Source organism: Puma concolor, chromosome A1 (assembly GCF_028749965.1).
Source record: "Puma concolor isolate L17-30 chromosome A1, mPumCon1.1.hap2, whole genome shotgun sequence".
Lineage (NCBI taxonomy): Eukaryota > Metazoa > Chordata > Mammalia > Carnivora > Felidae > Puma > Puma concolor.
This window is the reverse complement of record NC_141667.1, coordinates 8,365,821-8,508,937: the sequence shown is the minus strand read 5'-3', so window position 1 is coordinate 8,508,937 and position 143,117 is coordinate 8,365,821. Positions and strand designations below refer to the sequence as shown.

General features: G+C 50.1%; 2 protein-coding genes and 2 long non-coding RNA genes across 5 annotated transcripts in view; 2 read left to right on the top strand and 2 right to left on the bottom strand.

The window, feature by feature from the left end:
* Positions 1–41,393, top strand: part of DAP (death associated protein) — a 65,613-nt gene extending 24,220 nt beyond the window's left edge. The window contains exons 3-4 of the mRNA XM_086676140.1: positions 37,888–37,930; positions 39,532–41,393. Of these exons, the coding sequence (XP_086532266.1) occupies positions 37,888–37,930; positions 39,532–39,645 (157 nt within the window). The 3' untranslated portion in view covers positions 39,646–41,393. The remainder of the gene's footprint in view (positions 1–37,887; positions 37,931–39,531) is intronic.
* A 3,341-nt stretch (positions 41,394–44,734) lies between these two features.
* Positions 44,735–55,632, top strand: LOC147584019 (uncharacterized). The gene is made up of 2 exons (XR_015240514.1): positions 44,735–49,253; positions 49,348–55,632. It is a non-coding gene; the product is annotated as an uncharacterized LOC147584019 (long non-coding RNA).
* Positions 55,633–57,766: 2,134 nt separating this feature from the next.
* Positions 57,767–142,222, bottom strand: ANKRD33B (ankyrin repeat domain 33B). 2 transcript variants are annotated; one of them, XM_086676104.1, is made up of 4 exons: positions 141,694–142,220; positions 91,311–91,440; positions 73,510–73,650; positions 57,767–64,471 (listed from the first exon to the last, which is right to left on the bottom strand). In XM_086676104.1, the coding sequence occupies exons 1-4, from the start codon at positions 142,045–142,047 to the stop codon at positions 63,639–63,641; spliced, it is 1,458 nt and encodes a 485-aa protein (XP_086532230.1). In that variant the 5' UTR covers positions 142,048–142,220; the 3' UTR covers positions 57,767–63,638. The 2 variants fall into 2 exon arrangements, with proteins under 2 accessions (XP_086532230.1, XP_086532242.1); XM_086676116.1 differs by lacking the exon at positions 73,510–73,650 and having other exon boundaries at positions 141,694–142,222.
* LOC147584018 (uncharacterized) lies at positions 107,948–113,461 on the bottom strand. Its single transcript, XR_015240515.1, has 2 exons — positions 110,822–113,461; positions 107,948–110,489 (listed from the first exon to the last, which is right to left on the bottom strand). It is a non-coding gene; the product is annotated as an uncharacterized LOC147584018 (long non-coding RNA).
* Positions 142,223–143,117: the final 895 nt, after the last annotated feature.

Sequence of the window (143,117 nt, the reverse complement as noted above, 5' to 3'; positions counted from 1 at the left end):
CATCTGTTCACTGTTCCTTCGTGGCAGGCTCTCTCAGCACGATGACAATGAGATTTAGAGCATCTTCAGCCAGTCTGACTAAATATAGAGGAGTAATTGCTATTTTCTGGGGGGTGTCGAGGGAGGTGGGGAATGAAGGGAAGGACCGCTAAGATGACAGAGCAGAAATAGGAAGTTTTGATGTGGGCACTTACCTTCCAAGATGGCAGTTGACTGTAAAACTTAAGCTTGGTTCCAGAAGTACTAATTCTTCTCCTCCAGGACAGCTTGAGCTCTGCAGCGAAGGTTAGCTTTCCACACACGTGGCGTCAGTAGAAAGTGGACATGATAGAATAGTTCTACCCCCTTTGTGGGGAAAGGGTAACTGCCCTCCTGCAATTTTGGCTAAGTTCTGTGGGTTGACCGAAACACCAGGACAATTAACACAACGTGAATGTTGTTAGTTAACACGCTGTCAATTAACATGGGGAAGTTGATACTCTGAACCTAGAAGCATATGCAGAATTGTGATAAGGCAGAAATACGGGGAGTCTGAGTCAGGGCAAATGGTGTAAATGAGCATTTTGCAAAAGGCAAAGGAGGTGATGTTGCTGATGCCGGAGGGAGGGCCGGGCTGGCTCCGTCCCCACTGCCTCGTCCTCTGTGGATCTCTTCCCCTCTCTATACTCACTTTGGCACAAGGGCTGCGTGTGCCAGTGTATCTCTCCATGGCTGCGCAAAGGCGTGCTGCAGCGTCCCTGCCCAGAATTCCTACCTTCGGGCAAGATATGTCCCTCCTAAGTTCCCCCTAAGTGGAACCTAGGAGTGTGGTGATGATACCCATTTACCTGGACTTCCTGGCAGGTCGGGTTTCTAAAGAACATTCTTAGATCTGTGAGATTATACATCAGGGGGCACCTGGGTGGCTCGGTTGGCTAAGCATCTGACTCTTGATTTTGGCTCAGGTCATGATCTCGAGGTTCATGAGATCAAGTCCGCCGTGTCTGTGCATGCACTCACGCACTCTCTCTGTCTCAAAATAAATATTTAGAAAACAAAGATTCTACATCAGCATCACTATTTTAATTTCTTGACCCCAGAATCTATGACTCTATACACCTTCTCTTTATATCTCACTTCCCTAAAGCTCCGGAAAACAAGGCAAAACAAATTGAGTGTCAGTCATCCACCACAGCTCTCCGTTGTCTTTTTTGCCTGTCCCTTGGGCTGAGTCTGAATGTTCCCCCAGAACTTTAAGTGTGTGTGTTGGGGGGGGGCGGATTTCTGGACTCTGGATTCTGTCCCATTGGTCTGTGTCTGTTTTTTTGGGTCAGTACCATACTGTTTTGGTTACAGTAGCTTTGTAATATAGTTTGAAACCAAGAAGTGTGTTGTCTCCAGCTTTGTTCTTCTTTCTCAGGATTCCTTGGGCTATTTGGGGTCTTTGTGGGTCCATACCAAGTTTAAGATTGTTTTCTTCTATTTCTGTGAAAAATGTCATTGGAATTTGGTAACGACTGCTTTGAATGTGTGGATTGCTCTGAGTGGTCTGGACCTTTTAACAGTGTTAATTCTTTCGATCCATGAGCACAGGATGTCTTTCCATTTACTTGCATCTTCTTCAGTTTCTCTCATCAGCATTGTACAGTTTTCAGTGTGTAGATCTTTCACCTCCTTTATTAAATGTATTCATAAGTATTTTATAATTTTTGATGCTATCACAAATGGGATTTTTTAAATGTCTTTTTTGGCTAGTTTGTTGTTTGTGACTAGAAAGGTAGTTGATTTCTGCATATTGATTTTGTATCCTGCATCTTTATGGAATTTGTCACTTCTAACACTGTTTTAGTGAAGCCATTGGGATTTTTTAAGATTACGTCATCTATAAACAGAGACAGCTTTACCTCTTCCTTTCGGACCTGTATGCCTGTTATTTCTGTTTCTTGCCTGATTGCTCTGGCTAGGACTTCTAGTACTGTTAATAGAATAGGAGTTTTGAGAGCAGGCACCTTTTCTTGCTTTTGATCTTCTCAGCAAAGCTCTCAGTGTTTCACCGTTGAGTATCACATCAGCTGTGGAATTGTCCCAGAGGCCTGTGTCTTCCGTGTGTGTGTGTGTGTGTGTGTGTGTGTGTGTGTGTGTACATTGCAGTTGCACACAGAAGAAGCCTGTACAGTGATGTGATTACCGTTGCTGCTCAGCTAAGCAGAAGTGATAGAGGCTACTCAGCAACCAGCAGAATCCTGGTCTCCCAAGTCCCCCCACCAGCGCTGTCACCATCCCATAGCCTGTCTTCTCTGACCAAGGGAGGGCAGAGGCTCTCAAATTTCAGAGTGCTTACAAATCCCCTGGCAATGCAGATCCCATCTCAGCAGGTCTGGGGTGGGGCCCGACACCCCGTTTCTCACAGGCTCCCAGGGGGCGTGGCTTCTTCTTATCCCACTTGGAGTAGTGAGACCCCATCCCAGTCTCTGTAACGCTGATAAAGTTTATGTGCTTCTCAGAAATGTGTCAACACTACGTCAGATGTAAAAAATGTTATATGAGGGGCACCTGGATGGCTCAGTCAGTTGAGTGTCTGACTGCAGCTCAGGTCATGATCTTGCTGTACATGAGTTCAAGCCCCATGTGAGGCTCTGTGCTGACAGCTCAGAATCTGTGTCTCCTCTCTCTGCCGCCCCCCACTCATGTGTGCGCTCTCTCTCTCTCTCTCTCAAAAATAAACATAAAAAAATATTTTTAAAAATGTTATGTGAATAATTTATCCTTTCGCTATCTATAAATAAATACAACTTCCTAATTGATCATCCTGTTTAGAAGTACTCCAGACAGGAGAAGAGAGACAGTATAAGTGAGAACTATATATTGGGCTTTTTTTTTTTTAATTGCTTGTTTATTTACTTTGAGAGAGAGAGAGAGAGGAAGAGAGCACAAGCAAGGGAAGGGTGGAGGGGGAGGGGGTTGCAGAGAGAGAGAATCCCAAGCAGACTCTGCAGCTTTCAGCGCAAAGCCCGATTCGGGGCTTGAGCCCACGAACTGTGAGATCATGACCTGAGCCGAAACCAAGAGACTGATGTTTGACTGAGCCACCCAGGCACCTCCTAGCTGTTGGACTTTTTTATGGGACTGTAATCTGTTTGGAAGGTGTCAGTCAGCCTGTTGAGTGTATGATACGTCTCATCTTAACTGGGCCCTGGGGAATAAGAAGTTCAGAAGACTGTCCCTGCTATCAAACAAGCAATTCAGCATCATTTGGAAAGTCGGACGGCCAAATAATGACAAATACAAGCCACCGTTAGACCAGGTGCCTTATATACTTAGTCTTACTTTGTCCTCGCCACCTGCAAAGGGAGGCAGCGTCTCTCGTTATGGATGAGGAAATCTGCTGAGAAATGCTGCTGACATGCCCAAGGTCATCCTAACAGGAAATGACACAAGTAAGATTTGAATCCAAATCTGTCCCGTTCCAAAGACTTGCCACTGTGCTACCCACCGCTTGTGTTCTGGCAACTAACCAACCCTCTTTTTCCAAAGAGTTTGGGGGCAATTATTGAGAAGAGGACCCCATTGTTTACTCTGAATTTTAAAAGTTCAGAGACATATTTGCAGCACTAAGGTTGTTTCCAGCCAAGCTCACTTAAGATAGAGTTTCTGGGATTTTTCTTCTACCCCAACTGTCAACTCCAGCTTGCAGCTGTACGAGGCACAGTGCAGGTGACACGGGTTCCCACGAGGGCATGCCCCACTGCCTCGGCCTGAATAATGGCAGCACGGCTCCGGCAAGTACTGAGATCTCCGTGACAGAAGCCACAGAGCCAGGAAAATGACCATCCTCCTCAGAAGCACCCAGCCCAGTGCGTGGGAGACACAGAGCACCAAGACTGGGGCCATCTTGATTTTAGAAGCCATAGATCGGACGGAGATTCCTAAAGTCAGCAAAGAGAGGAAATCAGAGCAGAAAAGCACAAATAAGAGGAAGTTAGGGTAAAACCAATGACTCATGGCTACTGAATTCATTTTGACTTTAAGTGGAAAAAAGAAGTAAAAAGCCTTAAATGGGAAGGGTGGTGCCCACATGGGCCCAAAACAAACACTGCTAAAGAATGGAAGAGTGTGTTTTCATTTTGCCAGAGGCTCCGAATGTGATTATAGATAGAAACAAATGTCAACCCTTCCAGCTCGAGCAAGGCGGAGCCTGGGCGGTGGATTTTATGAGAAAGGACTTCGTTGCCTTTGTTGGGTCAGAGGTCTGAAGCCTGAAGCCGAGAGGAGGGGAAAGGAGGCCCAGGGCTGCAGGTGTCCATGGAACCCCCAGCATGTTCTGGGCACTCAGAGCTCTAGACTCCACGCCTATGTGGCCGTGGTCCCTGGATGGGAGGTTCTGGAAACCCAAGCCTGGGGGTGAACACAAGGGCTCCTCCCTCTGAGTCACTGAGCTGGCATCCTTTAGGGGAAAACAGAACCAGGAAAGAGAAATGTTTCCACTTGAAGCTTGAGTTTGACCCAACTCAGACTGGGTCTTTTGTCTGTTCGTTTATCTGTTGGTCTTTGTAGCTTTCTTTTTTGATCCTAGACCATCTTTACGACTATGAAACCAAGCAGTTTAGGGACATATAGTCTCCTAGGCTCAGGCTTCCCGTTGTCTGCCTGAAATGTGCATGAAGCAGCTTGGCCAGGAAAAGTCTGCGCTGGGGGACTCCCCACGTCCTGATCCATGGCTCCTGGGTCGTCCCACCTACAGCACTAGCCTTCCGAGCCAGTCTCTTCATCGACAGCATGACATTTGTAGATGAGTCTTTTCTCTTGTGGGACTTTTATGATGAAAATAGAATGAGGAAAAATGAACACCTATAGGCTTTGAAGCAAACTAAAAGCATGCATGGGTGAAGTTCCTGTTCTGTGGCGGGGACTTTGCTGGACTCCGGAGGAGACGAGAAAACACAAGTGAGTCCTCGCGAAACTTGGAGACGCGGATAGGTCCTCAGTGGGACCCTTTGCCCTGCAATGGTGGTAGAGTCGATCCTGGGTGGGCGATGAGTCATTTCAAACTTAAACAGGATTAAAGGCATTGTGCTTTTAAGTCTTTTTAAAGTTTTTACTAAGAATTATTGTATGACATTTTTAGGATAACAGAAGGAAATGGACTGTCTGTGAGCTACGGTTTGTTGAACAAATCTCTCGTTTCTTTAGTGCTATATGGTTTTTTTCTGCACCCAAACAATGCATCGTTTGTATTTCAGTATTTGCTTCAATAATCTTCCAAATGAACACCCTGAAAATGCACTCAGGTAACACACAGTCCGCACTACGAGGCAGAGGAAGAAGGACGAGGCTCCTTTTCATAGATCCTTGGGAGCCCTTTGTCAACACCGAAGTTGTCACAACTCAGCAGTACAATGAGGATGAAGATAATAGCATATAATAAAATGTATAGCCAACTCAGACCAAGATTTTTAATGAGGCAGGAGCTGGGTTTTACACATTTATTCTTTTGCTTTAGTATCTGGCCCAGAGCCTGCCATATAATCTCTCCTCACGAAGTGCTACGTGTTAATTAGGGACTGTAGCCTTCTCTCTTTTCCTTTACTAAAAATGCTCAAGCACTGCTTTGTTTTATTTCCTGCCTGGGTATTCTTAATGATCATTCCTATATATCTCCATTCGTCATCTGTTATTTCTTCCCGAGAGTCCCCAAGACATGGCCCTACCAATACTCGTGTTAGGATGACCCAGGGGAGCTGAGTATCGTTTCCAAGGTTCCGTAGCCACTGAGTTGTTCTTACAAAACACCAGGGTGGACGAGGAGGCCCCAGTTAGACGACCTGAGGTGAGCCAGCTGCACCAGGAGCTGGCTGAGTGAGCTTTGCTCCGCAAATTGTATCTCTAGGAGAGGAGATACATATATATGTGGAAGGGCGGCTGAATTCTTTTCCATGGTTTGTAACATCGTCTTCTGTTTTGATCCAATGGGCTATTAATACTGTATCTTCTCTCTTCTATCAGCTTAAGAGTTTGTGACTATAAATGCTGTTTTGGAGAGACTGGATGTGTAGCCTTCTTTTATAAACTGCTTACTCTTCCAAGGGGACTGTCTGTGGCAGCCGGAGGCTTGTGAGGCAGCAGATACATAGGTCTATCTGCCTATGTTTCTTTGTCATTGACATTTTATCAAGGGACACAGCTCTGAAGGATGACCGTGCCTTCTAATGGCCAGGACTTTGCGGCCCCAATGGCCAGAAGCCTAAGGATGTGTAAAGAGGATTTTTCGGTACATTGATTACTGAAAGTGTTGCTATGCAGCTTCTGTGACGGATACTCAGTTCTGTGGGCTTCTTGCTAAGTGCAGTCTAAAGGGTGATGGGGAATAGTAATTGTGAGAAAGAACCGCCGTGAGCATTAGCTGTTGGGTGGTGGGTGTGAGCAGGGTATTGTCAGGGGCTAGGCGTTGTCATGTAGACGTTGACGTTTCCCCGATGGGTTTCCTTAGCGTGACTGGTACCTCCCCATGGCACCTGCCTGGTGGGATGTGACAGCCCACAGCTGACCCCCCGGCAGCAGGGACCAGGTTTGCGGTTAGCAGCTGCTGTGGGAGGAACGCAGGACAGAAAAGATTTCTTCTTGCTGCCCAGGGGCGTACAGACTTCCAAGGGTGTTTACTTGGCACGACTGATCTGTTCCTGAAAAGTTTCTCATCAACCACGATTTCTCTTATCAAGCTTTGTTTCCCTGCTGACACGATTTCAGACCTTCTGCAGCCCCGTTTTCCCCCTGATTCTCCGCGGGTGGCACTCAGTGTCTCCTGTGCCCCCACCTCCTGGTGTCTCTAGAAACTGTGCACAACCGGGAAGCATGCTGAGACCCCAGGCTTCCTAAAATTGGCCCCGGCTGTCAGCCAGAGGGGCACTGCCACCGTGGGGTGGGCGCTGAGTCGGGAGGTATGGAAATTACTGAGGGCGACCCTGGTGTATCCTCGCGTCCTCTGCTAGAGAAATTAAAACTGGTATGCATCTCCGCTGAGTCAAGGCCCATCATCAAGAGGGCTCAGGTCACGTCCAACTTGGGATCATCAAATTAATTGTTACATGTGACAAACTGACATGGAAAGTGATAAATACCTCAGTGCGTTCTCCCTGTTAAAATTCCACGGTGACTTTTCATGGCCGGGGAGCTCGGATGACGGACAAGGCGGGGGCTCCCTTCCTACAGCAGCCTGCCCTGCTTCGTGCCCTCGGAGCACTGGCCCTGTTTGCCTAGAAACCTTCATTAACGCATTGATTTCCTGCTGGTTGTGGCAGTTCTTAGCATTTTTCTTCTTTCTGCTCCCCAGATAACTCTGGGGAATTGCTTTCAAGGGGCGCTGTTCACCTAGAAGTGACCCAGCAGCTATTTTATTGTTTATTTATTTTTGAGAGACAGAGACAGGGTGCAAGTGGGGGCAGGGGGGGGTGAGAGCGAGAATCCAAAGCAGCTCCAGGCTCCAAGCTGTCAGCACAGAGCCCGACGCGAGGCTCGAACCCAGGAACTGTGAGATCATGACCTGAGCCGAAGTCAGACGCTTAACCGACTGAGCCCCCCAGGGGCCCCTAACCCAGCAGCTATTTTATAAGCACATTTGCCGGGTCCTCAAGAAGTACCTGTCCAATGGCCCACAGGTCAGGCAGACAGCAGCCAGTTGCCAGAGTTTCTCAAAGTCAGAAGCTGCTGCTGTGGGAACCCACAACCGGTCAGACTTCCACCCTGTGTCCCTGTGTCCCCATGGGGAGAGGGGAACAGACCATGGACTCGGCTACCTGAGTGTCACCCGCAGGTGGGTGGGCGCGTCAGTAGCACCTGGGCTGGAAAGTTACCCCTGATGTATTTAGAGCCAGGCTGTCACTTCCTGAATGCTCTGGAGTGTTCCTTCTAAGGAGCAAACCCGGGACACCTGCTGAGACTTCCCCACTCTCTCTAGTAGCCGCTCAGCACCTGTGCTCCCCATTCCTCCCCGTCCCCTTCACTGTGCTGCGGGCACTTAAGGCTCAACTTCAGGAAGTCCCTACAGGGGGGACCCATGACCCCCGATGGGAGACCCCCCAGTGTGCGTGTCTGCACGGCTGTGCCTTCGTTCTCGAAACCCTTTCAAATTCGTTCCTTTACGTTCTTCCCAGTTTTCTTTTTGTTTGCTCATATTACAGGTTTTCTTGCCCTAAGAAGTAGGAGATGCACTTATCAAAATATTATTTTAAGCTATGACATAGTTATTCCTTTAAAACTGTAATAACAAGATTTCATGACAGGTCTAATGGCCACTGTCACTTTGAGGTAGTAATGAACGGTACGACGTTTTAAGACGCCTGCCTGTGGCAAGGCTACTGTGAGATGGGGTCCCGGGTGCTGCCCACACAGCGGCAGCTCGCTTCTGAATCCCTGGGGAAAGGGAATGTTACATGTCAGTTAGGTGCTGATGAGAACAAAGGTACACGGTCCATTGGTTGGTCTCCCCCGTTCCCGGTTCTTGGGTGCCCTGATTTCTGTTTCGGAGCCCCTTGGGTTAAGAGAACCTCATCCTGTTCCTCTCAGAGCCACGTTAGATCCACACGTTTATGTCTCAACTCACAGGTCAGGTTTACATCAGACAGCTCTTCGAGGACCTGGGTGTCGGCATGATGCTCAGACTTCCAAACCCCAGATGTGCCTTCACCATGGAAAGAACCCACGGCTGAGTTCCAAGTCTGCGTGCTGCGAGTCAGTCCTGACTGCCTGGTCGTAGCCACATGTAGAGAACACGCACAGGCGGACAGATGAGATTTCCCCTCGTACGATCAATGTCCCCTGACGCCCCGCCCTCAGACCTCAGTGCTGTTTTCTGTTCCCCATTCGACAACATGCCTGTCCTCCCGCCCCAGTCCTCGCCCCCATGGTGGCTACCCGCCGAATGGCTCTCCCAGATTTGTGACCTGCTGCTTGTGTGGTCGTGGAAGAAACACTTAAAACCCTAGAGCCTGGGCTTGGGCTTCTTGGGTGTAACATGGGGGTAAAAATGAAGACCCCTCACAGAGGGAAAAGACCCCCCGCTCTGCAGAGGATAAGGCACTTTATGAATGACCATTGTCGATCACTGGGAAAGTTAAGGGCTCTTTCAGCCAGGACTTCAAGGCTCATGTGTAGAGCCACATGCTGGCCTGGCCGTGGCCGACAGCTCCTGGTGGTCTCGTGGGCGCCTGCCCTTTGTAGCCCAGCCAGCCTCGTGCCATCCAGCCTTCCTCGAAGACCTCTCTTCCCGCACGTTTCCCTGAATCTGGGGCCTGAGCAGGCCATGTCCACTCGCTTACCCAAACTGTATCGACCCTTCTAGACCCACACGAGCTCCTTTGTCACGAAGCTTTCCCTCACTGCTGCAGTCCCGGGGTCTGCCCCCACCTGACTTCTCTGCACATGAGCTCGACGTCCCTCTGCGTCAGTCGGCTCAGGCCGTCACAGTGTCATAGACTGGGCAGCGTAAACAACAGAAATGTGCTTCCTGGCAGTCGTGGAGGCTGGAAGTCCAAGATCAAGGTGCTGGCGGTATTGGAGTCTTCTGAGGCCTCTCCTTGGCTTGTGGATGGCTGTCTCCCGGCCGTGTCTTCGCCTGGTTCCCTCTGTGCATGTCTGTGTCCAAATTCTCTCTTCTTATAAGGTCACCTCTCATAGTGGATTGGGACCCACCCTGATGACCTCATTTTAACTAAATGATCTCTTGAAAGACCCTGTCTCCAGCTACGGTCACATTCTGAGGTCCTGGGGGTTAGGCCTGGGGGCCACCGTGCTGCCTGTAACAGCCCCTCCCTTAGCATGGGGTCATCACCTGCTGAGTCCTTCCCGGCTGCCTGTGTTCTCTGTTTCCCTGAGATTGTCTTCTCTTTAAGGGAGTATCATGCCCTAGATCACTTATGCACCACCGCGGGGCTCGAGGCCCCACTTGGAGGGCGGCGTGAGAAGGACGGAAAGAGGTACCTCACCCTAAATCAGCTAGTGATGGGCTAATCCGGAGGACGGGGCACAGCCCTTGTAGGGCAGAGCACGGAGAGGCACCAAGAGTGAAGCAGAAGAGAAAGTGCCTTACGGGTCCTGAGGATTTTAAATGCCGAGAGTAAGAAAGTGTGGCCAGCGCAGCCCTCCCAGGGTATGAATGACACTAGACAAGGCCAAGTGCATCTGCCAGAGCCCCGGTTTCTAAAGAGAAGAGCTTCAGGCCCAAGCTGGGTGGGAGACCGTGCAGCCAGGTGGCTGGGGGTCGCAGGTAACTGTTGGCAGGTCTGCCTGCCCTTAACCTCTCCCTCTAAGCGAACAGGAGAGTATGAGCCTTCCCTCTCCCTCATTCCCAAACCGGGAAGCGTGGACCCCTGGCAGGGTTTATGTCACGTTTGACAATTTCAAACACTTCCAAGAGGTTAAGTTTTACATTCACTCATGTTTAAATTAAGGCTCTCAATTGTGATTTTATTAGCTACATCGCATTTTTTCCTCTGTCCCTTCTTTCCTCGTCCGACGTGCTCCCAGGGTGAGCACGGTGTTTCAGACCGTGCGTCTACAGCTAACCCTGTACCCAGCTCTCTAGCCCTTGCCACCTGCCCTGCCCAAGACAAACTAAATGCCATCTGTCCGTCCCTCCATACCTGCTTCTCTTTCGTCCCACCTTGTATCTTAAACCCCAAGATGGAGGGGCTCTTGCAACCACCCCCCAGCACAAACACACACAGCACGCTGTGTGCACCTCCAGTCCTGTGCCCACTGCACCCTCTGTGCCCAGATGCAAGAGTCTGGATGTTTCTAGAGAAAAATCACACAACCTACCCTACTTGACTCACTCCAGATTTCATGGCAGGGCCCCGTCCAGCTCACCTTCTACTTCCTGAGGTGACTGTCCCCCTCAGCCCGTCTCTGCCCCACCTCCACTGTCTGAGCCCCCAGACGGTGAGAGCTCCCCCCGAGGAGAGCCAGGCCTTGGCCACCTGCGCATTCCCCCGTCCCTGGCCCTGGAGGCTGCCTAGCAAATACCAGAAGCCTCTCCTCCCTGCTCCCGAGCATCCTTGCTTGGGCCTCGGCTTCCCTGCCTGGGGAAAGGCCACAGAGTATGGAAGTTGTGTTTTTAAAATCTCTCTCTCTCCTCCTTAGAACACTCTGTGTGTGCTGGGCTCGGGGGTAGGCCTGGGGCGAAGCCCTGAGGGCAAGGCCAGCCCTGAAAGCATGGACACACCGCAGGCAGTCCCTGGGAGGGACTCAGGCTGGGACAGGTTGAGTCGGTGCAGAAGGGTGACTGAGTCTGGGTTCTAAGCCTGGGTCTAAGCTGAACCGGGGCGTTTTCCCCAGGGCCACATCACAGGCCGAGTGGGAGGGCACCGTCTGTCCGTGCCTCTCATGGCCAGGTGCAGAGCTCTACAAGGTGAGGGGTTCCCCATCACCTCCAGAAGACCGTACACGGTCCTCACTCGAGGTGTCCCCTGATGTGGCCTTCCCCAGCTGTGTTCCCCACACCTGCACCTCCCATCGTGTCTACTGCTAGGTTGTGGTCTTGCTTTGCTCTCCCCCCCTCACTCTCTGGACATCCCCCCCACCCCCTGCACTAGGCTTCAAGACCTGATATAAAAGTCGACCTGATCTCACCAAGAACCTTCTGTCACCTATAAACCCCTTAGCAGACCTCCGTGACTCAGTGTTTTATCTGTGTTGTGGCTCTGGGGACAGGTTTCCCGGAGGCATCTTGGTGCCATGAGGTGAGCTCAGGATGACGGATGGGGTTAAACCTGGTTCTGCCAGGGTCACCCTGTGGCTTTCGCCACGTCCCCGTGTCGCCCTGAGCCTCAGTCTCCCATTTTGGAGATGGGGCAGTAATACTTTGTTCACAGGATTTTGCGGAGGATTTAATGCGATAGAGGCTGGCAGGGCTCCCACGTGGCCAATAGCAGCCGGGAGATCCCAGGGTGCTCTGTCCCCCCTGAGACCTCAGGGAGGAAGTGTTCTAGATGGGCCTGGTTGGGGCGGGGAGATAGTGTTTACAGTGTGTGTGTGTGTGTGTGTGTGTGTGTGTGAGAATGCAGATTAAAAACTGTTTCCAGATTAAAAACTGAATTGCCTCAGCACGGGTAGTGAAGTTTCCCTAACGTGTTTCTGAAGGTGGAAGGGAGTAGAAACTCGGTGCTGCCCTCCCCCGCTCAGAGCACAGCCTGGTTCTCAGCCTTGAGTCATGTCAGCATCCCATGGGGGTGGGTGAGACACTGGGGTTTCTGACTGAGGAGGTTCTGAGGGGCCCAAGGATGTGCAACTCCAGCCAACCCCCAGGTGCACCGATACTGCCTGGAAGGACCACACGTCCAACCACCGCTCGAAGGAATACAGGCAAAACACCTGCAAACCGTGTTTAGAGACGACCGCTCAGCTCTTTTGAGGGCCTCACCTGGGAACGTTACAAGTAGCTAAATGTCAGCTTATTTTGCATTGACCGCTTTTTCCATGCCAGTGTGAGCCGTGAGCACGTTCCTCGTGTAGCATTTCTCGCAGCCTGCTTCCTGGCACGCGGGTCCTAGAAAGTACTCTGATAACAAGTCCCGTGGTCAGAGAGGTCAGGCAGGTGTCCTCCTGTGGTCTCCTGTGGGGAACTCCCAGGGCCCCTCAGCCTGCGACCTGGCCCGAGAGAGCCACACAACCCCACGTGCAGCCCTGTGCCCCGTGCGGGGGGAGGTTTATGAAGACAGCTGGGCAGCAGGCTAGGCTATGAGACCTTCTCCTTCTCCGGAGGTGGAATCTCTTTAACATGTCACCTGTTTACCTCATTCCTCTCCGAAAGTACATTCAGTTTGGGTCTTAAACCTAGAGCGACAGTTACACCATCTTGGGGGCACCTGGGTGGCTCGGTCAGTTAAGCGTCTTGACTTCAGCTCAGGTCATGATCTCACGGCTCATGGGTTCGAGACCTGCATCGGACTCTGTGCTGACAGCTCAGAGCCTGGAGCCTGCTTCAGATTCTGTGTCTCCCTCTCCCTCTCCACCCCTCCTCTGCTCCTGCTCTGTCTCTCTTTGTCTCTCAAAAATAAATAAATGTTAAAAAATAAATAGAAATTGGGGCGCCTGGGTGGCGCAGTCGGTTAAGCGTCCGACTTCAGCCAGGTCACGATCTCGCGGTCCGGGAGTTCGAGCCCCGCGTCAGGCTCTGGGCTGATGGCTCAGAGCCTGGAGCCTGTTTCCGATTCTGTGTCTCCCTCTCTCTCTGCCCCTCCCCCGTTCATGCTCTGTCTCTCTCTGTCCCCCAAAAAATAAATAAAACGTTGACAAAAAAAATTAAAAAAAAAATAAATAAATAGAAATAAAACCACCACAACAAAAAACAGTTATACTGTCTTAACTAAACTGTGGTGGGATCACATGACATTGGGCTTTTGTTATCTGCTCTCCCACGTCGTCAGCCTGGCTTTTCGTAGCAGTGTGGGTACTTCTGAACAGCAAATCTAAACACTTACAAACTCATGCAGTAGAACTTCACCAATCTGTATTAATTCTACCGAATGGTTTTGTGATAGACTTTTTTAAATTCCAAATTATAAAATATTTATTAAAAAATAGGGTATTGTTGCTTTCATGATCATACTGTAACTCAGACTTGTCTAATTACAGTGCTTCCAGTAGATTCCTCCTAGGGGGCGCATGATTTAATGCATAAGTAAGACTTCTGTGTAACAAACATATCAGTTATTTGTGTATAAATTTTCATGTCGGGTGTTTTGGGTTTCTCCCCCAAACCTTCCTTCTTTAAGGGGTTAATATTCTTCCTACCCTCTCATTTATGTGGCCTGTCTGTGCAGCCACCTTAGAAGAAACCACCTCTGTGATAGCACCTGTGAGCAGCAAATGCAAGTTTGGGAGGGTTTCTTTTAGTGCATTTCGTCAGAGAAGACTGTGTTTTCCAAACTGTGGGTTGTGGCCCGTGGTGGGTCATGAAGTCAGGTCAGTGGGTGGAGACCAGTATTTCTTTTCATGTTTATTATTTATTTTTAAGAGAGAGAGAGAGAGAGAGACAGACAGAATCTGAAACAGGATCCAGACTCTGAGCTGTCAGCACAGAGCCCAACGTGGGGCTTGAACCATGAGCCGTGAGATCATAACCTGAGCCAAAGTCTGATGCTTAACCAACTGAGCCACCCAGGAGCGCCCGCCCCCCTTCTTTTAATAGAATAGGATGAAACAGAAAATATCAGAGTGCATTCCAGGCTGTAGGAGTCAGACCATGTGTTTCATGTATGTATGTGGGTCTGTCTGCGTGCACAGGGTCACAGTGTTAAAAGACCCAAGTTTTTTATTGGGGGTCATGGTCAAAATACAGGACAGATCTTTGAGAACATAGCTTAAGCAACGGCAGAGTCGAAAAGCATGCCTGACTTAAGATGAAACTTGTCTTCCTTAGTGTCCTGCTTTGGCCCCCTGTCCCCTTGTCCTCTCCGGGCTTTGCAGCACCGTGCACTGTAACCCACCCGGTAAATGAGCTCCAGCAACGCTGAGTTTGTACCGTCAGTGGGATTCCTTCGCCCTGTGAAAGGTTGATTCGTGTGCTTCAGACCAAAGAAGAGTTTGGGCACCTAAGGGGGCAATGACTGCACAAGGGCCAGGCACCAAAGTGGGCGACTGGTGGACAAATTACTGTGGAACTGGACTCGGGGGGTTGGTGCCCCCAGCGTCCACCTTTGGATCAGTGCTGGCTGCCATATTGCAAAGTATTTTGAATACTGAACCGTAAATTATTATTGGGTCACCTGGGTGGCTGAGTTGGTTAAGCATCCAACTTCGGCTCAGATCATGATCTCGCAGCTCTTGGGTTTGAGCGCCACATCGGGCTCTGTGCTGACAGCGCAGAGCCTGCTTCAGATTCTGTGTCCCACCCACCCCCTCTCTGCCCCTCCCCTGCTCTCCCTCTCTCCCTCAAAAACAGACCTTAAAAAAAAATTTTTTTAATGAACTGTAAATTGGTACAACCCAGCGTACTGCCATTGAGAAGACAGAGCCATCCCCAACCCCCTCTCCCTGGTCCCCCGCCCACCTGGGGTCTGGTGCCTCGCTCAGCTAAGTGCCGGTCTTCTGGAGCCCAGCGGAAACATCGGGCTCTTGCACCTGACGCCCCTGCTGTACCTACTCCTGTAGCGTCTTGTCCCTCCCAGTACAAGCTGTTTGCCTAAATGTAGGCCTCCCGTCAATCTCCCACCACTTGGTCCCCACCGGCCCCCAGCTGCCTCAGGTGTGTGCAGCCTAGCACAGTGCCTTGGAGGCAGATGGCTGGCTTCTCTTTAAAGCCGACCCCCTATGACTTCTCCGTGTGGGTTTGGGACTTGGCCTGCCCCCCTTGTGTCTTACAGTTGTGGGGATCCCGATCAGGAAAGGAGAAATCACTTGGCCAAGGTTACGCGGTCAGGGGAAGACAGCGGTGGTTTGCACTGTTCCTGAGGAAAGACCAGAATACTCTACGTGCATGGGGATTCCCTGGCACCTGGACCTCTTAGTGACAGGGGCTGACCTGCTTTCCCCTCCACCTGCTCTCTGACCTGCAGTGTAGGCTTGACAGGCACACATCTGGCCACATCTGCGATGCAAGTTAATGTCTTTACTTTAAATCATTTCATGACCTGGGGTCCCTGGGTGGTTCAGTCGGTTAAGTGTCTGACTTTGGCTCAGGTCCTGATCTCCCAGTTTGTGAGTTCGAGCCCCACGTCAGGCTCTGTGCTGACAGCTCAGAGCCTGGAGCCTGCTTCGGATTCTGTGTCTCCCTCTGTCTCTGCCCCTCCCCTGCTCATGTTCTGTTTAAAAAATAAATTAAAAACATTTTAAAAAATTTTAAATCATTTCATGACCTTAGCTGTTGTTCTCAAGTTAGTAAAGGTGTGTTCTTCATAAAATTCCATGATAGTTTTGTCTCACAAACCATTAAAAGAAATTCTTCCTACAGGGCGCCTGAGTGGCTCAGTCAGTTAAGCATCTGACTTCAGCTCGGGTCCTGATCTCACAGTTCATGGGTTCCAGCCCCAAATCTGACAGTGTGGAGCCTGCCTGGGATTCTCTGTCTCCCTCTTTCTCTGCCCCTCCTTCACTTGCACTTTCTCTCAAAATAAATAAACTTAAAAAAAAACAAAAACAAAAACGAAATTCTTCCTAGAACAAATGTTTCTTATCTGCCTAGGCATTGATTTGTAAAGTTAGTCTTAACCAGTCCGTCTGATTTCCTTAAAAGCCAGCGACATTTGGGTGAATTCACACAATTGTGCTATAGCCACAAAAGGTCTTAAGGTGGCTTCGGGTCTGGACTTTGGAAAACACTGGCTGCTGTTAGGGGCCAGGTTCATGACCATGGATCCTGCCTGGCTCCGCCTCTTACTGGCTGTAAGCCTGGGCAGCTTACTAAACTTCCCTGGGCCTGGGTGTCCTCGTCCGTAGATTGTGAGTGATGATAGCACTTCCCTGAGCAGGCTGTTGTGAAGATTACATAAGTCATGTGTCTGCGGCACCTAGAACAGCTCCTGGCACAGAATAGGAGAGAAATATTAGCTCTCGTTAGTAGTATTCCATTATGTCTCTTTATCTCTGTTATTTTACAGTCAAAAACCTGGAACTGAAAGTAAATCCTAAGACTCTGTAAACAGATAGCTGTGGTGTTTATAGAAAATTTAAGGCCCAGTGTGTTTAGAAGGACGCCTTTGCCTGTCCCCACTGTGTGATGCATTCCACGTACGAAGTCAGACCGGAGGCAGATGGCCAGTGCTGTTCCTGGACACCGCAGCCCAATCGGGTGATAGGGCATCTTTTCAGCGTTGCACCGTTTGATATAATTGTCGGTGCTGAGCTGAGCTCACTCTCCCAGGCCAGAATTTGGAGATGACTGTGGCTACTTTCTCGTCCCACCTGATCACGCGTGTTTGAGAAGTGCTTTGTTTCTGGGGATCTCACACGATTTCAGGGGCAGTAATTGCCCAAATGAATGTCACTTTGTTACGGCTCGTGAAACTGATCTTCGACCTTGGTGCCGCTCTCCCACCTGACCAAGGATTTAGAATTTCCCAGCACATACATACGTTCACTAATTCCAGAAGAAAAGCAGCGTGCAAAGGCATGACTTGACCTTACTTTTAAACCTGCCCTCCCACTGCCTCGCTCGTAAAAGGTTGTACTGAGTTGGAAAGGAAAATTGGAGAAGAGCAGTGTCTTGGACCAAAGTTGAGTTCCCCTGCTTCCTGTTACCCAGCAGGATTTGCAGACAGTGCCTGCCCGTGAGGGGGGCATCCGGCCTGGGCTCCTGTTCCACCACAAAGACTAGGCACTGGGCATCAGAGCCAGACACACAGCAGTAGAACATTCTCAGGCTCGTCCGTCCGTCCGGTGACGGCACAGTGCGTGGCGGGAGGGGGCCCCCGCGGTGGTGGTGGAGGGGGAAGACAAGGAGGGTGGAGAAATGGACTCTTAGACAGGGTCTCCTGACAATCATGGTGGGTTCTCTTTCAGCCTTGGAGGTAAGTGGCTTTCCAGATGGATACGCTGCTCTCAACTCTACGTAAAAGCATAAATTCAACAGTCGAACTTGCCTTTAATCAGCGTCCCAGAGCGTGTCGATGCTGACGGGGACTTCTGCCCCAAAGGGTTCCAGATTCAAATGCATTTGGGAAACATGGGTTCAGTGAAGTTAATCTGGTTTCCTTAGTTGGCTCCGTCCGGGTCCTAGTGCCTGACCCACGAAGGGGATACAGGAGGAGCGGTGTTGCCAAGGACTCAGTTGACCAAGGTCACGCAAATCACATTGCAAGACTGGAGATGGGCTGAACAGATGTGGGGCCACAGTGCGTGTGGCGGGTGGCAGGAGAGCAGTTTGCCGGAGAATCTGAGGACCCGGGTTCTTGTCCCGGCCCCACCTCCTCCCAGCCCCCAGGCCACAGGGGACGTGGCCACCTCTCCCAGTCAGCTGCTTCCTTGTGTAAAAGGAGGCCAGGGCTACCCGTGTGCCACCCACCCTCACACCTCGCAGCGGAGGGCCCTGGAACCTGGGCAGACAGGCTCCGGAGATCAGCAAAAGGCCTGCAGAGGTAAGACGGGGTGTTCGTGCGCCGTCCGTCGTCTCCGCCAGGAGAGGAAGTGGTGGAGCTGACCACTGGGGAGAAATTCTGGCTGCATCGGTTTTCTTCTGCCTTGCCAAGGTTTTGCTTACATGCGTGAACCGTGCTGACTGTGGATAGATACATGCATAGACCCGACCACAGCCTCCCCGGGTAACCCCAGAGTGAGTGAAGCCGAGGCTGCTCTTTCCCCCTTGACGGCTGTGCCCTCCTGTGTCTTCCAAATCCAGTTGTGTCTGTTGGTGCCGGAGGGAGTGGTAGCCGGAGCCGCTTAGGAAGGCGTAATCGGAAAGTGCCCACGTGTCCCCAGGACAAGCAGAATGCTCAGTCCGGAGGCCTCGGGAAACTGCGAAGGTTTTACGTCTTCGTGCTGAAACTCACACGGTGGCAAAAACTGAACTGGTGTGAGGCTGCTTATGGTCCTTTCCCGGCCAATTTCCATACTTGGTGCAATATCCATACGTTTTGCTGTAGAAGATATTAATGAGTTTAAATATGGGGTGTTGCCCCAGGACCCCTGTGGGGGTGTTCATCATACGTGATTGATGTAACATGTTGTCTTTAAACATTTTGAAAAAAAAAAATCTGAAGTTTGAAACCTGTCTGGCCCCGCGGGTTCCAGGTAGGAGGTCAGGGGCTATAATGGAAACTGAGGCACCGGTGAAGCGAATGGCACCCACGCCGGCAGAGGGTTTGAGGAGCAGGCCGCGCTGCTGTGGATCAAGGTAACGGGCTGCCGCCCCGTGAAGAACGCTCAGCACTGTAGTGGCACCTGGTGAGACGCCTCCCCGCCCCCTCCCGTTGCTTCCCTCTTGAAGCCACAGACAAGGCGGGGGTGCCAGGCTCTGGACCGGGTTGGGGGAGGTGAAGGCACAGTCCCAACACGGACCCGCTCTCTCCCTCCATCAGGGCCCTTTGGGAGGCCGCCAGGGAGAAGGCTCCCTGATACCCCCTCGCCCAGGCTGTTCAGTAAAGAAGCAGTTGGCTCACACCCCAGGAAGCCAGCTACCGCCAGAAGCCAGCAGTGTTTCGTGAGCCTTAGAAATCTTGTTGCACCGGTCTGCTGTAAATTACTGAATCAACACTGCACATTTATAGCCACTTCTTAATAGTTTAATAACTTACTCATCCCTTATGGATCCTTTCGTATATTTCTTTTAATTGTTAGGGAAAAGAGGCCTTTTAGAGCTCACGTCATCGGGCTCCTCCCGCGGTGATGCTTCCAGAATGCTAAAACAGAATCCCACACAACTGCTCCTAAGCGTAGAGTACCTGACACAGCAAAGCGACTTGTCCACGTGGAGTCAGGCGTTTGCCCGCACCCGGGGGCTGCAGAAACCAGCCAGCCAGTCTCAGTCCCGAGACTCCCCTCACTGGCATTTCGTGTCCTGCCCTTGGGTTCCGTGGATTGTGAGACACTACGGGGACCTCGGCATCATTAATACTGTTTCTGAGGGGGGAAAGCCTCTCTGTGTCCACATAAGTGACCGCTCTGGCTTGGCACTGGACCTCACTCATGTTCTTCAGTGCTTGGTGACAGCAGGGAGTCGGGTCCACAGCAGCCGGCCGTGTGTCCTAACATGTACTTGAGATGAGCAACCATCGTTAGGAGACGGCCATAGGTAAGGAAGAAGTTTCCAAATGAAGACCTGGGTCCTTCGGGCATTTGAGAATCCAGCTGAAGAGGCAAAGCCTGTAAGACTGTCCGCGTTGAGGAGACGGGTGGTGACGGAGGCTGCACATTTTTTTTTTTTTCTAAAATTTTTTTTAATGTTTATTTATTTTTGAGACAGAGAGAGACAGAGCATGAATGGGGGAGGGGCAGAGAGAGAGGGAGACACAGAATCAGGAGCAGGCTCCAGGCTCCGAGCCATCAGCCCAGAGCCCAACGCGGGGCTCAAACTCACGGAACCGTGAGATCGTGAACTGAACTGAAGTCGGACGCTCAACCGACCGAGCCACCCAGGCGCCCCTGCACATTTTGATCTTCTCCAGGCTCCTGAGAAGATGGTTTGGACGCTGCAGTCCCTTTTGCATGGAACTGGACTTTTGTCATGGGTGAAGTCGCATTTCATAAAAAAAGACGCCGGTTTCTTTACAAGGTTGGCTGCCTTTGAGCCGGGACCTCAGTCTGGTTACCTGTACTTTTTGACCCATTCTAGATTTTTAGGGAAATACGGGAAGAGTCCTGCTAAGAAATCCAGCCCTTGTTGGCACCTGCCAGGAATTGCCATATAGAAAGACGATGGGGTTTTTCCTGTTATATGTCTTAATTCAGACTCTTGAGAATGGTTTGAAGAAGGATGTAGCCTTCCTTCTCCTTTTTCTGCCCCTAGCACCCATGTCCTTCAAGATCCGACCGATGGAAGTTTGACGTGAGGTGATCTGAAGAAGGGCCTTTTAGCCTCAGCCCTTTCTCACTAATTCAAGCCGTTTACTAATTCAAGAACCCCAGGTTCCCTCCCCATCACCAGCTGGTCGGTAGGTAACAAAAATAAATCCACCTGATCTCTGATGGCTCCCTTGCAAACCTCTGAGGCCCTCCATACACAAGGAGTCGCGTGCATTTCCAAGACGTGGGCAACAAACATCCCCAATTAATCCCCTGGGGTAATTCGATCCCACCTCTGCTGCAGCCGGGGCCAGCCGTGCTCACGTGGCATTGGCCGCATTTGTTGAAGCTCTGTCTACACCAGACGCTGCGGTGCTTCGGAACAACAGATTGTCACCACCATCCTTGACCTTCAAGGGGAACTCGTTGTGCAAAAGTCTACGCTGCACGGATAAGTGGGAAGTTTTTGCGGGAACACAGCTGGGAAAGAATCCACACAGGCCGGCAGATCGGGGAAGGCAGTGGAAAGATAACATGTTAGCTGGCCTTTGAGCAGGTGTTTCCCAGCTGACTCAGTGTTAATAGACCAGAGGGGACATTAACATTTCTTCCGTGCACAACGAAATTCCTAAAAGGAATGTTAAGGTTCATTCTAGAATTCTGCATCTCGGCTTGGAGTGACCCTGCAACATGTTTAGACCGGTATGGTTTGAGGGTGAAAGGTGGTGTGGCTAGTAATTATGCCAGGACCGAGGCCGGGCCAGCAGCCCCAGGAATCAGGGACGCATGACCACCCCAGGGACAGCTGAGGCTGATTCTGCATCCCCTCCACCGGTCAAGGAGGACGCAGCAGGGCTTAGCTGCTTCTTTTTCCTAGAAAATATAGGAAGACAAACATGCCATCTGCCTTTGTATCATTTTTGAAGACTGCATTGCAGAAAATGTTTGTACGGATGTCACCGAGAGTGGTTTAAGACTCTCTCCCAGCCGTGTTACTGCACCATAAAGATGCTGTCTTTGGGGCGCCTGGGTGGCGCAGTCGGTTAAGCGTCCGACTTCAGCCAGGTCACGATCTCGCGGTCCGTGAGTTCGAGCCCCGCGTCAGGCTCTGGGCTGATGGCTCAGAGCCTGGAGCCTGTTTCTGATTCTGTGTCTCCCTCTCTCTCTGCCCCTCCCCCGTTCATGCTCTGTCTTTCTCTGTCCCAAAAATAAATAAACGTTGAAAAAAAAATTTTAAAAAAAAAAAAAAAAAAAAAAAAGATGCTGTCTTTTCCTTTCTAGTCAGATCAGCACTTTTTTGAGGCAAATGCCGAGGAAAAGCACAAATTGCATCTTGAGCTTAAGAAGAGCTCCCCTTTAGGGTCCTTTGTACCTGATAGAACTTAGTTCCTTAAGACAGTGCTCCAAGCAAATGCTCCCATTCTGGCTGCCTTTGTGAAACAGGCAGCATGGATGCAAATGACTTTGATCTGGGTGCTTTGTTTACGTATCTCCTTTGTTTCCTTAGGAAAAGCCTCAAAGTGAGTGGATGCCCCAGTCCCTGCCTTGCCCCCACAGGTGCCCTGCCCCTCACCTTTCCCAGTTCCTCCCGGGCAGCACCTTTCCTTGTGGTCTGTCCCTCTGGTTTCCTAGGTGACAGCTTGATCATCAGATGCCTACCTGAGGCTATGGAACAGTGCAAACACAGGGGTTTACACCCCCTCCTCCAGGACCCACAGAGTTTCTAGAAGAGAATATTCTCTCCCACTGCCCACATGAGGACTCTCATTTGTCAGGCAGTGTATTCTGGTTTTGATTAACAAAATGCAAAGCAAAATTGGGTTATCTTATCTAGAGCATGTGACCTAGAGAAACAAGGGCCCTGGGTTCACTGGCAAGTAGGTTAGGTCTGTGTTGAGTTCCAGTCCACCCTGGGGAGCCCAGGGCCCTCATGCAGTTAGGCTCCAGGAGGGCAGGCCCCATTTGTGTCCTCAGTACCCAGCCCTGTGGCTGGCACCAGTGGTTTCCCAGAAAATGCTTATTCGATGCAGGGGCCCGGGCATGTTGGTGGCATGCAGAGATCCCAGTGTGCAGACCCCCCAATGCCACTGGCATCTGCACTGTCCTAGACCTCAGCTGTGTCGGGTCGAGCTCCACAGCCAGAACCAACTCTTCAACTGAAAGGTCCACCTCTCCCAACGCTAACAAATGCCTCTTCCTGCAGGCCCAGCAGGTGTCCCAACCTTGTTTGCATCACAGTTTAGCTCATTTACATTTATTGTGATTCACTGCTGTGAAGTTCAGAGGAGTGAGTTCTTACACTCTGAACTATAACCTTGCTGTTCTTACACTTTCCCTCACTCCCTCAGCCTGAGCCTCACTTTGTATGGCCGTGGCCTCGGGACAGTCTCTCTTTGGCCTCCACGTCATTGCTGGTTCAGTCCTCTCCCCACCTGGCAACATCCGCACCGTGGTCCCCAAGCATTGCCTAAGGGTGCCGGGAGCTGTCCTCCAGGCACAAGGATGTGCTTCTCTGCTCTGACTTCTCTGCATATGATAGCCATCACCCTGTCCTCCCTCCCCTCTCTAATGTGGCCTCGATATATCTTCAGTTTACCCACGAATCTAATAATGGTTCTCTCCTTGAGTCACTGCTTTTATGTGCAGCCTGCCTTACCACATGGAGCTCACTTGATCTTCCCCAAATTCCCCTGAGCTCCAGAGGAGTTATTAGTTCCGTATTTCGGGTGAGGAAACTGAGTCTCAAGTGTGTGCTGCCACCTGGCTGTCACAATTTTCTGTCTGGTGGCCCTGTTCTCCTTTTCAGCGCCACGGAACTGCCTGACCATTCTGCTATCTGCTTCACTTTTTCATACAAGGCACGTCGAATGCTTCTTTGGTGGCAAAAGCAGGTTTCTGGCTGTCCCCATGGAAAGAAAGGTAGCAGGTGCCTAAAGGGAGCACTTGGAAGGAGGAAGTGGTAACGAGAGCCTCGGGCATGGGGTCCAGGGCGCCATGTGTCGGACGCTTGCTTTACCCCGTGCTTCTGTTCTTTCCTCCTCCACCTGAGGTCCTTATTCACCAAGTGCAGGGAGATGCTCTGGTTCCCCAGGGTCCCCAGGAGCAGCCCTGGGGGACTTTGCATCCTTGACGGAGAATCAGCCCGTGGAAGTCCTTCCTGTGGGTGAAGACAAGGATATGCTCAGTTTTCTTATGGTTGCTACGGAGACTGGCCACACTGAAACAGGAATGACCTGTGTCTGGAAAATCATGATGACCTGTTTTCCGCTTCTGGGAAACCTCACAGGAGTCCCCCCTTGATGACATTCGAGGGGCCCCTGGGTCCAGCTCTCTGATGGCTTCCACCTCCACCCAGCCCCCACTGCGGAGTCCCAGACAACGGATGATCACCGAACACTCGCTAGTGGAGGAGAAGAGACAGTGACGAGCAGTGGGGGCGAGCCCGGTGTCCCTCGAGCTGCTGAACAGCAGGAAGCAGGAAGTGTGTCAGATGAAACTCCAACGCTGCCCGATTTTGAGGCGTGCTTGGTACTTTTAGACGTGTGTCTGTTGAATGAATAAACAACTGATACCAACAGACAAACCACAAATAAACCTTAGGGTCCTGACTATATTAATTTACCCAGGGAGTGAGCTGGTCGCCGGGATCAGAGCAGCAGGACCGTTCAGTGTCAGGGAGTGAAGGAGGACGTTAGTCAGTGCCCGGAGTGCTTTTCTCACCAGCGTAAGTGACTTAGACGTTAGTCCACACCACGGCCTGTCCCGGTCATGCTCGCGCGCTATTTGGATATTCCGGAGCCTCTGTTCTAAACAGGTGCGGGAGGGCGGGGCTCTTGGATTGAATGCAAGTCCTCGTAACTCACTAACTGGTTTGTAAAAGTAAGCAGAGTTAGAGGTGGGTTTCGATTTCTGGGTGCTTGACTTTGCTCCTCTATTTCTGTTAATTGCTGAAAAAGCATGAGGGTGCGGCGTGACCCGAGGAGGGTCCAGGAGCTAGTGTTTTCAGTCAGGAAGCAGCTGAATTTGCAATCCGGGGTCCTTCGAAGGCAGCAGCATGTTGTGTCCTGCCCGGCTGGCTGGGCTCCTGCTGCTGCTGTCAGCTCACCAAATCCCTCCCTGCCAGGACTTTGGAGGGTGGATTAAGGATATAATTACAGGCGAATCCAGCAACAGAGAAATCCGAAAGCTCTTGTCCATCATCCCGTGTACTTGACTTTAACCTAAGCCGTGTTCAGTCCTCCCAGGCCATGTTTTGACTTTTGCTTGATGCAAAGCTCCCGTGGCCGAAAGTCTCCTGAGAGCAAGTGAAATCTGGCATCTCTCCTTTTTTCTTGTCGGGTTTTCCCGAAAAAACGTCTTCACGCTGGCTGGTCCCGTTTCAGGCCAGCCACCTGTTCTCCTGGAGCTGGAAGTGGACCGAGACCACGTGAGATGCTTGGTGTCTGTATTTGATACAGTGTCAGTTTGTACATCATCCTAATGGGAATTCTGTTAACACTTGTCAGATTTTTTCCTACTTACACAATCACTTTCCTACTTAAAGCTGTAACAGCTAGAGAAAATACATACTTGGAACTATGGACACCCTCCTCCCCAAATCACATAATTGTAAACGTGACCCATGACCTTGAACAGCCGACTGGACCTGATTTCAGAACACAGACAGTAAATACTTTGATTTTAGCACCCACCCACTCAGCACGAACTATTTATTCACCGGCATTCCCTGCAATTGAACTTCAAGAGTCTGACCCCAAAACGTGGATGTACTCAGAACCAAAGACGGAATAGCTTTAAGTGTCAATGCTACTTAACGGAAATGAAGTACCGTTTAAAAAATCTGACGCGTAAATATGATAGTTACACAGATTGTCTGATAATTATACAAACTAAGCCGGAGAAAAGAGCATTTCCCTGTTGTAAGGAGTGAGTGGACTGCAGAACAAGAACTTATGAACAGCAACTTCCCAGGCGGCACCGAGGAGCCTTTGCAAGTATCACCAAAATATTCCTTGATTTAGCTTCTCAAGGGGCCACCCACCTACAGCAAACATCTTCCAACAGTGTAGCTTTGGAACTTCAACCAACAGGCAAGCTTTTTTCCCAGCATCTCCTACATTGCCATGTGGTACAACACACAGATTGTTTTTTGGTTTTTTTCTTTTTTAAACTTAGCCCTTGTCTTTAATGATAATCTACATTCTTCCTAAAAAGGTATCTTCCCTGGAACGTTTAGCAACATAAAGGAGGCAGTCTTTTTTCCCCCCCCAATGCCTTTTGAATAATACAGGAATCTGGCAGTAAGGGACCTTTTCTCTCTGTAAAAACCCTCCCTTCCTACCCCAGTGTGACCCTATGAGCTCAGAACAAGGAGTGAGAAAACAAGATGGAAACCCTGGCATTCTTCAAAGAAGCTCTAAGAAATTCTGGAATTCTGTAGTCAAGAGAGAGGGAGGGAGGAGAGAGGAAGGAAGGGAGTGAGAGAGAAAGAAAGGAAAAGAATTTTTAAGTTACAATTTAGAAGACACAATAACACCTTGTGGGCTGTCTTTATTTTGGAAATTAATTCAGGATCTGTTACCACTTAATGTAACTCTGTTGGCGGAGACATAATTCTAAGCCCAGTGTATACATTATTCCATTTAAACTGTCAACTATTCTGGGAAAGAGGTGGTGTTCCCATTACACAAGTGGACCCTGAGGCCCAGAGAGGCTACTCATCTGATCTGAGATTTGAAGCCAGAGCCGTTTGTCTCCAAAGCCAGGGTCCTCAAACGCTCCATTGCACACTTTCCTCTGTGCTTCTGCATCTTTCCTGAACTTTCTACAGAGGCAGTGGCCGAATGAGGTGGATTTTCTAAAGCGTGCAGGTGCCCAGCACCCTGCAGCCCACCCACACCCCTCCCGGAAGCGTGGTTTCCCTCATCCAATGTGGTCAACCCATTCTTGTGATGCGCGCAGACACCCCCTCTGGCTGGGACGACCCTGTGCATTAAGTCCGTGAGATGTGAGCTAACAATTAGAATGCTTGCTGCATGGACCTTCTCTGTGTCCAGTGAACAGGGACAGGAGGTAAGGACAAAGAGAAGAAGAGAATTCCATCAGTCACACGATGGGAGCACTAAGCTTAGAGTAGCTTCTGGAAATATGTGTCTAGAGGGAAAATGAAGATTCCCAGGTCCTGTTGAAACAATCAGTAGCTTTCCCAATGGATCCTGAGTGTCGGTAGAACACATCGTTCACATCTACACCACACTCATCCTGCACACTCAGGACTTGGGCTGACAGCCTTCTCTAAATAGCAGGGGTTAAAGTGCTGGCATCTGGGCCAACAGTGAGCCATGTATCTGTGGGTGGAATGTCATCTGGATAGAAGTCGTTTGAGAAGCCCTCAGAGACCTGGACCCCCACGCGTCTCTAGGACGGACTCAGGAGGATCAGGCCTGGCTAAGGATTTGCCCCAAAGTCAGATGCTCAGTAGGTGTGAGCAAGGGGGTGACATGGCACCACTCCTGACCCCGAGCCTCAGTCGTCTCCTTGAAAATAAGGTGTTAGGAGACCGGTTTGAACACAGGCTCAGACATTCTCTCCCAGAAACGTACCTTTGCTCGGGCCCTTTAAAAAAGATCCACAAACTCCACATACCAAATCCGGAAGGAACTGGGTTCCAGATTATTTCTCCTTAGATTTAGAATTTTATTTAAAGCCCTTGAGTCGTGTTTTATTTCCCTTTAGACAGACTCCCTGGACAATCACCTGTTCCTTAGACGGGGGACACGCCTGTCCTGAGGTGCCCCTGCCCACCGGGGACATCCAGCCTTCAGCTGTCCTCGGTGTGGAGCGCGTCAGAGCTTTGCGGCCCTACAGCCGGCAAAAGGACCAGCAGCGCCCTCTTGTGGGAGTGCTGTGGGCCGCCCAACAACCTTGACTGTCAGTCTTTGAAGAATGACATTACAAAGAAATGCAGTCAAGTAAGCTGTTTCCTTCTGGTCCCCAGCCATGCTAATTATTATTTTGGTGTCTAGAAAATTAATAACCCAAATAAATTAACGCCAAGCCAGAAAGATATGTCAAGAAAAAAAAATGGCTAGGAAGGGTTTGTTTCCCATTTACTGGGAAATATATATATCACCCCAGGTGGGGATATACTTTTCCATAAAATCCATGAGAACACAGGTCGTGTCCTTCCCGTGACTCAGCTCACATGTCACCTTGTCGGGGTCCGCGATGACCCCCCCCCTCCTCTAAGAAGAGCACCCTGTTCGTCACTGTCCTAGAGCTGGTCACCATGTCTGCTTCTGCGCCTGCACCCGGGCTCTGGAGCTGGGTCACCCCCTGAGGGGAAAGCCCTGCTTTGTGGCCCCGGGGGGCTCAGTCAGTGTGGCCGAGGCTGAGGCGTGTGAGAGAAATGGCAGCGCCTGGGGCCACAGAGGAGCCCTCACAGTCATCTGCGGTCAGGTGCACTGTGTTTCCATTTGCGGGGCTGCATTTGGGTGGGTCCTGCCTCTTCCTCCCCTTTTGACCGCACACAGCACCCCGGAAAGTCTCTGTGGTCTGGGAGCAGCACGGCGCCTCTTGTGAGCAGCCCGCAGATTAAATTCGGGGGGGGGGGGGGTGTGTGGCTTCTGTCGTGTGTCCTCGGGGGAGGAGGCCTCTTCTCACAGAACTGTTAGCTGCTTATTGGAAAGTGAAATCAAAACTCTGACACAGCCCTTCTGGGCCTGAGTGTTCATGTAAGCACTGTTCCCTGACTCACCAGACAACTCTGACTGTTCGGGAGATTTTTAGGGAAAATCCCCTTCTGGGCGCACACTTGTATTCTTACCAGGAAGGGGTATCACGTGATGACTCGCTCCTGGGTCCTGATGTAGCCTTTTCTGGATGGTGCTGGGTTACCACTGACCACTGCCAGCGTCCCGGCCAGTCTTCCTTCCATCCTTGTCTCCTGTTCTGGGACCCGGAGCTGTGGGTGGAGGAGAGGCTGGTGGCCTCAGTACTGAGCATTTCAGATCACTTTCTACCAAGTCTTTCCTGCCACAAAACCCGTCACGTGTCATCACGGTCCTTGGCCATGCAGCCTTCGGACAAATTACTTAACCTCTCTAATTTATCATTCCTTCATCTGTAAAATGGACATGGTAGTTCCTGCCTCACAAGTTTGAGGGGGTTAGATACAGTAATTCTATGTAAAGCACTTAACTCAGTGCCTGGCCCATGGTAAGTGGTCAATAAATAGTAGCTATTATCATCTGAGATCATTCTCATCCCTTAGAAAAATTAAGAAACAACGCGCTACAGGCTTTTATGACCCCATCTGTATACAAACATCTCCCTCTGATATTTTCAGAGTGCATTTACGTGAAGAGGAGAAAATACTTGCAGAGGGTAACATAGTGGCCTTCCTTGAACCCAGACCAAAAGCACTAACATGAAAATAATTCTGTTAAATAGAACTCTCCAGCAATGCCTTTGCCGCCATTTTGACTACTTGCAGTGGGATGGGTGACTTGACTGGATTCCCAGTCCTAGTGATCACTGTGTGTGTGTGTGTGTGTGTGTGTGTGTGTGTGTCCCCATCCCAAAATGCTCCTACGCAGCAACCAAGCTACCCTAATCTCTGCCAGCACACTTGGGGAGGCATAGACCAAACGCTCATGTAGGCATAAAACATCACCAGCCGTTCACAGAAACCTAGAACAGATGCTCCCCGGAATTAAAGGGAGGAGGAGGAAGGACTCCATGTAAGCAGCTAGGAAAGCAGGGTTGCTGCAGAGCAGTGGATTCAAATCACGCCCACCATGTTGCCTACCGATAGCAGTCCTGGGAAGCTTAGCGTTTTGGTCCTTGCCAGGGAGCCCGGAATCATTTCCCCGGGCCGCGCTGCTCTCCGTAGCTTTGAGGAAGAGGAGCATCAACGTTCCCGGACCCAGTAGGCATCCCGCAGAGGCCTGGGCTGCTGGGGTGCATCTGGAGTGTCGGTGTGGTTCAGGGCAAAGGTCAAGAGACCACACTGGAATGGAAGTCGTGGGGGAGGGCCCCAGACAGTGAAGGAATTTACAGTCCTGTCCTTTAGCCTGGGAAGGGGGTGTCCCCGAGGCTTGTGGAAGCCCTCCTCAAACATCGAAGGCCTGTCCCGCAGAAGAGGCCTTGGTCGTGGGATGGAGCCCCAGATGGTGCAGAGGCCTCCCCGAGGGCCCCCAGGCTCACGTGTGCAGAGACGCGAGGGCGCGGGCCAGGGCGGCCGTCCACAGGGAGGAAAGCTGGATCAGGTCGCATTAGCCTCCTTCCCGGCCCTAACGCCCAGGGCGGCCGAGTCTCCCCTGGCAGAGTGGACAGAAAACGTCACGTCTCCCGAGGCCTGTACTGACAGTCCGGGTCGTGAGGTCTTAAGACACACAAAAAGAATGTAAAGTAATCTGGACGCTTTTTCTGTGGATCCCATGTTGGACGGTCATTTGGATGTGTTGCGTTAAGTTAAATATGTGGCCGTTTATTTCAATAATTGCTGTTTTAGATTTTTAGCAGAGTTTTGAAACCATGAATGGTTTTCTCAACCCTGGGGATTTTTATTTAAAGACGAGACCAGAAAACCCAGTCCTGAGGGCCGTCCGCCTTCCACGGGGACACTCGTCCACCACGCATTCCTGGCACCTCGTCCCCTGTCTGGGATGCCAAGGAAGCATGGAGCTTGTTCATCAAGGAAACTTCGGAAATAAATAATGAGATCTGTAGTTCAGGACAGAGGACCCTGTCGAGACTGTGATGTGGTCCTGAACAGGTGAGCCTTGGAAAACTCTGTGCATATTTGGCAGCTGCTTAGGGCAGGTGTGAGGAAGTTTTGGAGTTGTCTGCCGATAACATAAGAAGCCGTTTCTGAGGCGCCAATCCCTGCTAATTCCGCCTCGGTTGCAATTCCTTTAAGTTTAGATAAGTGTGGTTTTTTAAAAACTGGAAAAGCCCGAGGATGTGGGGAGGGCAGGAACAATATTTTTCACCCTCTCTGTTTCCTGAGAGAAAGTAATGTTCATCTTCAAAACAACATCTGTCAGAATGATTCTCATCAGATTAAATAAATCCTCAAAGCCGCGATCACAGTTTATAGAATCTTGGAAATGTACGTTATGCTGTGCATGGAGCCCTAATGGAATTTAAAATATGTGTGTTTTTGCGAACACAGCTTTGTAAGCAGACTCTTACCGGGGTTTCTCGTTGGTGAATTTTCGTTTAAGCTACCACATCTCAAGGAGCTTAGAAAGCGTTTCTACTAGACAAATGTAACGAACAATCGTTTACCAGTTTTGAGATTCTATTAATAGTAGGTGGAAAAAGACAAAGAGCTAGGGGGCCCCTTGGCCAACCCTGATGAAAATCCGCAACACAGTCTGTGCCAAAAGAGGAGCCGCGTGGAACTAGATGTCACCGTTAGGTAGCATGGGAGAGGTCAGCCTTCGGTCATCTTGTCACAGGCAGCTGCCGTATGTCCTTACAGGTGATTATAGCCTTTTTAGTATCAGAGAAGGGAAGAAGATTTCCGGGGGGCGTTTTGTGTCATAAAGACCTTGGACGACTGATCAATACACATGGATATGTAGTATTCTGTGCTGCCAGAAAGCATATTCTTATATTGGTTTGCTAAGTCTAAAATACAGATTTGAAGGGGCACGTGCACCCCAGTATTTATAGCAGCACTATCGACAATATCCAAACTCTGGAGAGAGCCCAGTGTCCATCGACTGATGGATGATAAAGGTGTGGTGCATATATGTATACGTGGGAGGGGGAATACTACTCAGCCGTCAAAAAGAATGAAATCTTGCCATTTGCAACCACATAGATGGAACTAGAGTGTATCATGCTAAGCGAAATACATCAGAGAAAGACAAATTACCTTATGATGTCATTCATAGGTGGAATTTAAGAAATAAAACAGACGGACATATGGGAGAGGGAAGAAAAAAGAGGGAAGCCACAAGAGATTCTTAAATGCAGAGAACAAACTGAGGGTTGCTGGCCGGGGAGAGGGGAGGTGGGGGGGGGGATGGCCTACATGGGTGATGGACATTAAGGAGGGCACTTTCGGGGATGAGCACTGGGTGTCGTATGTAAGTGATGAATCACTGGCTTCCGCTCCTGAAACCAATATTGCACTGTATGTTAACCAACTAGAATTTAAATGAAAATTTGAAAAAAAAATTAGTTGCTAAGTCCAAACAATAAGACACCACTTTTCACACATTAGGATGGCTACTATCAAAAAACCCCAGCGTAGAACAAGTATTGGTGATGTGCAGAAACTGGAACCTTGTGCATTGCTGGGGAGAACCTCAGTGGTGGAACGTCTATGGAAGACAGCTTGGCGGTTCCTCAGAGCTGAACACGAATTACCGTATGACCCAGAAGTTCCGCCTCTGAGCGTGTACATGAAAGATTTGAAAGCGGGGACTCAAACAGATCCTATTAGACCAGTGTTCATGGCATCATTAATCACAAGAGCCAAAAAGGTGGAAACAAGTCAAATGTCCATCAGCAATGAATGGAAAAACAGAACATGACCTACCCATATAATGGCATATAATTCAGCCTCAAAACGAAAGCAGTTCTGGGGCACTTGGGTGGTTCAGTCGGTGGTGAAGCGTCTGACTCTTGGTTTCGGCTCAGGTCATGATCTCACGGTTAGTGAGTTCAAGCCCTGCATCAGGCTCTGAGCTGACAGTGTGGAGCCTGCTTGAGATTCTCCCTCCCTCTCTTCTCTCTCTCTCTGCCCTTCCCACCCTCCCTCTCTCTCTCAAAATAAATATAAACTTTTTTTAAAAAAAAGGAAACTCTGCTATGTGCTACAACCTGGGTGACCTTATGCTAAGTGAAATAAGCCAGGCATAAAAGGACAAATATTGTGTGATTCCACTCATATGAGGTGCCCAGAGTAGTTTGATTTCTTAGGACAGAAAGTAGAACAGCAGTTGCAGGGGATGAGGAAGGGGGCTGGGAGAGGAGGCTGGGGAGGGGGCTGGAAGAGGGGGTTGGGGGAAGAGGCTGGGGAGGGGACCGGAGGTGGGGGTTGGGAGAGGAGACTGGGGAGGGGGTTGGGGGAGGAGGGTGGGCAGGGGGTGGGGAGGGGGTTGAGGGTTGCTGTTTACTAGTGTCTCCTAAGGATGCGAGAGCCCTGCAAACGGGCGGTGGCGGTGGAGGTGGCTGCGTGACATCGTGAACGTATTGCCACTCAGTTGTACAGCTGTACGATTTACAGCGGCGACAACGGTAAATAAGTTAGTTGCTGAGCTAGATGGGATTTTAAAGCAGACTGGGTGGGGAGGGGAGAGTGCACACCGTCTTTGGGAGCATCGTGTACCTGCCGCTGACGAGAGCCAGCCCGGGCCCGGGCCTCCCCTGCAGGCTAGGTAAGAGTGTGCACGTACAGCACATTTCTTGAATGTGTTGTTAAAACTTAAAACAGTGCAGGGGCGCCTGGCTGGCTTGGTGGGTTAAGCGTCTGACTCTTGATTTTGGCCCGGGTCCTGAAAGCTCACCGTTGGGGGTTCGAGCCCCGCACCGGGCTCGGTGCTGCCGGTGCGGATCCTGCTTGGGATGATTCTCTGTCCCGCTCTCTGTGCCCCTCCTCCACTCACACTCTCTCTCAAAAATAAATAAAAAACATGGGAAAAAACCTACCTAAAAATCTGCAAGGCTTTTCCCCTTGTGGCTTCCGGTGCTGTATTTCTTAGCAGCACCGACAGATGGAGACGCGGGAGCACAGGGAAGCCGGATGAAGTCTGAGGTCTTCACCGCCGCTTCCGAGCCGGCTTAACTGGATGGAATATGCCTAGTTTTGGCTGCGCCCCAGAGTCTGCTCAGACCGAAGCCAGCTTGGCGCCCGTGCTCCTCTGCCCAGATCGGCCCTCTGGGTGCGCAGAGGGCGACTTCCTGTCCCTTTGAACAGGGGGTCACAAACGCGCACCTGGCGAAAGGAATGGGGCCTGCCGTGGCCAAGACGTGGGGGTGGTGTGGCCTCAGTGGCTCCCTGGGCCACACCCCTCACCCCTGCACAGCTCTCTGGGCAACCCTGTGGGCCCGTGCGGGCCGGTACGCCCGGCAAGAAGCCTGTGATACGCGTAGGCACGATCAGTGCCGTGTACTTCTTTTTTTTTTTTTTTTTTTTTTATTTATTTTTGGGACAGAGAGAGACAGAGCATGCACGGGGGAGGGGCAGAGAGAGAGGGAGACACAGAATCGGAAGCAGGCTCCAGGCTCTGAGCCATCAGCCCAGAGCCCGACGCGGGGCTCGAACTCACGGACCGCGAGATCGTGACCTGGCTGAAGTCGGACGCTTAACCGACTGCGCCACCCAGGCGCCCCGCCGTGTACTTCTTAAGACAACACCAAAAACCAAAGGCTGGAAAGGAGGATATTTGAGTTTTGAATTTTTTAGTATTTACTTATCTTGTAATATTTCTATTAATATGGAATGTTAATGTTTACTTCTGCAATTTGGGTTGCCCACCGTTTCCGGATTCCTTTCCAAAGGCGCCATGGGGTATATGCGCCCGTCACCTGTTCCCTCTTCTCACCCCTAACCAGAAAGTGGTTCCTGAATTTCAGCAGAATGTTTCAGAAACTCTCCTCCCTCCATTGCAACCCTAAAGAGCCATTTTGTACAGAATATACATGCCCTAAGACATCTGGGTGGCTCAGGACGCCTGGGTGGCTCAGTCCGTTGGGTGTCCAGCTTTGGCTCAGGTCATGACCTCACGGTCTGTGGGCTCGAGCCCCGCATCGAGCTCTGTGCAGACAGCTCGGAGCCTGGAGCCTGCTTCGGATTCTGTGTCTCCCTCTCTGTCTGCCCCTCCCCCACTCCAATCTGTCCCTCAAAAGTAAATAGATATTAAAATTTTTTTTAAAAATCTGGTGTACAGAGCCACCAGCACCCGGCTGTCTTCCCACCCATCGCCCAGACTGTTCTCAGAGCGTATTTCTTTCCTCTGAGTCCAGCTTGCTTTTCACGGACACACTTTCCCTTTATGAGCCGAATCCAGCAAGCCATTAAAGCCCAACAGCTTAAGTAAGGACTCGTCAAGGCGCAGGTGCCTCCGGAAGACGGGGGTCGGCGAGGGGAGTGCCATTTTGCACACCATCCTCAGGTTCTGTGCCCACAGCCCCTGCACACCCCCTAGGGAGGGAGCCGGGCTGGGGGCGCTCTTATTTCGGGGTCTCTGTTAGTCCCCAGAGTCGCTCTGGACGCTCTACTGTCGTGAGGGGAGGTCTCTTTGAGAGACTCACCTGGAGGGGAGCCTGTGGGAGTCAAGATTCCAGGCACGGCCGCTCCCTCCCTCCACGTGCATTTTCTGATGCTGGGGCTGGACCAGGGCCATTAGTGACCTCTTAGGATCATTGACACACATGTCCCGAGATGTTCTCAAGGCAAGGACTGGAACCCACCCTCGTGTTTAACGTGGGAGACACACAGGGACCGACTTGCATGGAAATACCCAGACTTTGAAGGGCACTTCGGAAGAGGGTCAGGGGGCCATCGGGTGGAAGCGTGGGACCCCGTGATGGGGCTCCTAGGGTCCGGAGACCCTTCCTCCACGCACACAGGGGAGCGGGCGCCGATGACCAGATCCCAGGAGCCACGGGCAGGGACTGCCGTCCGGAGGGGGCCGGGCGTTCCAGGGGTTCAGGACGTGGGACCCACTGCAGGCTGGCACTCTGCCTGCGACAGGCCACCTCCTTTCTCCAGAACCAGGTGCTACTCCCCCAGGAGCGTAACCTGCTGATGTGGCTGCAGTTTCCTTATAGTCTGGCTCTGGGCATAAATGTGCATCTGTGTGTTTTATACACACAGGTAGAAGTACACGTGATTTTAACTTTTTGTCTTGTCTGCTTTTGTCCGTTTTCCAATAACGAATGTATACATACACGTATAGAACGAGACAGGGAGAGAGAGAGAGGGCATATGTGGGCTTTTTTTAATATTTATTTTTGAGAGAGAGAGCACGAGCAGGGGAGGGGCAGAGAGACAGGGGGACAGAGGATCTGAAGCAGGCTCTGTACTGCCAGCAGAGAGCCCGACGTGGGGCTCGAACGCAAAAACTGCGAGGTCATGACCTGAGCTGAAATTGGACACTTAACCGACGGAGCCACCCAGACGCCCAGGCATACGTGTTCTATATAGATAATGGCTCACGCTTCCTCGGCCACCTTTTGGGGCTCACTTTGGACCAGGGAAGCCACTCTACGGTATATTTACTCTGACCAGATTCACTCTCTGTGGGTGAGACTTTCTCACCCAGTTCTTGCTGAGGGGAGGGAGCTGTCTCTACTGCCTTTAAGAGCCTTGACTGAGGTTACAAAACCAAGAAAAGTGGAGATGATTCAAGCAATCATACGCTCTTGGTACAAAACAATGGCGGTGCCTCCCTGGAAGGTGATGCTGCGTGATTAGTTGACGAAATGGAACCGTCCCTACTTTAGGCTCTTCCCAGATTTTTATTTTTTATCTATTTTTAATTTTTTTAAGGTTTATTTAATCTTACTTTCGAGAGAGAGACAGAGCACAAGCAGGGGAGGGGCACAGAGAGAGGGAGACACAGAACCCAAAGCAGGCTCCAGGCTCTGAGCGGTCAGCGCAGAGCCCGACGCGGGGCTCGAACTCACGAGATCACGACCTGAGCCGAAGACTGAGCCACCCAGGTGCCCCTCTTCCTAGATTTTTAAAGGAACACTCAAAATGTAAGAAAGTTTTATGGTGCCAGGACCATATTCCTTTCTAAAACATGTATGAAATGTTAGAATCCAAATACACCACGTGGGGGACTCACACTTGCGTTGAACTCATTCATCTCTGGTTGGCTATTGATCCTGTAGCCAAATCATATGTGTAATAAAAGAAAAAAAAAATCAACCCATTTAAGCACACAGCAAAAGCGAAAGAAAACCAGCCACGTAGGGGACGTTTCTGTGCTGCTTAGTAAGACTTGAAGTTTCTTAGTCTCCTGAAGTGACAGAAATCACTTGGGGGAATTTGGGGTATTTTAGCTCAACTGTTAGGGATATAAACAGTGAACTTACCGAATACTGGGACTTTTGCCCGCGGCAAAACAAAGCTAAGACAAGTGGTTTCCTTCCCAGGATGCCCGGCAGAGCAGGTGGGAGGCGAGCTGGGCAGCTCACGGGATGGACCCCCCTCTGTCTGCCCAGCAAGGCTGTCCACCCACCGGAGCCGCCCGCACCCCCCGTTACCCTCTCCCTGCCAGGCTGGCGTTGTATTCACCTCCTGCTCCCCGGTCCCCTCACCTCTGGTGGAGGCATTCAGGGGGTGCACACCTGTGTACTCCCTGGAACTGTGTTCTCATGTTTTTAAATGATGGCAGCCACTTTTAAATGACGTGCAGCCACTTTTGAAAATGCACAGGAGAGGGGCGCCTGGGTGGCGCAGTCGGTTGAGCGTCCGACTTCAGCCAGGTCACAATCTCGCGGTCCGTGAGTTCGAGCCCCGCGTCGGGCTCTGGGCTGATGGCTCGGAGCCTGGAGCCTGTTTCCGATTCTGTGTCTCCCTCTCTCTCTGCCCCTCCCCCGTTCATGCTCTGTCTCTCTCTGTCCCAAAAATAAATAAAATAAAAAAAAAAAAAAAAAGAAAATGCACAGGAGAGTGTATGCTAACATGAAAGTATGCTCGGCGTATCCTAAATACAGAAAACAACGTGACTCTTTTGTAAGAAGTTTAATATGAAAACAAGTGTGTCTGTCCACAGAAAGAAACACAGGATGGATATCCATCTATTAACTGCGATCATTTCCACTTGGTAGAATGACAACTGACTTCAGCATGTTTGAACTTGTCTGCGTTTCAGCAATGCACAGTTACTGCTTTGGTCCTGTCCCCCACCTCCCCAGTCTTGCTGACAGGTGGGCGAGCTCAATATGACTTGAGGTGTTAAGAAATGACAATAGCTTCTCAAGGACCCTGCATTTTTAATACTTGGGTCTCCTAGGGGCCAGGAGCTTTTGCATCGGCCCTGGGATCTCACCCGTTAGAAGCTGCCAGAAAGAAGCCGCGGACCTTGTGAGGGCCCCGGAAGAATGCCTCCTTAGTGGGGGTCTCCGAGTTCAGCCCAGTGCGACCCTGTTTCTTCCCTGCCTCAGGAAGCACCTGTGTCCATTGTCTCTTGAAACAAAAACACCTGGGCTTGCCCCTAGCCTCAATTTGGGGACAGCCCCCCGAACGACAACAAAAGAAAGCACAGGCCTCAACTGCTGCCTGCTGGTCTCCTGCTCCTGCCCGAACTCAGCCTCAGGAGAAGGACCCCAATGGCCAGCGGGGGGTGGGATGCGATACTAGAGGAGGTCGGCTGCCCCTTCCTCCCTCCTCCCGGGTTACCGGCTGTTACACTCCCCCAAACCCACCTCCTCCAGTTCGCGCTGCCTGCCTCCCTCCACTTCTGTGAGTTGTTCCCTGAAATTGCCTTTTCCCTTCTTGTCTTGCAGCCCACCCAAACCGACCGTGTTCATCTCCGGTGTGATCGCCCGGGTAAGAACCATTCTGCCAAACCCTTGGTGCACTGTGGGACTCCTCCTGTCTTTGTTAGACCCCATTCGTTCATCTGTCGGGGCCCAGAGGCCCCTGGTCCAGAGGCTGTGTCGTGTCCGTGGAGCGCTTCCACAGCGAGCACTGTGTGGCGAGCACTGCCAGCAGGGCTCACACAGAGGAGCCGGAGCTGCCTGCCCCCCGCCTTTCTCGTGCTCCCCCTTCTCTTTCAACTCAACCAGGGTCGGCTGCTCCCCAGCGAAACAAGACTTAATAAGAATCGAAGTAAGAGTTAGCTGTTGTGACACATGAAAATGACATGAAATTCACATCCCGGTGTCCGTGGATGCCTTTTAGCCGTGGATGCGGTTTTAGCCGCACACGGCCACACCCATTCACGTGTGTCTACACTGCTTTCCTGCTACCGTGGCAGCTGAGCCACAAAGCCCGAAATATTTACTGTCTGGCCCGTTACCACAAATGTCTGCCGCCCCCAGACTAAACTCACGGGGGTTTTGTCGCACCCTTTACTTTTCAAGAGCCCCACTTCTGGTGAAACCCAACTTTAAAAAAAAATTTTGTTTTAATGTTTATTTTTTGAGAGAGACAGAGAGAGTGTGTGTGAGCAGTGGAGGGGCAGAGAGAGATAGAGACAGAATCCGAAGCAGGCTGGCAGGCTCTGGGCCGTCAGCACAGAGCCCAACGCGGGGCTCGAACCCATGAACCGCAAGATCGAGACCTGGGCCGAAGTCGGGTGCTTAACCGACTGAGCCACCCAGGTGTCCCCCAACATTTTCCTTTAATGACCCAGCAGCACACTCTCCTTTGAGGCAGGGCACAGCAGTGCCAACCATAGCCCTGTGGCTCATAGTACATCCGAGCCCTTAGCACGTGAGGACTTAAGAAAATGCTCTCGCTGGACACAGCTCACCACGGAGCCCCAGGACCCCGGGGGACACACAGGTGGCTCCTCAGATACACAAAAGAAAATTAAATGCTGACACAAGGCCAGAGTCACCCCATGGTGACAGCTCAGCCCTTGCACATCAGGGCTCCAGCCTGCTTGCCGTGGTCTGGGCCCCGGCCACCATCACACATGCACTGTTGTCTCAAGAAGGCATTTCCTCCCCGACAAACAGCTGGGTGCCTTCTGTGAGACTCAGCAGGTTGGATCTGGCTTCCTCTCACGGCTTTCAGCCCTGCCCTGGCTGTGTCTCCCTCCCAACAAGTGCCCTGACTCGGCCATGGCAGCAGATCAGAATTAGGACACTGGATTTGGTTCTGTTTTGTCCCTGGATGTAGAGGTCACAGTTCTCGCAGAAGAAAGCCACCCAATACCGGCTTAGTCCTGAGCGAGTCGTATGGAGACCTGAGCTCACGGCAAGGGGGGCAGACAGCATTGTCACCCTCTGGGTGCCCCCCTCAGCACCCCAGACAGCTTCAGGACCCCCACGGTCCCAAGAGACAGCCTTCGACCTGCCAGCAGGTTCCCCAGCCCACTGCCCACCCTATGGGGAAGCCAGAGGACGTGGGGTCGGGGGCTTTGTTCTTGCGTTACCCCGCTGTTCAGTGTTGGTGAGCTGGTGCATTCTGTCTCCCGACAGGGCGACAAAGACTTCCCACCGGCGGCCGCCCAGGTGGCTCACCAGAAGCCCCACGCCTCCATGGACAAGCACCCCTCCCCGAGAACCCAGCACATCCAGCAGCCTCGCAAGTGAACGGCGAGGCCCCAGCGCCCCCACCAGCAGTGCCTCGATATCCCGACCTTTGGTATCTCCCCGGCAGAGACAATTGGCGTTTTCTTCAACCCGCTGCTCCCCTGGGAAATCTAAGACAAAGTGAAGCGCCCCGTCCTTTGCCTTAAATTTCCGTGTCTGACACTAGAAAGGATCTGACCCCAAACCTCGTTTGCAGGGAGTCCTGGTTGATGTCGTTTGAGGGTCAGCGTGCCCCTGTACGTGCCTTTAGCAGAACTTGCCGAGACCTAAGTGAAGTGTTCAAAGCCCAGCTTTACTTGTACGTCAGCAGTCATCGAGGGCGCAGGTTTGGGAGGACGAGATTAAGGCTGGAGGGAAAGTGGACCATTTCATGCTTTTTAGTAACAGGACAACGCGTCTTAACACCTAGGGGACGCATTTCAGAATCACAGGGGCGCGTTTCAGAAAGGCAGGGCAAGGCAGGCTTTTGAAAGTGGCACCAGCGTTACTGAATTCTCCTTCCCGTGTGACAGGGGGTCGCTGTAGGGGGACACCAGGTACTCCTGGGAAAAGCCAAAGAGAAGCTCCCGTCTTTGAAATGGCTTTTTAATCCCAGGAGCCACCTTCTGGAGAAGGAGATCGTAGACCGTCTGTGCAAAGGGAACAGCTCCAGAATGAGATCTCCGTGTGCGTCCCAAACCTGGCACGGCCCCGATCCAGACCGCCTCCAGCGGGGCAATCAGGCAAACCCGCGTTTCTCGTCATCCCCTCTAGAGCCGCTTTTGAGTTCTAGAAGTGACCACGGACCGGTGGAGGAGTAGACGTAAAGCTAGTTCTGGAACACCAAAGCAAGAGCGTTGTGGAAAGAGCAGATGAAACTCTGCCTAGAAGAAGGTAGAAACACCGTGTTCCACGTGAGCTAGAAAACACCTGTCAGTCCCACTGCCCTGAGTTTCTTCTGCCCGCGTGCGGTTTGCCGGCCCGTCCACCTGCGCGAGCCGGACGGTCCTACTCTTGCAGCCCGTCCTTCCTGCCTGGAGCGGCCCTGGACGGCTCTTGGGCTCACGGCGGTCGAGTGCTTTATTGTTCCGAAAAGCCAAAGGGCCGGTCCACTCGGATGCTGTGCCGTCCGGGCCCTGACCGACCACCGCCGACGGCCGTGTTTGCCGAAGGCCAGCGCCGCCGGCCGCCCGATGCCCTTACCAAAGCCGCACCTGCCAGCTGGGAACCGTGACCTCATCAGACCCGCCCCTCGCCCTTCCCCGAGGGGGGAGCCCAACGCTGCTTCACCTTCTAAAGGCAGGTTTGCTTTCTCTGCTCGCTGATTTGCTGAGGGCCAGCGAATAACCCTCAAGGTGCCCTGTCATCACATCTAGTATTTCTTAGCCGCGGAGATGTTGGTATCATCGGGCTTGCAGGGCTGCAGACTGGGGGGGAGGGCGGTGGGGGGGGGGCTGGCTGGTGGGGGGGGCATATGTCGCAGAGCACAGTAAGCAGCCACCTCCCAGGGCTGGGTCCGGCCTGGGCGGACCATTGTACCGTCTGCTACAGAAATTAAGACGCATCCTTTTCCTTGATACTTTCTAGTTTTGCGGCCCCGGGTGCCGGGCTGTTTCCCAAGGTGCATTTTTTTCTCGTGTACTTTTAGCTACTTCTGTCATGTAGCCCTGGGCTCTAAATCATTAAACGCAAAATATTTTCCTGAATGAGTTCAATTGTTAACCTCAAGATTATTAACGACTGCAATAAAAGTCCCGCATTTCTTCTCATGGTTTGTTTTTTCTTATATTGCAGAGATTTTTTTTTTTTCTTCTACATTTTACAGGGGCTCCCCGACACTTTCACTAGAATCAGGCACATGCCCACGTCATGGATACTTCCACAGATTGCTGCCCAGACACAAAGTCGACCCTCTGGACAGCTGACGCCTTGAGTCTCACCAGCTACTTTAAAATGTCTGAAAATGGGAAAGCTTCATGCAGCTGATCAAAACATATTACTTGAGCCCAGCAGCTGGCCCTATGCTAGGGAGGCCCTTCGGGACAGACTTAAGAAGGAATTAGTAGTAGTAAGCCCAGGGGTGGCTGTGAGCAGCTTTTGGTGAAAAAGACATTCACCGTTCTCCAGAGGTCTCCAGGAACCCTGTGCAGAGGACAAGAGCACAACTGTCAGACCCTGGGATTGAACTGGGACGGTCCCCTGAAGTTTCCCCACCCGCGGCCTCCTCCTCCCTCAGGTGAGGACCTGAGTGTCAGGCATGTGACAGGCCAGAGTTGGCATCTCCCAACCAGCCTGGCCTTTCCTTAGCCCTCGTGTCCCTCTGGAGCCGCTGTGTGCATTAGCACATTCGTCTTAAGAGACTGGGAACAAAATGAGGGTCTCACGTATTTAGCGTCACCGGGCAGGGAGTCGGGCTCTGTCAAACGCTGGTGGACAGAAATGCAAAACACACAACCAACATGGGACAGAATTGTCCCCAGGCCTTTATTATTAACATCATTGTGACCTACATTTTCCCCACATCATTGCCTAACAAAGTACCACAAACTGGCTGGCTTGAAGCAATGGAAATCTATTATTCCATGGTTCTGGAGTCTAGAAGCTTGAAATCGAGATGTCAGCCCAGCCCTGCTCCCTGGGAAGGCCCTGGGTGATGCTCTTTCCCTTTCTGATGGCTGCTGGCATTCCTTGGCGTGCGTTGCCGGTTCAGCATAAATCCAATCTCTGTCCCCGTCATCACGTGGACATCTTTTCTGTGCATCTGTGTCCACATTTCTTTCTTCTAAGGACACCATCCTTGAACAATGTCCTTAGACACTTGAACCACTGAATGGTTCCCCCTAATCAGTATGACCTCATGGTAAGGAATTTGATCTGCAAAGACCCTATATCCAAATAAGGCCGTGTTCACAGATGCTGGGGGGTAGGACTTGAACATAGCTTTTGGGGAATCACAGTTCAACCCAGAGCATCAACCATGTGCTGAAAAGCCAGAAACCTCCCTCCCGGCTCACACTGTTTGACTAGCTATTTTGTAAATCGCTTTTTTGAATAAACTTAGCCATAAGAATGGTTTACCTGCTGCAGATTACCGGCCAGGGAGCAGTCAAAGCCCGTCTGCAGGCAGCAGGGGCGAGGCGTGGGTGTGGTTGGTGCCTCCAGCCGCAGGAGGCTGTCTGTCCCCTGGTCCCCGTGGCTTGTGAGGCTGCAGCTGTCTCTGCCCATGTCCTCAGTCCAGAGCCACATGCTTCCAGATCCCACATCTTCTTCCCTATGAGAGTTTTCCATCGGTGTGGCTGTCCCATTTCACAGACAGGAAGACTGAAGCCCAGTGCCCAGTGGCAAAAGCCACTGTCAGCAAACATTTGTCGAAGGGAAATCTACAAATGGCCACCAAGCACATGAAAAGATGCTGGGGATCATTGGTCACCAGGGAAACGCAAATCAAAATCACAGTGATGGACCACCTCGCACCCACTAGGAAGGCTCAAATCAACAAAGTCAAAGGACAGCAGGTGTTGGCAAGGATGTGAAGAAATCAGAACCCTCGTGCAGCGCCATCGGGAATGTGAAATGGTTGCAGCCACGGCCCACAGGGGCCGATGGCACAGGTGCTGGAGTGCAGGCAAGGGCCGGAGCAGGAGGCTCAGGCTCGGGAAGGGGTGGGAGCAGGGAACAGAACCCACGCGGACTCAGCAGAATACGCAGAGTCGGGGGGACAGCTGAAGCTCGCACTGCACACGCGGGCACTCGGCCTCCAGGAAAGCCTGAGAGGATGTCGTGTGCAGAATAGGGCAGTGAAGGGCGGGGTGGCTGATGCACAGGGTTAAAGGTGACGAAACCTGTTTCTGAGCCACAGAAAGAATGGTTCACACACACAGACACAGACACACACACACACACGCCAGGGTCTGTAGTGGAATTATTCCATCCCAACTTAGGGCTTCCTCCAGCCCTGAAGGGGAGGAACTGGAGAAAGAAGAGGCTGCCTGCCCTCAAGATGGAGATGGGGGCCAAGGCCAAGGACGTGTTACAGAATGCAGGTGCTTTCCTACCCCATGAGCCAGCCAGCTAGACGAGCGTGGGCTCCGCCCAGGGAAGGTTGCCACTGACTCAAGCTGGGTGTTCGTTACTGTGCTAAGTAAGCACTTCCCACGCACTGTCCACCAGCACCCTCTGGACCACCTCAGAGGCGGACCGCAGCATCGCACCGATCACCAGACAAGGCAAGACCCCAGGAACACTAGGACGTGGGCGCGGGAAGTTTTAGCACAGAGGGTAAGTTCAGTAACACACCCCACCGCCTGCTAGCCCCGAGGGGCGGACGCCATGGAGGGGCCTCCTTGGGGGTCTGAGGATGGCCGGAGGGACTGGCAGGCAGAGGAATTCGAGGGAGCCAGGCAGCAGGATGGCAAAGATCCAAGTGAGGAAAGTGGAGAGGATGAGATGGCCTAGAGGGGGCAGTTTGGATGCTGAGTCCCCAAGGATTGTGACTTGGGTGCTGAAATCCTCGGGGAGACGGGGAACCCCAGGGTTACTGGATGCTAGCAGTTGGGATAGGCACAGGGTGACTGTAAGCAGAAGATGCAAACCACAGAGAAAGAAAGGCTGTGAGGAGGGCAAATGCTGATCTAAAAACCCCACAGGGACAAGAAGCTTCGCTTAGCTGCTGTCCTTTTTATTTTTTTTTTTTAATTTTTTTTTTCAACGTTTATTTATTTTTGGGACAGAGAGAGACAGAGCATGAACGGGCGAGGGGCAGAGAGAGAGGGAGACACAGAATCGGAAACAGGCTCCAGGCTCTGAGCCATCAGCCCAGAGCCCGACGCGGGGCTCAAACTCACGGACCGCGAGATCGTGACCTGGCTGAAGTCGGACGCTTAACCGACTGCGCCACCCAGGCGCCCCTGCTGCCCTTTTTAAAAGGGGAGGGCAGGGCGGCTGTCCTGTGCTGAGCTGAGCCTTAAAGGAGGCGGGTCTGGAGCAGACCCGCCCAGACATGCCCATGATGAGATGAAGAGATGGTGAGGGGCCCTTGAGGCAGGCTTGGGGTGCCAGGCCATGCACTGGGGGTGGGGGGGGGGTGGGGGGGGGTGGGGGGAGAGCTCACACTCAGTGGTTCCAGTGCTGCCCCTGCCGAATCCAGTTCTCCAATTAGCATCTCTGGTCCTCAGGTCTCCAGCTATCTAATTGGGCCGCTGTGTATGCAGAGAAAGGGGTTTTGCAATTTTGCAAGAATACGAAAAAATCATTGATACTGGTACATCTATGGTCATATTAGATACCAGTTTCATTAGATAGCTGGTTAATACCAGTTTCAAAAGAACAGAGCCCCCAACATGGGCAGACGGTGCTGGCAGGGCGTGGAGGTTTTGGATAGCAGGGACAGAAGACTGCAGAAAAGGAGGGTCGGATCGGTGCCAATCCAGGCGGTGTCTGGGATTAGAGAGGAGGCCAGAGAGGCTCGGTTAATGATCAGCACAGCAGGGAGGGGTAGAGCCTTAGGACCCTGAGGACCCCCTAGGACAGACGTGACCCAGAGGTCAACGAGGCTTGCATTGGCCCCTAGCTCCTGCCTGCTGTGCACTGTGCTCTGTTTGGGCTCATGTCTCCCTAGTACAAAGCTCAGCTCCTTGACTGGTTTCAGCAAGAAATCCCCCTGTGACTTTCACAAGTGTTATTGGGTTGATTCAAGACACAAGAGGTTATGGGGGGGCACCCACGGAGCCAGAGTCCTGCGCTCTCCCCTGGTGTAGAGAAGCAGACGCCCGCCCACCCCCCACCCCATCTCTGGGCCCTTCTGGATCACCTGCGAGGCCCTGGCCTGGTCTGGGGAGACCAGCTCCCCACTCTCAACATATCCCCTCCTGTGCCAGTCCCTCTCTGGGTCCAGGGAGGAAGACAGGGGCCATATTACACCCTGTCCCGTCCTCAGGTGCATGCCGGTGGCACCAATGCCCATCTACTCGGGGGCCCGCCTCGACTCCACTCTTCAAACCACGGTCCGCCCCTGATGGAGCTGTGCCGGCCATCATCGGAGCCCAGAGCAAGCGTGGGCCCTCTGAGGTCATGTGCCACTCTCCACTCCGTACCTGAGCAGTTCACTTTTCTTCTCTGGGCCTCGGCTTTATCACTGCCAAAGGGAACCTTCCTGAACTTCCCAGATGAGGCTGTGTGCATGTGACAGGGGTGAGCACTCAGTCGATCTTAACTTATCATCATTATCACGATGGCTGTTATTTAGGACGCAAGACTAGAGACACCATAAGACTCTGCCCGGTTAAAGCAAACACCACTAAGAGGCCGAAGAAACAGGGCGAAGGTGGTGGGGCCCTGCTGTAGGCCTCTCGAGAACCCCATGCTCTACGACCCCCAGTGCCGACTCAGGGGTGCACGAGCACATGCCCAAACCCGAACAACACTCTCCCCATCCTTGATCCGGGTTCTTTCACAAGCCAGGCACGGGCACAGGGAGCCAGCGCGCACTGGGAGCCAAGCTTCAGGGTGCGGCAGGCCCGTGGCGGGAACAAAAGCAGCCAGAAACAGTGGAAACCACTGGAGACAGTGGAACGACCACCGGCAAAGTGGAGGGCGCTGCCCGGCCTGGGCAGATACCACCTTCAGGCACCCCAAGAAAGGGCAGGGCTGGAGGGAGGACCTGGAAGGAGACGAAAGAGATCGCCAGACCCAGCAGGTTTTTAATTAATGAATTAGTTCAAAAACATCTGCCTCCTGCCTCAGCGGCCGGTGGTGCCCTTCTGCTGTTCCCCAGCTTTTTCGAACGTCACAGCTGCCATGCTGGTTACGTGCTTCTTTCTACAAACCCCAAAGTAAACTTTTTTTCCCCCCCCCAAGACTTTGTATCCTGCTGGCCTCTGCAGTATACAAAACAAAAGCAAAACCAAACCAAAAAATCCCAGGCATTTCATAACCGTCCCAGGAGGCGTCTACGGCCATATGCTCCTGAAGTCGAGAGGGGGTGAGTGGGTGGTGGTGGTGAGCTGTGAAACTCCGAGGACTTGAAATTTCCTCAATAGTTGTATTAGCTAGAGTTCTCCAGAGAAACAGAACAGGAGACGATGGGAGATGACCATAGATATAGATGATAGATGGATATGATAGATGGATAGGTAGAAGATGATGATAGATAGATAGATAGATAGATAGATAGAATAGCTAGCCAGAGAAATAGATAAAGAGATTTGTTTTAAGGAATTGGCTCACATGATTATGGAGGCCAGCAAGTCCAAAATCTGCGGGGTAGGCCAGCAGGTGCGAGACCCAGAGAAGAGCCAGTGCAGTTCAAGTTCAAAGGCCATCTGCTGGCAGAATTCCCTCTTGCTGAGGGACGCCAGTCTTTCGTTGTTCTCAGGCTTTCCCACGACTGGATGAGGCCCACCCACGTGGTGGAGGACACTCTGCTTCCCTCAAAGTCCACCGATTTCAATGTGAATCTCAACCAAAACCTCACAGAAACATCCAAAATAACGTTCGACCAAATATCTAGGCCCCGTGGCCCAGCCAAGAGGACAGGCAAAAACGAACCATCCTGACTCTATGTAGTGAGAACACAGAATGTCCTTGGATACTAACGAAGTCTTCATTATCTCTAGGGCTGTGGTCCTCACTCGGGGGGGCCATCTTACCCCCAGAGAACCTTTGGCAATGTCCCAGCCGGGGACTGGGGAGGAAGAGAGGGGCACTAGGGGTGGCATCCAGCGAGTGGAGGCGGGGGGTGCAACCCAAACTCCTACAATGCACAGGGCAGCCCCGACCACAAAGAATCATCCAGACCAAAAGGTCAACAATACCAAGGTTGAGAAACCTCGATGGTCCTGTTCTAGAAGTCCATGACTTCTCACAATGAAATTACATAATTAAAGGCAAATTTCCCTCATCCTGGACTCTTGAAAAAGAAATACATGTGTTTCAGTGACAAGGGCCTGCTTGGTACAGGCAGCTAATGTAGCTGGAACTTCTGTGTGCTTTTCCGTCCCTGGAGCAGAAAATAGCAAACCACCCTGATCCAGATCCGCTCCTGGATGCAATGGAAAATTTTAGATAAAGCAAGCCCTTTCCTTCAGGGAGCGCACACAGCATAACGGCTGTTTTCTCAGTCACCGATACAAAGGACAGCAGAGATTAACGTCCCCTGTGGCTCCCTCAGCACACTCACCTAGAACAGGCAGGACGGACACACAGGCTTTTGGCTCAGCTACTTAAAGATTCTCATAAGAAGGTCTAGAAACCTCTTTCCAAATGACTTCAGCCTATTTTCCAAAATGGACCTCGTATGGCTCAAGCTGATGAGCCTCGGAGTCCGTACACACGGCAGAGGGGTGAAGGGTGAACTTGGAAGACGGCATCTGTCTATGGAGCCAGCCTCGGAGCATAATGTGGAGGGAAGAGAAAGCTGTGTAGGTGAAGCTCTCCTTCAGCCGGGACTTCGGCCACACCTTATGTCCCTGTCTCCCGGCAGAGTCCCCACCCTCCACACCCACCAGCAACCCTCCACAAGCCCTTGTCTCTGTCACAGAAGGACTAAGACCAGCTGTGACCTCGTGGGGAGGCGGCCGCTTCTGACCCACAACTCCATGCGTGCGATGTTGACATCCTTTCTACCCCTCAGATGTGAGGATGTCCAGTGAGTTGGTTCTACTCTTAAGCTGCAACATGCACAGCACAGCTGGATGACATCACAAGGCGGCTAGAAAACAGGTTTCAGGGCGCCAGATGGAACAGGCATTTGCAAAGGTCACGTGCTTGACCACAAAAGTCTCCACCTTCGGTGCCAATGATGCCTCAGCCTCTGTACGTCAGTTGATTAGAGACTTTCAGGTTCAGTCACTTCTAGAAACCCTATCTGCCAGGGTGACATCACTAACCGGGGAAGCCCTGTGTGACTGCGGAAGTCATTCGGCACAAACGAGCAGCTTTTTCGGTTACGTTAAGACTCATCCTAGTTCCAGTCCCTAGAATCACCCAACATCAGAGTTGGTGTCAGGCCGGACCCAGAAAGGCAGCCCAAGGGTCTGTGGTCCCTGGATCTTCTGCACCTGCAGCCTGGAAAGCAGAGCGTGGTGGGTGGACACCCATCCTTGCCCGTCGGACCCATGTGAGAAACCCACATCCTGGCCAGCACCAGCTCTCAGACTCGTGTAGATTGGGCAGATTTTGGAGGAGAAAGGACCTGTGAACAAAAATCACAACCCAAGCAAACCAACGGACCTAGGAAACCATGTTTGGAATAATCCTAAGTCAGATTTCCTTAAAGCATAATCAGGAACCCCCCTCAGACGACATTAACGTCACATCATATACCTCTAACGGCCCCGGGAGGATGCTAAGTGAGTTAAGATAACTAATGAAGCCCTTCATGTACTTATTGCGTGGGTTTCACAGCTGAAGCTTTTTTCCTGCCTTAAAACAAATTTTTGTCAACTTAATAGGTTCTTGAACTATCCTCATAGAGCCCCTTAGCGTCTTAAAAGGATCCCCCCCAAAAGTCATCCTAGGAAACACCACCACAACCAGGAGATTATTACCTCGGAGGCAGAAACCATCACAATGTCTAAGAAAGAGAACCAGCATCAGTTTGATAAACAAGTGTTTTCCTCAAGGACAATTAGGTAATCTGAACAGAATGAGAAAATGATAACAGAGCACTTATTACTTGCTTTGTCTCAACTCTAGAGACTTAACCAGAGTTACACTGTGTTTCAGGAATCACAAAGGCATCCAAGGAGACCTGTTTCCCACCACTACCTCCACCACCATTATCTTCAGCATCACCGCCACCATCACCTTCCTCCTCGCATCTACTGAGCACTTACCATGTGCCAGGGACTCACGGCAACCTTACCTGGTAGACGCTGTCACTGTTGATATTCCATAAGCACAGGGCGGTAGATAACTTGCTTCACTCACACAGCTAGAAGGTGGCAAAGTGACATTGATCTGACCACCAGGCTCTAGGCTGTTCACCACCCGTCTTTAATTTTTTTTTTATTTATTCTTGAGAAAGAAAGAGACAGAGCGTCAGCGGGGGAGGGACAGAGAGGGGGGCGGGGACACAGAATCCGAAGCAGGCTCCGGGCTCCGAGCTGTCAGCACAGAGCCCGCAAGGGGGCTCGAACCCATAAACCATGAGATCATGACCGGAGCTGAAGTCAGACGCTTAACCGACCGAGCCACCTGGGCGCCCCTTCATCACCGATCTTTGAAGAGCAGAATGCTCCACTGCTGTTTCCACATTGCATCCATCCGCTACCCTCTGACAACCCGGACCGTCGCCAGGCTCCTCTGTCTCCCCACAGAAGACGGCAGACGTTGCTCTGCCAATGCACAGAAGCCATCCCAGGGGTGGTAGGCGTCAGTAGTGGGAGGAACAACAGTGAGGTCCTCTGGTTGCCAAAAATCTGGATTGGAGCCCGACAGGTGCTGGGTCCTGCTCCCAGGATGGGTAAACCTAGGAGAAATTTGGACCCCATTCCTCCTGAGACGGAGAACGAAAGGGAGGAAATCATGAGAGACTAGATTAAAGTCCAGCTTCCCACTCCAAGTTCAAGACCCTGTCTCCTCCAGCGGTCAATGGGACCCCCCTATAGACATGCTGCGGGTCCTCATCTCCAGTGGGGCTGGGGCAGGGAGCTTGAAAGGAGAGCCGATGGGGAGAGCTGGTCTACAGTGGTGAGCGTCCCCCAAAATCAGATGGACAAGAGGATGGGGCCACCCCCTGCTTGCCCCTTGGGAGTTGACCGAGAGCGGAAAATACAAAGAAAAGCACTGACCTTTCCGCTTTGCTGCAGGGATGCCATCTTCTCCCCAGGGCCCTTTCCCCCCTCTTCCTGGGAATGGAGCCCATTATAGATGTACAGGCAACGAGCCCACTTCTAACAGCTCCGTTTTGCAACCTGGCAGTTACACATGGCGCAGGACAGAGTTCTGGTGAATGTGATACAAGTGGAGGGTGTCTTAAGGGAGTTGGATCATCCAGAAGATTTGCCTGTTGTTGCCCCTCACCTCTTTCTCCTATGTGGAAAACAGGTATGATGGCCTGTGCTCCAGCAGCCACTTTGGATTATGAGGCAACCAAGGGAACAGACGCTGTTGCCAAGGGTGACGGAGCAGAAAGACAGAAAGAGCCTGGATCCCTATGACAATGGAACCACCATGCCAGCCCCAACCTGCCTCTAGACTTCGCTTAGAGAAAAACAAACACTCGAGTGTTTAAGCCACTATTTTTTGGCCACAACAGCGAAGTTCAGAGCACACACTGAGTATATCTCAGCGCCTCCTCTCACTAGCCCTGAGACCTTGGATGGGTTTCTTGACCTCTCCTTATCTCAGTTTCCCCATATGTAAAATGAGGCTAATTAGACTTTCTATTCCAGGGTTTTTGGGCGCCTGGCCCACAGTAGCATCGTAAGCTTTGACAGCGATATGAATCGTAATGAGGATGATGGTCGTTTATACTAGTGACACCGACGATGATCATTCTTGAGTTTTCTCCCACGTGCAGCTGAACCTAATCCTGTTTGATACAAACGCTCACCATGGCCGAGCGGGAGTGCGTTTTCCCTGGAACAAAGGAGGAGACATCACTCCTTAACCTCCATCAGCAGCTGCTCCAGGAAACCATGAGGTCAGAAAAGCAGAGGCCAGTTCCCGGGAAGGAGCACCCTGGGGCAGTCATGGCAAGCCTGGTAAATGACTCGTGCAGCCCACTACCAGGCTCATATTTGCTGGGTCGGCATACAAGCAGGACGCAATAGACAGAATATCAAGGTTTCGTGAGGGAAGGAAGGGGGCGAGACCATCCAGAGACGACGGGGCAGGGATGAGGTTCCCGTGGGAGCACATCCGAACTGGGGAGAGTGGGTAAGGTTGTCCGGGATGACGCTCGATGAGGCCGGCCCCCCTTCCGCCCTCTCCGACACCTACAGTAAGACCACCAGCCAGGCTCCTCGTGTGCGCTCCTGTCCTGATTCCCTGAAGCATCCTGTGTCTGTAAGTCCTTCAGGAAAGCAGCATAATTTCTACCTGCTTATAGCAGAGAGAAGAGAAGCTCATAGTAATTAAACACCTTGTTGGCTGTGTTCTCTGGTTGTCAGGGCAGGGGCAGACTCCACCGTCCTGGGCTCTAACCCTGCGGATGCCAGCACGGGCCAGAGCCAGGACCGCTGGGTGCTGACGTGCGGACCTGGGACTGAGAGCAGGGGCCCGCTTCTCTCTCTGCCTGCTTTTCTAATCCCAGGTGGCTGGATGGTCGGAGGGCAGGTTGGCAGCAACCGTCCACCTCGGGGGGCACCCCCTGCTCCCAGAAGGCCCAAGGATGGGCCTGTTAGCGGGGCTCCCCTGCAGGCTCTGGGGAGAAATGATGCACTTCTCGGGGGGGGGGCACCCTCCTACCCCCTTCCTCCTTCCTTCTCACGGTGGTTGGAAAGATCTTGACCCAGATGGCCGGGGATGCTGCTCCTGGCCCTGAGAATACCGCAGCAGCTGAGCCGAGCACCGATCGGGGCCGACTACCCACAGTTGGCGGTGCGGCCCTGAGATCGAGGAGCTGGGGCCCCTCTCCAGCCGCTTGGAAACCATGCACGATCCAAGGCAGCTCACCATTGCAGGGACTCACACAGGGCTTGGGGCTGAAGAGCTGTGGCCGGACTCTCTCTCTCCTAATGGAGCTTGTTAGGACGCAGAAGGCCTTTCAAACGTGCCTGACCGCATCCCCGCCGCAGGCCATGATTGCACTGGCCTACCTTCCACTGGGATTCGCAAGGGTTCTCCAGAGGCATTCCCGGTCACCTGGGGGCCGTGGAGGCAGAGAAGTGAGGGCCAACCCCTGAGGACAGTCTGTCAAGGCAACTGGTGCACAGCCTGTGCTCAGAGTGGCCCCCAGACTCTGTCCAGGCAACAGGCCGGGTGTGCAGACTTCCTTCAGAGATTCACTCTTCTTTACGGAAATGACTAGCACTGCCGGGCTCACCACGAGAACGTGTAGTGAAGCCGGGACTGGACCCGTCTGTCCGTCTCCAAAGACCTTGCCCCGCACGGCCCAGAATCTGCATGTCGTCACTCCGTTTCATTAAGCAAGCCAAGCATCCTCTTCCCCGTCTGCTCCTCTGGGAGAAAAGCCAGGCGGGATCCAGGAAAGCTAGGTATTTTCCGCAGCGAGGTTACCGCTGCGCCGATCTCACTGGTTTCCATTTTCGCTGAACACGGTCCTTGTCGGAGGCCAGTACCCTCATCAACGCGGCCTCGTCAGCCGGATCCCCAGAGGCGCTACCCCCTCGGCCGGCAGGAAGCGGCTGCTGGCAGGTCAGATTTTTGACCGTTGGGCAGACGAGATGAGGAGGCTGGTGGCTCCCCGAGGTGTGCGTGGGACCGCCCCCAGCTTCTGCTCACCCCCACCCCCTCCAGGAACACAGCCCCGGCCCTGTGAATGACCTCTAGAGAGGCACACGGAGAGCAGCTCAGAGGACAGCAGAGCCCAGACGGGGAAGAGCCCGGAATGACTCCGGGATGGGGGCCCCAGCTCAGCCCTCAAGGCTGCCCCAGGGCCAGGCACAGAGAGGGAAGCGAGGCCTTCTTCTCTTTCCTCCTGCCTCTGTGGGATGCAGGGGTTCTGTCTGGGGGACACTTGGGGGACCCCAAGTGCCTTTGGTGCAGGTGCCGGCTGCGGCCGGCCATCCTTCCAGCGTCAGGATGGAAAGGTCCAGTAGGTCACGGATGTGGCCTCCGTGAAGTCAAGGACCTTTCAGAGCCGGGGGAAGTGAGCAGACGTATGTGGGAGATGGTGGGGGCAGGGCAGGGTGGAGAGCTCCACTCACCCGCCTGGGAGTCTGGTCTCAAGTTAGAAAGCAGATGTCGCTGGGACTGTCCCCGGGCTGGAGTCTGGAGGACGGCGGAGAAAGGAAGGAGACAACTTTTTACTGGCTGCCAGTTCCGTGTCCACCCTGATAAAGAGCTCGGTACAATTTGTGTCGTTTAATTAAATCTTCCTGAAAACCCTACAAACCAGGAAGATCCCCACTTCAAAAACGAGGACGCAGAAGCACGAGGCAGGCTCCTTGCCCGGAGCCCTGCAGCCAGAAGGGCGTAGGGTGGACCCAGGGTCCACGCGCTCCTGGGCCCACTGTGCCGCCGCCCAAGGGACAGAGCGGAACTCTGCTCGTGGCCTCGGTCCCGAGTCAGGAGGCCAGAGTCCAGCTCGCCAATCCACAGATACTCCTGGGGCAGCTGCCATGGGCCAAGTCCTGTTCCAGATGCTGTGAGATGGCACTCAACCCCAAAGACGTGGCCTCTACACTCATGGCTTCTCGCCTTCAGGGGTCAAGCGAGGAGAAGGGGCTGGTGACACCAGTGGCCAGCAAGGTGGAGACAGCTGGACAGCAAGTGTCGGGAAGGGGTCCCTCAGTGTGCAGAGTTTAGGGGGACGGGATTCCCAGGCTCCTTTGCCCAGGGAGGGAAGACACTTTGCAACCTTTCCCGCTACAAGCTAACTTCCCCCCCACCCTGACAATCCGGAACCCCCCCCCTCTCTGGTGGCCCTCTAGAGAGAGCCCCCCGGCTCCCGGGGTCCAGCTTCTTCTCACCTAGGCTCTCGACGCTGACAAATTTCCCTTTGTTTTCTTTTTTTCAGTAAGAGCTAGAGAAAAGTTGAAATCATATCCCCGCGATTGAATTTCTTGGTGTTGTTTTGTAAATACCGCTCTTAAAATATCAAGGCAGGTTAGAGTCTGATTTACACATTTTATTTATTTATTTATTTGCCAGGAAAATGTATTAACATTTTGTAGGTTTTTGTTTGTTTGTTTGCTTGTTTTTTTTTAGTGAGACCAAGAATGAGCTCCGGCAGGATAACAGGTCTTGAGTGGGCAGTGCTGGGTGGCGGCCGCCCACGGCTGTGACCTTGCCAAACCTGATGTGGGGCGGGGGGGGAGGTGGTGACCCCTGGGATCGGGAGCTGCTGGCCAGCTCACCAAGGACCTGAGCTGTCTGCACATCGAACTTTGTTTTGTCGGCAGACCGGGGGCTTTCAGGCCACCGAGGCCACCTGTCCTGCCCCCCCCCCCCCCCCGGGCTGCAAACCAGCTAACACATCACCAAGGGAGAGGGCAGGAGTGACCCTGGGAAGCCAGCGACCCCTCCTGGTGAAGGGGAACCCGGGCTACAGGCAGGTGGCCGTCCTGAGATCCTCGGGGGATGACGTACTTGACCACACGACTGCCCCGTGTGGAGACGCTGCTCCGGAAGCCAGCGGACGGGGGAGGGCACCCCGGGGTGCACCCTCCCGAGGCCTGTCCCACTGCACCCTTAGCCTCAGTGGGCGGGGACCTGGGGCTTCACCCTCTCCCAGCAGATTCACTCAGGAAAACAGCGGGGGCAAGACCACCCCCCTCACTTTTCACGCCCTGGTTTTCACTGTGTGAAAGGACTATCCCTCGTACATATTCCTATTTACTAATATTTCTACCCAACACATGCACACCTCATTTGTGTTTCCACAAACAACAAATACAAATAGTCTCCAATCACCGTCGTGGCCTGGACAATTTTATTTAAAATGTGACTTCCCAGTTAGGTCCCTCCCTAATAATTATGATTTTCAGGGAGTAGAATTATGATCTTTTAACGTGCAGACTTCAGACTTCCGAAAGACAGGGCTGAATTTCCCAAATAAATAGGAGTTGTTTTCGGTCTCATCGAAAATAACCCAGGGGCACCTGGCTGGCTCAGTCAGTGGAGTGTGAGAGTCTTGATCTTGGAGTCAGGAGTTTGAGCCCCATGTTGGGAGTAGAGATTACTTTAAAAAAAATAAAATTTGAGGCACCTGGGTGACTCACTCGGTTAAGCGTCGGACTTTGCCTCGGGTTGTGATCTTGTGGTTTGTGGGTTTGAACCCCACATCAGGCTCCGTGCGGACAGCTCAGAGCCTGGAACCTGCTTCACGTTCTGTCTCCTTCTCCATCTGCCCCTCCCCTCCTCGTGCTCTGTCTCTGTCTCTCTCTCTCAAAAATAAACATTAAAAAAACTTTGGGGGGGTGGCGGCATGTGAGTGGCTCAGTCGGTTAAACGGCCAACTTCGGCTCAGGTCATGATCTCACGGTTCATAGGTTTGAGCTCGCATCAGGCTCTGTGCTGACAGCTCAGAGCCTGGAACCTGCTTCGGATTCTGTCTCCCTCTCTCTGCCCCTCCCCTGCACGTGCTCTGTCTCTCAAATATAAAAAAAAAAAAAAAAATGAGAAAAAAATTTTTTTAAAGTAAATGGTCAAAAGACACATCAAAAGAGGCTCTCCTTCGCCCATAATTGGGGAAACGAAAATTAAAATGAGATAAAACTTTGTAACCATCAGACTGCAAACATCGGAAAGTCTGATGAGCAGCCGGTGTCGCTGCGGGAGGGGCACAGCCTCTCTCGTCCACTGAGGGTGGGCCAATCCCCTCAGTCGCTCTCTCGGGCATCTTTGGAAAGGACAACACAGTCGTGCCTACCGAAATTTACATCGGCCTTCCCTTCGATCCGGCAACTCCCGTCTACACGCCTGTTCCGGAGAAACATTCACTTGTGCACACAGGTCAGGTCAAGGCTCCTCACGACTTGCGTATGGTAGGAGCCGAAACCACCGCAATGAGGTGGGACCGGGAAATGGTTAAGTGAGCCACGGCACACCTGTGTCCAACAATTCTGGGTGCCACCGACACGAGCGAAGGGGCCAAGCGCGCTCTCCCCAAAACACGAGAAAGAAGCTGTACGTACTACAGGAACTCCTCTGGATGACACAGGAAGGGGAGAAAACATTTAAAATATACTTCTCGGGGGTGCCCAGCCGGCTCAGTCAGAAGACCATGCGACTCTTGATCTCAGGCTTGCGAGTTCAAGCCCCACGTGGGGTGTAGAGATTACTTACATAAAACCTACAATTTTTTCATTTTTTTAAAATTTTTTTTTCAACGTTTATTTATTTTTGGGACAGAGAGAGACACAGCATGAACAGGGGAGGGGCAGAGAGAGAGGGAGACACAGAATCGGAAACAGGCTCCAGGCTCTGAGCCATCAGCCCAGAGCCTGACGCGGGGCTCGAACTCACGGACCGCGAGATCATGACCTGGCTGAAGTCGGACGCTTAACCAACTGCGCCACCCAGGCGCCCCAACAATTTTTTCATTTTTAAAAAAATTTTTTTAATGTTTATTTATTTTTGAAGGAGAGAGAGACAGAGTGTGAGTGGGAGAGGGGCAGAAAGAGGGAGAGAGACACAGAATCCGAAGGAGGCTCCAGGCTCTGAGCTGTCAGCACAGAGCCCGACATGGGGCTTGAACCCACAAACCGCGAGATCATGACCTGAGCTGAAGTCGGACGCTTAACCGACTGAGCCACCCAGGCGCCCCATCCTAAAATTTTTTTAAATTTATATATATATATATATATATATATATATATATATATATATTTCTAGAAGGATGCCTAAGTAATTCATCTGAGGGACTGCCCCGAGGGAGGGTCAGAGACTTTTCATCTGAGACCCTTTCACGGCATTTGGTTCATTTTTTCTGTGTTTCTACATTCCTTTTTTAGCCATTAAAAGAAAATCAAATTAGTTTTAGAGTTTTTAAAAAGCTTTTCAAGGACATGCTTTAAAAAAAAGCATGCTTTAAATAAAGAAACCAAAGAACAACATTTACATTGTATCAGCTAGGTAAAAGAATACACAGAAAAACAAAACCTGGGGCGCCAGGGGGACTCAGTCAATTAAGCCTCGGACTCCTGATTTCAGCTCAGGTCATGACCTTGGAGTTCCAGGGATCAAGACCCTTGAGATTCTCTCTCTCCCCCTCTCTCTCTGCCCCTCCCCCGCTCATGCTCCCTCCCTCTCTCAAAATAAATAAGCCTAAAATAAAAACCGTATTTTTGTTTTGACACATGTGTGCAGATACATGGACACACGACTGAAGGGTGCCCACCTCCTAGTGGGTGGGCTGCAGTGATGTTATTTTAACGTAAGTGAAAATATCCTTGGATAAACCATTAATTTAAAAATCTTACCATCGAAAGTAAAAGTAAAGCGTGTTCAGGTAACAGTGTGTCAGAAAAAGAAAGTGCACATCTATCCCGATCAAAAGAATTGACATTAAAAATACGTGACATATTTAATTGTCTCATTTCCTACACACATCAAATATCACACCCCTGTACAGTTTATTTCACAAGCGCTTTTTAATCCCGTAGCCACAATCCCCCCATATTTTTACATTACTTTTGTCTAGCGTTTTTAAATATTAGATACAGAATTTGTTAGAAGGTGACAGGGAACAGACACATTCTTTATGCTGAATAATGTATCATATTTAACGTAAAGATTATTAACGTTTTCGATATCAAGAATTGGACGCTGCTGGGAGTCACATTTATTTGTAGGTCCCAAAATAGCCCTGAGGTCTAAATAGGAAAATATCTTTTATAAACCGTAACAAAACTCACCTTCAAAATGAAAAGCTATGAAATGCACCCAATGCTATCCCCGGTCAACATTTTCAAAACAGCTGTTTTCAGAAATGACAATGGAAATAACTTTACATTCAGAAAACAGAGCTTATCCCAAGATGACAGAATTTGAAATCTGGTACCCCGTGCAGAAGCCTGTTCGATTCTCAGACTGCCATAAAGTTGCCATTATTAAACACACATCCTCAGACACCCAAAACATGACAAGGCAGGACAATGATTTCAATGAAGAGAATTCCAAAGAAACCTTTTTCTGTTCAACTGACCAGGGGTGTATCATTCAAATTCCTGAGGACGCCCCCACAGGCTCGGAGAGCTGCTGGTAACATTTCCAGGTTTACAGCTTTTTTTTTTTTTTTTTTTGGTTTTCATCCAGTCGTCCATAATTGTGCAGTTCCAAACCAGCTTCGTGAACTTCTGCTCAAGAGCTGGTGTTAATAAAGTGCTTCAACGCAAGCTCCCAAAACATTATACGGTGTCAGGTCAACACAGGTCACTGCCCTACGAGCTTCATTTTTGTTTCTCACCTACATCTCCTCTAAAAACAATATAAAGCTGTAATACTATGAAGAATCGACGCCTCTCAAAACCCAAGTTGTGTTAGCTTTGATTAGAGTACTTCATACTTGGGATTTGGGAAAATCCTAGTGCTTCCTCGGGGTACGATGCTGATTCTATGGGCTAACCTGGCACCAAATTCGAAGTTCAGTCCCCACCCTGTGGCCACAGCTGAAAGTCTGCTGGAGCTCCCCAAGCAGAGTCCTCTCCGGCTTTTGCTTCTCAAGGCAGAGGACACGCGTCAAAGGCAGAGAGATGTCCCCGATTCGGCGACTGGACCTTGTCCTACATGAGGCGCCTGGCCCAACACTCCACTTCGAGAAGATCCGGGTTACGACATGCTAGCTGTGTTCCACGCCCCACGGGATGAAGTGTTTCCAGTAGGTTTTGGACCGTCCAACCCTCCTGAACACACACATCAATGAAGGTCACGCCTGACGCTCCCCGGGAGCCACCACAGCCGTCACCTTTGCGAACACAGGACCTGCTCTTCCTTTAGTTGTTCATTTGCGCGTGCACGTGCGTGTGGGCACACTCACACCTTATCACACACCGCGCACTCCGGCTCGGCCTGCAGCCGAGGGCCATCAGAGTGCTGCAGGGACCGTGCCTCTCTCAGAAGTCTTGTTTCAGGCTGGGACACAATGCAGAAATTGTGCGCACGGCACGGGCATTCAACCGAGTCGCTCGAAAACCAGTTAAATCAGTTCGGGTAGTGGTTAAGTTTTGTGTTTCGTGTTTTTCTGTTTGTCTCGGGTTTTTTTCCCCCCAAAACCAGCCTCCAGAGGAATTTTTTTAGCCGCTTGTTTTCAACGTTAATGAAGAAACAGGTGAATTCGAGGCCACAGAAATGGGCAGCTGACTCAAGAGTTACACAGACGAAAGAAACAAGTTCTAGATGCATCGAGGTGTCAAGCTGAGAAAACGACAATCAGCACTTCAGGGAGACCAGTTTTGTCCTAAGTTCTCTGTGGGTAACAGCACCCCCACGGTGAGGATTCTCTGCCGGATTCCAGTTGCCATCATGAACGCGACCTCATCGTTCTGCATGGGCCGGTTGTCACGGCCCTCCTGCCTTCCCTTCCCTGAAGGATAGTGGTCCTCTAGGCCGTTGGCCTGGCTCAAGGGGGCTGGTGCGAGGCTGCCGTGGCGGGAAACGAGGACCCGGCACGCGGAGTACCCACAGACAGTGCAGAGCCCAGTCACCCACGTGGGCCGGAAAGGGCGCTGAGCAAATACCCGGGCAGCGTGTCAGAACTTCCCCAAATACTGTAAAGAAGAACAAATGCTTGCACTTGATCGCATGAAAGACGGCGACTTGGAGCTCACAGTAGGTCATGATGAGCCTCCACGCTGCGGGGCGGACAGGTGTTGTAGGAGACAGGAAAGGAGCAAGCAGGAACGTCCAGGGGAGGCTGGGGGAGGAGGAACCCCTGACTTCCATCAGAGCGCCTTCCCTAGAGCAAACTTAGGTAAATTAGGGAGAGACAGGCTCCTCTCTGACTGTAGTGTGGACGAGGGGGGAAAGGCAGTGCTCTTGCCAGAGGCTACAAGGGACGAATCGTGCCCCCTTCTGAGTCTTGGCTCATTAAGTTAACTCTCAGGGAGGCCTTTCTTCCTAACGTGGTACCCTGATTCTTCCCTGTGGAACACGGGCTTGGCATCCCCGTCAGGACGGGGTCCGGCCTCGCCTCGTGGGATTCTATCTCGCACACCAACTCCTGGTCTCCACGCAGACGCCGGGCCCCCGGAGACCCGCTCACCACTGACAGCGTGGAAGGAAGTGGGCAGAGGCGTCTGGAACTGCCTCTCCACGCATGCAGGCCCCACGTCCCAGCGGACATCATGAATCTCTGTCCCCTGCAGAATGAGCCTGGTGTCTCGGGAGGAACTGACGCTGAGACAAGGAACCATCTGTGATTTCCCACCTCCGTGTTCCTGACGTGCTGCCGGGAGCCTGCTGGGAGATGCTTCAGAGACAGTGACGAAGGTCCGTGATGCTATGGGCCGTGTGTCCCTAGTGTGGCCAAAGACGTGACAGCTTATGCCTCTTAACACTGAGGCCATTCCAGATGGACTTCCCTCGGCTTTCCAGATTTTCCCTCTGCCTTCCCAGTGGTGAGCGGCACACCGGGATGACCGTGGAACATGGGTCCACATGAGCCAGGACAAGAAACTGTCATTCCCACGGCATGCACCCCGACAGCAGACACGGAGGAACCAGTTCTAGAGGTAAAAGTGACGAATGGCCCGTCTCTGTTATCCCAGCCACCGCTGCTTACATACAGGCTGAATCTGTTTTAAATACAAGGGTTCACATCCACAAGAGGTAACTGAGAGGTGCCGAGGTGACCTCACATCTACCCCAAAGCCGTTTCAGCTGCCAAAGTCCCGGGTCTCCAATAACCAGAAAATCTCAACAGAGGGAGCCTCTGGACAGCTCCCTGGAAAACAGCAGCACTGATATCGTCTTAGAAATATTTCTTCTGTCTAGTGTGATCATAATTCACTCAAACGCTAAAAAGTATTAAAATATACTTCATCTTTTCCTCTAACTATATTTATATATAAATCCCTGAGAAGGTACCTGTCAACTTGAAATTCACTATTTACAGTTAATAAGCATCAGGGGTGCAAGCAGACACGGGGTCCTCCCTGCTCCGCACAGCAGGGTGGTGCTGTTATCATCTGTCAGGAGAGCACACGAGGTCTCTTGCCCTTAAAAGGGCATAGCGGGCCGTGCCAAAATCCTAAACCAACTGCAAAGAAGCTGGGGAAATCTGTAGTTCATTCACTGGGCAGGTGGAGGTCACTACATGATAATTCAAGAGGGACACCGCACTGCCTCTCACGATCGCCTTGCTTTTCTGCCCTTTTAGACCTCAGAGTGGTGGTGCCACGGAGGATCAGGGCATTTAGCCAAAAGTGGAGAAGAAAACAGGCAAAGGAGATGGCAGGGAACAAATGTGGGGACATGTGGAGAGCAGAAGGAGGTCACTGCCCATCAGTGCCCCTGCCCCCGACCTACAGCGGAAGCCAGGTGACAAAGAGTGACCCTCAGCTACAAAATGCAGCCAGCCATTCAAAGCAATGAATACATGAACGTGAAAATTATCTCAAAGAATGCCGGACTGGACTGCCAGGGAGCTCAGGTGTGTTTCTCTTCACCTTGGGGACCAGTCCCCATCTCATCCGAGGGCACTTGGCCAATCCCGACTCACACACGAGGGTGGCCTGTAGCCCCCTAATATCAGTGATGCTGAAAGAAAGCATTAGCATCGCACCTTCTCCCATCAGTCTGGTGCTGCCCAACAGACTGTTGGTTGAGGTTTTTGGAGAGGTGAGTCTGAGACCCCAGATTGCTCAATGCCCGATGGTGCCGAGCATCACAGGAGGATAGGCAGAGGCCAGCGCCATCCCAGCCCACATCATGAGACAGGTGCATATCACGACACAGCCAGGGAGCAGCACGATCTGACATGTGAATCCAGGGTCGGTCTCTACTATTTTAAATCTATGGCTTCCAAGTAGGGTAATTTTTAAATAAAGTGCCGTCGTTAGTGCATATATATGACAGATACTCTGCAACCCAGATGGCCAGAGAGTCATTAGAATTTCTCAGTGCTTCAGAGATAAAAAGTATGGACGGAAACTCCCAGTGAGAGCTCAGAGCCCAGGGCAAATCGCATACATGCTCTGCCGAAGTCCCCATATCTTGGAAATTCTACAAAGTCAGCATGAGAATGAACTGAACATCACAGGGAGTCATCAAAGGAAAAATAAAAGTAATTCCACACCAGGGAGTCTTTGGAACGGAGTCTGGAGGAGGGAGCGGCCCAGCCCACGCCAGGACAATTTGCCTAAGATGAGTTTGTTTAATGTTTAGTCCTGATCCCTGTTCTGCTAGCCCCTCTCCCCCTTTTCAGTGGTTTGTATGACTCTGGCGCCTTACTCTTTTGCATCTTTTTTACGTTTTAAGGATATCTGAATTCAATTTCTGTAAGAGTACATAGAACTTAACTTTGTATTTCTACTAAAAATTTATTACATTCGCCCCCATTTTATTAAGCAATAGGTTTTTCTCCTATCTATTTTTGAGTATGTTAAAGGCTTTGCATCCAGTTTATCTGAAGTCCCTTGCTTAAAATGTTTAGTTCTAGCAATAAATACATGCTTCTCTATGCACGGTTTCGTACTTCGACAACAGGTTTTTCTTCATTATTATTACTGTATAAATAAGAGCTTTAAAAATAAGATACAAGGAACTCTGATCCCCGTCTCACTTCATCATTTTGCTGTAAAAGTAAATGCCTCCATCAAATAGAAACAAATATTCAGCATCGCTTAATCAAATCAATAAGAACGTACGAAGCTCATGCACACCTACGATGAGAAGGAAAGGCAAAGACCAGAGCAAACATCAAGGAAAGGGGAGGCTTCCGCAAATTCTGTATGAAATCATAGAGATATCACAAATAATTATTGCTAGAAACAGTATTTTAAACAAAAGGTCTTCGGGCAAATGTATTCATGACGTCTTAAATACAAAGACCAGTAAAAGGCAAATTTGATCATGATTAAAATACAAAATTATTCCGAAAAGGCCCTTTGATACATTGGTCTTAAAAATTTCTCAAGTGAGGTTCTAAAGGTAGGCTTTTTGGCAAATTGCCCGCTAGGTGTACTGACTGCTAAGGGAACTGGTTTTAGGCTAATCTTCTTGTGCCCTGCCCAACTCACTCTAGGGTGCTGCCTGAATAAATATGGAGCGCGTTCTGGGCCCTCCCCCCCTCCCGAGAGCCTGTCTGCAGGGGATGTGCGGTGGCGACGTGCGGGGCTGTGCAGCGCGGCGGAAGGGGCGAGGGCGGGGGGGCGGGGTGCATCCTTCCCGGCGTGGAGCCCCGCCGCCTCCTCCCCCGCCGCACACGCTTCCAGGCAGCCGACCCCTCACGTCCTTTTCCTCCAGGACGGCGCCCGCCTTTCCTTCTGCGCGGCCGCCGCCCGCTGCTTCTCCGCCTCTTCCGCCTTCTTCTTTTCCTCCTTGGCCTCTTTGTACCTCCACTTGGGGAGCTGCAGGTGGGCGCTGTCCTTGGTGCTGCCCTTGGCGGCCGCCCGCTCCGGGTGGAAGGTGGGCGCGGGCGCCTTGCTGATGCGCACCCTGGGGATGACCACGCCGGGCCGCACGCTGGTCCTCCTCAGCAGCTGCAGGGGCAGGAGGCTGGCCCTCCGCGGGGCGCCTGGCAGCTGCGGAGACGGGAGGCTGGCTCTCGGGGCCCCCTCTCTGGAGACCCCCGCGGCCTGGAGGGTCCGGGACTGCCGCTCGGCGCCCTCTACCTGATCGCTCTCCGGGGCGTGCGTGTCCGGGTTCCCCCGGGCCTCCAGGATTTCCTGCACCGCCAGCCGCCTCTTCCCCACACAGGGCGGGTTCTCGGGGCACACAGTCTGGCAGACGATGGCCACGGCGGGGCTGTAGAGGCTCGTGGTCATCCTGACCATATGATCCAGGACGCCCCCATCCTCCAGGCCCTGGCGTGAGCGGGGCGTCAGCGCGGACCGCACAAACTCGGCGAGCCTCTGCAAGCAGTTTTTGGAGCCCGTGGGCTTCAGAACGGCCTCCGGGGGGAGCGGCAGCTCTGGCTTGTACTTTTCCCCAAACTGCTCGGGGCTGGGTCGCTCCAGCAGCCTCTGGATGAGGCGGACGGCCTCCAACCGTCCCGTGTAAGCAGCCCACTCCTGGGAGGACATCCCACGGCGGGGGTCCCGGGCATGGACATCCGCCCCTGAAAAAAACCAAACGCAAACAGTAATGGGAGAATGCCTCCAGAACTTTTCCCGTCCAATGGCAGAAAATGAAAGACAGTGAAATGGATCAAAGGCAAAATTTCCACAACCTACTAACAGACTCCCTGGAACTGTGCCACCCGGATGAGCCTGCATCTGACCATGAACTACTTACTGTGTGTACGACTGTAACACAACCCAGCTTTAAGTGCTCCTAATTTAATCGCTTGCCTTTCCTAAATAAAACCACCTGAACTCAGCACCTAAGTCATGGAATTTTTTAATTTTTTAAAAATGTTTATTTATTTTTGAGAGAGAAGGACAAAGTGCAAGTGGGGGAGGGGCAAAGAGAGAGGGAAACACAGAATCGGAAGCAGGCTCCAGGCTCTGAGCTGTCAGCACAGAGCCCAACGTGGGGCTTGAACCTGTGAACCATGAGATCATGACCTGAGCCGAAGTCGGACGCTTAACCGACAGGCGCCCCTAAATCATGGGATTTTTAAAGAAATAAGATTTCATGGCTTTCCAGCAACGAAAAGATGACTAGACAGACGTGTGAACACTTCAATGATGTCACCAGAATGTTCTAGAACGCTAAAAGGAATAATCACTTGTGAGAGTCCCATTGTGCAGGAAACGTGTGGCCCTTCACTTCTTGTACTGAGTTGGTCGGTCCTGGGTCTATCATCTTTACCAGACCGTGGGCTTCTCCAGGACAGAGCCCCCATCTTACTCATGTTGGTTTCCTCGACACATATCATCCTGGCTGGTGGGAGGCATGCATTTCATAAAGGTTTGCTACAAAATGGATGGAGGTCACAGCGGCCAAGGGACCTACCTGAGGCATCGAAGTTGCCAACAGAAGGTCTCATCGGTGTGTATTTCCTGCCCACCCGTCAGGGAGGGTTACTTCCTCTATGACACTTAGTGCTCTGTGTCAACGTGGCCAGACTATGGCACCCCAGGGATTTAAACAAACACTAATCTAGGTGCCCTGTGAAACTGTTTTGTAGATGCCATTAGCATCCACAATCAGTTGTCTGAGTGAAGGAGATTACCCTCAATAATGTGGGTGGGCATCATCCAATCGGTTGAAGGCCTCAAGAACAAAAGCCAAAGACTTCTGGGGAAAAAGGAATTCAGCCTCAAGACTGCAGCATTAACATCTGCCGAAGTTTCCAGCCTGATGACCTGGCAGATCTGGGGCTTGCTAACCCCCAAGGTCATGAGCTAATTCTTTAAAATAAATCTCTTAACATGTATCTCCCAGTGGTTCCGTGTTCCTGGAGAACCCTGACTCCTATATCCTCAGTCTCCCTTAGACTAGTCACTTCCTTAATAAATCTCACCCCCGTCCCACCCACCGCCCCCTCCTAATATTGCAAATTTAAACTTCAGCTCAACTTGATGAGATGTTCATAAATTTCAGCGCAGTCGTATAAGAGAAATTAAGAAGGAATTGCTGTTCAATTAATCTTGGTCCAATCTCAGCCCCATACACAGTTAAAAATCATTCAGGATTTCAGGTCCCATTAGTCATACTTTGACTGGCAAAGCAGTGTGGAGAACTAGGGCAATTATCTAGTCTGTGAGCTCTCCAGGGACCGGGGCCGGCAGAGGCTTCTGCATTTATGTCTCACGCGGACCCAGGTGTTTGACATGTGGTGGCGGCTCAGTACGTGCTGAACGGAGGCAAGGAGGGGCTCAGCAGCCTCCCCGGCCTGGCGCCCCTCCAGCGGCCCCCTGGCACAGGCAGGCCCGCTCACCTGGGCTTGCCTCATAATGTGCTTAATGCTGTGGCTCGTTAAAGAATAGACGTACTCGGAGAGTGATAATTATTTGGAACTGGAAATCGGGATGGAACTCATTAGCCAGAGTACAATTTATAAACTGACAAAAATGAAAAGGGGGCAGTAAAAACGTCATCGCGAAAAATAGATGACACACTAAGCCTTAATTAATTGCGCGTCACTTAAAAAGGAACAAACTGCAAAATTAAAATCTTAATGAACGTGGCCTGAGAGAGACATTTTTCAAAAGCTAATAGAAAACTAAAGGAGCAGCTGTCCAAAGGGTAGTTCAGTGCTTCCTGCTGTTTTCGTGCCTTTCCCAAATGATCTCGGAAGGGGCGCTCAGTCACTTCAGCGTCTGACTCTTGATTTTGGCTCAGGTGGTGATCTCACGGTTCCTGGGTTCGAGCCCTGCACTGGGTTTTGGCGCTGACGTCACAGAGCCTATTTGGGATTCTCTCTTTCCCTCCCTCTCTGACCCCCTCCTATCTCTCTCTGAATAAATAAACAGGAAAAAAAACCAACAACAACCCTTCAAAATGATCTTGGAAACCACACACTTTTAAAGAACAAAGGCCACTCTGATGATAATGTAGCCTGAGGACTTGAGCCATGCTACACGTCTGGGATTCATGTCGTGAAGAAGGGCAACATTAATGGCCTAGACAGAGCGATGAAACCGTGGGAGGCCAGCACCGATGGTCACCACTCTCGAAGTGAACGTTTCAGAGAACGGAGGATTCTGAAAGGCCGGTGTGTGCATCTTCTCCCCGGGTCCTACTGGCACCCTCACTCCCCACCCCTGCTGTCTCACCCGGTGCTCCAGCCACGCAGCCAGAAGTTGGGCTCCTACCCACGTGTCCGTTTGCTGCCATGTTGAGTGCTGTCAGTTGTCTGCACAAAGTCCTCGATTTCACTCAAGGCAGCAACATACTTAGTTCGGGGCAATGCACCATGACTGGCGTAGACCAGGGTTTTGCCATGTCAGTACTACTGACATTTTGGGCCAGATCATTTTGTTGTGGCGGCCGTCCTGTGCATCGTTAAGACTTTTGGGGCGCCTGGGTGGCGCAGTCGGTTAAGCGTCCGACTTCAGCCAGGTCACGATCTCGCGGTCCGTGAGTTTGAGCCCCGTGTCGGGCTCTGGGCTGATGGCTCAGAGCCTGGAGCCTGTTTCCGATTCCGTGTCTCCCTCTCTCTCTGCCCCTCCCCCATTCATGCTCTGTCTCTCTCTGTCCCAAAAATAAATAAACGTTGGGAACAAAAAAAAAAACAAAAGAGAAGACTTTTAACAGCAACCCTGGTCTCTACCCAGTGGGGGCGAGTAGCATTCCACAGTTGTGACAACCAAAAATTTCCCCAGATATTAGCACGTGTTCCCTGGGGGGGGCAACACCCACCCCCAGTTGAGGATACTGGTCTAACCCAGTAACTTCAATCCTGTTCCCCTTTTCCTTAGCCTCTCTTACAAGGGTCAGTGAGCCCCAAAGAGAAGGCTCTTGCACCCTGATAAAAGTGATGACTGTGGGTAGTGCCGCTTTCTGTCTAAAACACAGTTCTGAAGCCCAGAGTTCTGGTGCAATGTGAAGTAACCAGCCAACATGTGGGGGGAGGGGGTCGCTGAATGGGGGAAGGAGGGTGCTGGGGGGAGAAAGAGGTGCTGTGGGGGGGAGGGGGTACTGGGTGAGGGAGGATAGGAAGTGCTTGGGGGAGGGGGGTGCTGGTTGTGGGGGGGGAGGTGTTGGGGGAGGGGGGATGCTGGGTGGGGGGAGGGGAGGTGCTGGGTGGGGGATAGGAGGTGCTGTGTGAAAGGGGGTGCTGGGGGAGGGGATGGGAGGTGCTGGGGAGGGGGTGCTGGATGGAGGAAGGGGTGCTGCTGTGTGGGAAGGGAGGGGGTACTTGGTGGGGAGGGTGGGAGGTGCCGGGAGAATGGGGGTGCTGGGTGAGTCAGGGGTGCTGGGTGAACAGAAAAGGGAACCCAGTTCTGGGATGTCCTCATGGAGCCCAGGGCCAGCTCTGCACAGCTGCTGCCTGCCTTGAGACTTCTGGCGGGGGGGGGGGGGGAACAGAGGCTTGTTTGCTTTCAGCCCCCATCAAGTCAGGATGTCTGTTCCTGGAAGCAGAAAGCATCCCAAACAGGTGCCAAAGGAAAAGAAGCTACCTTCCGTCATTCATTCTCAGATACCGTCCCCCCAGCAGTCATGGCCAGACTAGAAGGCAGACAGAGCCTGGGCACATCACTTCCTTTCCAAATTCTCTGCCAGCCCCCCAACATTACCTACCCTTCTAAGCCCGTCTCTGGTCCCCTCCCAGCAAGAGGCCTTTCTCCTGACACAGGAGCCTGTGGACCAGCTCCTGCAGCTTTCCTCCCATGTGCCATCCCGGCTTGTATCTTGGGGATCAATCAATACGATCAGTCAGGACACAGGGTCTCAGGAAAGAGCCCTGATCTGGTGGGTGGGGGATGGGGCACCTCCTTCTAGCCTGCCCCACCCCAAAGGCATTTCTGAGATACCTTGTACTTGGTCCTTCAGGGAGTCTCAGCAGGGCTGAGTCCCAGTTGCCCACAGGGTCTCCCCTTTCTATCCTTCACCCGGCTCCCTCACCTTCCAGAGAAACTGGTTGTCCCCACGTCCTGTCTCAAGGTTTCCTTTTGCGTCAAGCTAAGCGCCCAAGCTAAGACACTGTCTGTGGTGACATGGAATGCCTGATTTTTAGCCCTTTCTCTACAAATTAATCTGAAATCATCCAACTTGGCAAATTCTCAGCTCACAAGAGATTCCTGTTATCCTTATAAACAATAAAGAAACCTCTGCTGTGATGTTGTATCACTTGGCTTTGCAGAAGCACACACAGTCGGGGCTCGCCTAGGACACGAATGACCATAGGACCAACGAGGAGAGTGGCCCTCGTTAAGCAAGCCTCCTACACCTTCCCGGATGTCTGCGTCGTTGCTGGGGATCACAGACGCGTGAAGGGGTTTGCCTGTTTCCGCTTCCCGAAGGCCGAATGCCACAGAAATCACACCACGCTTCAGGTAAAAAAAAGCCTAAGCACGTCTAGAGTTTGCCAACCTCCACTGAGTTCTGCTTCTCTTCAGAGAAAGTCGCATCCTCATTATGGCTTCTCAGGGCCACTTATTTAAAGAGACCTGTCACTTCGGGGCATTAATATTCCACTGAATTAACGAGAATCCACAGCCCCACTTGGGATTCTTATCAGCAGAGCTGACGCTAGTCCTGGGGAAGCCGAAAACCAAAGAGCCAATAAATCAGCTTCCCAGACCCTGTTTACATCTTTAATAAAATCCAAAGTTTTGATAATTCCCACGTTATTTCGTTCTGCCTGACGAGGTAAGATAAGAGCTGACGTGTGTCTGTATGTTATGAACTACTGGGAAATCTAAACAGTGCTGGCAGGGCATCCAATTCGATGATCCATCATTTCTCAAAGGAGACGCTTCCTACTGAATATAATGAAATTGCAACTGGGAAATTCAACTCAGGTGCCGGAGAAAGCCTGCACTTTGGAACAAGAGGGATGATATATGCATTTCTACCCATTACCGCATAACAGTGCGCGTGCCTTTTGCTTTTGAAATGATCACATGATGACCACGGATTATCTCTCCAGGGACTTTCCACAGCTACACTAAACACGCTCTGTGTTCAAGTGTCAATCCCAAGAAACACTCATGCGTTAGTATCTTTAAAGGCTTTCTTAATATTGACATATTAAACGGAAAGAAGACTTAAAACTACCTGTGCAAATTTTTAGGCATCCCAACAAGTATCCTCATTGCTCTCCATCCAACCCAGGAAAGACATTCGATCACACATTTTTTTTCTTTCTTTAACAAAATCTTTTTTGACGTTTATTTATTTTTGAGGGAGACAGAGACAGAATGCGAGTGGGTTGGGGCAGAGAGACAGGGAAGCACAGAATCAGAAGCAGGCTCCAGGCTCTGAGCCGTCAGCACAGAGCCCGACGCGGGGCTCGAACTCACGAGCCGTGAGATCGTGACCTGAGCCGAAGTTGGACACTCAACCTACTGAGCCACCCAGGCGCCCTTTTTTCTCCTTTTTTTTAAAAAAGTTTATTTATTTTGAGAGAGAGGTGCAGAAAGAGAGGGAGAGAGAGACAGAATCCCAAGCAGGCTCCTCACTGTCAGTGCAGAGCCCAATGCGGGGCTGAAACCCACAAAGAGTGAGATCGGGACCTGAGCTGAAACCAAGAGTCAAACGCTCAACTGACTGAGCCACCCAGGTGTTCCTCACTTTTTCTTCTTTTTTTTTTTTCTAAATTTTTTTTTTCAACGTTTATTTATTTTTGGGACAGGGAGAGACAGAGCACGAACGGGGGAGGGGCAGAGAGAGAGGGAGACAGAGAATCGGAAACAGGCTCCAGGCTCTGAGCCATCAGCCCAGAGCCTGACGCGGGGCTCGAACTCACGGACCGCGAGATCGTGACCTGGCTGAAGTCGGACGCTTAACCGACTGCGCCACCCAGGCGCCCCACTTTTTCTTCTTTTAAAACACACGCGTACATCTACTGTAAAAGGAAAGTGTAACACATTTTCCTGGGGAAAAGAAGTGTGAGCCACCTCAGAGGTAATAGTAGAAAATTAAGATCTTCGAGAAGTGAAACACCAAAACCTTAGAGGGCAGTTCAGAAACCCCTCCGAAGAGCTGTCAGATTTTTATTTTAAGAAGGACTATAGAACAAGCTGGAAGGAGGAATGCATATAAGAAGGAAAAGATTCTCTTCTTTTTTTCTGTCCTTTCCCCTTTAAATTACTGACATCACTGTTTCTCAACAAGAGGCCGTTTTACACGCCCAGGGGACTTTTAGCAATGTCTGGAGACATTTTTGGTTGACTGGGAGGGTGCTAGCATCACCTGGTGGGGAGAGGCCAGGGCAAGTGCTGAATATCCTACAGTTCCGGGGATGCCCCCCACCCCCCACCACCACAAAGAATTATCCAGCACCAAATGACAGCAGTAAAAAGATTCAGAAGCTGCGAGCTATGTGCCCACGACCCTCGGCAGGAATGTTTAAGTATTTCACCACAGGGATATTTTTCAAGGGGGAAAAATATACCACTGCTTGTCATTCATGTGACAAACAATTACTGAGCACATGAATTCACAAGTAACAATAATAATAACAACCGCCATTGACCAGAGGCTTCCTCCACGCTGGACATACACCCAAGGGCTTTCCACATGGGAGTTCATTCAGTCCCCATTACGACTTCCTACAGTCGTTCACCTCCCGTCCCAGCAGAGGCCCAGGGCGTTAGGTGACTGGCCCAGGTGTAGAGATGATAAACGAAGGGACTGGAATCAAGAACCAGGGGTCTTGGCTTCCAAGTCAGTTCTGCTGACCATTCTGCTCGGACAAGGAACAGTTCAGGGTGGGTGGACCACAGGTCTGCACCCGTGAGAACCGTGCTGGACTCCAATGCACAGGGCCCAGGAGGAGGGCACAGGCAAGGGGGAGGAAACCTAACGCCATGAAACCTAATGCCAAATTCATTATCCATAACCGAGGCCCTGGACGCGCTGCCCTGAAGCAGGCCCATCCCTCAAGAGGCCCCAGAGGCATTTCTGCAATCCTGTAAATGCTTAGCGAACACCTGAAACTTCCATCAGACCCAGAAAAAAAGCCGAATGACAGCCAACACCTGGGCATTTTCCGGAGTGATGGCAAGGCAATTGACCTAAGAACAAAAGGGCCTGTAATTCAAATTAATTCATCAGGAAAAATGAAGTGATGTGATTAACACCATAAATGCTTGGGTAGAAAAGGAAATTACTAAAAACCTACACTCAATTATAACTAAGCTCCAGAAGCAGTAAAAGCAGACGAAGCCTCCCCCAAATACAAGAGCATCACAAACACCGGTTAATTAGGAGGAAGCGTCTCTTTGCTGCTATAGGACAGGCAAGGCCTAAACTCGTCTGAAACTGCTATATCTCGCCTTTCAAAAACGAAACTGTCAGAGTCAAAAGCACAATCAATGGGACTAATTCTAATTATGATCTTTTTGATTTCCATGAAAGTTTTCCTCTTCGAAGCCTGCCATCACTTACAGGATTTATTTTTCCTCCAGTTTCTCCTAAACCCTCAGGGTAAAGCAGGAGAAAAAAAAAAAAAATCCAAAGAAGCTGTGACTTGTATAACCCCAATCCAATCACAAGGAAAATGACAGGCCGAGGACACCATACGGGCCAGTTTGGGGCCAGGCAGGTCATGAGCAGGGAGATAAGACTGAGAAACTGTCACCGACCACAGGACACTGGGGACACGTGGCAGTTACATGTGGGAGCCTGGATGGGATCCTGGAACAGAAGGGGGACAGCAATGAGAGAACGGGTGGAATCTGAATAAAGTCTGGGGTTTAGCTAAAAGTCATGAACCAACGTTGGCCCCCCAGTAAGACGTTAATGTGCAGGAAACAAGTGAGGACCAGGTGGGACTCTGTACTATCTTTGTCACTCTCCATTCATCTAAATTATTCCAATAAAAAACTTAACTTGAAAAAAAAAAAAGTCAGTCCATTAAGCGTCTGACTCTTGATTTCAGCTCAGGTCATGATCTCATGGTTCGGCAGTTCGAGCCCCGCATCGGGCTCTGCGCTGACCATACAGAGCCTGCTGGGGATTCTCTTTCCTTCTGGCTCTGCCCCTCCCCACCCTCTCTCAAAATAAATAAAACAAACAAAGACGAACAAATATGGGCAGGAAGGAGCTAAGGGTGAAGGACAGCTCATCAGGGAGCAGGGAGGGGTTTGCTATGGGGTGACAAGTGCTGTGACCTCCCGCCCCACCCTGAGGGCTTTGCTTTCCTTTTTGTTTGTTTCAACTCAGAGGATAACGGCTGCACACCTCAAAGAAACCATTCTTCGCTACATCTGCTAGGCTTAGTCTCTATGGAACTGATTCCTCTCGATACATATTCTTTTTTTATATAAGCTTATTTATTTTGAGAGAGAGAGAGAGAGAGAGGGAGAAACACAAGCAGGGGAGGGCCAGAGAAAGAGGGAGAGACAGTGAATCTGTCAGCACAGAGCCTGACGTGGGGCTTAAACTCACGAACCCATGAGATCATTACCTGAGCGAAGGAAGAGTCGGACACTTAACCGACTGAGCCACCTAGGTGCCCCGTCAATACACATTCTTTCAAGGGCCAAAATCAGCACTTCCCGAGACCCCTGGGACCGCACAGGGCAGGTAGAGACATACCTGCCAACATCAGGGCTCGGATGCATTCCGTCCGGCCCTGCATGGCGGCTTTCATCAGGGCCGTGAACCCAAACACGTTCCTCCTTTCAAGGTCAAGGCCGGGAAAATAGTTCAACAAGTAGTTGGTGATGGTGGCATGTCCTGCAAAGAGAATTACACACGTTTACTGACCACCTTCCACAAGGAGTGTGCACCCCAGTGAAGCATTCTTCCTAGAGAGAGAACGTCCCATGGTCGACCCCCCCGGGCCAGCCCGCTTGCGGGGGGTGGGGGTGGGGGTTGCCTCTTAGACACAAGAAATAATTCTCATGAAGTCCGGTAAGCAGGAAGACACAGGGAGCCAGCCTGGTTCACTCTGGTTCTCTTTGGCCCGCCCCCTTGAGGGCTCAGCTGTCCGTCAAACTGGTAAGGAGGGAGCGTGGGGAGCCAGTGAGCTGTGGGGGTGGGGGTGGAAACTGAGCTGAACTAGCCTCCAGCGACACTGGCTGGTCGGGGGAAGGTTCCGGATGCTGTCAGCTCCCAGCAGGAGATGCCAAGGCAAACAGATGCAGAGCGAAAAAGGAACCTCAGAGCCATTTCTCAGCGCTCCCAAAGAGAAGGTCACCATCACACCAATAGGATACGCCCGTTCATGCTGTCACTGTCCATTACCACGCAGCCGTGTCTGTCTATCTGTCCGTCTGCCTGTCTCTCACACACACACACACGAACAGGCAGACAGGGAACTGGGAAAGATTGCTACCCAGACCCAGCCATAACCTAAGCTGGTAAGAACATTCATTTCAGAATACAGATTTTCCACTCCCACCCCAAAAAAATAATATAGATTCTCCCCTTTATCACCTTGCACCTCCAAAAAGGACCCGATTTTCTGCTCATTCCCAAAGGGGCTCATCAAAAGCCCACAAGTTCTTGGATCTGGGTGAATAAGGAGAATGCCAGGTAAAAAGCATTATTCCCAGGATTCTCCTGGCTCAACCCCAGAAAGCCAAAATGGAGGGAGGGAGCTCCTCAAATACAGCTACCAGGGCCACATTAAGAGATTCTCGGGTCAAATAAACATGCTGTCCGATGCCCGCCGCTATACTGAAGTCCTAGTGTGAAATGACACCCTGCGTCCCTCCACTTCAGTCACCTAGGGCAGGGTCCCAAGCTTGGGGCTAGTGACATTTGGGGCCAGATTATTCTTGTTGTAGGACTGCCCTGGGCATTGTAGGATGGTTAGCAGCATCCCTGGTCTCCACCCTTAGATGCCGGGGGCATCCACATCTCTCCTCCTGCCCAGGTATGACAACCAAGACTGGAAGAGTCTGCACCCGAATTTTTGTTGACAGCGGGCAGCCATGAGGCCTCACCTCCTCTGCCACATCCCAGATCTCATGCAGCGACTGTCCTAGAGTCAGCCAGGTTGGAGGGCGGCGGGGGGGATGTGGCCAAATATTGCCAAATATCCCCGGCGTTGGACAAATCCCCCCTGTTCAGAGCTCTTGCCCTAGGGGCTCAGATTTCACAGTTTGAGGACCAAACGCATGGAGGTGGGAGATGGCTTTCTCTCCACCTCCCCTTCACCTGGGCCCCTGCACCCCCAGACCCTTCCCTGCACCCGCAGACCCTCCCCACAGCTGCCATCTGCACCCCGGCCCCTGCTGACTCAGCTAACCTACGCTGGAGACGGCAAGAGCCTGCGCGACACCATCTCCTGGGCCTCCGGCTCTCCGAACCCCCCTATTCTTTCCAGCGCACACGTGCTCCTGGGGAACCCCCACTGTCAGTCAGGCTGCAGCCATGGGGCCTTGTGGACACTCCAGTGCTCTCTGAGGTTACGTAGGTATCACCTCCTCCCCCAAGGGAGGCCTCTGCACCATGGAGATGCCAGACCCATGAGGCCACTTCCTCCCCGCCCTGGCTGACTCTAGAACAGTCCCTGCATGAGATCTGGGATGTGGCAGAGGAGGTGAGGCCTCACGGCTGCCCACTCTCGACAAAAATTGGGGTGCGGACTCTTCTAGAAGCATTACTGTCCGCTTACCACGGACCTCAGCCCATCTCCTGAACTCATGGCAAAAACTGAAAGGTGAACCGTGATGCTTTCTGAGAGAGAAACACTGACTAACAGCACGACCTTGCCGGGAACAAGCCAGAAACACACGGGTGCCACACACCAGCCGTGACTCACGGTTTCCTACCAACTCGTGCTTCGACTGTGCCCTCCGTTGTCATCAAAGGTGCCGGGGAGGGTAGGATGCCAGCCGCCAGGTGCCCAGAGCAGCTTAATTGCTCTAAACTGTCAGGGACGGGAGGGTCCTTTGATCTCAGTCAGGTTTGTCACCCAGCTGAACGCTCTGCGGCACCTGTCACTTAGATTTAGCCAGGGTCGAAGTGCAACGAACTGCAATTCGTTCCGAGCCATTTCTTCTAAAATGCGTGTCTGTCGTGATTTGCACCAGGATGTCCTTTGCACCAATATATCCTAAATGCTTTGAACAGGCGGAGAGAGGAAAATTTGAAAATCCACACTGCAAACAGCCCATTATACGGAACTGTTCTGCTTGTTATGTTGAGCTCAGGAAAATCAACGTGTGGCTGACTCCGTCTGACATCCGGGCCTGAGCTTCCAATGACCCAGGAAATCCATCCTGCCTCCCTACTGGCTTTCTCAGGATATCAGAATAATCCCTCTTTAACACAGATGGTCTTGTTCAATGAAATCAACAGTGGACAAGATGCTTCTAAGGACATAGAGATATTAACCTGTCTTCTGTAAATAACAAGACAATAGGTCCAAAATGGAATCACTATGCTAAGTCCTCATCACCAAACAGTTTTTAATTACAGTTTGGCTCTCCCAGAAATGGAATCTTAGAGCGAACAGGAGAGGGGCAGAGAGAGAGAGGGAGAGAGAGAATTCCAAGCAGGCTGTATGCTGTCAGGGCAGAGTCCAAGGCAGGACGCAATCCCACAAAGCGTGAGATCATGACCTGAGCTGGAATCAAGAGTTGGAATAATAGAGATAGATAGACACAGAGGACAAACACACACAGCCTTGCTTACATAACCAGAACATGCACCATACTGAAATCTAGTTTGAGCCCTGTCCAACCTTCTGGGATTACATTTAGTTCCTGAAGTCCTTGGATGAAACCCTTTCAAAGGATGGGCTCTCCATTGAGACCCCCAAAGCAACCCCCATGAGCTTTACCCTGCCTAAGAGAAGGGCACAAGTGACCCAGGGGCTAAGTGAATTCTGGATGAATTAAGTTCAGTGGTATGATTAGGCAACAGCATAGACAGCGAACTTAGTGCTTAGAATAGCTGACTGCAAGAACACCCAAGTTCAAGTCCCAGCCTGCCACTGAAAAGGTGGGTGACGTTGGGAAGGTGAGCCAACTTCACCGAGTCTCTGTTTCCACTTCTAGAAAATGGGAGATAATATCGACCTCACCGTTTTTGAAAATTACAGACAGTGTGTGTAAAAAAAAGTGCCTTGCAGAAAAATTCCAGATAATTCATGCAGGTCTACACTCTGAAGGCGGTGGAACGTAACAACCCGCTCCTTACGCGCAGCTCTGCAGAGCGACTTCCTTTCAAGGAGACTATGGTGAGCTGGGAGGGGACAGCGGAGACACTTGTCAAACACAACAGCCTCAGCCAGGTGACCAAGGTGAACATCCATGGTGGTAAGTCATGTTGACGGCCATACTGACAAAGATTCTGTGCTTGACCAAACTTCGGTTGGGCTCCTGAACCCTCTCCCTGGCCCCTCTGTGCATTTCCTTAGAAAACCTAGTTTTAGCAAGAACTCCGTTCAGTTTGACCAGCACCACCCTCCATATCTGATCACGGTCCTCACCCTCCATACCGCCCCCCTGCCCCGGGAATGACAGATCACCCTGTCCCGTCTTCAGCAAGAACCCTGTTACCTCAGTTTAGCCAGAACTCCCTTTTCCCCGGATATTCTTCTGAGTGATTTTCCACCTGCTGTCCCTCACCCTGTTCCTTGGCTATAAATTCCCACTTGCCCATGCTGTACTGGGAGTGGAGCCAAACCCCCTCCACCATCTGCAAAATCCCATGGCAGCGGTCCCTGTACCTATCTCAATGAAGACAGTCTTTCACTCAATGAAGATAGTCTTCACCTGAATGAAGTCTTTCGCCATCTTTAACAACTGTCACTGCATTTTTTTTTAAAACAGGACCTTTGGTAAGATGTGACGAGAACAGTACTTTCCTCCGTGGTCCTCCCCGTCAAAAGTTACAACCCTAGTCTAACCACGAGGAAACATAAGGCACGCCCAAACTGAGGGATACTCTACAAACTACCTGACCCGTACTCCCCACACCATCAAGGTCACAAAAACAAGGAAAGTATGAGAAACCATCACAGACAAGAGAAGCCTCACATGACAACTAAATGCAATGTGGAACCCCACACGGGACCTGGAACAGAAGGGCATCGGAGAAAAGCTGATAAAGTCCGAGTAAAGAATGGACGTGAGTGAATGCTAATAAAGCATCGATACTGTTCATTCACTGTGTCAAACGTGTATCAGTAATGTAAGATCTAACCACAGGGAAACCGGGTGTGGGTATAAGAGACTCTCTCTACCACCTCTGGAGCTCTTCCGTGAGTCCAACTGTTGTAAAATCAAAAGTGTGTTTTCAAAAAGGGGGATCTAGCATGGGGCCACTCGACAAGAATACAAGGTCAGGACAATGATTCTGGGTGGGCAGCTGGGTGTGGATCCTCTCCCCGCTGCGCCCAAGCCTTCCTGGGCGGTGGGTGGGCAGTGAGCCCTGGGAGGGCAGGCGGGTGGAGAGGCGTGGCTGACTTTGAGGGCCCCTGACGACCTGACCGGACAGGCCTTGATGACTGGCTGAGCCAGGAGCAGAGACTAAAAAGCTGAAGCTGAGTTCTGGTATCACCCTGCCGCCAGGTTTCTGGCTCCAATATGGATGGCCAAGAGCATCATCGCTGAGTGAGTGTATGAGGGTGGAAATCCGTGACAGCCGTGGTGCCCATGGATGGAAAAGGTCGCCTGGATCCCCCACCCAGCCCACCTATGCTGTTTCCCAGCTGACTATCCCCCAAGTCCCATGTGGAAAATTTTTAACTCTCCCACTGCTTTTTTTCTTTTTTTTTTTTAACGTGGAACTTCATGAATTCGCATGCCATCTTGCACAGAGGCAAGGCGATCTCTGTATCGCTCCGCTTTGAGCACGTGGCTGCTGAAGCAAGCACAAACTTTCCCACTCTTAAATCACCTACCTCCCAGCCAACCCCACTCTCAGGAGATGACACACCCTCTACCTCACAGAGGAAACAGAAACCACAAGAAGGGAACCCCCCGACTTTCCCTCACCACCTCCACAAACTTCCCCACATCCACAAGCAGTCTCTCGTCCTTCCCTCCTTAAGAAAAAAGAAGGGTGACTCTTCTATTTAAAGATGCCAATCTCTCCTCCCCTTCCAGTGCTTTAAAAACACTCTCTGCCCACTTCTGTGGAATATCTGTGCTACTGATGACCTCCTCTCTCTTCAACCTCTCCCTCCTAGCAAATTCGCTCTGATCAGATTGCACTGATGGCTCAAATTTTTCACTTTGTCCTTTGTCACATGACTTCACAGTTCTTCTGTTAAGAAAAACATTGGCTGGGGCACCTGGGTGGCTCAGTCAGTTGAGTGACTGACTTCGGCTCAGGTCATGATCTCACAGCTCGTGAGTTCAAGCCCCACGTTGGGCTCTGTGCTGACAGTGCGGAGCCTGAAGCCTGCTTCAGAGTCTGTGTCTCTCTCTCTCTCTACCCATTCCCCACTCATGGTCTCTCTCTCTCTCTCTCTCTCTCTCTCTCTCTGTCTCCCAAAAATGAATAAAACATTTAAAAAAATCCAAGTATGTTAAAATAAATAAATAAATAATAAAATAAAATAAAATAAAATAAAATAAAATAAAATAAAATAAAATAAAAGGCATAATGCAAGCAGAAGCTTGAAATGCACTTACTTGGCTAAACTCCTTCTCGCAATTGTGCCTTAGCTATCTTCATAAGAAAAACATGCCCAAGCCAGCCTGATGGTCCCAGGAAGAGGACAGGAAGTCCATGGAGCAGACCTGCCATAGCTGGAGTACACAAGCACACTCTAGAACAGGGTCCAGCTCACTCACACACATGTGAGCAAAAGTAATCTAGATTATCTGATCCCCAGTCCATTCAATGATGCATGAACAACAAATATATCTTAAACTAGAGTTTGGAGTTGCTTGTTACGCAGCAATAGCTAACTGGATGTTCATGTGAACGGGTCTCCCATCTTAAAAAAATTTCATACATACATATGACTGTCTTAGTCCATTCAGGCTGCTGTAACAAACTGCCACAGAATGGGTGGCTCAAACAACAAATATTTATAGTTCACAGTTCTATTGTCTGGGAGTCCAAGATCAAGATACCAGCAGATTCTGTCTCTGGTAAGAACTGATTCTTGGTTCATAGACAGCTATCTTCTTGTTGTGCCCCCACATGGCAGAATGGGGGAGGGAACTTTCTGGAGTGTCTTTTCTAAAAGCACTAATGCTATTCATGAGGGCTCCACCATCATGACCTCATCATCTCCCAAAAGCCCACCTCATAATACCATCATCTTGGGGGTCAGGATTTAACACAGGTTTGGAAGGAACACAAACATCCAGTCCATTGCAATGACCAGTAATAATCCTGTGAACCTGTCTGCCCATTCCAGCCCCGACCCTCAGTCATCTGACTTCTAAGCTCAACTTCCTGAGTCATCCACTCTCACTCTTGCTACTTACACTCCCCAAATCCTCCTGAAAGTACTTTCCATCAGTCCCCAGTGACCATGTTGTAGGGGAACCCAATGGCTATCAGTCAGTTTTCCTCTTCCTTGACGTCTTCATAGTTTACCCCTTGTCTTGTTGCACTCTTTCGGAACACCCTTTTTCCATGGATATCCTGATAGTTCACCCTTCTGATTTTCCTCCTATCTCTCCAGCCACTCCTCAATTTCCTTTATGAGAGTCTCTGTTCTCTTCTTCCTGAAATGCTGTTGTGCCTCAGATGCAAAACTAAGCCCTCCTCTTATCCATGCACTCTTCCTCGGTGACCTATCCGTTCTCCTGGATCCAGATATCACTCTAGAACTCCCAGACTGCTTATCTCTAGCTCTGTCCCTCTTCGTGACTTTCTTAGCTAAATATCTGTCTAATGGATATTTCATCTTGAGTGTCCCACAAACAAATCAAACCCAAAACAGGTTTCTTCGAAACCTGTTCCTCTCTCTCAGTGATGAACATCACCAATCACCCAGGTGTCCAAGCCAGAAATCTGGGCTTCGTCTTCAGCCCTCCCTCACTTTTTCCCCCATCCAAAGTATCATGCAATTCTGCCAACCCCATCTCTTAAATATCTTGCAAGTCTATTCTTGTCTCCCCATCCCCATAACTACTCCCTGATCTGGACCATCACATCCCCAAGGGCTACAGCCCATCTCCTAACTGTCCTCCTTAGTTCCATTTCTGCCTTCTCATCAATTCTCCACATTACCAATATGATAACTCCAAGAAGAAATTCTTCTGATCAAGAAAACTACTACTTAAAACCCTTAATGGTCTCTACTACTTCACAACTCTTTAGAAAGCTAGCTCCTTTTGGGGCACCTGGGTGGCTCAGCTGGTTAAGCATCGGACTCTTGAGTTCAGCTCAGGTCATGATCTCAGGGTTCTGTGAGTTCACCTGCACCAGGCTCTGTGCTGACAGTGCGGAGACTGCTTGGGATTCTCTCTCTCTCTCCCTCTCTCTCTGCCCCTCCCCTGCTCGCCCTTTCTCTCTCAAAATAAATAAACAAAAACTTTAAAAACAAATAAAATAAACACCTAGCTCCTTTTAATCTGGCCCTGCTCCTTGAAAGGTAGCAGAAGATGCCACCCCAAATTATGCTACTTTGATATATATTATTTTAAACTGAAGGCAGACACAAGGAAAGCTCCCTGTCCTCTCCCATTTGCTTAAAAGCAGGACACAAATTTCCAAAAGAGTCCCTCCTTCTCTTTGTACCAGGAAGAGAAAAGTTAATTGTTGAGGCAGCTGCAGATCCTATCAGCTTGGAGAGGCCCCAGAGAAATCTACATGACAAACTTTCTAGACTTTAGCTACCATTAGTTTACCTTCCCACAGAGTACCATCCCTGGAAGCCTAAAACTACTTTGTTTTGTCCTGTCATTTTTCTGCATATTTGTTCTTTGCTCAAGATCCCAGAGAAGCTGGAGTTCTAAGTCACCTCTTTGAGTTACTCATTTTTCCCTGGTTATCTCCTGTATGTACATGAAATATACATGTTTATAAACTTGTTTTTCTTCTGTTACCCAGCTACTTGATAAGCCATCTCTTCCAATGGAAGCTCTTTGCTGGTCCTCCAAGCCTGAATTAGGCACATGAACCATCCTTGTATCCCAGACCCACATTTCCATGTGGCTGTGGATTCCCACCACCACTACAACCCTCATGACCGTGCTCATACATCCAAAACTTCCAACTGACAGCAAAATAAATATATATCTGGAAAGTGATATGGCTCAAGGATGACTATCTCTCTCTTGGCAAACATTCACTTATCAAAAAGGTTAATCACCAAGCTATAACCCACATAAGAATTATAAGGACATGGAATTACATTGTGTAAGAATTACATGGACATCACAAGTATTAATTGCTGATTAACTCAACATTTTATTGAATACCAGTTTTGGGCTAAGAGTCTTGTTTACTCCTTTATTCGAGGGAAGGAAACAGACAATAAACCCGTGCTCCTCTAAAAATGGGAAAATGTTACAGGGTTTGAGTTGTCCAAAGATTTGACTAGTTTGACTCCAGGTACTTGAAATGTACTTTTCCAAATTTCCAAATCAGGCCAGTAGAGGGAACCGTTGACTTTGGAAATGTCACATCCCACCACAGCTACAAGCAAATAGATGCTCCCCAAGTGGGGTGGGGGGGGTGGGGAGATACCGAGAAGGGAGTGTGAGAAAGTCATTGATGGGCTTCCTCTCAGTCTGCGGGGCAGGCAGTGTCTGAATGAACAGCAGGGTGAGCTGTTGCCTGGAGAGGCATTGCAGTGGCCAGAGAGAAGGGCTCAGGAAACAGGAGTTTTACAGGAAAAGGCAGGGCAATGCTAGGAAAACCCAGAAACCTGCCAACCTCTACTTTCTTAATCAAAACACACAGAGACACACAGAGAAAAAGGAAAACACTTCAAAAAACTAAAAAGAAAAATCAGAATGAAGTCAGACTAAAATCATGACTGTGGGAGGTGATAACAGAATAAATAAACCGAAGAGGCATTTATTCCCGGTTTCGAGCCGAGTCATGCATTCTCCTCCGAAAGGGGCCCTCCCCAAATCCGGTTCATGAGCCAGGCCTTGCACGGGCAGCCTGAGCATCCCCCCCACACACCCCCAGCCACAGTCCTCACTGCCACCCTGCCCCCTGCAGTAAGAGGCATACAGAATGTCGGGCCAGCTCTCAGTGCATTTCCTTTAGAACTGTAAAAATAAGTTCAAGAAATAACAAGTTTCAAGGACGCCAGAGGTTACTTAGGCCCAACCAACTCTATGGTGTCACCAGCTCAAAAAGACGCCTGCTACTTCCTCACGTCGTCACACTCCTGTCAAAGAGGAACGAGAAACGGAGAAAGGAAATGCCTAACTCCATTCCTGAGACTGACTCATTTCTTTGGTTACCTCACTTTATATTTTTTTTGTTGTTGTTGGGGCGGGATAGAGGTTGAAATTGCTGGCTAAATGAGATTTAGGGATTATTTGAGGATTTATTTTCATACATTCTCTCCATCGTAAAGGCCTAACACAGATTCAGTGGGATTTTTATTATGCATTAAGTATCTGGAGAGGTTAGACTTCTTAGAGAATCATCTGACAGGCAGATCAAAGGTATTTGCGTCTTAATTTATACTCATGAATGCTGAGTGAGTGCGGTAGAAAGCCAAGACCCCCGACCTTCAGTTCAGTTGTGATATCAAATAATATAAGCATGTGGTTGCTTTAAAGTTTTCCTTAACCACACGGATCCTGTTGGGGCCAACGTTGACCAGACCAAGTCATCTGGGGTCATTCTGTCACCCTTGCCAGTGACTTGCTTTGGCACGGGGCATGTAACACAACCCTGGCAGTGAGATATAAACAAAACTCTGTTGGAGGCATCTGGAAATGTTTTCCTGCCCTAGAGAATAGGACACAGACAGGGATTTGCTCCCCCCTCCCAAAGTCTCCCTGTGTTAGTCTTGGCAGCACGAGGGAAAGGTCAACAGCACTTCTGAGAAGCTGGCTCCCCCATCCTGGCCTCTCGGAGCCGCTCAATGAAGCAACCGCATCACCGTGGCCTTCAGAAACATCGTGTTGCAAGAGAAGGCAGCTTCTTCGTCATCGAAGCCCTGTTTCACTGGGTGCTCGGTCAACTGCACCCAGAAACATCATAGCAGATCCTGGGCTGCCGTGAGAATCAGGCAAACACAAGTGCAAACCATAATTCAGGGACTGGCAAACACTAAAGATTGATCTTTCCCAGGGCTGGCAAGAATGCCCTTGGGAACCTGGTGGAAAGTATAAATTGTTGCGGTTTTTTTCTAAAGGCCCCTCGGCAGCAGCTATGGAAATGTGCGTGTCTTTGACCGAGCAATTGAGTTCTAAGAATCTACCCGTGCATTTCTTCCCCTTCCTTCTCTGCCCCTGCTTTCGGGCGCAGAGGCTGGCCTCCAGAAAGGGCACCTGCCCATTCTCAGCCCTGAGGTCTCTGGTGTGGCTCAGCAGGGGCTGCGGCAGAAGGAGAGACGGGGGTACTCGCCCCTGCCTCCCACCCCCCCCCCCACCCCACAGACCGCCAGCTTCCCCTTCGCAGTGTCAGGTGAACGAACTGAGGGGCAGGCCTCTGCCTGGGTCAGTCTCCCGGGGTCCCGCCTCTGCAGACAGTCCCCTTAAAATTCCTCACTCCAGCCATCTGACAACACCTGTTGCTCAATACACCCTCTTCAGAAACGCACCCCCAGGGCCGCCTGGGTGGCTTCACCGGTTTAGCATCTGACTTCAGCTCAGGTTGTGATCTCACCGGTCCAGAGTTCAAGCCCCGCATCGGGCTTGCGGCCGTCAGCACAGAGCCTGCTTCAGATCCTCTGTCCCCCTCCCTCTCCCTGCCCCTCCCCTGCTCATGCTCTCTCTCTCAAAAATAAACATTAAAATATATATATATATTTTTTTAATGCGCCCCCAGACACAAACGACTTCACTACAGCACTGTCTGTAACAGGCTAATTTAGACCCCACGTGCACTACACTCAAAGTTTGGGAGGCTGGATTCTGTGTGCTTTGGCTCACTGTGGGTAGCCCTTGGATGTCAAGTAATTGCTAAATAAATATTTGTTTTAAGAGCGGATCTGCTCGAGAATGGGTGAGTTACAGTTTCCTGAACTGCCTCACAGTTACTGGACACGGGGGACACGGCCGTGGACGCACAGTCGCACTCAGGAGTGTGCTGCAATGAGACCAAGGTAAGTCTTGGGTCCGCGGGTCGATGTGAAGAGATCTCCTGGATCTACGAAGTGGAAAAAATTAAAGCCAACGTCTCTATAGAATTATCCTACGCACGTAAATAAAACGCACACGCACACACGTGAGGGGCTGAAAAGGAGACGCTGAGGTCTGGAAGTGTAGGCGGCTGGTCGATTTGTGAGACAGGGAATGTGAGAGAGGGGAACACGACCTTTTTAAGAAAAAAAAAAAAAAAAAGAATACTTCCGTGGTGATTTTCTACTGTAAGCACGTATCACTAGGCATCTTTTGGAATTAAGAACTCACCAAATAAGTAAAACTGGTTATGCAATTGGGGTAAAATGGGACATGACCATGTCTCAGCCGAAACCTCAAATAGCCGCTTTCCTAAAACAGCGGGGAAAGGCACGAACAGATTCTCCGCTGCTTTCCTTTATTCTCGCTTTAATGACGCCTCTGCGTCCCTCTGACATCTCACCGGGCCGCATGGCTTCCCCAGCCTTGAATGCCCACCGAGAGACGTCCCCAGTCACTGCAAGCTATGACAGCCTCCACGACCTCAATTCCCTGGGGCGCCTGGGTGGCTCAGTCAGTTAAGCATCTGGGTCATGATCTCGCGGTCTGGGGGTTCGAGCCTCGCATCGGGTTTTGTGCTGATAGCTCAGAGGCCGGAGCCTGCTTCAGATTCTGTGTCTCCCTCTCTCTGCCCTTCTCCCCGTGGGATCCCCAGACCAGCAGCAGCAGCAGCAGCAGCAGCATGGGCTGGGAACTTAGTGAGATGCACATTCTCAGGCCCCTCCCCAGACTTTTTCAATCTGAAACTCTGGGGGCAGAGCTAGGCAATCCTTGTTTTAACCAAACCTGCATCAAAACACAGATTACCCACCCCGGGCTGGTGATGAGAACCAGGCTGTGTTGTAAGGTCCCAATGTTCACAGGGAGAGGGGCAACCCCTGGAGGTCCCGTCACCACCTTCAGAAACAAATTAGGGAAAAATCACTTCCTCCTTTGAGGCAATTAAGACAAACAAGGAAATGCTTTTCAGTCAGATTTTTTAAGGTGGCAAAAAAGCCCCTCCCTCCCAGCACCCCCCAAACTAGTCAGTTCTAAAGCAGGCTTGGGGCGGATGTCCCAGGCGTCAGAGCCCAGGAACAGGGAGGGGGAGCCAGGTGGAGAAGAGGGTGGGGCCGGAGAAGTGGCCTCATTCCCAGCTTGAGCAACTCAGTAAGCAAGTTAAGGATCACGGACACCAGCAGAAAGAGAAAACTTAAAAACAAGGAAAGCGGGGCCCCTGGGTGGCTCAGTTGAGCGTCCAACTCTTGATTTTGGCTCAGGTCATGATTTCATGGACCAGGAGATCAAGCCCCCGTGTCGGGCTCTGTGCCAACAGCTCCGAGACTGCTTGAGATCCTCTCTCTCCCTCTCTGCCCCTCCCCTGCTCATTTTCTCTCTCTCTCTCACTCTCTCTGTCCAACCAAATAAATAAACATTAAAAAAAAAAAAGAAAAGAAAATAGATTATAATGATATACCTATTGTTTAAGATAGAAGAAAAGCCATGTACACATCAAATTAACCACGGCTACCTCCAGGCAACAGAGCTGGAGCCCTGGGAGTGAGGGAGGAGCTAGGAGATTTTCACCCTGAGCTCTACTGGCTTTCTGTGTTGACCTTTAGCTGCTTATGTGGTTTTCCTCCAAACACTGTGTGTTCTATTTTATACTCAACTGAGTGGCACACCCCCGGTGCCAGGCGGAGAAAGCGCCCAGGACAGCCATCCTGCTGGACCACCCAGTCCGGGCCACGGCCCGGGCACCTGCCCACTACTCGTCTACCCGTGGTGCCCATGTAACTAAATACACCCCGGCCATGCTTGGATCATCCCTAGTGATGTAACCACGCTGCAACCTGACCCAAGCCGAGGAGAGGCTCCAGCAGGGACCCCCAGCTCTCTTGAGGTCAGAGTGGGGGGCCATGAACACACGAGTCTTGTCCCCTTCCCTGCCTCCCACGGGTGACCAAAGGAGTAGAGAGAAGGCAGCAGAGCTGTGGGGAACCACAAAGGGACCGCTGGAGGTGGAAACGGATGTGGGACGCAGGGGAGGCCCCAAGCAGCCCATCAAGACCTTGGGAAAGTCAGCAGCGGCCCAAACGAGAAGGGCGGGGCCAGAAAGAAAGGTGGGCTGGGGGGGGGGCACCTAGACCCACCCAGCACACGAGGCCGGACAGGAAGTCCCTGGTGGTCCCAGCACAGAGCGAGCACACGACAGTGGGGGCTCGTCCTCATTAACACAGGCTGCTGCCCCACCACGCGCAGCCTGGAAATGAAACCACAGGGACGAACCAGGGCTGCGTGTAGCCCCCGATTCCTCCGCCTGTACTGCAGGGCCATGGGTCCTGAGCCTAGGCTCAGCAGTCCCCCCTTTGCTGGGCCTCTCTCTAACCCTGAGAGGGCCTACATCATCTTCGACTTAAAATACATCAATTCAGGAAAAGCACGGTCCCTGCATAAGGATGGGTGTTACAGAATGAATGTTCATGTCCCCCCCCACCACAATTCATATGTTGAAACCCCAAGACCCAGTGTGACTACATTTGGAGATAGGGCCATTGTGGAAATAATTAAAGTTCCATGTGGTCACAGGGGAGCCCTGATCCAATTGGACAGGTGTCCTTGTAAGAGGAGACGCCACGGGGCGGCTGGCTGGCTCAGTCAGTTGAGCGTCCGACTCTTGATTTGGGCTCAGGTCATGATCTCAGGGTCATGGGATCAAGCCCCGAGTCGAGCTCTGTACTGAGCACGAAGCCTTCATAGGATTCTCTCTCTCCCTCTGCCTCTCTCCCCTGCTCACTCACTCTCTCTCTCTCAAAATGAGTAAACAAACAAGTAAATAAATAGGAGGAGACACCAGAGACCTCACGCTCTGTCTCCACGGAGTGAGGACACAGCAGGGAGGCACCATGTACAAGAAGCCAGGAAGAGAGTCCTTACCAGGAACCAAATCCCCTGACATCTTGATCCTGGATTCCCAGCCTCCAGAACTCGGAGAAACAAATTTCTGTTGTTTAATCCCCACCTCCAGTTTCTGGGACTTTTGTTACAGACGGCTGAACAGACTGACCCTACACATGTTCAAGACGAATAAAGTAAATGTAACCCAGTGAATGGCAGAAAATAAACTACTGAAGTAATATGCAGAATTTACCCAGTGCTTAAAAGGGTAGGGAAAAGAAAAAAAAGGGAGAGAAAGCGGTGACACAGGACCAGGTGACTTATTCTCCCCTTAAGAGGGAATCTCAGGAAGAAAGAACAAAACAAGGCAGGTAGTGTTTCAAAGAGATTAACAGAAAAGTGTTTCCTGCAGTAAAAATATACCTAATACAAGTCAAAACGAGCACAGAGAGGAGCTGAGAGGTAGGATGGTTGGGGAGGGGGTGTTTTCAATGTCAAGGATGAGGCGGGAGGTATTTCCAAGTCTCAGCAATACCCAGGTATCAACAAAGACACAAACACAGGCTGGACTCCCACTGATTCCCCTGCAACACTCAATGAGGGAAAAAAAGGGCAAAGGACAGATTGTTGCTCTTATGTGAACACAAAATGCATTTTCTTTTTTCAATTAAAAAAATTTTTTGGATGTTTATTTTTGAGACAGAGAGAGTGCACACACAAGTGTGAGCGGGGGAGGAGCAGAGAGGGAGACACAGAATCCGAAGCAGGCTCCAGGCTCCGAGCTGTCAGCACAGAGCCCCACGTGGGGCTCAAACCCACAGACCACGAGATCATGACCCGAGCCGAAGTCGGACGCCTATCTGACTGAGCCACCCAGACGTCACAATGCGACATTTTGAAAAGGCAAGAATTCAGAAGGTGTCTCACGGGTATTAAACCACAACCAAAATCCTTAACACACACAGAGTTTTTGCCAATCAGCAAGAAAGGATATCTCTTCCTACTGCACGTTCTCCTAGTGTTCACGCCTGGTCTGTGCCGTGGGCCCCACTCTCCACCCACCCCTGACGCCCCGATCTGTCCCCCATGGGAGCACTGGAGTTTGGAGCTCCAGACCGTCCACCTGCCGTGGGGACCTCTTACACGTGTCACGTCTCAAAGGCCTGCGTGCCAGATGGGGCCGGTGCTTCCCCACCTAGTGCTCTCCGTGTACCCCTTTGCATCAGTCATCCCCTGTCCCGAGGCTAGAGGCCATCCCAGCTGCCACCTCCCCTCCACCATCCACATCACACGTCACTTTCCGCCAGGCAGCTTTTTTGCTCCTTCTCTGCCTCTGAAACCGCTTCTGGACTCCCAGGATTGGTCAGCCCCTGGCGTCACACACCCAGCCTCATGGCACCCAAACGGATTTGGTACCTAGACCCTTAATGATCTGGTCCCCAGATCTGGTCTCCTCACCGGACCACCCCTCACCTCTCCTAGTCACACTCAATCCTACTGCCACACACAGTGCCTGAGTAGCGCCGGGCTCCCTCCTGGCCCCGCGCCTTTGGATGCCTCGCCTGCCATGGCCTCCCTCTGAGTTCCTTGGTACTCAGTTCAAGCCCCCCTCTTGCACGACCCCTATCCTGAACCCCCAGGCCCATTTCGCCCACACCACCCAGTGCACCTGCCGTCAGATGCCTCCCGAGCTGGAGAATTACTTGAGGGCAGAACTGCCCTTGACTTTGGCATCCCTGGTTCCCGGCCAGGGGGAGGGGTTGAATAAGGAGCCATGATCACTGAGTGCCTCACGATAGCCTCTTACACCTTTGCCGTTCAGGACACTGTGGACCTGGGCTTTACAAAGCGTGGGGTGCCTCTACGAGGGCAAAGCTTCATACCCTGAAACCTGCTGAGGCGAACGGGTGTTCACACAGCCTGGCCCCTACGTTTGGGGAATTCTCCACTCACCCACCTCGACCGAAAAGCAGCGTGCACAGACTACTTCCTGCTACATTACGGGGAACGGAACTTCCAGATGCTGGCTTTGCGGGCTCCCTGGGCTCCCTGGGTCCGAGTCACCCACGCTGGCTCTGACCCAGGCGCTCGTGATGCAAAATATGGGACTGAGAGGTCTCGCTACGGTGGTAGCAGCAGACGCTGTGTTTCCAGAATCAATGTGCGGCATGGCTTGGGGTATCTCTGCCAGCCTCCCAGCCCCGAGTCCGACACTCGGCAGCTCCCAGCGACACGGTGAGGGGTCCTACATTCCTGTAACAAGCGAACGCCTTTTCTTCCTGACTCAGTGGGAAGCGGCTTCTTTGCGACTGACAGCCCGACTGATGAAACAGATTACTCTCGGAAGCCAAGAGTTTGGCTCTTGGCCACAAAGTGGTCAAGTGACAAACCCACTCAAGGCCACAGTTACAAATGACGCGTGGTTCTGAAGGGATGAGCACATCTTTGCGTCTGTCTCCCACAAATGATGCTAGAAGAGGACAGCCACAAGGCACTTGGCGGTGTGGGCAGAAGTGCCACTCCTGGCAATGACCGTCTTGGGCCGGAGGACACTCAGTGGGACGCACACCGGCCGAGCTGTCTCCCCAACAGTCCTGCCTCGTTGCCCTGACACACCCTCAGCAGGCGTCTTCACGCTGCAGGCAAGTGTCAGGTGACCTTGTAAATACGCCGATTTGATACAGTAACTCTCACTTGTGTCTCTTTCAGCTAGGAGTCCACCAGCCTCTCCCGGCCCCCAGCTCCAAGCACCGGGTGGGGCGCGAGGCTCTAGGTGAAGGATGACAAGGCCGGGTGGCCGAAGCAGCGTCACGTTCGGGTGTCAGGGTGAGGTCCGCCCAACGCTGAGCTCTGCACAAGTAAACTCTGCATCGTGCCGATTTGATACAGTAACTCTCACTTGTGTCTCTTTCAGGTAGGAGTCCACCAGCCTCTCCCGGCCCCCAGCTCCAAGCACCGGGTGGGGCGCGAGGCTCTAGGTGAAGGATGACAAGGCCGGGTGGCCGAAGCAGCGTCACGTTCGGGCGTCAGGGTGAGGTCCGCCCAACGCTGAGCTCTGCACAAGTAAACTCTGCATCGTCCCGAATGCACTACGATGATGTGTTTGCATACTGAGCAGCAGTTTCTCGCACCTCTTACTCGGAGAACAGATTTCTGATCAATTCCCGTCTTTACAATAATCTCGCCAGCTGAGTGCATGTGCGGGGGGGCCCCCCTCAACCCCACCACCGGGTAGCTGCTCCCCAGCCTCGGCTCTGGGAGGGAAGAGCTGGGTCTTACCTGCCTGCGCAGCCGTGATTAGGGCCGTGTTCCCCTCGCTGTCCTGCCAGTTGACGTCAACGTGGGGGCACTCTGCTAAGACCACAACAGTATCCACAAAGCCGTGGTAGCAGGCGACAATAAGGCCGGTCTAGAAGTGAAGAGGGAAGCGGGTCAGAGGGGCAGAGCCCAAGCATCACCCCTGCAGGCCCCGTGTGCGTGTACCGTCCCCTGGGGGCAGGGAGGGGGGTGCCGGGCGAGCAGTGGTGGGAACAGAGAACCCGGAGTCCAGGTTCTGGGTGGCAGTTTAGAATAAGCCAGCCATGTTCTCGTCCTCCAGCGTTAATATCGAGCGCTGACCGCGAGGGAGGCACAGTGCCTGGAAAACACCAGGGACCCAAGACTCCGGCCCTACGTGGTTCGCCTTCTAGCGGGAGGAAAAACAGCAAACTCTACGCCTAACATACGGGTAATGACGGTTAGAAGGTAGATTAGTGTAAGAGAGGCTGTGAGTGCAGGGGGGACGTGGCTCGGTCTCAGGTAGGATCCTCAGAGGTCGGGGGCGGGGGCCTCCCTGGGAAGACATCATTGGACACAGACGGGAAGGAGGTGAGGGAAGGGGGCCGTGGAGGGGGAACATCCAGCTGGGAGGCCCGCAGGCTGGAGCAGTGAGAACCAGAAGGAGGAAGTCAAGGACGCATCAGGACCACAGAGGCCACCGCACAAGTGCTCAGACCGAGTACCAGCATCCCGGCCGGCCGCTGGATGGAGATACACTAGGAGACCAGAGTGGAAGCGGGGAAACCAGTTGGGAGGGGGTGTGTAATAAAAATTAAATGATTTGGCTTTTGTCCCCAGTTCCTGGTGCACAGCTCTTAAAACCCTCAGAAACGACTGTTTCCTACACACAGAAGAGATGACGCACATCGGGGACAGGGCGCTGGTAGCTTCCAAATGGGGGCCAGTCTCTAGAAAGACCACCCACCATGTACGTTGGAGGTCGGATCTCGCCGCTGCTCTGTATCACCCAACCCTACCTCTGTGGGGGGAGCAGGGCTGCAGACCAAGTGTCATCACCGGTAGCCAATGATTGAACGGCTAGAGCAAACCATGTCTGCTTAACGTAAGTTTCATAAAAACTCCTGAACGACAGGGTTTGGGGAGCTTCCGGGTGGGTGGACACATCGAGGGGCTGGGGTGCTGGGTGGGTGGCACACCAGGAAGGGCATGCGATCTCTACACCCTTTCCCACACCCTGCCCCGAGCACCTCTTCCATTCGGCTGTTTCCGACTTTCACCCTTTATGATCAGCCAGGGATAGTCAGTCAAGGGCCTTCCTGAGTTCTGGGAGTTATTCCAGCAAATTATCGAACATGAAGGTGGAGGGCAGGGGAATCCCCAAATTTTATGGCCCGTGGGTGGACACCGGAGTCTGAAAGTGGGGGCAGTCTTGTGGGCCTGCGCCCAAAACCTGTGGGGTCTGTGCTAACTCTGTGTCAGAATTAATTGTTGGAGACCCTGTTGGGGTCAGAGAGCTGGAGAACTGGGATGGAGAAACGACACGGATCCGGTGTCAGAAAAAAGACGTCCCAGGGGATTCCCACGCATGCTGGGCAAGTGGTGACAGCGGTCATCCATGAGCCAGGAAGCATGCCCCCACCAGAACCCGGCCGTGCCGGCACCCTGGTCTCAGATGGCCAAGGCTCCGGAACCGTGAGAAACACATTCCCGCTGTTGACAAGCCATCCACTTTACAGGGTTTTGCTACAGCAGCAGCTGAGCTGAGCTGACCCAACGCTTCATAACAAAGGAAAACGATCGAAGGCTCCTCACACACGTGGATTCAGCAGCATGTGCAAAAACTCAGCCCAGGGAAAGACGTGTCAATCCGGAGTTAATGATCGCCTGATCTGAGCCCCGCCAGCCACACACAACCACCCCACGGGGGATGCAGAGCTTAAGTTTGGAGCCACTCCACGGTGACCCAGCTCTACTGTTGCCAGACTTTTAACAAGAATGCAGTTCTTCACGGAACAAGGAGAAGGCATGGGCGCTCCCACCAGCTTATCTCAATAAGGTCCTAGTTGCTGTCCCAAAAGAGAAGAGCGAATCACAAATGTTAGAATCTTTCGTCTTAGAGACTACCACAGATTTTTTTCAATACTGACACCCGTTCTACAATGCCAGGATCTCTATAATGTTGGGACTATAAGAAAGGCTATTTAATATGCCCCAGCTTGTTACATTCTTTGCACTAAGTCATTCTGTCTACAGAGTGAAACGTTTCACAATAATTTTAAAGAGAAGAGAGAGCCTGGGTGGCTCAGTCGGTTAAGCATCTGACTTCGGCTCAGGTCATGATCTCACGGTTTGTGAGCTCGAGCCCCGCATCGGGCTCTGTGTTGACAGCTCGGAGCCTGGAGCCTGCTTCAGATTCTATGTCTCGTTCTTTCTCTCTCCCTTCGTCGCTCTCTGCCTCTCTCTGTCTCCCTCTCTCTCTCAAAAATAAATAAACATTACTCTGTCTCTCTCTCTGCCTCTCTCTCAAAAATAAATAAACTTTAAAGAAAAATTTAAAGAGAAGTGAGCACAAGTGATCCCAGGCTTACAAGCTGCTAAAGGCTTTCAGCTTCTCTGATAACTAGAGTTCACTGCCACCAACATCCACATCCTCCCACCCACCTTGTGAGCTCACTGCTGCATAAAGGGTCTGGAAAACTTGTGACTCCATTTGGCAAGTGCCAAAATCTCATTTTGAACTTCTTTGGATGGAGGTATTTCTCAAGTGGTCTACAATTTGCAGACTTATAAACAAGGCATGCTGGACACAATGTAACCTCTTCCTTTCTACATGATTACACAAGAGGCTCATATTTATTACAGAAAAAAAATCTGAAAACAGAGAAGAAAAGAATTACCCAGACATACACAATCTTACACACACACACACACACACACACACACACACACACACACACACAATTTTTTCTATGCCAAAATAGGATTATCTGCTATTATGTTTCAATGAGGAATATATGAGCAACATCTTTTCAAATCAATAAAAACACTTCGTGTCAACATCTCCAGCAGACACGGAACATTATATTCTAGAACACAGCATAGTAGTATCTAGTATACAATAGCCATTATATATCTACAATAGTATCTACTATATAATAACGATTCATAGTTATTTAATGAATCCTCACTCCTAGATACTGAGATTGATTCCTATTTCTCGCTATCGTGAGTAAAATTTGCAGTGGAAGTCCCACGAACCACACCTTCATGCATCTCATTCCTTATGGTCTCAGGAGACATTCTCAGAAGTAGTATTTCTGGACTGTAGTAAAGAGGTATCTTGAAAGCTTTCAACACATATTGAAAACCTGCCCTTCAGAAATATCCCAAAGGGTGTCCACCTTTGCCAGTCTGGCCATCCAATGGTTACCTCAGGACTCTAGGTTAACAGGAGGAATTTCCATCGGCAGATAATAAAGCAATGAATGTTCTCCAGTGCTCCTGTGCACCTGCCTCTTGGTTCAGCTCTCTCTTTTGAGATGCTCACCTCCATTCCTTGTTACCACAACCACTGGGAGGGTCCACTCTGGACCCACAGCCCCTTCCAGCCACCTAATGTAAGACTTCCCAAAACGTGCAGCATGCTACTGCTGGCAGTAGCCTTGGGGAAATCTTGGCAAGACCTTAGGTCAAAAATGAAGAGTATCCGGGGGAAAAATAGACAACTAACTTGGAAGGCTCAGGATAAAATGGTATCAGAAACAGAAGGGATGTATCTAGTCTCCCAACAGAGACTGACTTACATTACTATTAAAGACAATTGTCTTTGTTCCCTGCCCCCTGGGAGTCTATCCCATAAGTCTGATATTTCCCTGTGTAAGATTAGTGTTTAACTGCAGGTTAAACTCTGTTTAAACTGGGGCCCCTTGGTGCCCCTTGACAGGAACATTGGAGGTAGAGTCTTTGGCCACCTCAGACCATGGTTTCCCAAGACCAACTGCAACAAAAGTCTCATCACAAAGGCAAATAAATATTGGAGCACCTGGATGGCTCAGTCGATGGAGCATCCGACTTCGGCTCAGGTCAGGATCTCACGGTTCGTGGGTTCGAGCCCTGCATCGGGCTCTGTGCTAACAGCTCAGAGCCTGGAGCCTGCTTCGGATTCCATGTCTCCCTCTCTCTCTGCCCCTCCCCAGTTCACGCTCTCTCTCTCTCTCTCTCTCAAAAATAAATAAACATTTTTTTTTAAAGAAGGCAGATAAATATTAACCACTTGCTCTAATGACAGAAGCCCATTTGTGGATGGTTCCTAAAGCCACATATAGGATTTTTTTTAATTATAAGCAAACTGTCCATGAGAATAAAATAATATTATTAAGAAAAAAAATAAGTAAACTACCTACAAGTGGAAGTTCCCATTTGGACATCAGCAGGAAATTCTAGTCCCTCCAAACAGAAGCTTAATTTTGAAGCCAACACACCACAGAAAAGTTGGAAGGACAACAACAAAATGGGTTGAGATGCTTCTGCTTAAAAATTGTAAGGGTTGGTACATGGAAAAAAACCAAATAAACAAATGCAGACCCCATTCCTTGCAGGAAGAAATGAGGATCTAACACCAGGAATATTAGCAGCATCATTTATTATGTTGACAAATAAAGAGGGGGAGGCAGGAAGAAGAAAGGTGACCAACACACACACACAAACATCCAGAAAATGCACAGGAAACATCTAGATGAATTACACCAACATATTAATGCCCTCTGTAGAAGGAATGGGAATAGAGTGCATGTGATGGTTAAGTTGATGTGTCATAAATTTACATTGTACCCAGGTATCTGGTCAAACATTATTCTAGGTATTTCTGTGAAGGAGGTTTTTTTGTTTTTTGGGGTTTTTCTTTTGTTTGTTTCTTTGTTTTTAATGAGACTAACATTTAAACACACAAATATACACACATCTACATAGTTATATGTAATTGTTATATAATTATATATAGCTAAATAGATATATATCTGTGTGTGTGTGTGTATCTAGCTATAAATACATATAGAGAGACACGCATAGATATATAGAGATCTCCAGGTACACACGGAGATTCTGTTGGTCTATTTCTCTGGAGACTCCAGAATAACTCAAGGTAGGTGTGGGAAAGGAACACTTTGAAAGAACTGCTTTTTATTCTTTTTATTCTTTACTTTTCTGCACAGTTCACATTCTTTATTTTATTTTGTTTACATTTATTCTTTATTTACTTTTAAGAGAGAAAGAGAGCACGAGCAGGGGAGGGACAGAGAGAGAAGGAGACAGAGAATCCCAAGCAGGCTCTGTGCTGTCAAAACAGAGCCCGATGCTGGGCTCAAACCCACAAACCGTGAGGTCGTGACCTGAGCCAAAATCAAGAGCTGAACATTTAACATTTAACCAACTGAGCCACCTAGGCACCCCCCCTCCTCTTTTTTGTTATGTTTGTACAGCTCACATTCTTTAAAACAAAGTTGTATTTGTGAGGAACTTACACGATTTTAATTCACAATGAAAAACAAGTACAAGTAATGATGTTTACATTCATAACATTCTCATTAGGAAATACAGTTTTATAACCACCACTGTAAACAGTCAAGGAAAGAACCATCTGTGAGGAGGGGAGGAGGGGGAGCGGGCAGACGAAGCAGGAGATGACAAACAGCCAAGTGAAGAGACCGGGACACCAAGAAGCCCATAGAAATCCCACAGCCATATAGTACAAAAGTAGGTACAGTAATTATCCTGATCATCCAGAAGGAAAAGGGTATTGCCCATGTTCTGATGCGAGAACAAAATTCCATCATTCATAGTACAACCGTTTGAAGTTTGGTACCAAGAGAATTAGCCAGAGTTACTCGAAAACCCGTGTCTATAAAACACCTCTCTCCGTTCTCTATCACGATACCACCGGCAGGAAGCAGGAAATGTTTATGCAGCTTTAGGAAGAAACTTAAGAAACTCAGTCCTCTAAAGATATGCTGTTATTTCTAGAAGATGCCATGAGTTATGGCTAGCATGGGTGTGATTTGTTGGCCATACTGTGTTTGGCACAGTTTCAACAATCTTATTTGTGATTAATGGGCGCCATGATGAAAAAGTAAATCCCAGGATGGGAATTTGATCTATGTCAGTCACTGCCGCGTCCTCAGCTCCAAGAACGATGCCGAGCTGTTACGTACCTGTTGAACAAATAAATGAATACTAGGAATTTTAGTAAACAGCTTCTTCCCAGAGGGTAAATGGATTTGGCCTTTGTGCTACCACATTTTGATGGCAAGGACATGGCCAGGACCCTCTGGACAGCGGGCAGTGTCTACCGTCAGCCTTCTGCTGCTCCCATCTTGCTTGGCCCATGCCCTTACACACGCACTTGGAAGGCAAAAAAATCCAGCAACTACAATCACCCTCACATTGCCTGAGCTTGCAGGCTTTAAATATTTCTCACCAAACTATCACTTTGTAAGATGTTGGTTTTTGTGTTTCGCACCTCGTAAAACATTTGCAGCTTCGGTGAGGAGATGTTTTACTCTAAGAAGCGGTTCCTGCTCCCTTGAGACATGCTCACAATTGGGATGGCTGATTAGGTCAAGGGAGCGGTTGGGGATGGTCAGGAAAATCCATACTCTCGGGGGAAGCGCTGTTTGCACGCCTGGAAGTCTGTCAGACAGACGTTAATAAAACAGATGCTAGGCTGGCCATCTAGAACTAAAATCACAGCAAAGTGTCCCTTTGTTAACGTCCAAGATGATGTGAATTAAAATCAAGGGCCTAAGAATAGTCCACTGCAGGGTGGAGGTGGGAATCCAGGATAAAAATAAGCCAGACCACTGGTTGCAGCAAAGACAATGGCCCGAGAAAAGAGAGGTCCCAGCGAGGGACAGGTTCCTGGTTCAGCCCCACACAGTAGAGCAGGCACACTCGGACCTGTGCAAGCAGAAGACTGACACAGACAGTCTACTCTGAGAGTCTTGTGAAAACACCTCCTTCCCATCTAATTAACCTATTCTCTCAACGAGGTTCCCAAAGGAAGGGGCTGGGTATTCTATAAAAGTCTTCCCCTGACACCAGTCCATTATTTCCATATATTATGGAGAGAAGGTGAGTGATGAAGCGACAAGCCCAGCCCCACAGGCAGGAATGCTTCCCATGCCCGGAACACGGAAGGGGCTTGGGAGAGGTCTGTGCACCTGCACGGCAGGGAATCCTTGACCTGAGCCGTCTTATAGAGACACCCGATGATGCATGTCAAATGGCACCGCTCCTCTTAAATTCTTCATTAAACTAAGAAACGGTTGTGGCTCGAGGCAAACCCTGCCTGCCTGTGTTAGGGGAGTTGCATGAACTCAACCGCCCAGGCAGCAAACTTCCTCTCTGAAGCGTCTCCCCAAGAATGCACGTTAGTGTGCAATTTCTAAGATACAACATCTATTTTCCTTTAAAGACACACACTTGTAAGACTTCCTAGGTGTGACTTTTTAGTATCTGGAGCCGGATTACTTCCTCCGATGTGTTGTCAGAAGTTTGGAGGGTAAAGAGATGTCCAGGTCTGGTGGAAAGGGGTTGGGGGTGACCACCTGGCCAGCAGGCAGGTCCCAAGGGCACCTCCCACTGCAGTATGTGACCCCAGCACCTCTCAGAAGGCAGTTCACAGGAACGAGCACCATGGAACATTCCGGGTACAGCGCGTGCAAACACACGCTTCCTGAGGGCCTACTTGTGTCAGGCACAGTTCAACGCTGGGGGATGCAAAGGAACCAGGCAGAAACCAGCATAGCCCCTGACAATCCACTTGTGCACAGACAGCCCCTACACCCAGCAGCAATCTCTGGGATGTATGCAAGAGTGTTCCTTGTAGACTAATTCCAAATGCTGAGAAAAGTAAAGTAGAAAGTCAGTAACGTAACAAACACCCTCGACACTCAGCTACGTGAACAAAGGCTAATATTCTGTCATAATGGCTTCACATTCCTGTGAGAAGTCAACATTCCAGAAGGAGCTGGCATTCCTTTTGTATCCTTCCTCCCCAGAGGCAACCAGTTTCTGCGCTGATATGTATCCTGACTTGCCTTTTGAATTTTCATTACCGATGCATGTGTCCATAAGCAATAGGTTAAATACAGAGTTGTTAGTTTGTATTTTAAATATTTACAGAAAAGTTGTATTTCCATGGATATATGAGCACGCACCCTGATTTCCTCGGCGCTAGATGTGAGATGTATCATCTTCAAACATGGGTCTCTCACTGGTCATTTATACCCCCAAACTGGCAGACACTTAAAGTGGTTCCAAAGCTCCTCAACTGTAAATATGGAGCACTGAGTGAAAACCTTGGTCTGTATCTCCTCACGCACACCAGCTAGAGCTCTACCTTGGAATCGGCATCTAGAAGTCAGGGTTTCTCGACTACGGCACCACTTATATTCAGGCCCTGTAGCCGTTTATTGTGAGAGGTGAGCCATGTACTGAAGGATGTTTAACTGCATCCCTGGCCACTACTCACTAAATGCCAATAGCATCCTTCACCCCCAATTAATGACAACCCAAAATGTCTCCAGACATTGCCAAGTACCCCCCAGCCCGGGGAGGGGAGGGCAAAATCATCCCCAGGCAAGAAATACCTATATACATAGGCAGAATCTGCCAAAATTCTCCCCAAGGTGGTTGTAATTACTTAAATGCCGCCACTGGTATATCCAAGTTACAATCTTCATTCTCACCAATATCCAATACTGTAAGCGATACCAACTTTTCTTTTTTTCTTTTTCTTTTTTTTTAAGTTTACTTATTTATTTTGAAAGGGTGGAGGGGAAGGGGCAGAGAGAGAGGGACAGAAAAATACCAAGCAGGCTCCATGATGCCAGCGTACAGCCCGATATGGGGCTCGAACTCACGAACCATGAGATCAAGACCTGAGCTAAAACCAAGAGTCGGGTGGTCAACTGAATGAGTCACCCAGGTTCCCCCCAACTTTTCTTCTTCACCAATTTTAGCTTGGGTTCCCAACTGCCAGACTGAAGGTCTTCCACACGTTTATTGGTCATCTGCTTTTCCTCTCCAGTGAAGCACTGATTTACACTCTTGGCCATTTCCTACTGGCTTCTCTTCCTTATTGATCAGTCTGAGTTCTTTATAGATTCAGAGTCAGCACTGTCCAAGAGAAATATAACAGGAGCCACAAATATAAGCCACATATTAATTGTAAATGTCCTGGTGGCCACATTCAGAAAGGCAAAAAGAGACAGGGGATATTCATCTTAAATATGCATTTTACTTAACCGAACATATCCCAAATACGTTACGAGTTTAACTCATTTTCAACATTAAAAATTTTGATGAGATATTAATGAGACCTAAGTCTTGACAAGAAGCCCCGAGTCACACTGAAATTGCCAGAAATGAGCTTTTTGCTGCATCTCCTAGAAAGGGGCAAAGGGAATTGTCGTTAACAGTTGTTGACTCAATATTGTCAGCGCTATCAATAATAAGGTGAACGCACTGAGAGTCTAGCAGAAAAACGAGTGGTTGGAAGCTTGCCACCTAGGGTGTTTTGCTATCCCAAGTAACCCTCAGCATTCCTCAAAATGTCCGGATGGGGGCACCTGGGTGGCTCAGTCAGTTGAGCGTCCGACTTCGGCTCGGGTCATGATCTCGCAGTCCGTGAGTTCGAGCCCCGCGTCGGGCTCTGTGTGGACAGCTCGGAGCCTGGAGCCTGCTTGGGATTCTGTGTCTCCCTTCATCCCTGCTCCTCCCCTGTTTGCACTCTGTCTCTCTCTCCCCCAAAATAAACAAACATTTAAAAAATAAAATAAAAACACAAAACGCCCTGATGGGCATCTTTCATCCTCTTTTCCTGTCCTCTACATGCGGAGGGCCCACACTAACCCACGTGTGGGTGACAGTCCATGAGGGAATTGGTAAGGTACACAATAAAACCTTGAAAAACAAAACAAAACACAAAACAAGGGCAATCCAATTGTGGGAGTCCCTGGAGCTGTCCCCACACTGTCTCCTCGTCTTGCCAGAACCATTTTGGTAGAACTGCATGCACCCATGGTTCTAGAAGTCCGACTCAACCGATCTTGCTTTAGGTAACAAGGTGTAAGTGAAATGCATTTGTTACTTCCAGACAGAAGTTTCAGGACACAGGGCATCAGGGGCCACATTCCCTTCTTTCTGTGTTGACGCTCCCTGAAATTCAGAGATGGGACGTCTCTCAGCCTGGGCCTGGGTGAGGGCTTGGAGAGCTGAGTCCCACCGCCACCTCCAGCCAACCCACAAGAGCACGAATGAGCGAATGAGAAGCGAATCTTTGTTATTTTAATTTTTTTAACGTTTCTTTTTTTGAGAGAGAGACAGAGAGCCCGTGCCTGCGAGTGTGAGGGGGGGGAAGGGCAGAGAGAGAGGGAGACACAGAACTCGAAGCAGGCTGAGAGCACAGAGCCCGACACAGGGCTCGAACTCATGAACCGTGAGATCATGACCTGAGCTGAAATCAGACACTTAGCCAACTGAACCACGCGGGCGCCCCGAACCTTTGTTATTTTAAATCCCAGAGACTCGGGGTTGTTCTTTACCACAGCAAACACACCATATCCAAACATGACCTACAAACCCATGCACAGTGAACATGTCCATATGTACGCTTATACATGTGTCAGTAGTTTTGCTATTTATTTTTTCCTTGGGAGAAACCATCCTTTCTTTTCAGATTTTGTCTTTGCTACTTGACTGGGTATAAAACGTACTTTCACTTACAATATGATGGAGATAGAGTTTATATGTTTAATTTCTTTCTTAGCTTGCAGAATAAAAGCCGGGTAACTACGTTGTGCCACATGATCCAAAACCACTTACACGAGGCCCGTCCTCCCGCCTTTAACCACTGGTCCACGCGGTGCCATAAATGGTACCTGAGCGCCTGCGCGTGCCGCTACCGGGGCTTCTGACCTCTCACGCGGCCACACAAAGTCCCCAGGGCCGACCTTCGCCACTACCTTGACTCAGTTCGCCATGCCTCCAAGCCTTTGCACCTGCGGTGGCCTCCACCTGGGACACCTTCCTCCCGCTCACAGCCACCGTCCTTGGTCTCCCAGGCACACGTCCGATCCTCTGCCCGTCTTGGGCCAGCCCCCCCCCCCCACACCCATCTGCTCGTGCTCTCACTGGGCTGCCTGGCACACAGCACTCCCCTCCCCACCGGAAGCGAGCTCCAAGCCGAGAAGCACCGCATCCTTCTGACTCTGTTCCCCCAGTGCCCGACGTCCGCAAGACACTCAGAAAGCATGCGTTGAATGAATGAAACGCCCCTGGACTGTTTCAGAACCTCCCAGCTCACATATGCTCAGCTGACTCTCAACTGAGGCACTCACACGTGGTGACAAGCTCCTGAGCTTTTTAACTTACTAACGCATCCAAGCAAGGAAATTACCTGAGGTCCCAGGGAACCTCAAAGAACCCAGTTCCCTTTAGAGTGGTAAATAGGACTCTAGGCCGATGCTGCCAGATCTGGAGCTGAGTAACCCAGCCGTGAAAGCAACAGCCGAATGCAAAGAAGTTGAAAGCAGGTTCAAGAATTCCACCGTGAGGAACTCACTTCAAGGGGAACAACGGTATGTCAGGAACTCTGCATAAAGATCTGTAACTACAAAAGCCTGAAAACGACCCAAATCCACATCAAGGGATGATGGGCTAATTTGACACCGGCTGTGGAACACTCTGTCGCCCCCAACAGGAATGAGGTTGGAATGCAGGAGCCTCAAGGGAAGGCACTGGTGAAAAGTAACAGTAAGCACAGGTCAGGACAGGGCATGTGATACAACCTCTTCCGGGGGGACCCGCTAAAACGTGGATGTGACTCCTGGAATGTCTATGTTCATTAAAGATCTTTTATTTTGGGGGCGCCTGGGTGGCTCAGTCAGTTGGGCGTCCGACTTCGGCTCAGGTCATGATCTCACAGTTCGTGGGTTTGGGCCCTGCATTGGGCTCTGTGCTGACAGCTCGGAGCCTGGAGCCTGCTTCGGATTCTGTGTCTCCCTCTCTCTCTGCCCCTTGCCCACTCCCATGCTCTCTCTGTCTCTCAAAAACGAATAAACTTTAAAAAAAAAGAGAGATCTTTTACTTTTCTGAGAGGAGATAAAAGAAATTTAACTGGCCTCCTTGAAGGCACATATTGTAAGAAGGAGGCTTAGATGTTTTATGACATATTTTGGATTTGGTTCAAAGTCCTCTCAAGGCACACACATATTTTTTAAGTACACAAATAAAGTTATTCTGGCAATGGGGTTCCAGGTTATGTTTATATTTTTATTCATGTTTTCTTGCATCAACTAAAGAGATGTCTAATAAATTGTTTTAAATCAGGAAACCAAAACGAACATTACTGTGGCTCAAATGGATAAAATATAACCGGAAAACTCTTTCAGAGTCAGGGCTCATGCCTTGGGATGAGGAATAGACAAATCCAAAGTTGTCATAGTTCAAAACAATTTCCCTTTAGACTAAATTTTGCGAACCATGTGAATTATCACCACTCCAAACCTCTAGTTTGGACTTATAATTTTAGTACGGTAGTCATTTTAGGAAATGACTTTGTTCAACTCAAGCCTTTCTTTAAATCCACTATGCACATAACATGCCCAGTATATGTATTATATATTATATATGTATCAGGCTTGTCTAATTTCCCCAATAATGGCAATGGTTTTCACACAGTCATCTTACATTCCGTGAGAGAAAACCAGGCCCGGTTCCCTAGAGATGCCCTGCCGGCAGCGACCTTCCATCATAATGACGTGTTCCTCTCGCCATTTATCCCCAAGGTTTTATGACAGATCCACAAAGCTCCAGAGAGAACTTTAAGGAGGGAGAAGAACTAGAAGGGCAGCATACACAAAACAGAATGGCACAGAGACCACCCTGCCAGCGGGGGAGGGTTCTGTGTGCTGCAACCCCACAGAAGCGGGCCCCCCAAGCCCCCGTCGGGCCGTCAGACCATGGCCCAGGCCCCGCTGCAGCCTCATGCACGATCCTGAGTCAGAACCGCTCAATACCTGAGCCACAGACACTGGCAGCGGATGCGAATGCCGATTGTTCTTTCGGCCCCTGTATTTTGAGATGATGTTACGTGGCATTAGATGAACACTGGTGAGTCACAGGGGGAGGCTCTACACACACGCACATGCATAACCTTGTGCGGCCCGCACACACGAACAACTTATGTTTCCCCACCGTAAGACCTGGATTCTTGAACTAAGGTTGAATATACGTTTATACAAAGAAGTATATAATTATACTAGGACTTCCTTAATAACCAACTATTAAAGTCTACTTGATATTATGCTAGGTACGGGGAGATATAATTAATGCCACAAATCAGCTAAGTAAATCTGGGCTTACATCAGAACTCACTATATTCTCAGAAGACATGAACACAATGCTATTTCTTCCTTTTCTCAAAAATGTTCTCCTTTTGGGGCTGGGTGGCTCAGTCAGTTGAGCATCCGACTTCGGCTCAGGGCTCAGGTCATGATCTCATGGCTCGTGAGTTCGAGCCCCACGTCGGGCTCTGTGTTGACAGCTCAGAGCCTGGAGCCTGCTTCGGATTCTGTGTCTCCCTCTCTCTCTGCCCCTAACCCACTCTCATTCTGTCTCTGTCTCTCTCAAAAATAAATAAACATTAAAAAAAATTTTTTAGTGTTCTCCTTTTGAAACTAGGGGGGAAAAAAGAGTTAAAGAAAATTTTTCTATTATATAATCTTACACGTTATCAAATCAATAAAAATGGGATATATGAAGGATTTTTGCATGAGGAAAGTCTTAAATCATAATGTAAAAATGAAAAAAATACATACTTTAATAAGGTATATGTTTTATCATATACTTTTTTTTTTTTTCAACGTTTTTATTTATTTTTGGGACAGAGAGAGACAGAGCATGAACGGGGGAGGGGCAGAGAGAGAGGGAGACACAGAATCAGAAACAGGCTCCAGGCTCTGAGCCATCAGCCCAGAGCCCGACGCGGGGCTCGAACTCCCGGACCACGAGATCGTGACCTGGCTGAAGTCGGACGCTTAACCGACTGCGCCACCCAGGCGCCCCATATATACTTTTAATAAGATTAATACATCGGCCTATAAAATGATCAACAATGCATTAAAAGAAAATTAAAAGCAAATGCGCTAAAATTTCCATCGTGATTGATTCTAGATTGTTCTAGATCTAGACGTTATTGGTGATTTCTTTTTCCTTAGACTCTTCTGAGGTAAAAAAGCCCATTTTTACTACAGTGCACACTTACTGCTATTTACTAATCAGAAAATGAAAAATGTTTAATGAAGAAAAAATTCTGATATATCTTCCCAGTCTCCTGCTTATTCGATTTCATAAGCAAACCTGTGGACTGGGAGAAACTGGTATGAAAGAGACCTGGTGCTTATCCCTTTCTGGGAAGAGGTGAAAAAGGGTAGAAATACATTTGCAATCAAGCAAGCAATACATAAATGAAAAACGAATCGACGCTTTCGGGACCTATGGGTTACCGTCAGCTTAATTTCTCGCAAAAACACTCCATTAAGTTTCAAGAAAGGAATCCAAGTTGCCCATTCCATCCTCAGCTGAAACGCTTGCTGGGTATTCAGCCTAGTCTGCCAAGCATTCCTCCCTCCAAAGCTCTACCCAGCTGGCCTGCGGTGGGCACCCGGACAGCACTGCATTCTCCTCGTGATAAATAAAACTCTATGCTTTTTGGGGGGCAATTCTGTTCACAAATACTGAGTCTGTAATGTACAAATACTGGCTTGGGTCACACAGAGTGTGGCATAACACGGTACAGTGCCAACCAACCAATGGAGAATAAACACCTTGGCTAATTATTCCCCCAGACAACCTATTTACTGTGTTCTGATTGGTTTAGATTCAACCCTGGCCACTCAGACGGGGGTTCCGGGACCAGCAGCAGCATCCGGATGGCCGGTCACTATCGCAGAACCTTAGGCACCAGTCCAGACCTGGTGAATCAGAGCGCGCATTTCACAAGCCCCCAGCTGGGCCATAGGACAAAAAGTGTGAGGCGTCCTAAAAGCAGCACGTGGCTCTCACATGGACATGATGATGGCCGTCACTGCACCTGGGAACCCAAGATACAGACTTCAGTCACCCCTCTTGGGTGGCCGGAAATATGGCTCAGCTTGCTTTTCCCGTGCATTTTTGTTTCGAATGATTTTATTTTATTCTGATTTCCCGTTAATTTTTATCTTATTTTTTAATTCAACTTTCCTCGATCTGATTCTGATTTTACCTCCTCCTGGCCCGGGTGCCTCCAGCATCCTCTCACACGCCACCTAATTGGTCCTGCCTGCCCCCCCCCCCCCCCGCCCCGGTCCTTGATCCTTCACTCTGAGCCATCCCTGGTCACAGGCTGAGATGGAGGGGTCACAGACAGAAGCTGAGATTGCAAGATTTTATGGTTTCTGTTTGCCTTATAGATCTAGGGGCACGAGACCTACGATGGTGTAAAGAAACAAATCCAGTAGGTCACCCTGCTTTCAGAACACTCTTTCGTCGACCCGTGAGTACTTGGTCACCATCCGACAAGCTGATACTAATGATTGCATATGCCTGGCTGGGTGTTGAGAAGGCAAAGGTGAACTCTGAAATCAGACAGCCCTTCCCCAAGGGGACAGCCAGTCTAGGGACGCATACAGGGAAGTAAACAACCGCTCTGGGGCCTGCCCAGGCTGCAAGAGGACAAGGGACCAGAACCAGTTGGGGGAAGGACGTTAGCATCCCCCCTGCTGAGCCAAACAAAGGCAGGGGGCCCAGTGGTGCCAGGGAGGGTGGGGAAGATGTCCCAAGTGCTGGACAAGCGTGTACAAAAGGCTGGGGGGTTGACAGCGCCTGGGGAATTCGGGAAATCATGAAGGGCTGGCGTAGAGGGCCAAAGAGCCGGAGTCATGTCCGAAGCTAGGGAGAACCAAGCAAGGTCTGAGGCAGGGTGCATCAGGAACAGATGTGCCTCCCGAAAACCTACCTCTCAGGTGAGAGGTCGGGTGGAAGAGGAGAGCTTTGCCATCTTCTTCTATTTTCAAAATATTCGTTAAATATGTGCGCCCCCCACCCCGACTTTTCAAGCTGATTTGGCAACTCCTTCATGATTTAAGATGTAATTGAAACTGACATCTGTCTGTCTGACTCATATCTGTCAGGGCTGCTGGCTTCAACAGAACATTCTGGGCTCTGGGATGCCTGTTCTCCAGGTGTTCATTAATGTCTTCTAACTTGACTTTTTTTTTTTAATGTAAAAATTTAAATTATAACCTTTTCCAAATGTGAAGGTTCTTGATATCATTAGTCATCAGGGAAATGCAAATCTAACCCACACTGAAACACCACCATACACCCACCAGAACGGCTAAAATTAAAAAGACAATACCAAATGCTGGTGAGGGTGCGGAACTCTCGTGTTCCCAGCAGGTGGGCGTGTAAAATGGAAAAACCATATTTGAAAACTGGCAGTTTCTAATAAAACTCACCACACGCCTACCTTATGACCTAGCAATTCCACTCACAGGTTTATTCCCGGGAGAAAGAAAGTCTATATCCACACAAAGACGTGCATAAGAATGTTTGGAGCAGTTTTATTCATAACAGCCAAAAATTGCAAACAACCCAAATATTCATCCTCAAAAGACTGGATAAGGAAACTGCTATACTCAAGTTTAGGAATACCACTCAGCAAAAAAGAACAAAATTCTGACACGTCCAACACCAGCAATAGGTCTCAAACACACTGCGTCCAATGAAATAACGTCAGACGTAACAAAATACATGCTGTTTGATTCCATTTAATGAAACCCAAGGACAGGCAAAATTAATCGATGGTGATAAAAAAACAGTAAAGGGGATTATTGGAAGGAGTAGGAGAGAACTTTTCAGGGTAATGGAAACATCCTACATCTCAATTGGGGTAATATTTATATGCATATATTTGTCAGAATTCACTCACTGTACCTTTAAGAGTTACGCATTTCTCTGTGTGTAAATTATATCTCATGAAGGACTGATGGCACAAAAAAAAAAAAACTGAGCCAAAGATATACAAACGGCCAAAACCACAGTGAGATATCCCACATCTGCTAGGATGCCTATAATCAAGAAAAACAGAAAACATCAAGTGTTGGCGAGGATGTGGGGAAACTGGACCCCGTGGGCACCACTGGTCGGAAGGTAAAATAGTGCCACACTGTGGAACAGTTTGGTGGCTCCTCGGAAAGCTAAACACGGGGTGACCACATGACCCAACAATTCTCCTCCTAGGGATGTACCCGAAGGAATTTAACGTAGGGACTCAACAGATCTTTGTACAGCCCTGTTCCTGGCGCCATGATTCACAAGAACGACAAGAGGCGTCAACAGATGTGTCCGTCAACAGATGAGTGGATGAGAGAAACGCAGCCACGTACGATGGGGTACTATCTCTTTAAGTTAAGGAATGAAACTCTAGCACGTGCTGCAACACAGATGAACCGTGGAGGCATTATGCTGTGTGCAAGGAGCCAGGCGCAAAAAGACACTCTATGATTCCATCTATGTGCCATCTAGAAGAGGCAAACTCAGAAACAGAAAGTAGGTTACAGGCTCCCAGAACCAAGGCGGGTGGGGGGGGGCGGGGGGGAGGAGGGGAAGGAATGGGGAGTTATTGCTTCGTGGCTACAAGGTGCCTGTTCGGGGTGATAAAAATAGATGGCAGTGATACTTGCACAACAGTGTGAGAGTAAGTCATGCTACTGAACTGTGTGTTTGTTACAATGGCTAAAAGGGGAAGTTTTATGTTATATATATATATATATATATATATATATATATATATATATATACATACACACCACACTATAAATATAAACATATATATATATATATACACCACACTATATATGTGTATATATACATATACCACACTATAAATATAAACATATATATATATATACACCACACTATAAATAAGCAAATATATATATAGATATATATGTATATATACGACTAAATAAAGTCATAACTGGGTGCACCCAAAACCATTTACATCTATACTTTAAATGGACAAAGAATATGGTGTGTGTGTGTGTGTGTGTGTGTGTGTGTGTGTGTGTGTATACATGCATATATTGAATTATACCTCCATAAAGCTGTTAAAAATGAAAAAAAGAAATAAAAGCAACTTTGAGACACATACATAGCACGGACAGATCTCAAAACCATGATGTCGCAGGAAAGAAGCCAGGCACCAGGGCACGCACTGTGTGATTCCACCCAAGTCCCAGTGCTGGCTGAACTAACCCGTGGGGACAGAAATCTGAGCGGTGGTGGCCTCTGATGGGCGGGGGTTGAGTAGAAAATAGAGGAAATTCTATTTCAAGCTGGGGGACGAAGCACAGGTGCATGAGTTTGTCAAAAATCACGCAGCTGTTCATTCCGAACTTGTGCACTTTGCTGTATGTAAATTACACCTCACTGAACCACGGTTACTATAAAATACGGTATTGACAGTGCTATGGAGGGCACGGGGAAAAGCAGGGTCAGAGGCGGGAATGCAATTAGAAGCCTCCTGTCAGAAGGAGGCAGTGTCACCGAATAAGGGGGCAACTTGGCGGAGGGTAAAAGAAGCAAAGCCAGAAGCTGTGGGGCAGGAAAACAAACATGTGGACGTGAGGCGAGAGGTGAGAGGTGATTGGCTTCTGACCTGGGCCCCTAAGAGAATATCAAAGTCATCTCTCTGCCCAGGAAAGAAAGACAGCAAGAAAACTCCAGTGCTCTTGGGAAACAAACAAAGGCCCAGAAACCTAACACCAACGAAAAGAAGAATCTCACAAACTTAAAAGATACATTCAATTTGAATCAAAAGGTTCACAGTGGAAAGCACAGTCAATTTTAAAGGGTATGTAAGTCATTTGTTGTTTTGTTTTGTTTTGTTTTGTTTTGTTTCTGGCTGGAGAGAGTCTGCCTGGCTTATGCGAAAAACAGTATGTCCCCAAAGCACGTGCAAGACAGCATGTCCTCAAACTTTCCCCTGAGTCGGTGAATGGTGGTATCTTTTGTCCAAATAACAGCATTAGCAGAAGTGCCTCCCTCTTCGTTCATATCGTCACATCTGCCTGTTCACTAAGAAAGAAAAAAAAAAAAGGACAGAGATTTCCAGAGTCAAAATCATCCAGATGGCGGTGACTAAAAAAGATGGGACAAAAATGTCCAGTTGGGGTGCAGGGCTGAGCCCAGAAGGACGCATCGCAGGCAATGATGAATCTCTGAGGATCTGTTTCCTCTCTGGAGGGGCGCTCAGGGCCTCCCCCTACCACACCCTGCCTCCCCAGAGCCCACTTCTGAGAAGGCTCCCTTCACTCAGGCCTCTGAGTCATGACCCTCTCTCCCTCACCTGCCCGCTAACCACCTGTCCTGGGTTGAACTGTGCCCCGCCCACCCCCAACCCCTGGTACCTGTGAATGTGACCTTATTTGGAAAGAGACTTTGCAGACATATTCAAGTTAAGGATCTTGAGATGAGGTCGTCCTGGGGATGAGACACAGACACACAGACAGGCCATGTGAAAACGGAGGCAGAGGGTAGAGTGGTACAGACACAAGCCAACAATGTCTGGGGCCACCAGACGCTGGAAGAGACAGGAAGGACCCCTCCTAGGGTCTTCAGGGGGAGTACAAACCTGATGTCACCCTGATTTGGGATTTCTAGCCTTTGGAACCGTGAGAGGAAAAATTTCTGTTGTTTAAGCCACCAACTTTGTGTTAATTTGCTACAACAGCCCGAGAAAGCTGGTACATCAACACTCTAGCACCCATCTGGCCTGTGTCCTCCAAGCGTCTCCCCCACCTGACCTTCCCCCTCCTTTCCTGCTCGGATACCACTCTTGGATAAGGCCCTCGCTCGTCCACGAAGGCAGAGAAAGCCCCCCTCCGGTCACCTGCCTCCTGGCTTGGCTCCCGTCCATCCTTCCCAGTCATGTGTTCTGTTCTCCCTGCTTAGAAGGGTCCATTCCCGCAATTCCCAGTTGTCCTCAGGAGGAAAAGCCCGGGGCTGGCCCCCGCCCCCATCCCTGGCCTGAGCGGGCATCGCGTCTGTCACACCTACTGCCAAAGTTACAGGAATTGTTTGGTGCATTTGCAAACAGAAGATCCCACCGTGCCACGCACCAAAATACTCGCAATGCACGGCGACCTGCTTAGCTTTCATTCCTCCAGCCACCAGCAACTTCAGCTTTTACCGAATGCCAAAATATGGCTGATTAGGCAAATGAACAGGACAAGGACTGTGCCAACAGAGCCTTGTGACATAAATGCCGTTCCTCCAAAAGAGACAATCTGGGCAACTGACGCCATCAGAGACCATCCCATACCAGTAACAGGGGACGCTAGGCTTCCCATTCGTTCCCGAAAACATCCAATCATCTAATTCCCTACAGGAATATCAGGAACGCAGGGTATTCCTAAGCCCGCGGGGAGATGGGGCCGTGGCTCAGGCCACTGCTTGTACCACAGCCACCACAAGTCCCTTCGATTGTCAGGTCTGTTATGTAGAGTTACGGGTGCCTCTCGGTCTTTCCCAAATCAGCAGCTTGTAGGCTGACCGAATGCTCCAAACATCCAACTGCAGAATGTTATTGTCGTTGTTTTAGCAGGCCTTATTTCTTAAAGTGGTTTCAGGTTCACAGCAAAACTGAATGGAAGACTAGGGGCTTCTTCACCTGCGAAGTTTTAATGCCTCAAATCATGTCCAGCACAATTTGTTACACTCACATTTCAACAGTGGAGCCATTTGAGCTAAGATCCGTTTTTTTTTTTTTTTTTTTTAAGAACTTACTTACTGGGTTAATAGCTAAAGCTTTACAAAAAGAAAAGGGGGCATCTGGGTCACTCAGTCGGTTGAGCACCGACTTCTTGATTTCAGCTCTGGTCATGATCTCACAGTTCATGGGATCGAGCCCCATGTCGGGCTCTGCACAGAGAGCATGGAGCCTGCTTAAGATTCTCTCTCCCTCTCCCCCACTTGTGCACGATGCTTAAAAATGTGTCACTGCGTAGAAAAGGAAGGGTGGGCCAGCACACTGGCTGATTCTTCAACTGATGGCCGCCATCTGGTTAGAGTGATACGAAAGTTATTGTTTTCAAGCGCTGGAATCAAAGAATAGACAAAGTCGAGATAGACACAGGCATAATTACAGAGCAGAGCAAATGATGTTCATCTTGTCCGTGAAAACATAATGAGAACAAAACTGAGAGGAGGGTGTGGGGAGAGGAAGGAGGGAAAGGTGAGGAATGCTCTTCTCTAACACAGAAGCCCAGAAATATTGACCACAACTATGGAAAAGAAATCAAGGTTGAAATACAATATATAGTGTAGTGTAGGCACCCAATGATTGGCTTATACAATTGTAAGTGTCTGACATTAAGTCTTGATTCTTGAGGCCTCCATTTTAGAGACCTCCATCTTGAATGAACAGACACGGGGCCAGTTATTCAACTAGATAAGGGACCAGGCAGCCCCACCCCTGATGCTCCCCTTTCTAGAAAGCCCTGGGTGACCTACATACCTCACGGTGGACTGATGGACTGCTTGCTTTCCTCTTGCCACACGTTAATTCCCACTTTAGGTTTTGAATTCACCAGTTCACCCTAGGCTCCACCCTCAACCCCAATAAAGGCAGAACCCCAGGCTCCTGAGTGTTCTCCCTCCCCGCCTCTCTCTCTCCTTCTCTCTCCCTTCCTTCCGTCCCTCCCTCCCCCCACCCAGTCCCATGACCTCAGACAGGCTGTGTATCCTCCAGATGTGTCAGTAATAAACCTTGTTTTTTCAGTTTCCTGATGATTATTGCTGAGGGCATCTTGCAATCCTAAAGAGAACCACAAGGGCCGATCCAACCACAACATGGGCTCTGGTTGGGGAAATGCCCAGGTGAGTGCCCCAAGCTGTTCTAGCTGGTAGAGTCACCTCTGATAGGCTGAGAACACAAAAACACTAGGGACTAGAATCAACATGAAATACTGATTGGAGAGGGCAGGGAAGTAGTCTTGTCAGCATCCATCCGTCATTGTGGGAGTCATTAGTATTGTCCCAAATGGATAAATCAATTTTTTTTTCAACATTTATTTATTTTTGGGACAGAGAGAGACAGAGCATGAACGGGGGAGGGGCAAAGAGAGAGGGAGACACAGAATCGGAAACAGGCTCCAGGCTCTGAGCCATCAGCCCAGAGCCTGACGCGGGGCTCGAACCCACGGACCGCGAGATCGTGACCTGGCTGAAGTCGGACGCTTAACCGACTGCGCCACCCAGGCGCCCCTCAAATGGATAAATCAAGACACCCATTATGAGCAAGCTGTCCATCAGCCAGCAGGTGACCACCAGAAGAAAGTGGGAATGATTCAAAGTGACCCCTTCTGGAAAGCAGACAGAGAAGAAAAGGTCTGGGGTGCATTCAGTACAAGCTCACCAGCAAGAATCTATCTTCTAGCATATAAGTAGGTGCACTACTTTAAAAAAAAAAAAATGGGTGAAGGGGGTTAAAAGGTACAAACTTCCAGTTATAAAATGAGCCAGGGGGATGTCATAACCAGCACAGTGACTATAGTCAATGATACCCCGTTGCATTATTCGAAAGTTGTAAGTTGTTAAGAGTAGATTTCAAAAGTTCTCATCACAAGAGAAAAAGCTGTTAACTCTTGTGATGGATGATGGTGATGATGGATGTTGACTGCAGTTATTACAGTGATCACTTTGCAATACACGTAAATATCAAATCATTACACTACACACCTAAAACTAACATAATATGACATGTCAGTTATATCTCCATTTAAGAAAAAAAACAGGAGGAAGAGAATAGAATACTAACAAGAATTAAAAAGTACATTAATAGGGGCACCTGGGTGGCTCAATCGGTTGAGCGTCCGACTTTGGCTCAGGTCATGAACTCGTGTCAGTGGGTTCGAGCCCTGTGTCAGGCTCTGTGCTGACAGCTCGGAGCCCGGAGCCTGCTTCTGATTCTGTGTCTCCCTCTCTCTTTGCCCCTCTCAGCTCACCCTCTGTCTCTCTCTGTCTCTCAAAAATAAATAAACATTTAAAAAAAAAAAAAGGTACATTAATGGGAACAAATAGAACAGATGGCACAGAATAAGAATCTTGTCTTTAAAGGCTGAGGCATGTTAAAGGAATAATATGGAAAGTGGATGGATTATTTAACCAACCTTGCTGGGAAAGTTGATTATTAAGCAGAAAAAGTTTATACACATGCACCATATATCAAAATACAGATCAAAAGGATTAAAAAATTAAGAGCAAAAAATATATATACATATACTTATGTCCTAAAACAGCTAACTGATCATAAGACAAGGAAGGGCTTCAAAAGCATAATAATAATGAATAAAATAACAAATAAAAATATAAATTTACTTTGCACAAAAACATAATATTGATTTACATTTCAAAAAGCACAAGCAAATTTAATAGAAGTTTAAAAACAACAACCAAAATTAATGGCAGGATTACTTAAATATCAACAGAAATATATTAAATATCAGCATTAAACACACCAATAGTACAATTTTTTAAATGGATAAAGAACAGAAAAATCAGAAGAAAAACAAGGAATCAATAAATAAATGTGAAATACATATAACCTCACTAATAAGAAAGAAGTGAAAATTAAAATATTAATGAGACACCATGTACTTAACAAAAAAGATTAGATTTCAGTTATTCACAGAAGATGGATTACTCAGTTAATGGTGTTGGACAAATGCCTTAGCCATATGGGAAAAATAAGATTGGATCTTTACCTCATGGCTTATGCCAGAATGAATCATTAAATATACAACCAAAAAAACACTGGAAGGAAATTGAGATGACGATTTCTATAAACTTGGCTTTAAAAACGCATTTTGAAGCATAACAGCAGAGCCAGAAACCATAAAGAAACAGACAGATACATCTGACTATTCAAAAATCTACACCTCTTCAGCAAAACAACAGAATAAACAAAGTAAAAAGACAAACGATGAGAACGTCCCCCTTCAGCGACAAAAAGCTAGATTCAATCGCATCTACTCTGCCGCCGAGAACGCGAGTGAAATTGAATTAAAAAAAAAAAATCTATTTGGAAGCATCGGACTTCCGAAACAACCAGGACCTGCAGGCTCAGTATCCCAGAAAGAATGTAGAAGCCCTGAGACAAGCTTCCATTCCCCCCGTGCTCTGCCCGTGGTACCTGCAGATTCGTAAGGCTGAGAGACTGAGAAACCGAGGAGGGAACAGGAGCTAAAGGTCAGGGGCACGAGGCAAAGTCTATCAGTCTCGGGCGTTAAGGACACAAAGCTGGAGTTCATGGGCTGCCAAGGAAGACAGGCCTGTTACACAGGCCACATTTCCTGTAGCAAGCGCCAAGTCTGGCCCCTGGGAGTAAGGCAAGCCAGACCTCACAGAGACCACAACCTAGCCTCTGCGATCATCTCTGCCCCACTGTGCCGGAAGTAAATTAAATCTATTCTGGAGGAAGATACTACTTCAGTTTTTCACGTACCACGTCTACCATTTAAAAAGAAAATTACTGGGGCTCCTGGGTGGTTCAGTTCAACTTTTGGTTTCCACTCAGGTCATGATCTCACGGTTGTGGGATGGAGCTCCGTGTCCGGCTCCCCACCGAGCACGAAGCCTGCTTGGGATTCTCTCCTCTCTCTCCCTCTGCCCCTCTCTGCCGTTCTCTCTCTAAAGTAAAAAAAAAAAAAAAAAAAAAAAAAAAATTTAAATAAAATAAATAAAAAGCAAATAAAAACTTACCAAAGATATCAGGAGACAGGACCAAAAGAAAAAGAGACCAAAAAAAAAAAAAAAAAAACCATCTCCAGGTAGATACAGATATTGGAGTTACGAGACTTTACAGTAACTGTGTGATTAATACGTAACAGAAAATAATGACAAATGGAGAGTTTCGGCAGAGAACTAGAATACGTAAGGAAAGAGTCAGATTAAAACTTTGGCAATAAAATATAAAGTAACTGAGACTAAGAATTTAAAAAGGAGTAAAGAAGCACATTAGGCCACACAGAGAATTAGTGAACTGAAAGATGGGTAAACTGAAAATGACCGGACAGGAAAAAAAAGGATGGAGAAGATAAGAAAAAAACACATACGAGTCACATGGAGGATGGTGGAAAAGGTCTAATATGTGTGAATCTGGTGTCACACGATGGGAAGAAAAAGAGAATGGGACAAAACAGTATGTGGCAAAATAGTGGCTGAAGATTTTCCAGAACTGACCAAAGATATCAAGCCACAAATTCAAGCAATTCTATAAACTCCAAGAAGATATGCAGAATCAATACAGGGAGGGCACCTGGGTGGCTCAGTTGGTTAAACATCCAACTTCAGCTCAGCTCATGATCTCACAGTTCATGAGTTCAAGTCCCGCATCGGATTCTGTGCTGACAGCTCAGAGCCTGGAGCCTGCTTTGGATTCTGGGTCTCCTTCTCTCCCTGCTCCTACCCTGTGTGCTCACTCTCTCCTCTCTCACTCTCTCTCTCTCAAAAATAAATAAATATTTTTTAAATAAATAAACACAAGGGCACCTGGGTGGCTCGGTCGGTTAAGCATCTGGCTCTTGGTCTCGGCTCAGGTCATGATCCCATCGTTCGTGGGATCAAGCCCCACATCAGGCTTTGCACTGACAGCACAGAGCCTGTTTGGGATTCTCTCTTTCCCTCTCTCTATCAAAATAAATAAATTTTAAAAAATAGTTAAAAAATAAATACAAACTGGAAGAAGAATGTGGAACATATGCTAGACAACATCTTTAGCATTTTTTCAGAATTCTTAGAACTCAAGAAGAAAACACAGACTCATAAAAAAATGGGCAAAGGATAGATATGAAGAAGCTGATGTTATATGAAACATGCTTTGACCCCACTAATCATCAGACACACTCATGTTAAAGTGAGGTGTCATTTTCTTACCACGAGTTAGAAAAGATTTAGAAGGATGAGTGAAAGGAAAGGTACTTTTCTATCTTGCTAAAACCATGAGCCGATTCTAGTGGGCAATTTGTTAGTATCAGTCAGGTTAAGCTACGTTGTGCAGCAGTAACAAGCAATCCCAAAATTTCAGTGGCTTATGACAAATGTCTACTTGCTCACATGACACATCCACTGAAGGTGGGCCGTGGCTCTTTGATGCTGTCTTCCCTCCAGGACTCGGGTTCGTGGAGGAGGCTCTACCTAGAATATTTCGAGTCTCACCGCAGAGGGACAAGTGGGTATGGCAAACCATATGCCATGGGTCTTAAACTGATGGCCAAAAATGACACTGATTTTGCCAGAGTAAGTGGGATGGCCAAGCGTAATGCTATGGAGAGAGAAGCCTACTCGTGCTCCAGGGAGAGGCAGAATTTGGGGGGGAAATAACAGGACCCAGCATGTGCATCCAAACTCAAGACCTAACGATTTCCTTAAAAAAAAAAAAAAAAAAACTGGATCAAAATGCAAACGTATGTGTAAACCGCCATATCGCTCATAAAGGACAAACTAGAAATAATCTCAGTGTCCACCAGGACGTCATAAGCTAAATCACTGAAAACATACAGAAAATAGATTATATTGCTGTAGTTAAAAATAATGACGTGTGGGGTGCCCGGGTGGCTCAGTTGGTTGGTTAAGCACCTGACTCTTGATCTCAGCTCAGGTTTTGATCTCAGGGTCATGAGTTCAGGCCCCGAGTTGGGCCCTGCGCTGGATGGAAGCCTACTTACAAAATAATAATAATAATAAAATAATGGTGTGTACTTGATGCCATGAAAAGATGTCCTCAATAAGTTACTCAGGAAAGCAGATCATATGTCCCATATTATATTAAATGACTGAAGTTAAACCTAAAACGTGTAATTATCTCTAGATCAGAGATTTTCGGATTTGGCATTTTGCCTTTCTATTTATCTGAACATTTCACAATACGACTGCGTGACTTCAATCCTTCAGAAACCAACAAACCCCTTTCAATATTTTTAACAACAAATGTTCGGTGTCATGGGGATCCAGCAAAACAGGCAATTTCATACACATGCGGGTGGAAGGAGAAATCAGTAGTCTTCCTAGAAAGCAAAATAGCCTTTAAAAGGCTCATACTCTTCTTTTTTTTCCTTTCTTAAGTTTATTTATTTATTTCGAGAGATACGGAGACAGCACGACCAGGGGAGGGGCAGAGAGAGAGGGGGAGAGAGAGAGAGAGAGAGAGAGAGAATCCCCAAGCAGGCTCCACCCTGCCAGCCGTGGGACTCGAACTCACGAAACTGCAAGATCATGACGGGAGCCGAAACCCAGAGCTGGACACTTAACTGACTGAGTCACCCAGGTGTCCCGGAAAAGGCTCAAACCCTTAAACCCTATAATACGCCTCCTAAAACTTGACATAAAAAGCAACGTTCCAAGTGCCAATAAAAGATATACTAAGACATCCATTCATCAGAGCATTATTTAAATACAAAAATTTCAGAAACAAGGAAAATGTCCAACAGATGATTAAATAAACAATGATAAACGCAGTAACAGGTTTTTAAAAATCAAGATTCTTAAGTACTTTTAACATAGAAATGGGGGTGCCTGGCTGGCACAGTTGGTAGAGTGCGTGACTCTTGATCTTGGGGTTGAGCTTGAGCCTGACATTGGGTGTACAGATTGCTTAAAAATAAAATCTTTAAAAATAATAATAATAGAGAAATGAGCTCAGACTATGCTTATAAGTGAAAAAAGAAGGATATCCTGTATTTACAGGATAAACTTTAGAGACAGATAAACAGATGGACAGATCACGTTGACTTCGTTATCTCCGGGTACCGATGAGACGTGTTTATATTTTCTTCTTTGTACGTGGCTCTATTTTTTTTTTTTATTTTTTTGAATGTTTATTTATTTTTGAGAGAGAAAGAGACAGACAGAGCCTGAGTTGGGGAGGAGCAGAGAGAGAGGGAGACACAGAATCCGAAGCAGGCTCCGTGCTCTGAGTTGTCAGCACAGAGCCAGATCCGGGGCTCGAACCCACGAATCACAAGATCATGACCTGAGCCGAATTGAACACTTAACCGACCGAGCCACCCAGGCGCCCCTGTACGTGGCTCTTTCTTGCCTTGCTTTTGTTTTGTTTTCATTTTCCGCACCTGAATACTTACATTGGAAGCAGAAGGAATATCTAATAAATATTACTGCTACATGTCAAAGTATCGGAATGAGGAGCAGAGGGTGCTATGATCGTTGACAGGGGAAGTCAGACTCCACCCAGAAGGATCTTCATGAGTCACTAAAATCAGAAACGTTCTGTCGCAATGAAAATTCATGTGCTCCAACTCCACCGCACCTGGAACGTCAGCAAGCAGAAGATTCCCCCAACTCCAAGCATATACTGCTGCTGAGACCCAGGAAACACAAGAATAAAGCCTTGGTAACTGTAAATGTATTGCAAAAGGCCCACATTTGCACTAGAGAAAGATCTCTCCTCATCTGAATCCACTGTGACACTGGGAGGCCAACAGCAATTTCCTCAATTACACATGAAGATAACGTCCAGGGGCACCTGGGTGGCTCAGTCAGTTAAGCACCCAACTCTTGATTTCGGCTCAGGCCAGGTTCTCAAGGTTCCTATGATAGAGCCCTGCATTGGGCCCTGTGCTGGGCATGGCAGTGAGGCTCAGTCCTCTATCTTTCACCCCAGAACCCTGGCTCTGCTTCATGCATGTCCCGCTCGATGCCCTCAACCTCACATGGAAACCCATCAAACACCACAGCGCAGCTACCTCTCCGTGGGAGGGAGCCCCGCACACCTGCCTGCAGCAGGTGCCTGGGCAGCCAGGCCACGGGGGCTGACAGAGGAAGCCACAAGCACCCCAAAAGTGCTTTCCAGTTCTAGGATTTCTTTCAGGGTCTCCTTTCCCAAGAGTGAAGCCTCAGAGCTCCTACGGACTCGCACAAGCACATTCTCAAACAACCTGCATCAAAGGGAAATGGCCACACGGACTTGAAGTCAGTCCTAAAAAAGCTGAAGTTCAAGGACGCTACATGAGCAGCCCAAATACAGCTTTGTGAACCAAGGGCAACGTCTGGGGACCTCGGCTGCCAACCCAACGTGCATCCATGAAACACCCGATTCAGTTACATGACTGCTGAAAAGACATTAATCCAGTTAAGTGTGATGTAACAGACCAGCTCACCGCCACCAGTCCTTACAGACCTGTGGCCCCAAATACGTGTTCTGTCCACTGGAAACAGCGCCGTGTTTCAATGGGACATTACTGAAACTTTCCCTACAGAGTGGAACCGGGTATTTTTCCTTCCCCTCTAACTCTCATTGCCCAAGACTGGTCTTCGCTCATTAAGTGATCTCATCAGTCCCTTCTGACCTCTCCTGCCAGCTCCCCCTCTCCATTCAGCTCTTGCCTCTCCGGGCTTCCGGCTGTTTCAGAACATTCCTTGTGTTCCCACCACACAGCCCTTTGCCCTTGCTGCTGCATCTGGACTGCCCTTCCTCTAGACAACAGCACAGCCAAGACTTTGACTTCTCTCCTGCCTTTGCTCCAAGGTTCAGATCTGCCCCGCACCGTCCGCTCACACCCCGCCCACTTTACCGTTTCTCCTCGGCACCCTGTGCTCCAACCCATGCTAGCGGTCTCATGCCTTTTACTGAAATGCCTAGGTTATTGCTTCTCTCCCCCAAGAACCCACGAGCCCCATCCGAGTGGGGATTTCAGACTTTGTTCAGCACTCCGGTCCCAAGAACAGCGCCTGCGACAGGTGCACCTGCTCAATAAACATGTGGTAACTCAACACATCCCTCGAACTGAGGAGAAAGTCACTTCAAAGCTCAGGAGCCAAAACCAAGAAGCATATTTAATGCAAACGGCGTTTGTGGTGTTTCTTTTTAAAGGAAGCACTGCAGCCCAGGGTTTGCTTGGAGTGCGACTGGTTAATAAAAATCCCCTTGAAATCAAAACCAAATGTGGGCTTTACGTGCTAGAAGGCACATCACAGTCTTGCCAGGTGTGATGTGGGTCGTCTCTGGCTACTCATTAGCTTCATGATCAATTAAATATCCACGAGCATGTGGTGGCCGCCTCCACACGTCACACGTTCTCCAAGCACCGGATGAAGCCGGAATGATCATCACTGAAGACAAACTCTGGGAAATCTGAGTGGATGCGTCATGCCTCTTGAGGCTCATCTCCTCGTATTACATTTTCAAAAGCACAACTTGTCCTATTATGAGTATTTTCTAAGAGGAAAATGAAGTATAACATTCAGATTCTAACAACAACAAACAGTCCGCCTGAGACACTGAGGCGCGTCTACTGCACTGAGGACACCAGCTCATTTTGTGGACCAGGAGCCTTGCACAGGAGCTGGTAAACACAACTTTCCAAAGAAGCCGTGGATGTTTTAAAAGCGCCTCATGACACATTTGGTCAGTAAGAGGCAGGAGAGAGCGGCCAGATGTGCCAAATGCTATAGACTTTTCTGGGTCAGACCTCAGGAATTTCTCCATGTAAATAGGTACCAGCATTCACAACTCAAAACAATTTCGCTTCCTTTTGTCCTCTATTTCAGTGATCGTCCCCTGGGGAGTGATTTTGTTCCGAGGGGGCATTAGTCAATGTCTGGAGACATTTTTCGTTTCCACAACTGTGGGGGGTGGAGAGATGCTACTGGGCTGAGGCCAGGGATGCTGTTCAACCCCAGAGTGCACAGGACGATCCCACAACAAAGAATTACCTGGTCCCAACCGCCATTAATGCCAAGGTAGAGAAGCCTGAATATAATAAAGGCCATTTATGAAAAGCCCACAGGTAACACCCTCATCAATGAGGAAAAAACTGAAGGTTTTCCTTTAAAATCAGGAATAAGACAAGAATGCCCACTGTCACCATTTCTACGCAACACAGTACTAGAAAAACTAGAAAGAGCAATCAGACAAGAAAAAGAAATGAAATGCATCCAAATCAGAAAGAAAGAAAGAAAGATTATCGCTGCAGATGATGTAACCCTATATATAGAAAGCCCTAAAAACAGCACAAAAAACTATTAGAAATAATATAACGAGTTTCAGTGAAGTTGTCGGATACACAATCAACATGCAAAAATCAGTCACATTTCTTTACACCAATCAAGATCTATCTGAAAAGGAAATTGAGAAAACAATTGCATTGATGATACCATCAAAAAAGAATAAAATACTTAGGAATAAATTTAACCAAGGAAGTGAAAGATCTGTACACTGAAAACTGTAAAATATTAATGGAAGAAACTGAAGAAAGTACAAAAAAAAAAAGATGGAAAGATATCTTGTGTTCACGGGTTGGAAGAATTAATATTGTTAAAATAGTCACACTACCCAAAGCAACACACAGATTGAGTGCAATCCCCATCACAATTCCAACAGCATTTTAAACAGAAATAGGGAAATAAGAATCGAAAATTTGTATGGAACCACAAAAGAGCTGAAGCAACCTTGAGAAAGAACAATGCTGAAGACATCACCCTCCCTGATTTCAAATGATATCACAAAGCTGTAGTCATGAAAACAGTATAGTACCAGCACGAAAGCAGACACCCAGGTCAACGGACTAGAATAGAGCCCAGAAAAGGTTTCAAGCATGTAAAGTCAACTGATTTTCGACAAGGGCTCCGAGAACACGCGGCGGGTAAAGAACGGTCTCCTCAATGAGTGGTACCGGGAAAACTGCATATGCACCTGCAAAAGAATGACATTAGATCCTTATCTCACACCGGCCACGAAAATCAACTTGAAGTGGATTAAAAAACTGAAATATATGACCCTGAAACCTTAGTTTTAAGTATTTCAAAACAAGGTATATAACTGACAGCCAGACACGGCACCCAATTTTATTCAACAAGCAGATACAAACCGCCTACTATGTGCAGCCAACTCTGCCTGACTGAAGGGGACATAAACTGAATGGTGCTGACGCCCTCCCTCATGGAGCTGACCAAGCCTAGACAGAAAATATTGACCCAGCATTATCAAGCAAAGCCAGAGGAGTTTTGTAAACAAGATGCAAACCGTGCTGGGAACCCCAGAGAGAAGCCAGCGTGTGAGGAGGTGTGGGGGAAAGATCCCTGCAAAAGTGACATCTGAGGGCATCTGGGTGGCTCAGTGGGTGAAGCGTCCAACTTCGGCTGGGGTCACGATCTTGCGGTTCGTGAGTTCGAGCCCCGCGTCGGGCTGTGTGCTGACAGCTCGGAGCCTGGAGCCTGTTTCGGATTCTGTGTCTCCCTCTCTCTCTGCCCCTCCCCTGCTCGTGCTCTCTCTTTCTCTCTCAAAGAATAAATAAACATTAAAACAAAAAAATTTTAGGGGTGCCTGGGTGGCTCAGTCGGTGAAGCGTCCGACTTTGGCTCAGGTCATGATCTCGCAGTCTGTGAGTTCGAGCCCCGCGTCGGGCTCTGTGCTGACAGCTCGGAGCCTGGAGACTGTTTCGGATTCTGTGTCTTCCTCTCTCTCTGCCCTTCCCTTGCTCACGCACACTCTGTCTCTTCCTGTCTCTCAAAAGTGAATAAACACATTTTTTTAAAAAAGTGATATCTAAGACTGCCCTGCAGCAGAGAGAGGGGATGGGTGTGGGTCCAGGGACAGTAAGGATCTGCCGTGGCATGGAGGGGGCACGGCACGTGGCTGGGGGGACACCAAGCCAGCCGGTGCTGTCACCTTACCGACAGCAAGGGCAGCAGTAGAAACTCAGGCATTTGGAGCGTTCCTGCAGGGGGCCTTGAAGGAAGCGCTTCCGGAGATGCTGCTCCTGTGCTGAAAGCCACGTGTGTGAAAACAAACCCAGAAGTAGCGGCAGAACAGAGTGGAAAGTGGCAAGGACAGGCGGGCGAGACCAGAGAGGAAGCACAGCATCTATTTCAGGGAGATGTCGCAGAGCCCCAAATTAGAGCAGCGGTGTGAAACCCCAAAGGCAAGGGGGAGGCCGTCCCAGGCCCGTCCGGAACTTAGAAAGTGACGTGATGGGGGAGGCCGGGCCTGCCCCAGGATGCGGACCACCAGGGCCGGCCCTGCGATTTGCGCCCCCCGTGCAAAGTGAAAACGTCAGGCCCTGGTTCAAAATCATTAAGAATTTCCAGAAAGTGACAGCAGAGCATTGCACCACACAGGGGGCCTTTTTTAAGCACAAGGCCCAGAGCGTGGCACAGGTTGCACACCCACGACACCAGCCCTGGAGGCAGAGGCGATAATGCCAAATGTTGGAGGGTGGCACCGAGCCGTGTTGCAAACACGTAAAGTAGGAGACGTTGGGAGAAGGTTTGGCGCAAGAAATCCCGCGGCCGATCCGAATGCGGGTATGACTCCGGGAGTGCTGTGCAGGGCTGAGGGCTGGCATCGGCAGAACAGGCCTTGAGGGGGCTCTTCCAGCAGCCAGTCTTCCTAAGGGAATGTGTGAGTCAGGGCTCTCCAGAGAGACACAGCCAGCAGGAGATGTAGACAGAGAGAGATGTATTTTAAGGAACGGGTCATACAAGCAGGAGAGCTGGCAGGCTGGAGACTCAGGCAGGGGCTGATGTTAGTCTTGACGCAGAATTCCTCCTTCGCCCGGAAAAGTCAGTTTTTGTTCTTAAGGCCTTCGACTGATTAGACTAGGCCCACCCACATTAGTGGTGGCAATCTCCTTGAGTCACTGTAGCTGTAACCACATCCACAAAGTGCCCTCACAGCACTCGGGAGACCAGTGTGTGACTGAGTAACTTGGTGCTATAGCCTCGTCCAAGCTGATGCCTAAAAACAGCCACCACCGGGAGGGGAGGGACAAACCCATGGCAAGAGGCTCAGGAAATGGGCAAAGAAATGGACACCAGAAAGTCCAGGTGAAACCAGAAAGTGAGCAGGGGACAAGAAGCCTATGGGGTCCAAGGAGGTGGCTTCAGTGTGTGTGTGACCCCAGCTGCAGAGCATTTCACAGGGGCTCGGGCGGTTGGGGGTGCCCCGAGGTCAGACCACTGTTAGGATCATGCAGCAGACCGTTCAGACCAGGGGCACCCGGCCGAAGGGGACGGAAGGGGTTCCAAAGCCCAGCCAAGCTGTGTTATCCCCCAGATAACAGAAGGGGATGTCATTTTCCAGTACTGACAACAGTCAGTCTGGGCCCCCAGAACAGATGCTTTCATAACACCCAACCACAGAGCCACGAGGAGAGCTGCAAAGCCAGAGAAGGCGGAGGTCCTGAGAGAGTCCCCACGGTCACGGCTGGGCACCAAGCACTGGGCACAGACCCGCCCGCCCCACATGCCTTTGGCCTTGGAAAGCAGAGGACCTCAGGATCCGCTGGGGCAGGTGAGATTAGGGTTTGTCTGGTTTTGGATTCTTTTTCCCTTGTTTAGGAGAAGGGTTCCAAGTCCATTGTAACAGGAAGGGAAAGAGAGAGGGCAGGACGGAAGAGGCCGGGCAGACAGCAATGAGTGGATAGGAGCGGGGGCTTGAGGGGGTCCAGACCCACTCAGGGAGGGGCTTCGTGCTCCGAGGGCAGGGGTGACGGCAGTGCAGCTGTGTGTCCTTGGCCTTGACTGAGCACTTCCCCTGCTCCCGTCCCTGTCGCGACACAGGTCAAGGGCAAAACCAGCTTGGCCAGCCCAAGGAAACACTGCTATCCCTTGATGCAGGATCAAGGAAAAGGGGGTGGGGGTAACAGGCTTGAAGAACACGCCCTCCCTCTTCTCTTCAAAACAGAAAGCCAGGATGTGCCTGGGAGGGAGAGAAAGCCTCCCAGGTTGAACTGAAACAGCGACCAGGAGATACACGTGCAACCCATCAGGCTTCTCAGAGCTGAGCGTCAGAACGTCCTGGAGGGTTTGCTGACCACAGGGCGCCAACCCCACCCCAGAATTTCGGATCCAACAAGTCAGGAGTGCGTCCCCAGCTGCTGCTGACGCTGCTGGGCACTTTGAGGACCTCAGTGACCAGTCAGCAAGACGACGGAGGGATGCCCAAGAGGGCAGTTCGGCCTGATGCTCAGTGTGAAACGGGTCAGGTTTGGGGCTGGGCACCCTCTTGTAAAGACTTCAGTCCTGTTCATACGTCGCAACTTCTAGGAAGTTTATGGTTAAGACGCGTGAAGGCGGGACCAGCACATGTTACCCCATCACGTTAACCCCATCGCGCCCGCGGCCGGTGTTTCCTGCAGCCGAGCGAAGGCTGCGTTCTGTCATTGAGTCAAATGTCACGATGTCTTGTCATAAAGTGACAGGGATCTGGTTCTTCCTTCATAAATTTCCTTTCGTAAATAATGTAAATGGTTAAAACGGATTAGTGGCTGCCTGTGGCTAAAGGGGCGGCTGGGATAGAGGGTCACAGTTGGAGGTACAAGGTTTTCTCAGAGGGGATGCGGACATTCATCTGTGAATGTCCCCAAGTCCTCTCAACGGTACCAATGCGGCTGCTGTTAACACATTCATTTTCCTTCACTTTCCCCTTCGCATCACTTCCTTCGAGTTTGCCTTTGGGGGATTCCCCGTCACTCCGAACCTTAAAGACTTACGTTAGCTTTCCTGTCAACAAAACTTTTTTTTCTATTCCTGGACATCCTATGACGACTTAATTTTACTCATGTAAACATTTTTTTTTTTTTTTAATCACAGAACAATAGAATTCTACCCTTTCAGACACAGAGACCGTCTTCATGTGAACCCATCCAAATCTCCAGGTGGACCCCCTTGGGTTTTTTGAAAGGCGGGCACCTGTGGTTCTCTCCACATATTATAATAAATAAACTACGTACCTCCTCTGCAAGTAGAAAAATATTTTAAATCATTTCTAAAAAGTTCTTCAGCACTTGATGTATTAGGAGGTGGGGCCTCTGGAGTGTGATGAGGTCAGGAGGGTGGAGTCGCATGATGAGATTAGTTCCCCGATAAAAGAGACCCCAGAGAACTCTGGAATGGGGTAAAAACATGTTTTAAACAGCCAACATTCAGGAACAGCCACTCCTTTGAAAAAAAGAGCTTTTTTCTTTTCTACAGAAGCTTTTTGCTAAAGTACGCATGTTGCTGAGAAGGAAATACAGCCCCCACGTATTTGCCAAAGCTCTTAGGTCGAAATCAAGTCATTTGCAAAATGGTACATGGAAACAGCCCAACGCAAACAAACGGAGTTTTTAGCTCTTTTCAAAGGGCCCCTCCATTGATTTAACATTAGGAACCCTTTATTTTTTTATTTTTAAAATGTTTATTTATTTATTTATTTTTGAGAAAGAGAGAGAGAGAGAGCAAACACGAGTGACCGGGAGGCAGAGAGAGAGGGAGAGAGAGAATCTCAAGCAGGCTCCACGCTGTCAGCACAGAGCTGGACTCTGGGGTCGAATTCACGAACCGTGAGATCATAACTTGAGCTGAAGTCAGGAGTTGGACACTCCACCAACTGAGCCACCCAGGCACTCCCACTGGGAATCCTTTCAAAATAAGTTAACAGCATCTTACTGAGCACGATCAGGGGAGGGGGAGAGAGAGAGAGAGAAAGCACAATCAGGGGAAAGGGGCAGAGGGAGAGAGAATCTTTAGCAGCCTCCATGCTCAGCACAGAGCCCCACACAGGGCTCGACCCCATGACCCTGGGATCATGACCTGAGTGGAAATCTAGAGTCAGACGCTCAACTGACTGAGCCGCCCAGGCACCCCAGTTCTGGTTTTTTTTAAAAAAATAACTCAATTCACTCATACCTCATTCTAAAACCAATGGATTTAGATCTGTCGACACCAAAGAAAATTTCAAATTCACCTCAGAGTTCCTGGTGCATTTTAGGGAAATGTATTTATCCTACTTTTCACGTGTGGCAATGGAGACTCAACCCTCCTCTCCAGGACCCACCTGAGGGCCCTTCCTGATCAAGGGCTCCCCTGCCCCCCAAAAGTACCCTCAAGAAGCTACACCTGTCATGTGTCCCACGTGGGTGCTGTAGCATGATAAAACAAAACAAAACAAAACAAAAAACAGCCCAGAGGTGCCCGGCTGTCTCAGTCGGTAAAGCATACAACTCTTGATCTGGGGTCAGGAGTTCAAGCCCCACATTGGGCATAGAATCTTAAAACATAGAATTTTAAAACAAAACACAACAGGGGAGCCTGGGTGGCTCAGTCGGTTGAGCATCCGACTTTGGCTCAAGTCATGACCTCACGGTTCGTGGGCTCGAGCCCCACGTGGGGCTCTGTGCTGACGGCTCAGAGCCTGAAGCCTGCTTCAGAGTTTGTGTCTCCCTCTCTCTCCGCCCCTCCCCCATTCGTGCTCTCTCTGCCTCTCAAAAATAAATAAATGTAAAACAAAAACACAGTCTGAGCAACTAAATTTAGGTAAATGCTTCCCTCCCAGGGACAACCCCCCCCGCCACCACCACCAGTATAAACTAACACAACAGCTTTCCTCCAAGATAAGAAGTCCAGGTGCCACTAAAGGAGGAAATCTGTGGTCAGCAGGTCTTTCAGCTTCTCTTGGGGACACTTCGTATGTGGCCCCAACGGGTGACCGACCACCTGGATCTGCCAGGGCACAAGGGTTTCCCACCCAGGAGGTAGGACTTTCAGGGCTGCCACAGGAAACTCCCAGATGCAACGGAGCAGGATGATAACCCCGCAGAGCCATCGTGTGCCCGCTGAAGGCGGCCTCCCCACTCCATCACAACGCAGGGAGGATGTGCCAGAGACATCCGAGGTGGCCTGTCCCAGCCCACCCTTCAACAAAGGAGGATGTGCGGTGACAAGATGCACCAGGGTCGCTCCTTCCCCACTCCTCGGTGCCTATGTCCCTTTCCACTGTGGACGAAACAGGTCCCCCAAAGATCTGGATCCCGTGAGGCAGGACAGTCAGCAGGGAGACGCATCTCCTGGTAACAAAAGGACCCCACGGTGCAGCAACCTGGCTTCAAAGTCTCCTCGGCTGAGTCTGGTGCAGCTCGGCACTGCTATAAATGGACGTGATTTCCTAGAAACCCACCCATTATCTAACCCGAAAGAGAAAAGACCGAACTCACAGCGCTGGTAAAACTGACATAGGAGCTGAGTCACCGCTGCTGTTTTTAGCACATGACTACTGTCCCTCGTGTTTTCAAATATAAAAGCTGGAAGGTCTGGGAGGAAGCCATACAGACCGACCAACTTGATAGAAGGGGCAGGGCCAGGCCCTTTGGAATGCCTGGCTCGACCATGTCAAGGAAAAGTAGAAACGGAAGGAAACTCTGGAAACCCGCTGCAGTGGCATCAGACTGTGAGAGTCTCCAGATGGACCAGGGCTTCGATTCCAGGGCTCTCCGCACTAACCTGCACTCGAGGACAATGCTGAAGAACGAAAAAGGCTTGTAATGATTCCCCAGCACACATATGCCATCTTTCCCCTCCTCGAAGTGCTCTCCTTCCTCATCGGTTGGGAGTCTAAACCCTTCTCGTTCTCCCCCAAGCCTCAGACTGCTTCCCCTCCACTTCCTGAGGCAGCATCTCAGTCTCCACCCATCTGGAATCACAGGCGCTCCCAAGATGCACCAAGATGGGGCGCCACACCCTTCTCTCCCTCGCATCTACCCTGACACCTGGCTTCATTTGCACCCATGGCACCAACTGCCGCTCGCTGAGTATAAACACTCAACATGGGCTCCACCCTCAACATTCCTGTGGTTACAGAAGAGTCATCACCAACTAGACATGCCATTCTCTTGCTTCCTCCTTTTGTCTTGGCTAAAATTCGAACAGCCGTACTGGAAACCATCTTGAGATTAACTCGCCATGGAAACAATAGTTCCACTTACTGAGTGCCTGTGATGTGCATTCTGCCTCGAGCCTCTGTAACGTGTTATTTCTATAATAAGCATCCCCATTTTACGGCTGGGGATCTAGAGGAAACTCAAGACGAAAAGATCATGTGACTTGTCCACGGTCATGTAACCAACCTGAGCCCGCCATCTTTGGCCACCAAGCTGCTCTAAGAAAAGTCCCAGAGCTCTTCAAACGGGTGTACGTGCCAATCACATCAAGGCCTGAGTAAAGTACTGATTCTGGTCCAGGAGGTCTCGGGAGGGCCCGGGATCCTGTATTTGGGAAAAGCTCTCATGTGATGCCAGTGCACGGTAGCAATGGCTCATACATCTAATATTCCCAGCGGGTGCCATTCCCACACATTAACCAGGTCTGACACTGCTTTGCTTTTCTAAAAACTATAGATCTAAAACTGATCTATTCCTGGTGGTAAGGCTACAGATAAAAGGTAACGCATGCCTTCATTTTATTTTCCAATTTTTATGCGGTGGTAAAATGGACATAAAATATCTCTACCTTAACCACTTTTAAGGGCTGCCTTCCTTCATTATTATACTGGCGATCGTGAAATAATGACACGGGCCATCTGGGTGGCTCAGTCGGTTAAGCGTCGGACTCTTGATTTTGACTCAGGTCATGGTTTGTGGGTTCGAGCTCCATGTGCTGACAGTGAGGAACCTGCTTAGGATTGTCTCCCTCTCTCTCCCTCTCCTTCTCACTGCCCCCCTTTCTCTGTCCCTCCTCTGCTCTCTCTCACTCTCAAAATAAATACTTAAAAAAAAAAAAAGAATGATAGATTCACAGAACCCCCCCCCCCCCGCCCCGGTGTCGACATGTGACAGAATTACGGGGCAGGGGCACCACCATGAAATGCACATGGCCACCATCCACAGAGCTTGCTCAGCTGTGGGGTGGGTGGGGTGATTCTCTGCCATTTCAACCCACGTGTAGACCACCACAGCCCAGATGCAGGCCTGGCCGTCACCACAGGCCCCCGCCTGCCACCCCATTAGGGAGGCCCTCACTCCTCCTCTCTCAGAAACCCTAGCCCCGGCAACCCATAAGCTGGTCTTCATTGCTACAACTGCATTATTTCAAGAATGTTACACAAATGGAATTACACAGCCTAATTGCCCACCTTCCTTCATGTTTAAATCAACTTCCTGCACCTTCGGTCGTCTCAGGAAATGTGCGACCCTGAATTTATGGTAACACCCTGCTCCTGCCTCTTCAAGGGGCTCGCCTCTACACCCCCTGCCTGGCCTCTCTCCGCTGGAATGGCCCTCGCTCGGCAGGTGCTGTATCTGATCCAGGAGTCAGTTAAATCCCAGAAACAGAAGCAAGAGAGAAATGCTTGACTCCACATCCCATCACTTGCCTACTCCGGATTGAACTTATTCAGAGCTGACATGAATACACCTTGGGAAGCATACATCTGTTTTTGTGACTTTGAAATTGCTCTCAGTCCCACGACTCCAACCCAATTTTGCCACTGAGCCGTCACTCGAGATTTCATGTCTACTGTAATTTCCTATCTCTGACTTGGTAGAAATAAGTAAAATTCACCTTCAATTGTCTTTCAAACTTAAGAACATCACTTGAGGGGCGCCTGGGTGGCTCAGTCAGTTGAGCGGCCGACTTCAGCTCAGGTCATGATCTCATGGTTCATCAGTTCGAGACCTACGTCTGGCTCTGTGTTGACAGCTCAGAACCTGGAGCCTGCTTCGGATTCTGTGTCTCCCTCTCTCTCTGCCCCTCCCCTGCTTGCACTGTCTCTCTCAAAAATAAATCAACATTGGGGCGCCTGGGTGGCGCAGTCGGTTAAGCGTCCGACTTCAGCCAGGTCACGATCTCGCGGTCCGTGAGTTCGAGCCCCGCGTCGGGCTCTGGGCTGATGGCTCAGAGCCTGGAGCCTGTTTCCGATTCTGTGTCTCCCTCTCTCTCTGCCCCTCCTCCGTTCATGCTCTGTCTCTCTCTGTCCCAAAAATAAATAAACGTTGGAAAAAAAAAAAAATTAAAAAAAAAAATAAATAAATCAACATTAAAAAAAATTATAAGAACATCACTTGAAAACAGTCTCGTTTATGTACACACACAATGAATAATATCAAGGATTCTTAACATCCTACTTCATCTTAAAATCTGACTCCATAAGAACACACACACACACACACACACACACACGCACGCACGCACACACACGCACCCCCCCCATACCTACACCATCATTCCACCAGCCTGTCTAAAAAAATTACTTCCCAATTGTCTTGAATGAAACATACTTTCTTTGTTCACATATGTTAACAACTTCTCTACAACCTTCTTATTTCTTTTAATTAAAAGGAATTACAGGGGCGCCTGGGTGGCTCAGTTGGTTAAGTGTCTGACTCTGGCTCAGGTCATGATCTTGCAGTTCACGAGTTCGAGCCCTGTGTTGGGCTCTGTGCTGACAGCTCAGAGCCAGGAGCCTGCTTTGTATTCTGTGTCTCCCTCTCTCTCTGGCCCTCTCCCTTTCTCTCTCTCTCAAAAATAAACATTAAAATTTTTTTTTTAAAAAGGAATTACATACTATTTTATGTATGGAACTACTTAATTTGGAGAAATCATAGACTATCACTTGGTTATCATTTAGAATAACTGACCCAATAGGCTGTAAGGCTAGTCTCAAGAAATTTCAAGTAAGTATCGTATAGACCATATTCTCACTATGGTCTATATGTGCTGTGCTGACAGCTTGGAGCCTGCTTGGGATTCTCTCTCTCCCCCTCTCTTTGCCCCTCCACTGCTTGCACTCTCTCTTTCTCTCCCAAAATAAATAAACAAATAAACATTAAATAAAAAGACCATATTTTCTGAATAAGGCTTAAAAAATTCATTTAATAAAGCTTAAAAATATGTATTTTAAAAATGTTAAACATAATCCTAAATAACTTCTAGATCAGAAAAAGAAGAGGGGTACCTGGGTGGCTCAGTCGGTTGAGCATTCGACTCTTGGTTTAGGCTCAGGTCATGATCCCAGGGTCATGAGTTCAAGCCCCACATTGGGCTCTGCACTGAAAACGGAGCCTGCTTAAGATTCTCTCTCCCCCTCTCCTTCTTCCCCTCCCCCATGCGCTCTCTCTAAAATAAATAAAAAAGGAAGAAGAAAAGAAATCCTAATGTAAATTAGAACAATAAGAAAATACTGTATATCCAATTTGTAGGAAAAGCAAAACTGTTACTTTAATAAACCTGAAGGAAATAATTTTTTTTTACAGACAGCAACTGATGAAATAGTGAGGAAACAGATCCAGAGGGGTGCCCGCCCGGCTCAACTGGTTAAGCATCCCACTCTTGATCTCAGCTCAGGTCTTGATATCTGGGTCGTGAGTTCAAACCCGACACTGGGCTCTGCACTGAGCCTGAAGCCCTACTTAAAAAAGAATAAAGGGCAAAAGTTGACTCTCTAAAAGAAGTAATTGGATGGATATTTTGTATGATATTCATCACAAAAGAGAAACAGCACAAATTTAAAAATATACTAAAACAGCTGTAAGACAGTTATAACAAACATTAAAAAAGAAACTCTATAAAAACTTCCGACAATTGACCTTCAAAACTTAGAAAAAATAGGAGACTTCCACAGAAAAACAGACATTTCCATAACGGACTCAGGAAGAAGAGAAAATCTGAATTATCCCATAACCATTAGAGTTACTGACCTAAACATCTGACAGGACGGCTTGGATTTTAGCAACTTAAACAATTAGTTAAATACTTAGAGCGTTTCCTATCTCAAAGCCATATGGAGCAGTTCTCATGCAAAATCGCTTTGAATAGCTTGCATATTATATTGATATAAATGTCAGACGAATAAATGGTATTCCAGGAGTTCGTATACCTTGTTATTTCATATTTCTAGAACGCCTCTGCCTTAGTCTTCCCTTACAAGTATAGGATGAAAAAGCAATCTGATGTTCAAAATCACCCCAACCACTACCCCATTCCCCATGGACACCCAGAGGAGGCAAGGGCACAGTGGAGAGACCCATGGGGGGCTCAACGGAGCAGCGGGAGCAGCCTGGGGTCCTTCTAGAACCCGGCTCTCCTGACGTATTAGATGCCTTCTCCCCTAAGCCTCACTTTCTTCAACTACAAAAAGGTGGGCACAAATAACCTCTAAAATCTCTTCCAGTTCCAAAATCCCATGACAAGGGTCTTTCTAAATTTCTAAAACCTTCACCCAAGCTACGACCCAGCAATTGCACTACTAGGAATTTACCCAAAGGATACAGGAGTGCTGATGCATAGGGCCACATGCACACCAATGTTTATAGCAGCGCCTTCAACAATAGCCAAAGTATGGAAAGAACCCAAATGTCCATCAACTGATGAATAGATACAGAAGATGTGGTTTTATATACCATGGAATACTACTTGGCAATGAGAAAGAATGAACTCTTGCCATTTGCAGCAATGTGGATGGAACTGGAGGGTATTATACAATGTGAAATTAGTCAGAGACAGGCAGATATGTTTTAACTCATATGTGGAACTTGAGAAACTTAACCGAAGACCATGGGGGAAGAAGGGAAAGGGAAAAAATTAGTTTCAAATAGAGAGGGGGGCAAACCATAAGAAACTTAAATACAGAGAACGAAACTGAGGGTTGATGGGTCGGGGGGAGAGAGGAAAAAGGGTGATGGGCATTAAGGAGGGCACTTGTTGGGATGAGCACTGGGTGTTGTATGTAAGTGACGAATCATGAGAATTTAATCCCGAAGCCAAGAGCACCCTGTATGTTAGCTAACTTGACAATAAATTATTTTTTAAAATAAATAAATAAATAAAATAAAAGACCATTTTATAGTAGATTAAATATAGAAGCAAATATGAGAATTTCGCTTATACTATAAAGTCAGACATTAAAGAGTTTTTCAAAAATCTAAAACAATGGGTAAAAAAAAACTCAGAAAAATTAAATTAAAACAGGACTTTGGGAACTGATGCTTTTTTTTTTTTTTAATGTGTATTTATTTTGAGAGGGGTGGGGCTAGCAAGAGTGGGGCACAGAAAGGAGAGAGAGACAAAATCCCAATGACAGTGCAGAGCCTGATGCAGGGCTCGAACTCCTGAACCGTGAAATCGTGACCTGAGCTGAAATCCAGAGTCAGACGCTTAACCAACTGAGCCACCCAGGTGCCCCAGGAGCTGATGCTTACTGATATTGGATGGTTAGGAGGCAGAGGCTCTTAGTACCCTCTATTTGGGAGTCTATCTGAAATTTTCTTTCAAAAAACTAAGTTAAAAATAAACAAATAAATGCTCAGGGTTAGTGAATGACATCTTTTACAAACAAAAGCAAACCCACCCTTAAGAGGGCTTGGCCTTGTGACTTGCTTCAGCAGAAGGGACGCTGATCCTTTTTCGCTCTCCTGCCCTGGAGAACGAGCCCAGGCCAGCCTGCTGGAGGATGAGAAAACCCACCGGACAGAGTCACCCCAGATAAGACCTCCCTGGTCCTGCCATCGTCAGCAGACTCCCGCTGCTCTCAAGTCCAGCCAAGATCAGCGGAGCTGGACCGTCCTTAGCAAAATGTTTGCTGTCCTACACGCCCTGGGGGTGTCACCGTTATTCCTTATTCCACATTCTTGTGTCCAATGAAAACTGGTACAGTTGTATCAAAAACACATGGGAGACTCTTAATGGTATAATAATGGGTACATTCGTCCAGACCCACAGAATGTATAACACCAAGAATGAACCCCAATGTATGGGGTTCATGGATTTGGGGGATCCTAATGGGTCAATGCAGGTTCATCAGTTGTAACAAATACACACTCTGCTTCCGGATGTTGGTAACGGGGGAGCCTATGCGTGTGCTGGGACAGGAGGTCGATGGGAAATCTCTGTACCTTCCCTTTAATTTTGCTGTGAATCTAAAACTGTTCTTAAAAAATTACACCCTTGGGGCGCCTGGGTGGCACAGTCGGTTAAGCGTCCGACTTCAGCCAGGTCACGATCTGGCGGTCTGTGAGTTCGAGCCCCGCATCGGGCTCTGGGCTGACGGCTCAGAGCCTGGAGCCTGTTTCCGATTCTGTGTCTCCCTCTCTCTCTGCCCCTCCCCCGTTCATGCTCTGTCTCTCTCTGTCCCAAAAATAAATAAACGTTGAAAAAAAAAAAAAATTACACCCTTAAAAAAAGAAAAATCAGAGATGGGGCACCTGGGTGGCTCCGTCGGTTAAGCGTCCGACTCTCGATTTCGGCTCAGGTCATGATCTCCCAGTTCATGAGTTTGAGCTCCCGGCGGGCTCTGCACTGATGGTGTGAAGCCTGCTTGGGAATCTCTCTCCCTCTCTCTCTGCCCCTCCCCTGCTTGTGTTCTCCCTCTCTCCCTCTCTCTCTCTAAAAATAACTAAATAAACTTAAAAATATAATATAAAATAAAATAAAATAAAATAAAATAAAAATAAAATAAAAGCAAAGATTCAGAAAAGCACATGGACCTCCCTACTGATGCTGGGCCCAGAGCAAAGCCCCCACCCCTGCATGGTCCCTGGGGAGGAAGAAGCACAAATCGGTCAGCCTGTCTGCCGCATGCACGTGTCGGCTTCAGCTGACCGCCTCTCTGCTCCCGCCCCTTGGGCTCCGGTCTAATCTGCTTGTTCTCCCTTCCCACCCCTCCCCCACACTTCAGAATCTACGATAACACACTAACATACATCCCCAACAGCAAAGTCAGGCTCCCTGCCCACAAGCTCTCGCGCTTGACTGCCTGCCGGCCCTCAACTCCACAGAGGCCAGAAGTCACTTTTCATCAACATGAGGCCACTCTCGGCACATTCAGTGCATGAGGCCTGGGAGCCGCCGAAGGGCTGGGTGTGAATTCCAAACCACCTGAGTCTCAGTTTGGGGAAAGGTGATTCCAAAGTTTGTAAATCTCCCTGCTGCATTCGAAAAACAAACAAAAAACAAAAATCGAACCCAAATTTTTCCTCACGGGTGTGTCAAGATAAAAGGCCCTGTCACTGCTGCAAATGTATAAAACGCGAGTGAAGGAAGAGTTCGCCCGTGCCGAGGTGTGGCTTTGCTGAACCGAGAGACAAGAGACAAAGGGGCGGAGGGGCCTTTGGAGAGTCCCTAGAAGTTAACCATATGTGAGAAGAGTTACAGCAAGAAAGGAGTGCAACAGGGGTGCGTGGGTGGCTCAGCTGGCTAAGCATCTGACTTCAGCTCAGGTCCTGATCTCACCCTTGGTGAGTTCAAGCCCCGCATGGCGCTGTCTGCTGTTAGGGCAGAGCCTGCTTTGGATCCTCTGTCCCACTCTCTCTCTCTCTGCCCCTCTCCTGCTCGTGCTCTCTCTCTCTAAAAAAGAAACATTTTTTAAAACATTAAAAAAAAGGGGACGCCTGGGTGGCTCAGTCAGTTGAGCATCCAACTTCGGCTCAGGTCACGATCTCACGGTCCGTGGGTTCGAGCCCCGCGTCGGGCTCTGTGCTGACAGCTCAGAGCCTGGAGCCTGCTTCAGATTCTGTGTCTCCCTCTCTCTCTGCCCCTCCCCTGCTCATGCTCTGTCTCTGTCTTTCAAAAAAATAAGTAAACATTAAAAAAAAATTTATAAACAATAAAAAAGTGAGTGCAACATTTTTAATTTAGCATAATTGGGTCTAATTTGGTTCAAGAGCTATCTGACACGCAAAGTGCTGTTCTGCAACAAGGAAAGCAGCACAAACACGTCCTTTGGCTTCAGTCCTGTCTCCAGAGCTGTCACAGCCATAAAGGTGGAACTCAGGAGATAATAAGTGGAAGAGAAGAATTAAGAACGAGAATTATGGCAGCTTGCTGTGTCCCCAAGTCAGAGGGAACAAAACCACCATAAATCTAAATGACAGCAAGAACACAGTTTGAATGTTACTGGAGAATCATTTGACAAATATTTACGTGTTGCATATTAAAGTATGCAATCCTTTTAGAGCAATAAATATTTTAGAAGAAAACCGTATGCTGACCCACATCCAAGATAAAACCCATCTCAGGAGCCAGGAGAGAGCACGTTTTTAAACAAGACACATCTGATCTTTGGTTACTCAAACCAAATGAAACATCTGTCAGCTCAGGAAGCACGCCCTTCTTAACTAACAGGAGATTATTAGCTCAACAAGTATACCCAGAAAACCTTTCAGAGCCTTTACAGACATTTCTCTTCTAGAAACCTGGCTGTGGGCAATAACTCTGAGCTGTGCATTCTGCTGTTCGAGCAATTACGCTTCTATTCCCAAACCTCTCTCTAGGGCTTTCTGTAAGGTTTTTACTGTCACTCATTGTGGTAAGCTCGTAGATCAGGCCCAAAGGGCTCATGCCTCAGGGCCTTTGCACCTGCTTTGCCCTCTGCCCAGTGTGCTTTCCCCACTTATCTTCTCTACATCTTAGTCAGATATCACCTGCTCTCTCAAGTGACCACTCTCAATCCCTGAACCCCTAGACTGCTTACCCAGCTCCAGATGCTGCTGGCTAGATCCCTGCGAAGGTGCCCCTGAGATGAGAACCTGAAGGCAGTGGGTGAGCGAGTCATGTGGCCATCTGGAGAGGCACACCTCAGCCCCAAGGCTGACCGCTGTCATGCTGAAAACAGCTGGCTTCCCAATCTCCTGTTTCTTAGCCAGCTGCCCTGGGCCAGCCTCTTACCACCTGACCCAGGTTGGCCTCTCCAGCTCGGGCTCCTACATCCCCCCCTCTCTGTACCACCCCACAACCAACCATACTGCCCCTGCCAACACCCCCTTGGCTCGGTCAGCCAGATCAGAACATCTTCCCTCCACTCCCCCCAAGTCTCCCCTGGGCTCCCGGGATGCTCCAAGCTGCTTGCATTGGAGACATTAGCCCCACATCTCTTTAGACTGCCTTCGGGGGCCCTGACTCTGGCTCTAAGCACCAGGAGCTATTACTCTCTGGGTTCTCTCCTCAAATAAAAGGTGGCCTCGTAAAGACAAGCACTGTTTGATTTTTCTCCACATCTCCTACGGGACCTAACCACTGCCTGGCACAAAATACGTCTGTAAGAAACGCTATGCAATGACTTGCTACCCCATTTGCCACTGGTCGTGTATTTGCACTTTACAACACTTAATTCTCAGTTTTCACAGGAAGAGGGAGGCTGTTTGATCAACAGAATCCAGGAGCCACTGGGAAGAACAGAAGCTCTGGCCTCCCTCCTCCCCCAAAGCACCTAACGCAGGACTTGCTCCTGATGAGAAGATACAGGGGCCCAGGGGTCTTGAAGTCTGTCAGACGGGTACCGTTTCTCCATCCTGATTTGGAGGGGAGCAGAGAGGAGGAGACTCAATGCAGAGGGACAAAGAGAGACTCTGTAATCAAGGGGAAAAGCCGAGAGAAAAAGAGCTTTGCCTGGCAGAAGAGAAAAGTGCCGGAGGCTGGTGAGAAAGACAAGATGCTAAACAAGGGCCATGTCAGGGGCGCGTGGGTGGCTCAGTCGGCTGAGCATCCGACTTCAGCTCAGGTCATGATCTCACAGTTCGTGGGTCCGAGCCCCGCATCGGGCTCTGTGCTGACAGCTCCGAGCCTGGATCCTGCTTCGGGTTCTATGTGTCCCTCTCTCTCTATCCCTCCCCACTCATGCTCTGTCACTGTCTCTAAAAAAATGAATAAACATTAAAAAAAATTTTTTTAATAAATAAAAAAATAAACAAGGGCCATGTCAGAGCGCCGTGTGCATGAGGGGGTCGCGTACTCACCACGCCAGGAGGTACAACTAGGAAACCGAGGCAGAGAGGCTGGACCCTGTTCCGCTGTCCATTTCTACTGTCCTTCCCCGACTCTAGGCTGAGGGAGTGGCTTTCAAAAGTAGCCCAGAAACCCAGCTGGTCAGGCCCAACTCCCCTGGCATCGGCTTATCGTTCAGTTGGCTTGAAGGCAGCCGTTCCCAAACTTTTATTTTTTGCCCCCGAAGGGAACATAATAAAGCTGAGCCCAGGGGAGCCTCAAAGTGGGGGCTGGACAAGCCAGGCTGGGCCTCTGCCCACCCGGGCCCACTGGAGACCCCAGGCTGCCCAGGACACAGGACCTACCGGCCCCCCACCATGTTCTTCCACATCCCTGTGGGGCTTCCTTAAAAGCAGGGCCTGGTGCCTCCTTCAGGAAAGAGAGTTCTCCTGTACACATCTGTGTGTGAAAACTCACCTGAGTAATAGCCAAAGCAGAGGTGCAGAAAGGGCCCCAGCGGCCCACGCACCTTCCCAGAGAGGGGGGAGGGAAGCTGGGATACAGGCACTGTCCTGAGTCACAAGGCCACGGAGGGCTCAGGGCTGCACCAAGCACAGTCCCTTCTGCCATTTCACACGCTGTGTCAAGCGAGCCGCCCAAGTGGCAGAAAGTGACACCAGCGGGTCCCAACTTGACTGAGCCGAGCCCAAAACACAGGCAGAGACAAACCACCCTGCTCCGGAGATAAGCCAAAGACACAGGGTCACTGCTCACAAGTAAAATCGCGGCCTTTCTGTCAGCTAGGGCAGGGGAGCAGGTGCACCTGCACTCCAGAGTTGTGCGAGGCTGAGGCTGCAGACGCCCCTGGAGACTGTGACAGTCAGGTGAGAAGCAGCCGCTCTCCACCCAGCGCAGGCTAACGGGCACTTGGTCGCTGTGGTCGCTGTGCGGTTTTTCCCTCCGTGTGTTGGGTCGTTCTAGTCATTCTCAAGTCTTCGAAAGCCAACTTTTTCTTTCCTTTTCTAGATGCGCCCTGCCATCTGTGAGTCTTGACGTGATTAATGGATACCCCGTGCCTCTCTCCACCTCCACCTCTGCCGGCCCTATTTGGTGGGTGTCTGCCCCTCCACTGCCCTTCCAGAACCTGCCTCCGGGGACCCCGGCTGGCCCTGGCTCCTGACGGTGACCATGCAGATCACGCTCGCAGGTCGCCACGCGGGTCACCAGGGGCAGCAGGGCCGGGGGCTGGGGGCGGGGGAGGTGGGCGGCAGGCACTCCGGGAAGAAACTCCGAATCCCTGGGGCCTGGAGGCGCCCGTCAGTGCTCGGGCGTAGAAGGGAAAGGGCAAGGTCACCGAGGGGCGCCAGTGGGGCTCCGGGCAGAACCGTTTTCCCTGCAGGCGAGGAAGGGTAGCGGTCGGGGGGAGCCCAGATCGAACAGCCCCGACGAGAGGTGTCCAACCTGGATCCGAGCGCGGGCCCCCGGGGCCGGGGGTGGGGGTGGGGGCGGGGGTGGGGGGGAATTCAAGGGCAGGAGGACTCCGGGGGCGGGAAGCAACCAGGAGGCGGCGAGGACGCGAGATTAGCGGCGTCTCCCCCGGCGCTGTGACCTCGGGCAGCGCCCCCCACCCCCCCCCGCCCGTGACCCCGGCCCGGGATGCGCAGGCCACCCCCGGCGCCGCACGCGCCGCACGCCCAGACAGCGACGAAGAGGCGCTCTAGGCGGCGGCAGAGGCGCCGCGGGAGCCTGGGCAGAGCCGGGATCGGGGTGGCGCGGAATGGCAGGGAGGGATCCGAACCCTGCGGAGAAGCCAACTTACCCGGCCGTTGCGGTCGGTCTCCTGCACCTCCTCGGCGCTCGGCCCCCGCCGCACCAGCGCCCTCAGCAGCCCCACGTCGTTGGCGCAGGCGGCGCGCAGGAGGGTCGCCTCCTCCGGGACGCCCTCTGGGACGCTCTCCGCGCTCGCGGTGCCGTATTCCTCCTCGCCTCCGAAAGGGTAGAAGGAGTCGTCCGAGGCGATGCTGCGGGTGTCGGGCAGACACGAGAAGTCCTCGTACTCCTCGTAGTCGGCAGGGTCCTCCCCGGTCTGAGCGTCCCGGGGTGGGGACGGCGGCTGCGGAGACACGCGGCGCGCCCCGCCGCCCTCCGGCCCGGGCCCGGCCAGCAACACCATGCCGGCGGCCGGGGCGCGGGCCGGGAGACCGGGGCGCGGGGCGTGCACCGAGGTCACCGCCCCTCGTCCCCCGCGGCCCCAGAAGAGCCGTGCTCCGCGGGCCCCGGCCCGGCGGAAACGAGCGCCCGGCGGCCGCGCTCGAAGACTAAAGTCGCCGCAGGCGGGAGAAAAGCCCCTCGGGGGTGGGAGGAGCCGCGGGGGCTTTCCGGGCGCGGCGGGCGGGGACCGCGCGGGGGGGAGGAGGGCGGGGCGGCCGCGCGGGCGGAGGCGCGCGCCCCGGGTCCCCCGCCCCGGCGCCCGGCAAAAGTTCGGAGCGCAGCGAGGGCTCCCCGGCGCCGGAGCGCGGAAACGCACGCGCCCGACAACTAGCAGCAAGGCCCCGGGAGCCCGGACGCCGGCGCCTCGGGCGGCGAGCGGCCCCGCCCTCTCCTTCGGCGGCCCCGGGGAGGAGGGCGAGGGTGGGGGCCGGGGGACCCCGCGAGCCGAGCCTGCTTCCCGCCCCGGGAGCCTCCAACACCCCTCCCCCGCGCCCCCCCACCCGCCGTGGCCCGGCACCGCCCGGGGCGTCAGGCCTCCCGGTCGGGGTTGGAACTTTCCCGGCGTCGGAGCCACTGAGCTCGCTTTTCCGCGTCCCCGGGAGCCGGGGCTCGGGGTGGGGGCCGACTCCACTCCGAGCTCAAAGCGGGGAGTCGCCGCGGGGCGCGGAGGGCTAGTGGGTGCACGGGCGGCGGGGCCGGGGCTGCCCGGCGGGTCGCGCCCCCCTGAACTGGGAGCTCCCGGAGGGGAGGGGCCGCAGAGTCCCCCGGTCGCGCAGCCCCCGGGCCCACTGTGGCTGGCAGGCTGCTCCTAAAAGAGCCACCCTAGGGCGGCGTCTCAGGGCCTTGGTGGAAACTGGGGGGCGGGGGGGGGGGCTCCAGGCCGGGGCTGTGAGGCTTCCCTCCTCCCCCACTCCTAGCCAATGTCACCGCGCCTGGATCTGCGGAGTCAAGACAGAGAACCGCGACCGGGCGCTGACACGGCGGCCGGCTGCCAAACGCAGAGAGCGGGGCCGCGGGAGACTGCCGCGGTCC

Coding starts and splice junctions, on each gene's coding strand:
- ANKRD33B (XM_086676104.1), bottom strand. CDS start 142,047: ATGGTGTTGCTGGCCGGGCCCGGGCCGGAGGGCGGCGGGGCGCGCCGC. Junction 73,651..91,310: donor AATCACGGCTGCGCAGGCAG/GTAAGACCCAGC, acceptor TTCTCTTTGCAG/GACATGCCACCATCACCAAC. Junction 64,472..73,509: donor CCGAGCCCTGATGTTGGCAG/GTATGTCTCTAC, acceptor GGTTTTTTTCAG/GGGCGGATGTCCATGCCCGG.